Source organism: Amblyomma maculatum, chromosome 5 (genome assembly GCF_055883805.1).
Source record: "Amblyomma maculatum isolate TAMU_Amacu chromosome 5, ASM5588380v1, whole genome shotgun sequence".
NCBI classification, from domain to species: Eukaryota; Metazoa; Arthropoda; class Arachnida; order Ixodida; family Ixodidae; genus Amblyomma; species Amblyomma maculatum.
In genome coordinates this window covers 123721748-123853551 of record NC_139348.1, presented here as the reverse complement: position 1 = coordinate 123853551, position 131804 = coordinate 123721748, and the positions used below count along the sequence as shown (strand labels likewise).

Sequence of the window (131804 nt, the reverse complement as noted above, 5' to 3'; positions counted from 1 at the left end):
TAAATGTCTCAGTGCGTCCAACCATTTTAACGACTCCAAGGACCGCATCCTGAAAGGCCACTCAAGGAGGCAGACAGCCCGTTCTTGCTGAAGCGCTTGCATAAGTCTTGGCGATCTGTGCAAGCTGTGATCGAGCTCTAAGTTTGTTCAGACAGCCACTTTCGAACCGTCCTGCCAAAACAGTTGCGAGTGTTGTGGTGGTCAGCAATTTCACACTACTTGTGACCCACCGCAGTCGTCTACCACATAGATGAGATGCGCTGCGGCTTCCTAATTCTTATCTTATATAATATTCGTAAAGTCTTATTGTTTCGTTTTTATTTGCATTTCCACTCACAGCGACGTAAAATTAGGGTCCATCTGCTCCTCAAAATATAAAATTAAATTTAATTTATAGCTTTAAATGTTGGCCACCTCATATTGAAAGAAGCGACCAGTAAACTAACTCAACAGCCTGCACACGCCTTTAAAGCTTGGCGAAAATGCGACCTTTAGAATATAAAGGTTACTGTTGGCCCACACAATACCATGTGCAATATCTTAGTGTTGAAACATAGGCTGTTTCACTTTTATCATCTGTTTCATCGGAAGCAATGCGGTAATGGTGGCTACTTGGTCTTCCTTCACCAGGTAGGCGTGCTAAACTTTAAATCGAGGACGATTCACTAAAACAAGACAAAAGATCAGTGGCACATTTTGCTCTAACTTTATTCACGATTGAAAAACAAAGCTCGAAACTGAAATAGAATAAACAAAAAGGAGCCTACTGTGCGATGTGAAGGCAGGCTGCGAAACATGGACACGCTAATGAAACGTATGTATGTCTTCTTTACGGCTGGCTCCAGGCAACGGAGTCATATGTGCACAAGTCGCACTCGCCAAATGATAACCTGCACCTAACGGGGCGAAGTGACGGTTACGCAAGTTTCACTACTCTTCACCTCCCTGTAGAACACATAGAGGGGTCCAAGCGTTCCGAATTGTTAACTCAAAGCCACTCTAGAGGTTCACTAGGCAAGAAGGCTCGTTTCCCATGGGATCCGGCCATGCGCAGACCATAGCCGTATTCTTTCGCCGGCGCACTTCGCCGGCGAGGGACTGCGTATGGAGCGCTTGGAATATTTTCGCGTGCGCCTGTACACTGATATCGCATAGTACCTGTAAAAAGGGAACGAACCCGAGTGCACCAGCTCTATAGCTCGAGCACACCAATCACTGAGCCAGAGGGGAGCTGCAGCAAACAATTAAATTCGGCTATCGTCGCCAATGGCCACATTCACAGCCGTACCGGAATGGCTTAAAAACAGTTAAACATGAATCTGTAATGCTACGATACACCTCGACGCATTCTCAAATGACGCTAGCCTCTCCCGTTGTTTTTGCGATTACGTGGAGGCATTCTTTAGTAAAAAAAAAAAAAAAAACGAGTTCCGTAATTCAATTTAACATGGCTGATATAAGCTTTGCTGACAGACAAGTGCCTGTGGTGACAGAGAACCCAGCAGTCGGCTAGCACTGCAAGTGAACCGTGCATACCGTTGTGGCCCGTCAACCGTTTCGAACTTCTCCCGTTGTTTTCGCGAATACCTGGAGGCATTTTTTAGTAGAAACAAAACATGCTCCATAATACGATTTAACATGGCTGATATAAGCTTTGTTTAGAAACACGTGCCTCTAGTGACACTGAACCGAGCAGTCGGCTAGCACTGCAAGTGAACAGTGCATACAGTTCTGCCCCGTCAACCTTTGCGAGCCGTGGAAAATGGATAAGATCGAGCTGCCAACATTTAGGAGACAACATGAGCCGTGCAGGGGAGCAATAAGTGGGGTTCGACACCTAACTAGACTGATAACAGTTCTTGCAGATATTTCACTGCTCTGTAACGAAGCATGCAAAATCTGTTCTGTCGTTGGAAAAAGAAGTGAAGGTTTCCGAACGTCTGAAGCTAGCGCTATTCTACTTTTCTAGATTTTTTTGTCGCTGTAAGCTATTTGTGAGCTTGTCATCTTTCGGGATGGCGGGCGAACGACTCCTGCGCCCGCGCGCCACAGTCAATCAGGCTGCGGCATACTCGACGGGTCAACTCAACGTCGCGGACGTGGGGCTTCCAGACTCGGCGGATGACTCACAGTGACTGAGATGGATTCTAACAGCAGCTACACGCCAGTACAGTCGCGCCACCTGAAAAGGAAGCTGCGCCGAACATCAACAACGAGTGAGTCACCAAAGAAGAATGCTGACAAACAAGGGATCTTTTCCGTGGCCTTCGTACCAACAACGGCGACGGCAAATATGAATGTTATAAACAGTCAGCACTTGACCCAGTTTTTCGCCCAGCTGGCTCCCGATGAAGTTGACGAAGTCAGAATTAATCCCTGGAATGTCCTCCCCATGGATGTCAAATCCCAGGCTACAGTGGACAAGCTGAAAGGAATTGATGCGCTTGGCAACATGCCGGTCCGTTCCTTTCTTGCACATGGGAAAAAGACTAATCCAGGTGTAATCACGGACGTTGACCCCGAGATAAGGGAAAGCGATCTCTGCACGCTGATTAAATCTACGGCGTGCACTCTGGATGTTCATAGTTCAGGCCACTCAGAGTGCGTTAAATTAGTCTTTGCAAGTGAATCCCTCCCATATCACGTTAAAGTGGAGTATGTGAGACATCCAGTTTGGATGTATGTTCTAAGACCTTTTCAGTGCCACAAATGCAGCAAGATCGGACATGTGAGTGCCGTTTGTCAAAACGAGGTGGCCTGCCGTCGATGCTGCGGTGCGCACCCTCATGACACATGCCAGACGAAGACTGTCAAGTGTGCTAACTGCTCGGGTGCTCATGAAGCGATGGCTAAGGTCTGTCCTAAAATTCGGAACGAAAGACATACTAAAGAAGATATCGCGACATAATGAGACTCATCAAGAATCTGCTGCGTCTATTCGTCGCCGCAAGCACCGTTCCCGACGCCGACACAAGGAACCAGAAGGCAAGCCTATCCTGGATAAGTCAACTTTACAGTTAACGTCAGCTCAGGTGCCACAACAGATTGAGCCTAACCCCACTAAGAATACTCTGGCTGTAATGTCACAGGCAATGTCACAGGCGAAGAATCAGACAGAATCTGTTGTATTACATGTCGCCTTTCATGTTGAATGGCCTGCTCTACCATCAAAGGCCATCGCCAGGCCTCATCCCAGTTTGGTTGCTACACGTGATGAAACTTTCAACAACGCCGACAGCCAGCAGGTAAAAGAAAGGCTGAAAGAGCTTGTTCGTGCAATGCGGATGCTGCTCTCTAGCATCAATACGCAAACAGCAAAGTTTGCTTTTCACTTTTTGGACGCATTTGAGCCGCTCTTGGCGGCATTGCAATAATTCGCAACGGCGCAACAAACTAACGCCACCTCTGTAACGATTCACTTGGGCCGCAGTGTAGTGATGGAAGGGAATCGTCTATTTTCGACAATCCAGTGTTGTGCAGCTCCTTGTATTATTGTGGGTGACTTTAATGCTCACCACCCTCAATGGGTTAGGGCCATAATCGTCAATATAAACGACGGCTCACCGACGTTTCTACGTGGAACAACCTACAGCAGCTGCTTGGATGGAGCGTTTGTTTCCAGAAGCCTTCATCCCTCTGTTTCTTGGTGTAGTGATGTGAAAAAACATGGGAGTGATCGCGTACCAACGTACGTATGCATCAAGTGGTTCGCACCTGCCACTTCGCCTCGTGTGCAGTACACAGACTGGCCCGCCTTTAGAGCATCGGTGGAGGCTTCCAGCGGGGACCTCCAGTCACCGTCTCAAATAAAGGGCCTCATTACTTCATCTCTCAGTGAGAACACTCGCTATGTTTGTGTGCCGGCTCAGTGTCCAGCATCGACGTGGAATTCGATCGGCTTCGCGCGATCCGTCGGCGGACTGAAAGGAAGTACAGAAGAACGAAATCCGTGCAAGATCTCGCACTTTTTTCACCGAGCTAAACGAAAACATTTGCGCCATCTGGAGAGTTGGGACGACAACGTTTGAGATCGTTCTGCTCATCACTAGATCCCCGTAAGCCCCTGTCGCGTATCTGGCATGTTGTGAGAAGCTTACGCACACCTCCACAAGAAAGGCACCCTTTTCGTGCCCTGGCTCTTTATCAACGCCGCAATGAAGTTGACGTAGGTGAAGATTTTTGCAAAATAGTTGTGGGCACAAACCAGGCACAGTTACCAATTTTGAGAGGTTTTCGCGCCACCTTCGCCGAATGATCAATACGACTTTCCCTTTTAAATAGCTGAATTAGACACCGCTCTTGCTTCTTGTCGGCATTCATCTGCACCTGGTTCTGACGGGATTACTCATTCAACCTTATCAAAGCTAGGCATGGTTGGCGGAACTGCACTATTTAATTACTTCAATAATATATGGGCTTCTAGTGCTGTTCCTGAACGCTGGAAGATTAGCCGCCTGGTTGCTCTTTCGAAGCCTGGAAAGTCCCCTCCCGAACTTACCTCATACCGGCCAGTTGCCCTAGTAAGGTGTGTTGGAAACGTTATGGAGCGAATGGTGCTGGCAAGACTCGAGTGGATTCTAGAGTGTAATGATCGTTATCCGAATATGATGACTGGATTTCGCTGTTGACGTTCTTCCATCGACAGCGTCATCGACCTTGTGGCGACAGAACACGAAAAGCGTCACCATCGACTAGTAGCTGCTGTCGTTTTAGATGTAAAGAGGGCTAACGACAACGTCCTCTATGATGCTATTGATGGACTTGGCGACCGGACTTGGTGGCCGGATGTACTTGTGGACTGAGCTACCTCAGTGGCCGCTCTGTTTACATGACAACGCCTGAAGGAGATACTACCCGCTCTCAGGTCGGTCGTGGAGTTCCGCAGGGAGGAGTCCTCAAACCAACTTTATTTAACGTTGCGCTAATTGGCCTGCTGAGTGAACTGCCAACTAACATCTACATCAGTGCATATGCTGATGGCATCTGCATCTGGGTTCCTGGTTTGACGCGCCCAAAACTACTTGCGAGATTACAACGAGCTGTGTCATCGACATCGATGTACTTACGGCGTCAAGTTTTACTTTTAGCGGCAGAAAAGTGTGCAGCGACTGCTTTTACGGGAAAATGTGTCCGCTGCTACCCGATATATATCTTTTTTTACTCTTCTTTCATTTAACGTTTTCCGCCTGTAACAGCAATAAAATTGCGTAAGCGCCAATTTCTTTATTGAACACTATATTTAAGGCGAATGTCTTGCCAAATGCATCTCACAAATATCTCTGCGCTGGCAATACTCGATGGCATTCATGAAGTTGGCCGCGCAGCAGCCGTTGTCTAGCCACCGAAAAGAGGCAAGTGGAAAAATGCGAATCAGATACCAAGGTAGGAGGGAGCCAACTAACAACGGAGCTCAATGTGGCGCCACTAGCTATCTCCTTTCGAATCGAAATTGTTACGCAGCCGATCATAGGACAGGGCCTTCGGGGATGTCAAACCATTTCGCTTGCTATTCAAGTTTACCTGCTATTCAAGTAAAAATCAGTTCGCGGTAGAAAATAGACCAGACAACAAAGGTATATCGAATTGTTTGACTTCCAATCAGTGTTTCGGCTGGAAAACAGAAAATCACTGTTATTTTTCGTGAACGTATTTCGGTCAGTGAAGTAGAACAGATACTTTCTGTACGGGTACAGAAATTTTCTTTAAATGTACCTGTAGTGTCACACACGTTTTTTACAGTTTCGGGTGGTCCCGTTATGTAAGAGAAACGACAGCAATATATTAACAGGCTCTACCTTCAAGTGTTACTTGGAGTGACGGCGCGGAATCAGCTCGCTTTAAAACTGACGCAAATCGTTGCATGCATTGACACTGCTGACCCCTGTTTTATGGAAAGAAACTGAAAAATGAAATTTTGGCTTTTATATCCAGGGTATCATAATATCATGGATATTGTTAGGATAACCGCTCATTCCAGGCCAAAATACCACGAATTACGAATTAAAGATGTATAAAAAATAAAAGGTTGAAAAAGGCAGAGTCGAGCTCACCAATCACATAATCGTACTCCGCCAGAAAAATAGGCGTGTCGACTTGCAGATTGGTAGGCAGGTTCACGAGTTGAAAAATGGACACTATGGTAGTAAGAAATAAAATCAGCGCTTGGAAGCCAACACCAAAGACACTAAACACGGACTCCAGGCCAGTCCAAGTGACATCCAATATGGTGTCCATGTTTCTAAAAATGCCTTGCAGTCAGGGAGAGCAGCCTCGGCCGCACAGCGAGAGGCACTGGGAAATTGAGCGCGCCAGCACCGGAAGAAGTCACTTGCAGATAATAATAATCGATAATACGCACGAGCGTTTTGCTCAATTTTTTCCTAGCCTCTAACCCTCCTTGTCAAAGCCTGGGCAAGCAGGCACATAAGTGCTTCCGGCTGCATCAAAAAGAAAAAGCGACAAGATTGCTCAGCGCATGCTCAATAGAAGGAAGGAAGCGTGTTCATTTCTTACTGCCTTCTGCTTTGTTGAACACTGCGACTCGTCTGAACTGCTACATTCTAAGCCTTATTCTTTGATAAATGGTTTGTAAAACCAGACTCACGTGGTCGCAAACAAGAGAAATTGTTCACGAAACGAAGTCAAAACTGATTTCTTTTCGGGGGAGAAGGAAACAGCCATGAATTAGGGAACTTTATTGGTTAGTGCCCTCATCGACGCAAAGCACACGACCTCTCAATCCCGATAGAAAAAGCATGGGCGGCCGTCTTTCTCGGATTACCACACCAGGAAACCTGCTTCATACTGTACAATCTGAGAAGTACAGTGGTGAGCTGGCTTGCCTAGGGCGCGTCCACGACACCCTGCGGAGCAAATCAGCGACATCTACCGTTAGACTCTGGGTTTGAGCTATGCGTCCCATGCGCATGCGCGGGAAATCGGAGGGATGCCTGCTCATCGGTTCCTTGTCCAGCTCCCACCTTGAGAGTCCCTTTTTGTGCCGCTAGGGTCGCATTGCCTGCATTTAATAAGCATGATAGCTACTGCTACCACCCCGTTTCAAATGGGACGCTCCTATATTCCATTCATCCATCCAGATGCTGTGACGGTCGCCATAGCGTGGCGTCGCCGCCATGTTTCTCGAGTGTAATGAGGCCGCCAGGCAAGCAAGCGCGAGTGATAGTGGATTAATGTTCGTTCCTGCATACGCACCACTCGCGGCCCGTGTGCTTTATCGTGAAATAACTGAAATTCCTAGATATGTACAGATGCTAAATGCTTTGTCCCTTTAGCTGATTACACAGGCCGAAAACACGCCATCAAACAATACGCCAACAATGCATGGTGCGCTGTTGGTAACCTTGTACGAACAAGATGAAAACAGACACCAGACATCCAAATTGCTCAATTCTGCTACTCTTAACCTGGTGTTTGTTTGAAACGCGCAATCATTAGCTCTCACTAGCAACTTCGGGAGTAATTATTCTGAATGCTTCGACACTGCACATAAAAAGGACGAAATAGTCGTATACAAAACGAAAACGAAGTTCACCTTTGAACCAAAGAAGCCAGAAGTGCAACCATCGAGCCTCGTGAGGCAAGTGACACAACGAGCTTCACATGCCGACAAAGACAGGTGCATTTCCAAAGGCGTGGACTTCCTAATCCATCGTAAACCGCCTTCCAGGAGGCTGACTGTAGTCGGAGTCGTCACCTTTCTTCAGAGCCATAGAATGTTTCTGCTCCCTCAGACAAAGAATGGGATTTCACTGTGCTTACAAGTGTCGAATACAAAACAAAAGTCATTATCGCCTGAGAGACGTTTCGAAAGGAAGGATGCCTTAAACCTCCCAAGGTAAATATCCAAGCATAGCGCCTCTGCAAGACCGCCAAATTTGATACGCTAAGACACACCTTAAAATCTACCAATCAATTAACTGGAAAGGTGTTCTCTCCTATGACACAAGAACCAGGCTGCATTTTAGAGTCATCGTTTCCGGGTAAGGGTACTGGTAGAAGTTACTCGCCATCTTCATTAAGGGCAAAATGATGGTCCCTTTGTGGTTGACGGGTCTAAGCGCATCATTCGTTTTTAAGCGCGTATTCTCTTAATGACCTTAAATGATTCTCCATTGACATCAAAGATCTATATTATTCTTAGCCGCACCAGGAAGTATTGGATTGATTTGAAGAAGATATTGATATCTATGATGTATTAAGGTTTTGAAATCAAATCGGGCTGTCTATACGAGAATGTTTGTGAATTATGGACTATTATCTCAAGTCCTCCTTTCTCACGTGGAACACGTGTACCTGCCTGCAGACAGAAGGTCTGTAAATAGGCTCATGTTGAGCCCCGTTCAATCGAATATTTTTATACCTGCTATAACAGATTACTTCAAAAAAAGATGCGCGGCATTTGCGCTGTTAAATATTTCGTTTTGTAGGCGACTATCTAGTACCCTTAAAGTGCAGTGTTTGGCGCATGATAGGCTTAGTTGCTTATGCGCCATACCATCCAAAACAAAACAACACAAAGTGCCATGACGAAGACTTCAGAATAATTGCTCCCGAAATATAGTCGACGTTTGACCAATGTAATCAGCTTATCTTATTAACATCTGATTTCCCGGTAGATAAAGCTATACGATTTCTCGGCCTACGATTTCAGGTTTCCGCGGCGCACACTCGCTGGTCCTATGAGCCCAGAGGTAAAAAATCGCTCCTTCCATATTCGTCTGCCCACTCTAAGTTTGTGAAGCGTGGCGATATCAGTATATGTTTTCGTAACGCCATGCAATAAACATTTGAACATCGCCTCTACGAGTTTTCACAAGCAGGTTGGTCGGCTCCTTGCCGTGGGCTACGCCTCCTGATATCAGTGGCCGGCAGATTAATCAAAAATCGCTCAGCGGCTCCAAAGAAGAGCGACCACAAAAAACTTGTGGTTTTGTACTATCTTCACAACATCAGCCACGGGTTATAGAAATTTTGCAAACGCGCAGGCGTTCACATTGTTTTTTTCCGAGATCAAGAAATTCGCTTCACTCTGTAGGGGACTCCACCGTGGCTGTGGGCAGACGCAGAGCAATCCCGACGTTTCTTGTGCTTCAGGTGTTGTCTATTCAGTGTCCCTGCTCTACGGAAAGGAATAGATTGGTCAAACGGGAAGGTGATAAATGCCAGGCTGCGAGAGCATGACAATATTATCGGTAGCACTGGCTTGTCCGGGAATCTGGCGAAACACTGCAAATAATGTAAAAGTAAATCTTGCGCTGTCATCTGAATGTTCGATACTCGGTAAATGACAAGACCGTACGTCAAGAGAGATAATCGAAGCCATTCAAATCTATCATACCAGGGACCACTTCTTAGCCAATCTGTCTATTGGGAAAAAAATACTGAAATGCCTAAGAGCAGCAATGCATGCATTGGGAATGGTTCTTTAATCTTCTCTTCGCGTTTTATTGCTCTCCTACTGTCTCTTCGCTTTGTTATCCCCTTTTAAGCATTTTGCAAGTTTTAATATATTTCACCCGTAGGACATCTAGAACTCGCACATTTACGTTTTTAAAGACTGCACCCTCTTTTGGTCGCTTTCAATTAGATCCTCCATTCAGTTTAGTGTGTTTTTGTCGCTTAAATCACCTCTACACCTCACTTTCTTCCTTTATAGATTTTTCGCCTTTTAGGTTTCTTCTTCACCTTCCAATATTGTTTATATGTTAGCTTGACGGTGTTTTACACCCTCTCATCCGTTTTAATCACAACTTAATTCATAAACACAACTTTTTCTCACTGACGAGACTATATTCTGACTACCTGTGATCGAGCATCACTGCAATCGATGTACCGCCCCCTTGTTTCTTTATCTATTTAATCTATTTTTCGAACTAAAGCTTTCGTTCATAGTCAGCGCCATGGTGTTTGTCCTTCCTCGTTTCCTTCTATCCCGTCCCTCGCGCTGTTCCATCACCGTCCTTTTCTATGTTACAGCCATCTTGCTACGGTATTTCCCCTCTTCCTGATGCTCTCTTTGGGACCCCGGACCAGCAGGCTCAAAGCTAGGTGGCTTCATTGTACACACTGACACTGCTCGCTGCCAAGCTGAACAGCTCCTGCAGCTGTTCATGGCACCTCACAGTATTCCCGACTCTGGGTAGACCTTTGGGGCAGTCGATACTTATGCGTGGGACAGCTCACTACGTGCCCAGTTTCTTGTTCAGATTGTGGTGACTTTTTGTCTGTACCTCTGTTTTGTCTTTCGTATACTCGTCTTGTGCCAATCACGTTAGTGAAGGCAAACAATAGAGCTCTGCCATATTTTGTGTGGCTGGTGAGAAATTGTTTGTTTCTTGTCCCATTGATGTAACCGTGCTTTAGTAGTGACTCCCTTGACTAAGAATTTCGCCCAGGCCCGTTCATACTGAGCGCCTGTAACATACATAGGGAAGGTAAATGAGCGAGCAGCGGTGATCAAGCAACAGGCACTATTGTCGGCGGAACGTCTTTTCCTCTTTGAATTTTAACACTGAGTTCAAAATTTGAATAGGCTGCGGCGTGAACACTTCCGTTCAGATTTGATAAAAGATGTCTACAGCACAGCTGTCGGCTCGAATGTGAAACAGAGACATGTGCAGCATTTCCTTGCGTACTACATTTATTTCGGATCTCTCGATTTAGGCTAAAATGGCCAGAAATGTGAACCTTTTCCAAAATTGCACTTAATTAAGGAAGCATGCGTTATTGAGGTATAAAAGTTGTTCCTTTGTTGCCACGCTATAAGCACTGCCGCGGAATTTGTATTCATTTTCTATAATAGCAAAGTATCAACGAAAATGATGAAAATAACTGGAAAGTAGGCAGCATAAAATATTTGAACAGGAGCGGTGAACGCCTGACTTTAATTAGAGACGCACCTATCCTCGTTATATAGAAGGACGCCATGCATTTTGCGCTTCAGATTTCCAATGCTCCAAGTACTAAAGGGGCTCCGCGATACTAACAAATAGCGCAACGACACGTTGGCCTCTGTAGAGTCCACTAAACTTATGCGTTTTGAAACACGTTATATCTGGGCTGTCATACATTCACCTGCATGCCTTGTACTGCAACATAAAGGGCACCTTTTTATGCACTCTTTCGTATGAATATGAAAAATCATGTCTAATGCAATTATTGGGCGCTTGTTCTTCCTAAATCGACGAAGCTTTATTTATATGAATGACTGCCTGTATAGACGTAAGGACCCGATATAATAACACTGTAAATGCAAGAAACTGAGACTAGCAAAGCTGCGAGTCTTCCGTTTTCAACTCGTCAGACAGGTGTTGAGACGGCGGGCAGGCCTGTGTACCGCGCGTCTTTCGCGCGCGTGCTTACACAATACGCAGTGTGGAACAAAATTTATTTCTTTACTAGAGAAGGAGCATACTACTCATCGGTACTGCTTATTTAGGTTCTCGAGCTTCTGCCGAACGTGTTTCAGTGTATACGGGCCTTCACCCGTGGGCAGCTTCAAGTTCAGTGCATCCGCTATAAGCCGTTTAGGATGGAATATGGGTAGCCTCGTTGAAATCGAAAAATTAAGTTCGTGTTTTCTTTTCTCCCTTTCACGTTTCCCGAACAGCAGTCCACACACCACGCGCACACACAGAACGCAGCAAACATGACGTGAAAGTCACATTTGAAGCTTGACTTAAAGCAGCTTGAAACCATTCAAGTCCCTGAATTTGTGCTGTTAGAGTCTCTAGTTGTGGTTAACTTTCCTTGGTCTTTACTACTTAAGGCAACATTCTGCGAAAGGCGGAAGCGACGCGGCTGCGTACGAAGCATTTCTTGTTAACAGGTCTTTAATGATGTGTTATTTTCTTTAAAGCTGATTTCCTCAACTGTAGCTTTAAACGTATGATACACTGAACCCACTGTGCTACCATCTTAATACTACTCGTGTGCTTGGCATCTGTTCTGGGGCGGAATCGTAACAGTTGTAACCTCAAGGTTTCTTCCAAAAGTGATTGGAAAACTCAGTGGTGGAATATATAGAAAGTTTTTAATATTCGAGAATCAATTTGTTCTCTCCCGTAGTGCTCAATATTTTACCGCTCTTGGAAGTTGGTACATCTGGACGTGGGCCTATGTTAGAGCTTTTACACAACGAGAACGACAGACGCCTAATCTAGGCTCACCCCTTTAGCGCAAGCAGAACAATTAGCAGGCAAACAGCACCATTGTTCTAATTTTCATATATTACCAAGTATTCTAAATGAATAGGTGTCATCATGACATGGTTGCCGGCTTTCAAACACTCTTCTACAGTGTGACAGCTTAGGACTGAATGTTAACCAGCTTGTACGTGAGATAATCGGGGCTGAATTGGAAGATTAGAGCTTAAGCAATTAGCAAATGGCTTGTACGCGAACAATGTTCAGCACTAGGGCGCATCAGATGGGATTAATTTACCCCGTTACGTGAAAACCATAGCAGCGGTAGTAAAATGTTTGCTCGTGGGCTGATGGTGTCTAGCATTTTCTGGCACTGATTGTTGATAGTTTGTGCGACTTAAGATGACCACAGAATTCCACGTCGTCTCTTCAACTCCGCCTTTCATGAAACCGCACGTTTACTACGAACATTACAAGCAACAGCAGGGTGACAGAGGCATGTTTCCTTTTTTTTATTTCCCGGGTAGCTTCCACTGCTGAGTTACAAGAAGCTTTCCAGGACGATAGGTGCTACTTCGTGGTGGCCGCTTGGCTGCAGAGCAATGCGCTGGTCTACTGCTACACAAAAAAGGTAATACAATCTTCACATGTCTCCTAAAATAAAATGTAATGTTATATCTCCTACACTAAAACTGAGTCACATTGATATTTATTTATTACATGTCTCTTTTAAAAATTTCCTAGGCTCGCACAATAGGCCCTATCCGTTCAAAAAAATGGCAATCATATCATGCTCGATCGTAGCTAAAGAGAGGGGGGCGCAGAATCACAAAACGGGTGCATGAAATAGCAAAACACTCAAAATCTACAGTGTAAAGTTCGACTACTGGTTGTCTTCTATAATCATGGCCCCTGCTTTGTCGCCGATCATCATCGTGGGGACGTTCAGATTGCCCGTCACAATGGTTGGCATGACAGATGCGTCTACCACGCGAAGACCTGCGACGCCGCGGACCCTGTAAAGAGTGAAAGTAAAAGTCTCAATCGATTATGACCCGAGCGAAGCAAAAGAAACAATGTTCGAGGGATACTTGACAGAGATCTTCTATCCGTAGGGTGTCCTGCATACTGAAGATGAACTTCTGTGGTGTTGAAAACAAAGAGTTGCACTTAAAAAAGCCTCCTCAGACATTTTCTTCAGCGAGTTTGCTTCGTGTCATCAAACATATAACAGCTACCTGTTTATGCAAGTGCCAACTATATTCGTATAAAATCCCTGCTTGTCAGTACCGTTTAAAGAATACAATTTAACTGTGAGCTCAAAATGTCTGTGTTTGCCGACTTTTAACAACAAAGCGACTACTTGTATCAGATACATAGCTTTAAAAGTTAAAATAGATCAAAACTGGTATTCCCAGCACTGAAGATTTTTCCTTGCACTCCACTTCCAATCCCTGAGCGCAGATTCACTACCTTTAGTTCCGAACAGTAATTATAAAGAGTCCATGATATCAAAGTCACTATTTTGAAGCAGACGGCGGGGAAATATTTACATTTATATTCCCAGGAATAAATGCGCCTTCTGCAGCCGATTTAATCGATTAGCATTAGCACCGAAGCAAAGAGCGGTATATGCGTTTTGCTAACAATTCATACCGTTCAGTGTATTTCTCATTGTCCCTTCTCTTTTACAAGGAATTCGCGAACCATGCACGATTGCATTGAAAGTTCGTGCTCAAGGAGTCCGTAGTACGAAAAGAAACACACCTTAGCCTGTGGTCCAACACAGAGCGACTGTCAGAACCCATGGGACACGTGCAACAAGCGTGCCACGTAGTGTGCGCAAGATGGCGAACGAGGCAGGTCAAGTAGGCGTCACTCCACATGGGGCCTTGCGACGCGCACTGGGCGAGGGGAATATCCCACAGTTCTGCTCCTACAGCCTTCATGGCCGAGCTCCTTATCAGACGCACAGCTATCTTGGCCGCTGAATGAAAGACACAACGAGCTCGAAGTCAACTCGTACCAATCTCAATCACCAGCACAGGGTTGCAGACTAAATTTGGTTTCGATTTTTTTTACTCTTGTATTCTGGCAAGTTTTTTTCACGCCTGTAACCAGATTTAGCAAATCACACAATTTCGTGGGCTCACTACAAAAGAGTAAGCTATTTAAAGAGCTGCCTAACTAGGTCTCTTGCTTACATACCCAAATGCATTGCTTAATGATGGGCGGCAGTTGCTACAAATGTACAACTAAAAAACTAACACTTTACAAAGTCGCTAACATCAAGAAAAATGTATAAAGTACAAAAAATGCAGTAAAAAAATAAGCACTTGTGTGTATTCCCACTTCGAAGTCAATGAACGCTTCAAAATAGGTCGACGAAATGTTTGTGTGTTCGAACATGACTACCCACACGAACGCAATATTGCAGGAAACTCATTTTAACGGACGTTTGAGATGCCTATTTAGTTGCACAATTAACACGCATAGGTAAAATTGTGCCAATAATACAGATTATGAGTGGACTGTGGCTCAGATGGCGTAGTTTAGTGGTCAGTGCATGTAGCACGTTGCTGCTGTATTCAGGTGTCTTGTAAGCTTCACGACTGTATTAGGTAAACAAGGGAAAAAAATGTTCAAGTAAACAATGAGCAGTTAACGGTCAGTGCTCAGATTTTTATGTCAACAACAAGATTACCGGCCAATTTATAACAACATCCGTCCAATTGCTGCGTTTACTCCCCGTGCCTCGTGTCTCGCATACACATCGCTCACGTTTAAGCATATCAGCAAACATTCGTAAGGTGGCTTGGCAAACTGCTTGATGCCGTTCAGGTTTTGTAAAACTCTGGACGAGTGGTGTTTTTATCGGCTCCTTCTATGCGACCTCGTGAGCCACTTACCATCGACAGCGGCTGCAACGTCGTGGGGATGCGACAGATAATTAGGATCAATTATAGGACGCTGTAGCGGATCCTTGGACCTTAGCTTGATGTATCCTCTTGACTTTGGCCTGTTCATCACAGGTGCCAGAGCAAATCCGGGGCTTCCGCGGTTTGGCAGGTAGTACTGGTTGTAGACCTGTTGCAATAATAAACCAGATACAGGTCAGACGCCCTATTCATTCTTGTTGAATATAGTGCGGTCGGCTTATTTTGCAGTAATCCTTTTAATTTCAAAGCTTACCCGCACCATAACAGCTTAGAAGTTTGAATGTATTCCTCTGACTTCGCTGAGCAAAACGCCTCCCCCGATATGATGAATTGCACAATTTCTGTCCGGCGACCTTGCGTCAACACAATTATTAAACATGATTTTATTTATTTTATTAAAATAAAATGGCACTATTTTACCTATTCCCGCCGGTCATGTTACCTTGTTCCAGGCAGCACAATCCTTGAGACCAACGTTGATACTGAGTTGGCCATGTGCGGCACTATCTAGAACTGGCCAACCACATAGTAGCAACACTAGAACAAGGTTTGCGCTGCTGGAGGTAGTTATGTATACAATTCAGTACCGTTAGAGCAGTCACACTGCGCATACATGCGAAAGCATGTGAAAACAAACCGAACTCGTACTGGAGCTAGAAAAACGAGCAAGTATCGAGCAGGAACTATTTTTTACCGCTCGCTTTAAATGGTTGATACGAGACAGTCATGCAAGATTTGACACACTGCCGCTGTTGTGAATTGCGCGTCATATTGATTAGCGTTGAGTGCGCGGCTAAAAAACTTGTACGCTCTCCTTGAAGGAAATAATGCTTCCTTAAAACCAACCCTGATGATTTTGAGAATATGGGGTTAGGCTATACTTTGTCAGAGGTGTAGTTATGGTGGGTGCGTTTTCTACCCCCATAGTTCATATTATCTCTGGTCAGTTACCCAGCATGGATTTTGACATTTGCTGTAGAGTCCTTTTGAGACAACTTCATAATATGCTTAACGTGTGATATCCAACATTTCTTGCTCGTATTTACACACTGACAGCACGTGCTAACACAAAAAGGCAATAAATTGCGCAACAGAGGGTTCTATGCAATAAACAATCTGTCAGATTTGTATTCACTGTGCAGCTTAGAAAAACGTGCTAAACGGTCAGAGAAGCCTTATTAATTCAAGAAACGGTAGGTGTTAGACGAAGGAATGCCAAAGCGACGCTAATATATAGAAAGACCTTAGAGTTCACATTATCAACACAGAGCAAACAAGGAATGATAAGATACATTAAGTCCTCTGCTCAAATTATGAGATTAGGAACAGCATTCGACCGCGTTTGGACAATGTCTGCTCTCCGAGGGATTCCGTAGTACACTGAGGTTTCACGACTACTTTTAGTTAACTTAGAGTTGACTCCAAATTATTTACGACATTGAGCATTAACGCCGCTCACACAATTGGATTTAGGTGGAGTCTGCCAGCGAGCATTCTAATACATTGTCAGCAGCTCACGATAACAAATTACATGAGATAGGCAATACACGTATAGAAAACCACCGATCTGGGAGGTAAGAAAGATGCGGTGGCGCTGTTGTCGACTGGGATAACTCAAGAGGCAGTGCCCTACTTTTTGAAGCTAGATCAGGGTGCCTTAGAACACGCCGCTACAAAAAGAAATTTAACAATGGAGATGACGCATGTGCTGTATGTGGAAACTCCAGTGAAACAATAGCCCATATTATACTCGAATGTAATGGTATCCATCCAGAAGTTGGTGCAGGCGCAATCACTGTTCCTGAAGCTCTGGGCTTTAGAGATAACAGTGGCCGGGTGAATAAACCGGCGGTGGAAACTAGCAAAAAACGACTGGAAGATTGGTGGTTTAAAAGCAGAGAAGTGACATAATGTTAGTAATGTAGGAACAAAATTTAATAAATAGAATGATGGTTTAGTTAACCGTTCTAAATCAATAATTAAGATATAGGGAGAAAAATGAGCATGATAGCTACTGCTACCACCCCGTTTCAAAGGGGACGCTCCTATATTCCATCCATCCATCCATGTGGAAAAAAGGATTAGTGCCCATAGAACCAAACATAGAACCAAAAGATTTCACAGTAGTTTTCTGGCTTCACAGTACACCCATGAACATCGTAGAACACATTGTGAAAATATGAAACACCATTCAGATACTAAGTATTTTAAAACACCTCGAACCATAAGAGGGTATAAGCCGGGAGCACGGCTCATGGAAAAAAGAGCAAATTAAATTACGAAACTTATTTACCGGTTTTGAAAAGCACCAATAATGAAGGCAGATAGTATGTATTTAGCGAATGTTTTGAAAAAAAAAAAAAACAACATGGTGACAAAGTACACTACGGTATTTTGAAGCCAATCAATTCCTAAAGTGTCTTGATAAATCTGCATTTAAAGACTGACATACCCTTAAAAAAGTAGCTATCCACTGGGTGCTTTTCGCATTGCTTACAGATTTGCCATGTCGGTCAACACGAGAATCGTGTTGACCGACATGGCAACACGATTCTCGTGTTGACCAACATGTCGGTCAACACGAGAATCGTATTGACCGACATGTTGCTGAAGAGGTTAAATTCATTCTGATGTACTGCCGATAACATGATAGAAACTTTCAAGCTGAAAGACATCCTCACACAGAAAGATAAACAAATTGCGCGCAGCTGCAGACAACCAAAATTCCCCGTCTGCTCGCAAAAGTCGCGTTCGCGGATGCTGTCCGCAGTTAACGAGGGCGACAACGAGACGGGCGCGAGAGCTGCCGCTTTCAGCCATCCAGACAAGATTTCCCCACCGGAAAGGAACGCGGGGTGTTCGGCCGGACGGCGACAGTAGCCCAAGTAGGGTCATCGGGAAACAAAAAGGTTCAAGTGGATCCCGGCGTCTCCCACATGGGTCAGTACCTTCAAGGCGGCCACGCGGTCATCCCCTTCGTCTGGCCGACAGCGCGCACCGGCCCTTACGACGCAGACGTTTGTGCCAGGACCATGCGGCGTCGGCGGTCAACGCTTCTCCAATTCGTCTTGCCGACGGCGCGCGGTGGCTCGTTCGACACAGGTGTGTCCCAGACTATGCGACGCCGGCAGACAGCGAGCTCCTCGTAGGCTGCCCTCTACACCGCCACAGAGGATTCCTCCTTCCCCACAAAGTCTAAACTTTCGAGGGGGCGTGTCTGTGACAGTGAAAGTGTTTCAGTTTGACATTAGAGTGTTAAGGACACTCCCTCGACGACGAGCTCGCCCTTTACCTAGGGAACCTGGTGAACACGGACCCTTTAAAACTATGTGTGTGTGTGCGGGCATCATAAGTTCTTCTCCGTAGTTCTCCGAAGTTAAATCCCACTACTAACAATGTAAATAAACCACGTTTTCGTCCTTCTACTCCCAACTCCTTCGCTCGACGGCACATCTTCCTGAGGTGGAGCGGGCGTCGATGCGGCCGAAGTTCCGTCCAGCGACACCCGGGTTCCACCTCTAACACAGCGTAGCGTTGTCTGCGCCGCCAACTTCGACTGTGGGCCCTTCTCTTCGGTTCCTTCGTCACGAAGTTTGAAAAGTGCTTTCTGAATGTAGTTTTCCGTAGTCTGCACACCTCAAACGACCGTTACTAGTAACGAAATTCAGTGCATACGGCAGCATATCAGGCTACAAGAGACTCTTGCGGGATTCAGAGGAACACCCAGCGAATAGCGAGCCTGGCGGTGATGTCTACGGCTTCACCACATATATCTTGAGCGGTGTTTTAAAATAGATTCCCTCAGAAATGACGTAGCATACTTTGTCGCACATTTGTTAAAAGGCTCTCGCCAACGTTTACCAACAGGCTAGCTCGCCCTCCCAGCTTGCACCCTCGTACGTTTCGCGGTGTTTTAAAAATACTGCGCCTCTGAAATGGCCGTTCATGCTTTCAGATCTGCTTTAGAGTGTCCAAGATTGTTGTGTAGCAAAACACATTATAGGCGGCCCGTCAAATTAGAAAACTGCTTTTACATATTTCAATTCTATGTATGCCTATGGGCGCTGTCTTTTTTTCACTACCAGTAGGCTGCGGTGTAGCGAGCGCTCCCTTTGTTTGTAAAGACGGTGTTGATCTGCACACAGATCGCTTGAGTTCGTGTTGAATACACTGGCAGCAAGCAACGCCACATCCTTTATTCCCACAGCGGAATACAACGGTATAAAATTGCTATTCGTTTACGTTCGCAGATCATTTTATTCCCTCATTTCGTGAAAAAGTGATTGCGTCCGAAATATATAATAAAATAACACCGAAGCTAAGCTCACGAGAGTATGAAAAGATCTCTTGGAAGGCATAACTATAAAAACAAATTATCATAAATATTTGCGGTACAATAAAGTTTGATAGGCAGGCTTTAGAAGCTGACTAAGGGCATTCAATACCACCAAATGATCGCAGTGTACTAACGCGAATTACGCATCGAAAACATTTTTCTTAAGAAGTGGCCATTTTTTACACTTCTACTTTCCAGGGACCATTTGTGATCAATTAGGGAGATTAATTATCAGGATCAGGCCGGACACCGTCAGCGCTAACCACATGACCGAGCAATTTTAGCTGCTGATATCCAAAGTGACATTTTTCCGGTTTGAGTGTCAAATCGGCCGAGCGAAGAGCGTCCAGTATCGTTCGCAGCCGCTTAAGATGTTGGTCAAACATTTCTGAAAACACGAAGACGGCGTCCAAATAAACCAAACAGGTTTGCCATTTAAGACCAGCAAGTACGGTGTCCATCATTCTCTGGAACGTCGCTGGCGCTGAACACAGACCGAAAGGCAATACTTTAAGTTCATATAAGCCATCGGGTGTCACAAAGGCAGTCTTTTCCCGATCGCGCTCATCCACTTCTATCTGCCAATAACCACTTTTTAAATCAATTGAGGAAAAGAACTTGGCGTTGCGAAGTCGATCGAGTGAATCGTCGATACGGGGCAACGGATATACATCTTTTTTTGTGATGTCATTCAGTTTCCTGTAATCAACGCAAAAACGTAGAGTGCCATCCTTTTTCTTAACCAACACGACTGGCGACGACCACGGACTTTTAGACGGCTGATAACATCATCATTAAGCATTTCCTGGACTTGTGTCCGAATTGCCTCACGTTCTTTGGCCGAAATACGGTACGGCTGCTGTCGAATAGGCCGGGCATCGTCAGACGTTAAGATGCGATGCTTGGTGATAGAAGTTCGCCGGACTTTCGATGATGAGGCAAAGCACGGGGCGTACTCCAGCAGTAAGGCACGCAGGGCGCGTTGTTGGCAGAAAGAAAGGTCACTGCTAACATCGATGTGGTCTCGAACACTGGGAGTATCAATAATGTCATACGCAAAACATTCAGAAACTACCTTTAACAGTTCGCCGAAAGCGATGGCAGTAGAGCGATAGAGGTGGCGAGATTCATTCGTGAAGTTCGTGACGAGAAGCTCAGAGTGACCATTGCTGAGAATAATTCAGCTTCGAGCTGCACAGATGCCATGAGAAAATAAAAGCGAACGGTTGCTTTCAGCTATTATCGGCCCGTCACGAAGCCCGTCGCACACAACACTCACAAACACGTTGGAGCGGGGAGGCACTGAAACACACTCGGCTGAAACCCGTAGGGCGCACGTACGTTGGCCATCGGTGGGGCTAGCAGCCGCTTTCTCCTTTGAGAACGAGACCGTTCGCTGTCGGAGATCGATGATGGCGCCATATTCCCGCAGGAAATCCACACCGAGAATCAAATCACGAGAACATTCCCGGAGAACGACGCAGCTGACAACGAACGTTGACGTACGAATCTGGATTCTAGCCGTGCACTGTCCAATAGGAGTAATTACATGCCCCCCAGCCGTGCGTATTTGCGTGCTACACCATGGTATCATAACCTTACCAAGGTTCGCTGCCAGTTTCCCGCTCAAAATCGAATAGTCTGCTCCGGTATCCACTAAAGCGCTGACATTATGACCATCGATGCACACAGGGATGTCCAGCGATAGCCGGTCTCGTGAACCAAATGCTGTCGTTTCTGCTCCAAAATCCATATCTGTCCTCATTGGGGGGACTTCTTTGTGCTGACATTTAGCGGCCCCGCCCCCGGAGGTCGCTCTACTCAGTTTTCCCGGTGGGGGCTTGGCGAGCGACCAGGCGGTGCTCGCGGGAAGTCACCAGTTGTGGAAGGGGTTTGCCGACGTGGGGATGGAGACCTGGATTGTCGGCGCGCCATCCGGAGGCTCTCTTGTGCGAGGTTGTCTCCAATGTCACGAGGTAGTTGTCCGAACGTGCTTCTAGGTGCGTTGGTGTAAAAACCCTCCGGTCCGAGTTCCCGATAAGGGCACCACCGGAAAATGTGACAAGGTTCCCCTCAGTGGTAGCAAAGGCGGCGGCTCCGAGGGGCCTGTCAGACGTCCGTTCGTCGAATGTTTGATCGCGCTGGCCGCACGTACTGCGTTGACTGCTGTACAGGAATGTATTGCGTTGGCTGCTGGACGGGCATGCACTGGGTTGGTGGTAACGTAGACAACGGAGCTTGGACGGGAACTGGGCGTCGGAGAATGTCAGCGTAAGTTGGACGAGAATAATCAGGAATAGGGGTACTTTGAGCTTCAGCAACATGCAGAGATGGCTGCGTGACTTGCTGAATCTCTTCGCGGATCATATGTGCGAAAGAATCACCCCTGGGTTGGAACGTGCCACAAACCTTCTGCAGTTCCTCGCGTACAATTGCACGAATAAGATCTCGGAGCTGTTCAGTATTGCTTACAGCAGCTGTAAGAGGCTCGGCAGCAGTGGTAGCGAGGATTGGGCTGTCGTAGACCGCCGAGCGGCGCTGGTGTAGGAGCTTTTCCATGGTGACTGCCTCTGTTAAAAATGAGGTAACTGTAGTTGGTGGGCTACGTATAAGACAAGCAAAAAGCTGTTCTTTAACCCCATGCATCAGGTGGCGCAGCTTTCTCTTTTCAGACATGTTGGGATCCGCACGTCGAAATAGTTTTGTCATGTCCTCAACATACATCATGACGGACTCGTTTGGCATCTGTTTCCGAGATTGTAGAGCACGTTCTGCTCGTTCGCGCCTATCCAGGCTGACATACGCCTCTACGATAAGACGGCGGAACTGAGGCCATGATGTTATTGTGCCTTCTCGGTTCTCATACCATCTCAAAGCATGGTCTTTCAGGCAGAAAATGGCGTTCCGTAGCTTTAAGTTGTCGTCCCATTGATTAAAAGATGCGACTTGTTCGAACTGAGTTAGCCAATCCTCAACGTCTTCATGCGCAGTGCCATGGAACGATTTCGGCACTCGGGGGTTTTGAAAGTAAACAGGAGTACCTTGCATGACCGACGTAGTGCTTTGCGTGGCTGGCCGGAGGCTCGTTGTTGAAGTGGACTCCAAGGGCCCGAGTTCGGGAGGAAGGCCCAGGTTCCTCCGGCTGACGCGATGAACTGGCGTGTCCACAGGCAAAAGCTCGGTGTCGTTGGTTCGCGGAGGGGTGTGCAACATTGAGAGGACAATTACCCCGCACCTCCACCAAAACTGTCACGAAGACAGGGATTTATGGGTATCGGCAACAGGGCCAGATACACACAGTCAAGACAGAGGTTCCCGGGAAATGGTAACACGAAGACACAAGCTCAAGAGTCCACAGTCCTAGCTAGCCGAAGCGCGCGAGAGTCTCCAACTTCTTCGTCGTTGGAGCGCTACCTCGAACCGTCAGGTGGCAGTATATTACTTCTCTTGTTTGCTCTGCCTGGTCATTACAGAGCTAAGCACGAACCACTACCCGTTGTGCAGTGTAATCAAAGAGAATAATAAAAAGGTGTCCTCACATCTTCACGCAGACCCATATTCTTCAGAAACTTCTGTGTGGGCGTGGCTGAAGATGAGATTGACTGTAGGGCGATCTCCGCATCCGGGAACTGCAGTGACTCATCCACATATCGTGTGCTGACAAAAGCGAGAACTTCAATGCTTCCCGGAATAGAAAGGGGTCCTGCATTACAAATACACTACACATGAAACAGACTTTCTTATTGTCATAAGAAAAATTGTTTCTTTAAGAATGCAATACGAAGTTAAGCTACCCACTTACAAGCTAATTAAGGAATTTTCCAGTTGAGCAGTAGAGGCTATATCTGAATGAAATAACTCGCGGCGCCATTACTGTCATAAGTATGAGGCCGCAGTTATTTCAAGTGTGGTAACTTCTAAAAGCGTACTGCTCGGCATAGGGGTAAAGCAAGGCAGGAGTAGCACGAAATGAATAGCGAAAGAAAGGCTCAATGTTTTAAATTCTATTACAAGCTTCCTTATATTTTGCACTGTGTTTAGAAAGCACGATGCATTTGCAGAATTATATCCCGTGTGAAGAGCGTAGAACAATCCTTGAGCTTACGCAAGCTCGGGGTGCACGATCACCTCAAAATCACAAAGGATTAAAAGGAAATAAAATGCTATGTTATAGTGACGACGTGGCGACATAACGAAAGGAGCATTTAAGCTATCATTTCATTTATTAATGCTGTCGGTCATCATAACAAGCTGCAACAGGAGCGAAAAATACAAAACAAATCTCAATAGCAAAATGAGTAATACAGAGCATGATGAAAACCAATAGTCAATCAAAAGTCGTCTCCGTTTACACACAAAGAAAACAAAAATGCATCACACAAAAATCGAGACAACAGCCATCTTACACAACAGCAATATGTCCTCATCGTCCTGTGCTTGTGCCATAGATAAAAGTTTCAAAATGGCGTAGAATTTCACATAATGATCACGACCGAACAGCAGAATCTGGAAGAGAGTTGCAGTCTTTACAAGTTCGCGGAAAATAAGTAAACTTGAAACAATTCTTTTTACAGTCGGCAATGGGATGACCTTACTATGACGATGCCTTCATGCCTGATTAGTGATGTATTGTCTCATGGAGTAAGGCAGCAGAACAGGTGACAACACAAAACATCAGAAGCACACACAAACACAAGGACAACGCTGCACTTACAACTATATTGACCAGAAGAAGAGATGTGTGACCAACTAGCTCAACGTTCAGCACTAACGTGTTAAATTTGGCGTGTTGGTATATGTCTTGAACAAATATATAACATCGCAAAGAGACATAGATGAGGCGAGACGACAAGGACGGTTGTGATCTTCCAACTTTTATTGCGAACGAATCGCGTGAACATATATACTCTGAAACAATCCGGCGTCACTGTCAATGCATGCTCAAATAAGTGCGTTCTTTTTCAGAAAGAGTGATAGAGGCAGAACTAACACATGCTTCTCCCCGAATACATATCAGTTCATATCGTCATATTGTCAGTCCACAGTCCTAGCTAGCCGAAGCACGGGAGAGTCTAACTTCTTCGTCGTTCAAGCGCTACCTCGAACCGTCAGGTGGCAATATTCTACGACTTCTCGTGCTACACGTTGTTTGCTCTTATTTTTTTTAATAACAGTGCAAGCAAGATCTGGGGAACAGTCCTTACAAGTAAGGCAGTGGGTGGCCAGAAAACCTTCAAAATCTTTGCCGTCACGGGCATTTTTTACATTTTTGGCGTGTTCTCTCAACCTATCATTCATAAATCTCCCAGTTTGTTTTTTCCAGTTTAACGGAATTTCGTATACTACGCCTTCTGCGCATTCAACGAAGGGCCGCCGATGCTTCCTTCCGCAGTTTATTTGCTTGGTTATCTCCGGTTATCTCCGGTTATCTCATTTTGCACAGTTTTGACAGTTTGTGCGGAGCAGAGAAAACTACTTTCACGTCGTACCGCTGCGCAACTTTTTTTCAGGTTGTATGACAGTTTGTGAATGTACGGTATCACAGCTACCTTTTGCCTACGCTGTGCGCGGGCGTCACACTTATTCGTATCGGTACGCATCATTTTGAGGAGGCCTTCAGCAACCGAGATGATAAGGTGCTGCGGATAGCCGGCACTGCTCAGCCTTTCGGCTTGATTTTTGAGCGCTTCTGCGATGAGATGCGAACAGCTTTTGCCAAGGGCGTTTTTAAAGCAAGATGTGGAAATGGCTCTTCTTAAGAGCTTTGAGGGGGCGGAGTTGAAAGGCAGAAGCGGCTTTCTGGCGCGCGGTTCATGTCCCTAGCAGACACCGTCCCCTTTAAAATGGAGCCGCATATCTATAAACCTAATTTGGCCATTTACTGGCAGTTCAGGTGTTAGGTCAAGAGGGTTCATCACCGTTCCAAATGTAGCCATTATCTTTCTAGTAACACATTCAACTTCCTGTGCGTCACAACCTACAACAACTAAAAAGTCATATACAAACCGAAAGACCCTGAGTACGTTTCGGTCTTTCATGGACGCGATTAAAAGACGATTTAAATGAGCAAGTACTAGGTCACAAGGCCTGGGGCAATGCAAGACCCAAGGCATATGCCCTGCTTTTCCAGCTACGGTGTCCCTTCAAATTTAACTTATGTTGACTGTAAATAAAAAGGTTAAAAGCTCTAAAAACATCAGACTGGAACTTCAGTTGTGTTCTGGAAGGCAATGCAGCCAAATTTGTGAATAGAATGCTCAACTTATTCAAGAATTAGTTTGTGAAGAAGAGAATAAAAAAGACCTTTAACGTCAATTGAGAAGGCTTGGTAGCACTTGTCATTATTATTAGTAAAACATTATGAAACCTGGTTGGAGTTTCGTCGGTCTTCACCAATTATCCAAATGTATCCCTGACCAAAGTCAAGACCCACGCAAAGAAACTTTGCGAACGGTTAAACCTTTCAGAGCTTGTGAAGGCGATCGATATGAGCAAGAATAACTTTTTAAATGTATATTTTAGCGCGAAAACCCATAAGGTACATGTGCCCCTAAGGACTATTGTCTCTGAATCTGGAACATGGCAGCATTTGTCGCAGGTTTTTTTACAACGACAACTTAAGCTTTTACCCGTGGACGACCCGTGTTTGGTCAACAACTAACCAGGAACATATCTCATGATTATGTTTTTCTCCATCGCATTGTGACACAAGTAGGCTCATCCTGACATGTCATTAAGCTGTGTTCAAAGCCTTGGAATTTTAAGCACCGTTTCGCATTCGGAATGTATGGGCGGACTTCGCGATGAAGGTATGCAGCATGAATGGATTAAAGCACAGTTTTACTCTTGAATGTTATAACTGCGTGTTTAATCTTGATTTCTCCGGATAGTTATTCAGCAGGCTGTAATGACGCCTTGTTCGACTAGTTCTCCATCAGTTCTTTGTGGCAGTTCCAATTCAGATATGACGTCCTTTGTTTGGTTGAGGATGCTGTGAGGAATGACAGTTGTACGCAAAACTCGCCAAAATTTTCAAACGAAGTTTTTGACGTTCACCTTTGGCATCTATTTCAAGAAGGAGGTCTCTATTTCTGGTTTTGGCTTTGTAGCTCTTGCCAATGCTATTCTTGAGCGTTTTTGCAAAGATGAAAAGATGAAAGTAGACAGATTCGGTAACCAGTTATACAGTAATTGAGTAGACTATGAAAAACTGGTAATGCTTCCAGTTTCTGTGGGGTCAGTTTTTTCAATTCGGTGTGACCCTGTTTTCAGGAGCCGATTAGGTTTTTTTTTGCATATTTATCCATATGGCATGCACGGACAAAGATTTCGTAATATTCTGTCACCTCTAATTCACGCTTATATACAGAGGAAGGTGCCGGGGCCTCCCGCCTGGTAGACAGAAGAGAAACCCATCGGCCGAAGCTTGACCACGGCTACAACCACCCCCATTCATTGTTTCTTCGCTCCATCTGTCAACCTATCCCCACGGTACGGATAACAGCCTCGGTATGGAGGTTAGGGGTCCGTGATGGCGGCAAGCACTAGCACCTCGTTTCACAAGCTGTCCCTGCGTGGCCACCTATAGGTAAAGGTGAGTTAATTAATTCGTAGTTAGATACCAGGCACGCGGTAGTACAAATTGTGACGCAACGCTATACCACACGTTCTTATCACCTGAGCAAAGTCTAAGAATATCCTAGGCATACATACCTGATCTCCAGTACTTGTAATCTGTCAGTGTCGACAACTGGACGAGGTCAATGCCGAATGGTCCTGTCATGGTAGCGGCGATTCCATCCACGTGCATATGATCCTGAAGGTTATGGCCGACGGGGAGGTCAGCGATGACGGGAATCTAAGGTACAGGAGAGGAAACAAAATTGCGTTGGCGTCTTATTAGCAACGCTTGCAGACCCGTGAGTTATAATCCTTGCTAGGCGCATATGCTATTCTGTACTACTATATTATTGTATCATTTACTAATATTAATTATATTTCATTGAAGCATTGAAACATTCATTCCCGTGACAGACACCATTACCTCGTACAAAGTACCCCCTGATTCAAAAGGCTATATTTTTCTTCTTCCCCGAACGGCTTGACAAAATTAGGAACCCATAAGTCGGAAGTAAAAATCTTGACTACGTTACTTGGGATAAATTTCAGATGGGAATTTCAACGATCTTCAATTATTACTTTATGCTGCTTTTGACAACAGCCACGCGGCTTTGCGAACAGCTTTCTCCGTCAGACTGTTGCTTGCACTGTTTGGCGAGAATGCTTTTTTTTTAAATCCATTAAAATTTATGTCTTGAAATCGTTTTGGGGTAGGGAGTTTGTTATTTGATGTATACGCCTGCTTTTATTATGATCTGTGTCCTATCTTATTTTCTGTGTGATGGCTCGAGGATGTTGTGAACAAATGAATGAAAATCTAAGAAACCGTTTTAGATCGACACCCATACTCAACGCAAGAGCAGAGTTTGCTATCGTGCCAGGGGTTGTCTTTCAGCCAAGTGAAGCGTCGAACTTTCAAAGCCAGCCCCTAATAATATTAGTGTTTACTAGTGAGCATGACCAATTCGTTACCTTACTACCTCATTACCAATCCACTAGCGCCAGAGCCACCTTCCACGTCGTAGTTGGCTGGTTGGACAAGCAATGATTATTCGGCGGTTTGTGCGGCGCAGTGATATCACATGCTTTCGCAAAGTTAAGAGGAGCAGCACCTAGGGTATTTTATCTGGGATGGAAGACTGAGATAGGAATTAATTTTCTTGGTATGTTGGATGTCGATTCAAGCATTTTGCTTCTACCCATTGAGGAAAAAAATTAGTACTCTTCAAGAACTTAGCGTTAATTAAATTGCACCAGGGCTTGTAGAAGGTTTAAAATATTCTATTAACTTTTCTATTCCTTGGGTATCGACGTGTATTGCATCCATCATTGAAAATTGACGATCTTCCACTATTAGAAACGTGATGTTAGGGGAAAGAAGAAAATTACGACAAAATGTTTCATTCAGAATTTGAGGACAGTCAGTATCAGCGACAGTTGAGCCGTTTTTATCGATCAGTTTAATTGACTGCTTTCTGTTAGGATTAATGGTACGCGAAAATGTTTTGGGATCATTTGTAAGAATATTCGGTAGAGTAAGTGGTAGGAAGTGTACCTTTGCATTTTTCATTGCTGATACATACGTGCTATTTGCCGCTTGATAATTGTTCCATTTAGAAACAAAGGTAGATTTTTTAACAATGCGGTAAGATTAATTTTTTTTTTTTTTGTTAGAAAGCCTTATTATGTACGACAAAGCATTTTTATCGGTTGTGATAGTGCGCGGAGGGATATATCTTTCCGTTAATTTTACCAGTGCAAATGCTCCAGTTCACTTCCGTCTACCGGCTATCGAAATCTGCTAAATATACATCGAGAAATGAAGATAGATCGTTAACGGCCCGAGAATCAGCTCGGCTAAAATCGTGGATACGCTCGATTTTCTTGTCAGCGTTATTGGATGGAATGCTGAAATTAAATGAGAGTAGAGAGTGGCCACTTATGTCAGGCATGCAGGTCAAGTGAGAAATGAGGTCATAATGGGATGGTAATAGCAAATCTAATGTGTTAGCAGTCCAAATCCAATTCCAAATTTTTTGTTCAGTATTTTGTACAAAAAATACTAGGGCAGGAACAAAACGCTACTGTACTGGAAGCTGAACTAGTAGTGGTAACTGATACCCGGGACGGTTGCGTTACTAGTTGAGAAAGAAAAAAATTGAACATAGGTTCAAGAACTTTTTCCACAGTTGATTCTTGCGACAATGGAAACGTTTTAAGAGTTGATTCTGAAGGCTATGTCAGCTCAGGAAAGTTAAAATCACCCAACAAAGTAATGGGTGCTGCTGGGTGCCGCGTAACAACAAAGTTAAGCACATCATGCAGTTCTGATTTGAACGTGCAAGGATAATTGGGAGGTCGATAACATACACCAAAAAGGCATTTTTGATACTTTAGTTCCACGCATGCTCAAACAAAATCTAGGTTAGTTTGCACAGGAATATGATAGGAGTGTATTGTTTTAGATACAGCAACCAAGACACCACCGCCTGGTCGCAAGGTGCGATCGCATCGATAAACTGAAAAACTGGATGAATCATCAAATATCTCACTCCCGTGTATGTTAGAATGAAGCCAGGTTTCTGTTATTGCGATAATATGAGCCTCGTACGTGTCGACAGCGGAATTATACAATTCGCGTTTATTAATAATGCTTCTTGCATTAGCGAAAAGAACATTAGGAAGGGTCACATTTTCAACAGAATTACAAACGAGTCACTCAAAGATTGCTGGGCTGAAATGACTGTGATGAAGTTGATGGACGGGCTGTTGGCGGCGATAAATGTATATTTTCCACACAAGGGGTAATTTCATGTTGGTAACTGGCTTGACTGGGGTACTAGAAAGCTTAAGTAAAGATTTTGAAGCCTAATTCCAATCGCACCGAACGCTATCAATAAATAAATTATCTAAATGCAGCTGTACACGAAAACCATTGCTGCGAAAAGAAGCCGAGGCATCCCAGAGTTTCTCGTGCACTACGATGGACTTTACGTCGTTATTACCCTTATCGGTGACGTCACTTATCAGATTGCGCGTCAAACTGAGACATGTCCCCGTTCGTCGAAGAGAGAACTCTCATGTTGCGCGCTTGAAGCCCTGGAACTCTCGTGAGACTCCGTTACTCGCCCAGAGGGCGTCGGTTGCGCAGAGTGAAATCGTAATGGCCGCAAAGAAGAATAGGCGCTAGAGGCTGTGGAGGAGAACGATGTTTGTTGGTAGGGCGCGCGCAGAGACTGAGAGGCTAATAGCTGCCCTACAGAAAAAATTGTATGAGGCAATAACCTTATATTTTCTCCCAAAATCTCACTCATTTCACAGAAGAAATCACATACAAGTCATATAATTGCGTAAGGTCTCAGTTTCTTCTACATGATCATAAATTATGTACGATATTTTATGATAATGATGGGCGCCGTATGAGAGTATGCGATTAGATGAGATTTTATGAGGTTATTGCCCCGTAGAACTTTTGGTTTTTCAGTAGGGTGACAAGGCGTCTCTGACACCCCGATATTCGTGAAGGCCTTCGAGAGTAACATAATGATCACCTCATTTTGTACATGGCAAAGATAAACTTGATTCGGTACAGAAAAAGGCTATCAGAATAATTTTTAACCGGTATGATGGGCACTTTTTCACTTCAAAGCATCACAAGGTGTTATCACTGAAATTCATCAAGCATCGACGACCCTGTGATCGTCTTATGCTATACAAAAGTGTGCAGAAGTTCGTTTCTTTAACTGCCTCAATTCTATTCAATAGTTGTTCTGCACGTGCGACCCGCCGAACCAATCCTATGAATGTCATGCCGTTCAGGTGTTTCATTGATTGCATAAATTTTCTTTTTTTTTCTTCTTGTGCATACAGTTGGGATATTGAATGAATTTGACGGTGCGCTCCGACAGCTACCACCTGAGCAGATTGTACAAAAAGTGCCTCTTTATGTATTTAACATTTTTTTGTTTTTATGTAACTACCAATGCAATGCCTCAAAACTTGAGACAGCAATATTTGTAAATAATAATAATAATAATAATAATAATAATAATAATAATAATAATAATAATAATAATAATAATAATAATAATAATAATAATAATAATAATAATAATAATAATAATAATAATAATAATAATAATAATCTATTATTATTCTCCTCTTCATTCCCACTCCCCTCTGGACAGGATGCAGTGGTTATTTAACTCTTTTTGTCCTCACCTTGACATCTTCCAAAACTCGCTCTGTTCATTTACATTGGATGTTCGTAGCGTTGTATTCTAAATAGTACTTTATCACTTAAAACTCCCACTTTCTAACCTTACATTGTATTTACTTCACTTTTTGCTTTTTCTCCTGTTCAGTGCTGTCTGTATCGTGAACTACTTTTTATCCGTTTCTTACTTATATTTCAACTTTAAACTTTATATTCGAATCTTACTGCCCCTTGTTCAATTTTACTTCTTTATTGTATTATTCTGTATTTCTAGCCAGTGTTTTAAGTACCATGCACTTGTTGCGCCTGGAAGGGTTGTTTATTTTATGTATATTTCTATATTACTATAATCAATGTCAGTTATTTGTTTTTTTTTTTTCTCCTCTATCTACCGTTCTTTTTTTTTTCTTTATTTCCTGGTGTGCTAAAACATTCTCTCACTGTGTATATAAGTGATGCTACTCATTGTTTGCTTACTCTCCGTGATACTTTTCGTCTGTTTCATTTCATGTATTATTTATTTCTTTTTTTGTGTTCTCTCTGTGTGTGTAAACATGTTTGTGCTTTTTCATTTTTGTTTCTTTTTTTTTATTTGTGCTGCAGCACAAAGACCACATGGTTGTTCCTGCGCACATTAAATAAAGATTGATTGATTATTATTATTATTATTATTATTAATATTATTATTATTATTATTATTATTATTATTATTATTATTATTATTATTATTATTATTATTATTATTATTATTATTATTATTATTATTATTATTATTATTATTATTATTATTATTATTATTATTATTATTATTATTATTATTATTATTATTATTATTATTATTATTATTATTATTATTTAAAGATGAAGATGTACATGCGAAGATGAAGTTTCCGTGCGCTGTCACCAGTGACATCGCAATCGGTGTGTGCTCTGGACCTGCTCGTAAGCGGATTGTTCCTGACGTGCTTCTAGATCGCGTCCCGTCTAAGAAACCCCCTCCTACATTTAGGGGAGGTGCGGGGTTGAAACGTCGGTCCTGGAGCCCCGTAACCGCACTCTTCCTACACCCGCCATGCAAACGACATCCAACATTAAGGTCTGCAGGCGGTTCCAATTCTCATCTGCGCCGGCTCCCTTCATCAGCGGGACTCGGCTATCTTCAGCGGGATCGATGAGTACGATGTCGAAGATTGGCTCACTTCTTACGAACGGGTGAGCCTCTGCAATAAATGGGACGACAAAAATAAATTGAACATAATATTTTATCTCACCGGCGTGACAAACTCGTGGTACCATAAATATGAAAGCGACATCCGTACGTGGGCTTCATTTAAAAAACAACGCTCGCAGAAGTCTTTGGTCGCCCGGCTGTCAGGAAATTGCGCGCCAAGCAGCGCTTGCTTGAGCGGAGGCAGCAGGTCGGCAAAAGCTTTACAAGCTATATCGAAGTAGTGGTCGACCAGTGCAAACGTGTGGACGCCAATGTCAGAGGCGGCAAAGATCATACAAGTCTTGAAGGGTTTTGACGACCACGCCTTCCAGGTGTCAGCGCGCGACTTGCGTACCGTCAACAAAGTATTCACGCTCTAACAGAGCTTCCAGGAGGTGCGCAAGAAGAGAGTGTTGACGCGTCAGTCCCAAGCACAGGTTGAATCGCTTGCTGGATTCACACCTGTAGTCGACAATATATCGTTTCTGCAGCAAATTACAGCATTTATTCGTGAAGAGGTGACGCATCCGTTTTTCCTGCTTCCGAGCAATCAATTGCGGCAGGCTTCCAGGAGCTGGTTAATGAGGCACTTCCATCTGTCCATCCGCCATCAGCTGTCGCTGCTGCTCCTCTGGCTTGCGCCGACGCCGTTCTAAGACTTGTCGCCGCTCCTATGACCTATCATGGTGTCACCCCAAGGCCTGTCGTCGGTCATTTGACTTAAGCCGAAATGGTTGCACGACGTCGGCCGCCAACATACACTCTACCGTCAATGCCTGTGCAAGCGCCAGTAGCGTTTTTTGAACCGGCTCCAAGACCACGCAATTTCCGGCGCACGACAGATAACCGGCAAATTTGCTACATTTGCGGGCGGGCTGGCTGGGCATAGTTCCCGCTATTACCGAAACCGTCTCCCTGTGTCCGCACCACCTACCCAAGGTTCTGGTTAACTGGTTTTCGACGTTTTGGTATTCCGCGCCTCCTCAGCTTCCAGCAAGCCGTCATTTCTCACCATAGCGCTCAGCCGTCTCCAACCGTCGTTCACGATCGCCGTGACGCCGCTGTATCTCTCCTATGCGATGTCGACTGAACGATTCACACGAGGAAAACTAGAGGCCGCAGTTCTCGAGGCGAGCATTGCGACCCCGTAGATAACTTTCAAAGTCCTTCTCTATCGCCAGCCAACCTTATTGAAGTTTTCGTCCAGGATGTTTACGTCATGGCCCTAGTTGACACTGGTGCTGTGGTTTCGGTAATGGACGCTAAACTTTGTAGCAATTTAAAGAAAGTGACGCCAATTGCACAACTTTCGTTGCGAACGGCCAGCGCTGAGCAAATCAAGCCCTTAGCAGCGTGCACCACTCGAGTAATGATCCAGAATTGCCTTTATACAATTGAGTTCCTCGTGCTGCCAAGTTTCTCACAAGCTGTAATTTTAGGCTGGGATTTCCTGTTGCGGCATGCCGCTATAATCGATTGTGCTCGTGCTGAAGTCAGATTTTCTGCGCTGCCCGAGCACGTGTAAGACAACGCTCCTTCTAGTCTCTCAGATAAAGCCCTCGTCACCGAAGACATCGACATTCCTCCTTCTTCGTCACGGCTTGTAAATATCACTTGTGACATTGTGTGCGATCAAACTGTCCTCTTCACGCCAGAACATATATTTCTGCACCGAAAGTGCCTTCCGTTGCCCTGTGCTGTACTCACCATTTCCGCTGGCTCCTCTGCGCTCTAGGTCTATACCCGTTTAACTACCCCGCTGTTTGCGTCATGGTGAACGTCTCGGGAGCCTACAACCCATCGCATCTCTTCTCCATGAAGAGACTAACTGCGCTCAGCCCTCCACTTTCTGTACCAGCTCCCTCCTCCACAGCCCTATTTCGCAACTCCATCAATGCCAGTCTTCCTGAGCTTCAGCGAGAGCGACATCTTGCCCTCCTTCAACGGTTCAGCTCCTCCTTCGATTCCTATCCAAATTCCCTGGGCCAAAGTTCAACTGTCATTCATTGGATCGACACTGTAGACGACGCACCACTGCGACAGCTGCCCTACCGTGTCTCTGCAACAGAGCGCCAGGTTATTGAAGAGAAAGTAAGCCAGATGCTCGAAAACGGGGTCATTCAGCCCTCAAACAGCCCTTGGGCTTCGCCTGTGGTGCTCGTTTAAAAGAAGAATGGTTCCATCTCCTTCTGTGTCGATTACCGCTGACTTAATGAGATTACAAAGAGATAATAATAATAATAATAATAATAATAATAATAATAATAATAATAATAATAATAATAATAATAATAATAATAATAATAATAATAATAATAATAATAATAATAATAATAATAATAATATTTTTTACTGTGCTCCAGGAAGAGACAATTATTTAAATCTTAACACATGCAAACACTTGCCTCACAATTCAGGATCATTGCTACTCAAGCTTAAAGAGGGCTTGAGGCAACCCCAGACGCAGTCCTAAAGCGAATAAATGTTGCATTGGGATTATTACAATGCTTAGAGCCGAGTCACTAATGAGGGAATCCGTGGGTGCAAGGGCGCTAGATTTCGCTAAATGTGAACATGGGAGAGTATGGGTTAGAGCTAAGTTACGGCCAAGATGAAACAAAGAAGATTCAGTTTTTCACCAACTCACTTGGAGCTTCTCCAAGTCAGCCTTCGGTCCGATGCCAGAGAGAAGCAGCAACTGAGGAGATCCCACAGCACCAGCCGAGAGGATCACTTCACGCGATGCCCGAACCTTGCGTGTCTGGCCATTCTTCAGAAAGGTTACGCCCACGGCTCGCTTGCCTTCAAAGAGGACCTGGAATAAAATATCCCTGCTCATTTTAATTTTTTTCATTTCACATGTTGAAGCAGGTAAGCTTGAATAATATTGAGAAATTCACATACACAAGTTTTGATTTCGAGCAAAAGAGCTCCTGTTCCGTCATTTTTACATTGTATAATGTCGGAACTCTCCAGGTTCGCACAGCGGTAAACTCGCGCGGTACGCTCCTGTTTGTGTCCGTGGTTGTGACGTCACACAACTCCCTAAGTCTCCGGGCACTAGGGACAACATTAAAAGTAGAGAAGCCTTGGTAAACCTGCTGCGAAACGACGTCCCCGCTGACCAGCAAAAAGGCGTCCGCCTGGCGGCTGAGGCCGCGAATAACCAATGCATATTCGCCAGTCTTAGTCGCGGAGGTTTAAGCCCTCGTTCCTCAGGCCTGCGTACTAGGAGCGGGGAATAGGGAGCCTCCTAAGTCGGTGAAACTTCGATCACCGTCATCATCATCATCATGCCTTAGTTGAATCTGGAGGAGCTGCTTACTTGGGCACTACTCTTGAGTTTGGAACCGGGTCCACCGGCACAATCCGCCTTTTTTTACAACATGTGGCGCCCTCTGGGAGTGGCTGAAAATTCGTCTGGTACTGGTTGAAAACGTCATTGGTAGACGCAGGCGTCTGCGAAGTGGCGATGTTTATACTTGACAGGTACCGCCATTTTATCGCGAGAGCCTCTCCCCAATAAGAACTGCGCATGGCCCCAGAGATCAGCTTCCGCTGCGCCGATCATGGAGGGCAAGAACAGCGCATACGCAGCTGGGGTTGGTGGTTTTTTTTCAACCAGGGGAGGGGCGCGCATGCGCAGAGCGGCCTTTTGAGAAAGGCGGATTGAATGTTACACATGAGTACGTGGATAACTTTGCGCGCAATTTTCGGGGAACCATGTCACTACTAGAAGCACGCAACTGAAGAGAGGCCGTGGTAAAGTTTTGTGATTAAGCTCGGAATTTTCATGCGCGCTTTGCAGAAGTAGGAATTCAAGTCCTTAATAAGCTGTCTTTAAATTGATTTCCATAACGTCAGAAAAGTAATGGCTTAGCCTTGATCATGGTCCTCTCAGAATGGAGCCGAAAATGCGCCGTGAACCTTAATTCCTAGCAGCTAGTTAGCTTAAACCTAAGCTCTCACATAGGGTTTGACGAATGTTTTTTGCCCTTAATTAAATCGCGAAAATTGAATCGAAAATTAAATTTTGCAAAAATTAATTTCTGCGAAAATTAAATCGATAAGGCCTAGTTTTTGCAAGGCGGCAACAGGTTCGAGGCATTTCATTTTGAATGAAAGTTGTCACTGAAGTCGACTCGGGCTCAATATCATTACCTCGATTAAGCCCGCTGTTGAGCAAATGCCTCGAACATAGGTTTTCCATAATATATGCTGTGCCATTTGGAGACACCCAGTGATGTGAATCCCCAGAATGTTGGGTCGCGGTGCTCACTGCTGTCTGTTCCGTAGCGTTGGTAGTTGTAGCTTCTACAGGGGCTTCGAATGTAGGGCCTGAACTTTACCCTCGTACAGCCTACTTTGATTCTCGGGGGGGGGGGGGGGGGGGAGTGAAACAATAAGTACAATGTGTTTTATTTATATTTCTGTGTTGTACGTCTGACCTGCACAAGTAAAAATGTTTGACATTTCGTTCTTTTCTGTTTTGGTTCTTGTTCGCTCACGTACCTAAGGTTATCATCAGAAATGACCCCTGGGATTTTGTTGAGAGACCGGTGTAGGCTGACAGTGACTGATATTTCTTCAAATGATGTCACTCCACTTTCCTTTTAATACTGATGGTTTCAAATCAATTCTAGCAGTAGGTAGCCATTTCCAAGCTTCTTATAGCCTTGGCCTATGGCCGAAGCCAAAGTTCTTGAAGAAACAAGCGCCGACACAAGTGAGAAAGTAATTTCCTCGTGGTCACTATGGACAATGTGGAAACTAGGGAAGTTGTAAAGATTATCCGAGAAAAAAAAACAGAGGTCTCGGTTCAACCTCTTAACAGGAGGACGATCAGGATAAAGGAGTTTAGACGCTCTAAAAATGTAGTGTTCGGCCGCAATACCAGCCACCCACCATAGAGTCCAATACGGGGATGATACTGGAACTTTCCCAGCTAACTGTACACTGGGACTAACCTAATACGGTGGAGGAGGAGGAGGAGGAAAGGCAGGGAGATTAACCGGTAAAGGAACTGGTTTGCTACACTGCACTGGGGGAGAGGGGTAGGTGGGTATATGGTGGAATTCATGGTAGTAGGCGCACAAGGTTAACCATAGCCTCCTGGAATAATGAAGATTCTAAGAGAGGAGACAGAACCGCTGTAGAAGATAGGAAAGTTAAAGATGGAGTGAGGGATGTCTCCCGGGTGAGTAAGACTGGAGATGGCGTCTTGATACCTCCTCCGATGGGCCTTAAATGTCCAAACACTCGGCGTCGGCTCAAGCATGGACCCCTTTTTCGCAGACACGATGATGCCAAGCACGGCTAAGTGTGGGTGCTCGAAGCCCATGGTGTCGAACAGTACATGTGAAAATCTGCTTTAGCATGTGCCCTCGGCGGGGGAAAATGGGGTCGTTATTCCCTTGTGTGCTGAGAAATCATCTATTATACCTGTATAAAGAACATTCCGGTACTGCCAATATGAGAAAGCTAGCTCGCTCGCACGTCTGGTGGCCTAACGTTGACAAAGACCATCAGCAGTGTCTAAAGCGACGTGCCTATAGTCACAGCGTGCCCATGCTGGTACATGCTGCACCACTGCAGCAGTAGTTGTGGTGCTCCAATAACTGACAGCGCGTGCACATAGACTTTACTAAAAAGAAAGTGGCCAGACATTCTTTGTTCTAGTGGACTCGTACTTCAAGTGGATGCTGACGGTCAAGCTAATGAAAAACAACTTTGAAGAAAACGGTAGAGACTGTTCGACAGCTCTTTTCATCATAAGGCCTGCTGGTCGACATCGTGATGGTTAATGGCCAGAAGGTCTTTAAGCGTTGCAATATTTACATCGAAAAAATTGTCGAAATTGTCACGCATACGCTAACACATCTTTACCATCCGCAATCAAATAGGGGGGGGGGGGGAGGGCGCTTAACGTACAGTTCAATCTGTGAAAAAGGTGATTTTACACCTTTCTCACAGAACAAAAAAAAAAAAAAGATTCAAGTCGATGCCATCAACGAAGAATTGACAATTTTTTTTTTTCATATCGGATGCGGACGCACTCATGTACCGGGAAGACGCTCAGCCACTTTTTTCTGGAAAGGAAGCTGCAAGCACGCTTGCCTCTTTTCAAAAAAGTAAACTTCGTGGCCGAAAATATGAAAACACGAATAAGGATAATAGAAAACGGTGCTAAAAAACAGCGTGGCACTGCTGTTTCCTGTAGCACATACTGTCATGGTGAAATATTTATGGGGCGAGAACACGAAGTGATTTCGCGGAAAAGTGATCAAGGTGGTATCTAAATCTAAGTCTAAATAGAGGCAATCCAAACCCAGAGGTGGCATCAGTTGAGCGGAGGCAGAGCCGGTCAGTGCGTCTGGAGCAGGCGTACTGATGAGTAGTAGCACACTCGAAAGCGGTCCTCTAGACAGATGGGCTTTTCCTAAGTGTTCAGTTGCGCTGATAATGTATCATTTATTGTGCTGTAAAGGTGAACCTTTGTGGGATGATCTTCATGTTTTGTCACGGTGCTTTTGAATTAGAGAGGGAAAAGATGTTGCATTCGCGTACTGCGATCTGCGCATGCCCTTGATACAACGTATGGTGTTCCATGCTGAGGATTGTGACTATACGGTAATGAGTTCTCCTCCGGGCGTGGAGAAAACATGGCTAACGTTTCAGAGGCAGTGTCATACGCTTGGCCAATGCTTCAATAAACGTTGTCTTGAGCTTTCTTTCGCACCTGCTTTGGACTGAGTGCGTGCGCCTACGGCACGCAATATATTTTATACCCTACATACACCTCTGTAACACAAAAATAATTCAAACATTTAAATGTTTCTCATAATGATTTGTTTGGTTTGTGGGGTTTAACGTCTCAAAGCGGCGCAGGTTATGAGAGACGCCGTAGTGGAGGACTCCGGAAATTTCGACCGCATGGGGTTCTTAACGTGCACTGACATCGCACAGCACATGGGCGCCTTGCTTTTCACCTCCATCGAAAAATGGGCCGAGGCCGCGATTCGATCCCGCATCCTTGGAAACAGTAGTCGAACGCCGTAACCACCGCGCCACCCCGGCGGGTTCTCTCTTATAATGGTCGTTTGTACAATGTGAATGACTTGTCATATACTTCCCTGGTGTTTTATCGCGCATCATGGGCATTTTTGGGACTATTTATTAAATGAATGAAATTATTTTTATGTCGTTTACACACTCGCTACTTGGTTGTAAGAATATATTGCCGTGTTTTCATAACCAGTTTCTATTTGTGTGTCGTAGTTATTTGAGAATGATTCCAATATGAGTTAGTTCGTTTATTATAGCGCTTGGCCAAATGCGTTTTGAAGGAGCCCTGTCTGGTCACTGCCGCTCACATAATCTCTTCCTTAGTGACCGAACATTGAGTTCATTCTGATTTTAAAATATGTTACACTACTTGCCTTAGTAACGTGGCTGAAGAGGGAGATGTCCAAATTGCTTCTCCCTAGGATGGGCACAATGAAGGACTTGCTGGCACTGGAGCGTACTCCATTCGCCAAATTCGCTTCAAGTCGAGAACAACCTACAGGAGAAGGGAAGAAAAATGTCGTTCCATTTCGTTTTCACTAGACGCCGGGAAACAATAGTAAGGGCAATATATAAGTAAATCCGTGAAAACGCCTTCACACGTTCTACCGTAGCGCGGAAAATGTGGCGAGGACGAGTAAGGTGCAAGGTACCACCAGTGTGCGATTACCAATGTGTTGTGCACATACACGATGGTAACTGTTAATAAACTCATCAATTTAGAGGCGATTTCGTAGCAACGTTGTCGCCTTCAGATTAGCACCAGACAAGCCGACAGCGGACGCTCTACGTATGTTTTCGCAAATAGTTATGCAGTTCTACAATAAACAATTCTTATGATTACAATTCAATTATCAATTGAATCATGATTTCCAGTCACGTCAGGAATAACATTGAGGGCCCCTTAACTGAATTTTTGTTGCGCGAAAATTGATGCGGGTCTTCATGACTAACTTTTGTAGTTACCGAAATACGTTTTAATTGAAAAATTAATTGTATTTTAAACGTTGCCGCATTTATATTCAATGTACTATCAGAGAACTCAAGGGATGATTGCGATATTTCGTTATGCGAAATTTCAGCGCAGGTCTTTAGCTTTGGTGACGCGGACGGCAAGTTCTTTTCTGCTGGTGCAGATCGTATAGCAGGAGAAGCATTTCCAGCGGTTATATTGCTAGTTAGTGAGAAGGAATGATTTAGGCTATTTGACACTGCACTGCTTCTACAGACAATTTATATTTGCAACGAAACGGAGTGACGTGGCCAACACGGACAAAAGGCTCCTTTAGCAGTTCGGGTTGCGTGTTGCGGTCTGCGTTACTGGAGTTGCGGAATCCCTCCCACCGGGAGTGATCCCGCCGTACTGATTGGACCCAAAACGTCGGGCATTCGCTAAGCTGACGGGAACTAACGCCATCTGTTGGCCTCAAGACGAGCTGCCACGTGTCAGAACCAATGAGGCGCGTGCCCGCTGCCGGTAGGAGGGATCCCGATACCTCAGTAGCGCATACGGCAATACGCAACATGGTCTGCTAAAGGTCTCTATTATATCGCGTGCGGTACCTTTCGCAGTAATAGGCGGCACATGAGAGTAGCCTGGCGCGAGTGCGAGGTGGCAGCGCGTCGGACGTACGCCGGCACGGTCGCGGGCGGCACATGAGATTAGCCTGGCGCGAGTCCGAGGAGGCAGCGCGTCCGACGTACGCAGGCACGGTCACGGGAAAAGCAGAAAACTTATCCTTGTGGACAAACTCCGATGGGGTGGCGATGGCACCCCATATCTTTGCTAGATATGAGAGAGCGATGGTACTCGAGTTCCACCTCAGAGCGGCCTGCATTTCCTAGCCACCCTACCTCCTTTCGTGCAGGGGTTATGGATGAGGGCACCTGCCGCACTACCTTCTGGCAGCATTTATGAGCGAGCAGCAGTTCTTCCGCACAATTAGACACCCCAGCTCGGTTACACCGGCGTCAGCGACACGGTTCCACACACGACCGGGTGGATATATCTGAGTCTTAAAGGGCCGAAAACTGATTTCATGGTTGTCACTTCGGAGCGAATGCAGGCGTAAGTTGGCCTCAAGGATTCGAGCAAAAAGTCTGCGCACAGCATTGTTCATTTCTTTTATTTAGTTTTCGGCCTCTATTTTTCAGTAATTTTACTGTGTTTATCTGTCGATGCAGGATAACCGACTCCTGTCTTCTGTCTGTTTTGAAGCGCCATAAAGCGCACCATATATGATCTTCAGATAATAGGGGAAACACATTTATATAACGTTATTTTAGAGGTTACAATGCTAAGCGCACTTGAATGTTACGCCCTGAAATACTGACATCATATCTAAGCTTTATTCAAGTGTACGAAAAACGGTTTTTTGTCGCCGCACTTTAGGTACAAGAAGCCGAACATTCGAAGAAAAACTTCGAATATGTCAACAGTTTGGTAATTGTGCAGTCTATGCGGATGTTTATTGTGCAATTCATAAACAGCAATGCTGGACTGAAAAGTGATATTGACACTAAAGCTAGGCTATCCTTTCTCAAATATTTTTCTTCGGCGGTATTGCTTCAGCAGGGGAGGAGCCTCATCTCGGCATGGTGATGTGTGTTATTTCTCTTGTAGACTTTGCCCCATGAATGAAGCCTTTCGCTTCATACTACATACCTGATCATCCCGTTGTCTCGTCGCTTGGACGTAGCTGTGTACCTTGACCCAAGGTTATGCATAGGTTTCAGTAGAGCTTTGTGCCTCAATTGTCAATCTGTATTACAATTTGCCGAGTTACATTTGTTGGCTCATGGCTCTTCGTTACTCGGTAGAATGCTCTTTCTCTTTAAACAGCACTGGGTTCTACTTTACGGACCTCCAAGAATATGCTGCAGTCACATTAAGAATCGCCAGGACAACTTTATTTTGGGCATCTTTCCGAGATACTGCTGGATGTATGCATTCTCTTGCTATCATCGCTGCAACTGCATTGTATAATCAAGCAGATAAAGTTCTCGCACCGATACATTCAGGTAACGGGAGAAGCGCTCAGACAGCATATGCAGTGAAGATGACGGGATATATATGTGCTATAAAAAGATAATTGATAAAATATTGCGTGCTCAGCAAGCATGCAGCCTGACACCACCAGATACATCGACTTCATAGTGCACAGCTATTCAGATAAAGTTGTGAGGGTGCATGCATATATGTGATCAATAAGTAGATCGTACTGAAAATCGCTTGCTGATGACGCTACTATCGATGGACGCGATTTTCCGCTTTGTTTCTTCCATGTCACTCTTTGTGTCAATGGGTCAAAATAGTTCTTTCCTTCGTCATTATCTTCCGTCGCGGATAACACATTAGGAAGTAGGTTTTTCGTTTATCCGATATGGCAGATAGGATGCTGCTAAATGCATGCATACTATTGTAAGCATACTTTTCTTTCAGATTTTAACACACAAGCTATACTGACAAAACAGCGCAGCAAAAGGCGGTGCGCTTAACGGACAAGTTGTAAGTTTGATACCGAATTGTATTTCATCCGAGCATACCGCAAAAGAAGAATTGGGATAGGCAGGTGCACAGCCCTATTACCGGAAAAGGCCTCGTATGGCAACACGTTTGGTTTATTTTGTTTATCTTCGTCCCCGAAGGGTTAACCAAAATTGAGCCACTTAAAAGCGTAGCATTGTAGTTTCAGCTGCATTCCCGTTGATTCGTTGCCTCATTCCAAATCGACCACTGAAGCCAGCCATAAAATCAGCGCGGTTTCGGTTAGGTCTAGAGCTCTTGTACCGGCTGCTCCAAAACTATTCGAAACAGACAAGATTAATGAGGATGCGAACTCACCTGCCTGAGATGCTCCGTTATAATCAACAATAGGATAGCCAAGTTCCTGACAGGCTTCTAGAAGTACTTCGCTCAAGCGGGTCTGGGTATTGGCGTGCTCCACGGGCGTTTCACCGCTCGTGCCACGATAAGTCTCTGCACGAGAAAAAAAAGAGGATCTCCCTTTAGAAGTAACAAGTTCGCCATATAAAACAAACATCATATGTATAGCTCCAATTGGCAGGCAATTTACTCCGTCTGGTCCATGGCAAGAGCTCATCGTCAAATTTACGGCAAAAAGAACTGAAGTCATTTTGAACTAGCAGGAGTTATGCGTAAGCACCCCGATGGAAGAGGCAACGCAATTCCCCCGGTCAGCGAAGACATACAGCAGCGCTGCCATCCGGAAATTATTTGTGTTGTGTTCGATCTGTGTAATTGTGCAAACAAACTTTGCGTCAGGTTTGATGCCGAGATTCTCTGCGTTCTGTCACTTGTTTTTCAGAGTTAACAATCAAATAAGGTTTTTTTTTTCTTGCAGCTTCGTCCCTATGCCCTTTTCGTGTTGTAAGCAGGTATAGTGCTGACAGCAGTCGCAATGTCGTTTACCGTAAGAGAGAAGGGGGTGAGAACACAAAGCAGGCAACAGATGAACTTGGGGAAAAAATCAGTCCACTCTTGAGACATCGACAAACAAAGAAGCGACAACAGCATATAATTAACTATACGCTGTCTTAAGTAAGCACTGTGTTTTCGTTTCTTTGTTTGCCCATGTTCCAAGAGTGCGCTGTTTTTCCCCCAAGATGAACTACCAACTAGCCCGTTCTTCCACCCTTGCAAGCAACAGATCAACGCATCACAAACAATTCCGACTGAAAAAATTGTATGAGGCAATAACCTCAAATTTTCTCGCACAACCTCACTAAATTGATATAAGAAATCACATACAAGTCGCATATATTTGCATAAGGTCTTGTAGTTTCCTACACATTATCATAAATTATGCACGATATTTTATGATATTGCCACCTGACGGTTCGAGGTAGCGCTAAAACGACAAAGAAGTTGGAGACTCTCGCGCGCTTCGGCTAGTTAACCCTTGTGGACTCTTGAGCTTGTGTCTTCGTGCTACCGTTTCTCGGGAACCTCTCTCTCGACTGTGTGTATCTGCCCCTGTTGCCGATACCCCTAAATCCCTGTCTTCGTGACAGTTTTGGTGGAGGTGCGGGGCTTGTCAGAAAAACTTCTCAATCGTTACTTCGGACCTTACAGAGTGTTGCGTCGCCTCTCAGAAGTTACGTACGATGTTATTCCAGACGAAACTGTACCGAGTTCTAGTCGTCAGTGCTCGTCTGACCTCGTGCATGTGCTTCGCATGAAGCCGTATTTTACCCGCTGAAAGTCATATTTGCCATCCGGAGCAGTTTTTTTTTCTGTGAACTTGCGGTTTTTTTTTCGAGGGGGGGAATAATGCCACCTGACGGTTCGAGGTAGCGCTAAAACGACAAAGAAGTTGGAGACTCTCGCGCGCTTCGGCTAGTTAACCCTTGTGGACTCTTGAGCTTGTGTCTTCGTGCTACCGTTTCTCGGGAACCTCTCTCTCGACAGTGTGTATCTGCCCCTGTTGCCGATACCCCTAAATCCCTGTCTTCGTGACAGTTTTGGTGGAGGTGCGGGGCTTGTCAGAAAAACTTCTCAATTGTTACTTCGGACCTTACAGAGTGTTGCGTCGCCTCTCAGAAGTTACGTACGAGGTTATTCCAGACGAAACTGTACCGAGTTCTAGTCGTCAGTGCTCGTCTGACCTCGTGCATGTGCTTCGCATGAAGCCGTATTTTACCCGCTGAAAGTCATATTTGCCATCCGGAGCAGTTTTTTTTTCTTTGAACTTGCGGTTTTTTTTTTTCGAGGGGGGGAATAATGCCACCTGACGGTTCGAGGTAGCGCTAAAACGACAAAGAAGTTGGAGACTCTCGCGCGCTTCGGCTAGTTAACCCTTGTGGACTCTGGAGCTTGTGTCTTCGTGCTACCGTTTCTCGGGAACCTCTCTCTCGACAGTGTGTATCTGCCCCTGTTGCCGATACCCCTAAATCCCTGTCTTCGTGACAATATTGATGTGAACCGTATGAGAGTCTACGCGATTAGATGAAATTTTATGAGGTTATCCCCGTATAACTTTGTTTTAAGTAGGCATGTGCAGCAATAAAATGTTATGATTGATTTTAACATTATCTGGCGACCTTTAACTCCGGTGCTCGTAGCTACGCTTCCCTCTGCTTGGAAGAGTAAGCAAAGGTAGCACCGATAATCCTTACTTCGTATTACATACATTACCACCCTGCTGAAAAACCAAAAGTTCTGCGGGGCAATAACCTCAATATATATCATCTAATATGCACAGACTCATACGGTGCACGTCATTATTATAAAATGTCCTACATAAGTTAGCATAATGTACAAGAAACTATGACGCCTTTGACAATTATATACGACTTGTATGTGATTTCCTATGTAAATTGAGGGAGACTGAAAATGTGAGGTTATTACCTCATACAATTTTTTCAGTACGGCTGTGCCCATTTCGTCGCTGTGCATTCAGCTAAGAATTCATTGACACTAGTTTACTCCCTGAAAAATTATCTCTGCTCACAAAATACTTTTCACTCTTTCTTTTAGCTCGCTGCGGCATCCTCAGTTAAAGACGTTGCTTCTTTGTTAGCCTTAAGTTTCCACCTGATTTAATCTTTTGAAATTGTTTGGCAATTTTAAATGCGATCAGAGCCTCCCTAATGAGGGCGAAGCCGATTGAGTAGGACGTATGCAAAGTTAAATATGATATGTATTTTGAAACACCAAGCAAAGTTAAAGAATTCAACTGATGAGGTGTGCAAATTTAAGGCTTTCTGTTCCGGCGAGGAGAAAGTACTAAGAAAACTAATGCGATTGTACCACAAAAGCTTATGCTGTATGAGGGGTAAACGAACATGATACCTTAGTAACCTCTCTGCAAATAAACGCAGCCATGCCACAGATTATGTAAAGCCACTAACGGTCCTGATCCGACAGGTGTGATGTTTCGATATTCTTGAAATGCGGCAAGACGTCTTGGTAAGACCATCCATAGGCACCAAACTCGTTCTGCCAAAGGTCGTAGTCGCGCCGGTTCCCGCGGACGAATAACATGAAGTTGATGGCACTCGATCCTCCCATGGTTAGGCCCCGCGCCCAAGGGCACGTCTGCAATACAAAAACGAGATGGAAAGGCCGCGGTACGTATAACTTCAGAGTTTTCACAATCGAATGACAATGCCATGCGTGTTATTCTACACTATTCCACATAATCACATGCACGCCTTGCACACAGAGAAGAGACTGGTGTTTTTGCAGCTCGGGGTCCAACTAGATTTATATGTCAAGAAGAGGTCCATGTCACTGGAGAGGATTTAAAAAGTAGGGCAATCTGTTTCTGTCTTATGAAGGTGTGCAGTTGAGACGCCCCGAAAAGTACAGCGCGAAGGAAAATGTGAAGCCTGGGGCATGGGTGCATGAAGAACGAAGCTTTGACTAGGAATATTTAATAACTGCATTTTCAATTTAGCGCATGACAGTGGTGGATACCTGATCAGTTAAAGGGCCCATGAACAGCTACTTACTAACACTAAAAAAAAAAAAAAAGAACACCACGAGCAATAGGTATCTAATCAATCCTCTCCTCTAGGCAAAATATTTAATCTAGCGTCAGCACCGAACTCATCGGTGGTTGAAAATGACACTCCTCATCTCCACTCTCAACTAAGCACAGGCCGGCGAGGAAAAAAAAATTACAAAGTCGCGACAGTGCCCCACCATGCCCAGTTTCTCCCGCGTTACATGGAAAAAAGGTGAAAGCGAACTCACCCATCGATAAAACCCCGATCACATAATCGGAGTAGGAGCACGCGGTAAGGTGTCGCCTTTATCGGTTGTGAAATGCTACCATGAGCATTTTTAAAAATTATTTGCGGATTCCAGGGAGAGGCAAATGTCTTAAATTTGACTTGAATACTAATCAAACGCCCCCTTCCGGGGTTTTTACAATAGCAAAATATCGCAAGTACCCATTCAGAGGCCCTTTAACGTTACAGTAGCCAGTCGGAAAAGGATATATTTTATTTTTAATCGCGACGCGAAACCTCAAAGTTCAGCGCGTGAATGGATAGTGATACGTCTCGTTTTCTATTCTCTCTTGTTTGTTTTTTCATTTGCTTTGCCATTCTTTTGTTACTCAGCTACAGAACGTATAGAAACGTGGGCAACAATATTACATAAATATCAGTATTTATTTATTTATTGTACATACTTTCAAGGCCGGCAGCAATAGCGCAAAGAGGCATGCTTTGCGCTATTACTGATGGTAGGTCTTCCATGTGCCCTATTTACCTGCAGACCACACAATGTAACACCTACGCTTTTTTTTTTCCTGGGCTTTCGTTAGGGGGGGGGGGGGGGGTCTGTTTGCTTTGAATCAGTGCTTTTTGGTGTTTTGATAGATCTTGGGCTTGGGGTGAGCGCAACGTATTATAATGTAGAATGTACACCCGGGGACAAAAGTGGTATACTCCAAGCAAACCGCAACAATCGCATTTTTTCAGTATAAACAAATGTGCCACACAAAATTTCTTGAACAAAGTGGCAAGTGTATCAAAGAGGGTACGTTATGCATATCTCAGAAATAACTGCTTCTCTTTAGAAAAAATCTGGCGGACAGTTTTCTCGCAGCGCGTGGAGTATACCACTTTTGTCCATGACTACACCTGTCCTTTTCTGCTGTTCCTCTTTTCTGTATTCTGAATATAAGTGGACACCTATTCGTCTTTATTTCTTTTGCTTTGTTGGTTGTACCGAATACAGAGGTTTCAGTCTCCCAATTACGAGCGAATGAGGAATACTATTTTAGGTAATGTACTCTTAATAAAAAATGACATGCATATATTAGCTCCTCGCGAAATTGAAAAACCCAGATATTTAATTTCAAAGCAAAAGTTTGTCAATGTTTCCTAAGTGAAAACTAGTCCTAAGCCTTGAACAAGTTTTGAAGCGCAGAAACGGCGCACGAAGTTGAGCCAAATATGTCTTCCTGCGTTCCGTCCATTTTAGCAGAAGATGAAAGATAAGAAATTATTTAACCACTCGTGGAAGTCTCATGTGCCCCTATCTAAGAGCATAACAACAACAACGCATACTCGCGCCACTTTTGCCTCCAGAAACCTTGATCAAGAGACGCCGAACTTTTCATCGAAAATCCCTTGCTCCTGAGAATATGTTCACATCGAATTCGGGAACCAGTGTAAGTCTTATAATGAATCCGAGACATGCATGTAATCGGCCGCTAACTCGCGACACAGAGCTGTGGTATATTCACTTCCTTTCAATCTATTGTGAAAAATCAGTTCTAGCGAGGTCCTCCTGCACAGCCAAAAAAAAAAAAAGAAGCTATATGGGCGAGCACGATAGTAGTTCTCATACACATTCGCCGGGGAAACGACATATAATTGACAGTGGCGTCGAGGGGGTGAAGACTATGTTCAGCAGTGCTGATCCGAAACCTTGGATTTAGCAATAACAAGAAGGTTTTCCTCGAGGAAATTCTTAAACAAAGAATCACTGTTTTCCAATTCAGATATGGTTAACAAAAAAAAAAAGGAAAAGAGATACATAAAAAGTATTACATTAGTAAAGAGGGGATAACTATCGCCTGGAAGCTGCAACTCCGTTGTCGACTACTCTTTTTCTCTTTTCAGACACTCCCTCTTTCCCAGATTTTCGACATCCTGATTGTCTCAAGCAAATGCAACAAATATTTTCCCTTATTCTATGTAGTTTTGAAAAGTTCCGTGATCAAGACCATGCAACATACGCTTCTAATATCGCTTCACATAAGGTACAGTTATGAATGAAACATTTTAAATAGTTCCAGATGAATTTCATTTCTGACTAGAACTTATGTGGAACGGAATAAGATTGCAGTCACCACACTCGCACCTGGTTCTCCATGGCGAGGCAAGCTTGTTCCTGTGGCTCTGTCTTGTACTGCCAGTCGAGCTTTCCCCCGATGAGCAGCGGCGCAAAGAGCGGAACTTGACTGAAAGCGTTCTCCGTGCCTCCGGCCTCCAGTAGAAGCACCTTACGACTGGGATCCTCCGAGAGACGGTTGGCTAGCACGCAGCCCGCCGAGCCAGCGCCCACTGTGCGAAAAAAAACGGAAAATTTCAGAGTGGTAAGACGAAAATAACCACCAGAGTAATAAAGAAAGCTGAACTCTCAGCCACACAACTTCTACAGCTTTCCATTGGCGTAGTGCTCGAAGGGCTCCTTGTAAATCGCTACCTATATGCCGATAACTTTAACACCATGCGCTCTCCGTATGTTTCATATGCAAACCATATGAAGCATAGTCTATTGACAGTGCGTATAGAAAGTTCGAAATTATAACGGTGGATATGTCCAACATATCATTTGGCTATTATGAGAAAATGCTTCTGAGTGGCTGTGCAACACAGAAAACACAAAAACAGCTTAACAACTTTCATACGTTACCGTGGCCTGGTGTTGAAGAGATTATTACGATAGTGGAAACGGATGCAGAACGTCGCGACAGCACAGAACAATTACGCGCGAATTCTGAATTAAAAATGTATTTGCAGGGCTCACACGGAGCACAGTCCTGACTGCGCATCCTCAGGCAATTACTAGTAAGACCAAATTTAAAACCAAACACACAGAAAGCACATATATAGTTCAGACCGGTAGAAAACAAAGGCACAGCACTGGCCTGCTGCGCCTGCAATCCCCTAGGCGCGCGGCTCCATATCAAAGAATAAATTTGTCTCATTTACCAGGCGTCTTATACAAAGTGAGAGAAAACGTAACCAGGAAGCTGTAGGACTCATATTAGGTGGAATCAGGAATTAAAAGGCATATTCGAGTAACCCGTCTGGGATACTTTCTATCTAAGCGTTGCATTCGCAAACAAATACGCCTTCCTGATCGGGATGGCTGACAGCCCTTCTTGTGAACGAGGTGGCGTTGATGAAACGATTGAACACTTCCTTTGTGATTGCTCTGTTTTTGCAACTGAACGACATTCACTGCGTACTGCATTGGATCGCCTGGACGCACACCCCTTAAAGGAAGGGAAGATCTTGGGACCATGGCTACAAAAGTCATCTGCGCTCAAAGCCTACAAGGCACTTCTTCGCTTTTCAAGAGAAACTAGCCTGATTGACAGACTGTGACTTTCTCACCTCCTATCCTCTTCTACCCTCCCCTTTAATCCCCCATACTCCTTCCCCAGTGCAGGGTAGCCAACCGGAATTCATTCTTTCAGCGTCATCGTCGATGGACTACGAATCTTTGTCGGAAGAACGAAACATATAGAAGAATGGAACCGTTGCGATAGCAACCAGCTGATATCGCACTGCGCGTTTCTCCCGCGCAAGCCATTCGCGGGATCTAAACTGTTTCTCCGTCAGCGCCAGAAGCATCATCGTAGAATTTTGCTCGTAAGCCGTGCCCATTGAATCAGCGCAGAAACGAAGTCAAGATTTGTTGGCATAACAATACTATTGACGCAGACCTAGCAACCTAGCGAAAGTTGAAGTCACAGTTTATGTTGAAATGCGGTGCAGTAAGGAGCACATCACCAAACCATTGACTACTGGTTATTCCATTGAGAGCGCTCGGGATGCATAGTTTTCTCACTTTAGAGATCAATACGACACGGAAATCAAATCTCGCGGTCGATAAGGCGAATGGCAGAAGATATAAATAGCCTCAGGGATTCTTGAGTACTTAACGGAGGAAATGCGGCAGTCCCCCCTGCTACTTATATATCACATAAATCACTAATGTTCTAACGTCTGAGTGGACGAATGGAATAAGCAAGCGAAAAAAAAAAAACGAACGAATTAAGTGTACAAAAACGAGAACAAGTGCTACCATGATGTAAGGATATTTTTGCCTCAAGTAAGCCCAACAGTAATCAATATTTGGACGAACCCTGACTTCACGAATTACTGCACGATCTTAAAAACGCGTAACCAATTGCGCCCGCCATTGGTTACGCCTTTACACATCTTGTCAGGGTTGCAGACATGCAGCTAAAGGCGCGAGTTTGTACGCTGGCAGATTCACCGGGTGCGCTGCCATCGCCGGCGCTTCCATCAACACAAGCCGCCGGCACACAGCATCTTGCTCTCCGTCAATGAAACGAAAATGAGGAACTAGTTAGGTAAAGAAAAGTCAATTCCCTGGAACAGGTTTTAAAGAACTAGCCACTGTGCTTGGTCACCACACCTCATTTCTTACCGCCATAATCACCAACAAAAAGTTATTGCGCGATTGTAATGCAGTGAAATGTGCAAATAATTTTTCAAAGAACCTGTCACTAACGAAGTTCCTTACCTCTATTATTAACTAGCATCAATGATTCCATTAGTTTAAAACGTTCCTTACAGCACTGAGTAATGTGATTGCGCTCATTAGCCATCAGAGAACAGAAGCGCTACAAGAAAGCCTAATCCTTTATTCCCTCAAACCTTGTAGGGACTTGTCTCGTAAGCAATCGATGAAGCGAAAATGCGCATTTCACATAGATCACAGCTTCTAAACGCTGCAGCAGAGTCGTATAATGCTCTTACAAATTCCTCTGTCTCAATAATCTATTCGCACTCGTCAGAAATAGCATAACTCGTATGCACTGACAGCACTGACTCTTGCTAGACAAATTTTGTCTTAATGCGTCATACATTTCCACTAATTCTATCCACACCCTGAAAGGCTACTCAAGGAAGCGGAGAGCACGTTCTTGGAGAAACGCTTGCATACCCCTGAAGCTCTGTACAGGCTGTGATTGAGCTAGAAGTTTAAATAATTACATTCAAACCATCCTGCCAAGTCAGTTGGAAGTGTAATAGTGGTCAACAATTTCACACTACGCGTGAGCTGTGAATTTGTTTTCTGGCACATAGATGCGCTGCGCCTGTCTCACTTATCTTCTATCCTATTCGTAACGTCTTGCTGGTTCGTGTTTATTGATGCTTCCACTCGAGCGATGTAAAAACACGATTTATCTCCCCATGGCTGGAAAGGTTGGTGAATCTGTGGCCTTACACTATGAACTTAACATTGGAGCACAGAATCCCATTTGCACTGACTTGGTGGTAAAATATAGGCTGTTTTATTTACTTTCCTCAGTCATTTCATTGCCGCGCTGGTATGCTACTTAACGCTAAACGCCGCATATTGTTCAAACTTCATACGCGAGAGAAATAGAAGCTCACAAAGTAGCTGAAATATAATGAACGAAAGGGGTTTCCGGCGCAATGTGAAGACAGGCTTCTAAGCATGGACACGCCGCTGCGATGCACGCCTTTGTAAAGGCCGGCTCCAGGTAACGGAGCCAAATGTGCCGCAATCCGCGCACTCCGAAAGATAGCTTCCACTTCTGAACTACCATAAGGGGGCACGGATCCGCTATCCGCCGCCTCATCGGGATCTGAAACAACAAGAGGCAGTGTACTGGCGAAGACTTAAGACAGGAACATTCCCTAACCTGCATATCCTAAGCAAGATTTACCCGTCGCAATATCGGGACACCTGCCCATGGTGTGGTAGCAAACCTTCGTTACACCACATCACATGGCAATGTAGAAATAAAGATAGCTTTCGTAAAGACCCGAGTGCGGAACAGTGGCAAAGCCGGCTCTCCAGCGGCGATCTGGATTGCCAACTAGGTCTGATCCAGCACACCCAGCGAGCAGCGAAGCTCAGCGGAGCCCTGGAATAGGGGCACCGACTCTGTGAGAAGACGGAAGATGGACCTCTTCTGCTACTAGCACAAGGCCTTCCTAGAGAAATTAACGTATTTCCTATCCTATACTATCCTTAACGGCGTGAAGCGGCAGTTACATATCTTCCGCTACCCTTCATCTCCCTGTACAACATGTAGAGGGTCCATAGCATTTCCGACTTGTTTACAACGAAAAGCCAGTCTAAGTTCTCTAGAGAAGAAGACTCGCTTCCTAATGGAGGCGTGCATGCACAGACCATAGCCGTATTCATTCGTGAAGCATTCCACCAGAGGCATCGCCTGTCGATTTCTCCGAATTATTCTGTATACGCCTACACACTGGCATCGCACAGTGTGCACAGGGACCGAACCCGAGTGCTCCGATTCGGTAAACGAGCACTCCAACCACCGAGCCAAGAAATCAAATACTTCTATCATCGCCAACACCCGCTTTCACAGCCGCACTAAAGTGACTTCAAAATAGTTTGTACGTAGGTATTTAGCTTTAAATTACACGTCAATGTATTCCCAAATGGTTTCCCAAATGGTGCTCGCCTGTCCCGATGTTTTTGCGGTAACCATAAGCATTTCTTTTAGCAGAGATAAAAAAATGCAGGGTAATTCAATATAACTGAGCTATAAAGGTGTTTTGCTCACCGACAAACGCCTATAGTGACACAGGATTGAGCAATCTGCTTACACTGCTAGTGAAAAGTGCATACCGTTGACCACAGTTAATCTTGGTGAGACATGGCAGACAGATGAGAGCTATCAACATCTGGGCGGCAACATTAGCATGTAGGTGTGTGCTGTTCGAATGGTAACTAGATATTAGTGATCAAAGTATCGCGGTGACCAATTTTTAGTAGACACATATTTAGCTGCTATGTGACGATGCATCTGACCTCATTGCTGACATTGAGACGCTAACTGCATATAAACATGTTCCGGCATGACAGGTTGTGCTGTTTGCGAGCGATGAACTGCCCGAGCGCCGTGCAGCCAGGTTACAATTCAAACATAAAAACAGCAACGACAAAAGGAAATATCTGAAGATCTAAGCGTCGCTGTTGCTTATACCCCTCCTGGCTAAATGCTCCTGTTCTTCCTCTTTTACGGGCAAAGATCGAGCAATTTAGGAAGATCCCCTTTAGCTACATGAAAAAATTACGAGGGACTTTAGCGACTAAAGTAGTGAAAGGCGAAAGCCTGAGAAGTCTCATCTTGTCTAGCGTTCCTGCTATCTGCAATTTCACACTTGAAAGCGCGCCAAGGAACGCCACGTGACGGCCGCCGCAAAAGCGGGACACACTTTGTCCGCGACAGTATGAGCCATTAGAGGGTCTCTTAGATGTCTTAAGTGGAGAATCTCGAAAGCCTCTCCTTCTTATATCATAATTTGCCTCCCACCGTTAGCCTCTTGTCGGCATTCGTTGCAGTGCTTCATATAAGTACAATTGGTTTGCAGGAAAGAAAAGGCCCAGTATCTATCAACTTTCTACGGCAGATGTAAGTTTGGATGGTACACCATCGCTCGTGTGGCATTGAAGATGGCAGGGACGGATCCCGCCTCGGTCAATCAAAACGCCGCAAAAGCGAGACACTTTATCCACAACAGCATGAGCCATTAAAGGCTATCGCCTTAAAATATTACCTTGGGGAGCACACCAAAAGGGATTATGGGGTTTAACGTCCCAAAGTGACTCAAGCTATCAAAGATACGGACGGCAAAGTTAATAAAAGCAAAGCAGACCATATATTACTTTTTGAATACGTTCGGGTTTGTTTCCGCTTGTCCTTCGGAACACCTTACAGCGAACAAGCTATACCAGTGCTATTTGTGCACTATAAATGGCCTCAGATATGCCATACGAAGCTCAACTGCGCCTAGATTCAAAGTTTAAAACCACGCACGAACAGTAGACCCGCCACCATGTCATTCACTGGGACGTAACAACACCCGAATAGCGTTCCTTCAGAACTATGGTGTCCTTATAGAACAGCTGTTTTGAAACTGCTGTTATTTATTAACTCTCTTATAGTTTACACATGCCAGCGACATAAAGAAAGTCAGTGCGAACGGGATTAAGCAGGCATTGAGACGCTGCCTGTTTCTGAAATTAATAGCCGCAGTGCTGCTCTTAGCTCTGGTAGTCGCTATTCAGCGAGTTGCAGGGATTTTAAACCAGGCTTTTTCGAAGACCCAGCAATTGGGCTCATAGAGCGTCCCCGTACTGTTTTCTAAGGGAAATGACTACAAAACATTAACGGGCTACGCCCCCAACTCTTACTTCGAGTGGCAGCGCCAAGTCAGCTCGGTTTGAAACTGGCGCACATTTTTACATTCACGTTGCTCACCCCTGCCTAATGGAGAGAATCCAGAAAACGAAATATTGACTTCTGTACCCACGATACCAAAATTATCATGGATATCTTTAGGATACCCGCTCGTTGCAAGAAAAAATACCACAGATCACAAATTAAAGATGAAAAAAAAAAAGACAGAAAAGGTTTAAAAAGGCAGAGTCGAGCTCACCGATCACATAATCGTACTCCGCCAGCAGATTAGGTGTATCGACTACTAGATTGGTCGGCAGGTTCGCGAGTTGAAAGATGGTCACTAAGGTAGTAAGAAACAAATTCAGCGCTTCGAAGCCAAAGGCACCAAACGCGTAGTCCAGGCCAGCCCAAGCGACATAAACTGGGATGGTCATGTTTCTCGAAATGTCTTGCAGTCAAGAAGAGCAGCCTCGGCTGCTCAGCGAGGGGCACTGGGAAGTTGAGCGCGCCTGCACCGGAAGAAGTCACTTGCAGATAAAAATATTCGATAATACGGATAAGCGTTTTGCTGAAATTTTTTCTTACACTCCTCCCTGTCAAAGCTTGGGCGTGCACACACCTAAATGCTTCCGGTGGCATCAAAACAAAAAGAGAAGCTTCTTCACCGCATGCGCAATAACAGGAGCGCAGCGTGTTGTTTTACATTTCTTACTGCAACCTTTCTTGAAAACTGCTACTTGTGGTCTGAATTGCTGTGCTTTAATACCTATTCATTGATAAAGGGTTCGTAAAACCCAATGTACTCGGCAGCGAAGAGTAGAAATTGTTGACAAAACGAAGAAAAAAAAGTGGTTTTTTGAAGAGAAAGAGAGGACGGCCATGAATGGAGGCACTTTTACTGATTAGTGCCTCACCGATACGGAGCTTTCTACTCTGGCGAGCACGAAATCGCTGATTGTAAGCCTGCGAATAACAGAAAAAGAAATAGCGGGGGAATGTGAAAAGGTTTAGTATCTACATGCTACGTTGTGTTAGCGAAGGCTAAAAAAAAACGGCGATAAGTGAACGTCATTGCTGAAGCTGTCACCGACCGACTGATCACACGACCAATCGACTAACAGACGGCCCGAAGGAAGCCTAAGCGTTAATGCGCAGGTGCCACGAAAACCTCGGCGGGTCCGGATAGTGGTGTTTGTTCGCAAAATTCACGTAGCGTGAACGTGTCCCGCGCGGACGAGTAATGACCCTTTATTAATGCGAAAGCATTACTTCGTGTTTGCAAATTACTGTCCACAGACCGCGTCCGCACACCGCGTCCGCAGAGCGTGTCCGCAAAATTGTGTCCGCAGCAATTGTAATTGAGAAGCGATATAGGTTAATGAGTGGTGCCAATCGATATAGGGTAACGTAATGTTGCATCCGAAAAAATTAATTAGGCAAATAAGTTAATTAGGTAACTATTTAGAAGCAAAAAACGTAAAAGTAAAGGCGAAAATGGTCTCACAGCCACTGGCTTGGCGCCACATTTCAATGTATCAAATATTACAAGAGTTAATTAAATCAGCCTAATAAGATGACGTCAAGGATGTGACGTCACGCAACCTGAAGTAGAGCCGAAAAGGGCATAGAAAGGATTGGTGCGCAATTTGAAAGTACCAAAGACTAAAGTAGTTAACTAAAGCATTTAATTAGGGTGACGTCAAGGATATGACGCTATGCAACCGGAAGTCGAACCGAAGAAGGGATTGATGCGCAACTCGAAAGTACCAAAGACTAAAATTGATAAACAAGAAGCGAAATAATGTGACGTCAAGGATGTGACAGTCACGCAACCGGAATTAGAGCCTTAAAAGGGCATAGGAAGGCATCGACGCGCAATTTGAAAGTACCAAAGACTAAAATGTGTAAACAAAAATTGAATTAGGCAACTAGACGCAACTAGAAGCAGCCAGGAGCGACCAACAGCAGCATCTGTGCTTTCGCATTACTCTAATGCAGATTCTGCAGTTCTCTAAGTTTTTGTAGATGAAATATCAGCGTATCTTCGAAATTGCTTAAACTTGTAGAGTCGAGTCGAGGTTTATTTATTTCCTGATACAAGAAAACATTTGTACAAAATACTTGGACCGATAGCCTACATGACTAGTATCGTGTCTAATACCAAATACTACATTTAGGCAAGCATACAAGCAACGTGCAATAAAGTGTAAAAATTATCAACAGCTAAATAACGACATAATGTTACAAACGACGTAAGACAAGAAAAAATCCTGTTTCCGATAATACTTTGCAAGGTATTTGGAAAACCACAATGGCGATGTACAAACCAACATTTCAACAAAGCAGACTGGTACATTCAGACAAAATGAAAATATTTCGTGATCGCACCCTAATTTCATTGTTCAAAAAATTATTTTTGAAGAGAACGTAAAATTTTGTGCAAAATGTAAATTTATTAGAAGCGTATTCCAGAATTCGCCCCTATGGATTCGATTAATAACTTGCCGTTATCATTGTAACAACTAGGAAAGTTAATGCTGCCCTTAGACGCATGTCTTGTGTTTCGAACGGACGAAATAAATAAGCCCAACAGGAAGAAAGAGCTAGGTTTTACGAAGACAGATTTTATAGTAGCGCAGAGATAAAAATTTTAATACACTAAGGTCATCGAACAAGCTTTTCCTTGGACGATTTAGGGGAAAAAAGTAATTATTCTTAGTGCTTGCTTCTGTAAAGGCCGCAGTGTCATTGTAAAACCTTCGCAATACACTACGAGAAAAGTGATGTCTAGCCTTAATAATAATAATAACAATAATAACTGGTTCGCAGGAAGAGGAAGACGTATTATCTACAACACTTGCTATGTGGAGACCATAACCGCGCCGTAAGGCAAGGGATGAAGGTGGGAGTGAAAGGGGAAGGAGAGAAAGGAGAGCCGTAGTGGAGGGCTACGGAGTAATTTCGACCACCTGGGGATCTTTAACGTGCGCTGACATCGCACAGCACACGGACGCCTCTTCGTTTCGCCTCCATCGAGACGCAGCCGCCGTGGTCGGGTTCGAACTCGCGAACTCCGAACAGTAGTCGGGCGTCTTACCACTGCACCACCCCGGCGGGACTAGCCTTAATAAGGATGTAGCAATCATTCGCCATTCGCAACTTTGCCACAAAGACTGGGAAATCATTCCTTCCAATTTAAATTGTTATCAAAACAACGGCAAAATATTTGAATGTAGCCTCAGATTCGAAGAGTAATTTTATTACTGTCTGAATTTGTTTTATGTGAACGACAACGCATTTAGTTCTTACTGCATTGTTAACTTATTGCCAGTGAGCCAGTTACGAACGGTCATTAAATCTTTCCTAAGGTGTTTTTCTTATTTTTTTATTTTTTAACCTCAAATACCCCAGAAGGGGCATTACATGAGGGGTCAGCATACACAACCAAAACAACAACAAGACATGGTGTATATTCGACACAATGCCTATAGAGAGGAACTAAAAAGATAAATGATATAGGTACACAGCTACAACGGATTCAAAAGCTATAGCAGAAAACGATAAACAGCGACGAAGAGTGGATCGTTAACTGGGTTACGCATTGGAAAACAAGGAAAAACTGGAAACTAGAAGCAATTACAATGGAACAATGTTTCAGCAGATGGATGCCGGAAACTAAGGTGCGTAAATTGATTTCAGCGTATCTTTGAATTTAGTATGATTTTTCAATGTTTACAGCGATGTTGGGAAGACTGTACCAATCCTTTGCTCTTCATACGAAGAAAGGCTGTGCAAATGTTTTGGGTTTTGGAGAAGTTTATGACACCTATTGACTGTTTTTGTGACGTGCTGAAAATGGAGAGTTTGAAGTGAATAGTAATATCGATGAAAAAGAGCTAAACTGGCTAAGGTTTGGCGGTGCTTCAGTAGCGGTAAGCTGGCGTGATTTTTAATTCGGTTACAGTAGTGTACTAGGAAAAATCGGAATAGACAAATCTGGTAGTTGGTCGTTGGTCGGTGGTAGTTGGTCGGGACTGGGCAGGAAGGGCTGGGGCGAAGCGGCTCGGCGATGTCGCAGGGCCCTCGGTCGATGGTCCTGGCTTACATATGGTGTCGATGCTCCAAGGTGAGGATGGGGATAACATACGCCGCACCTCCAACTAAAATTTTACGCGGTGACAAGCAAAGAGGACAGCACAACATGGCGATAGGGTGAAGGATGATTTAATGGTTGGCCTAGCGCGAGGGCTCCTCTTGTGCCACTGCCAACGTATGTATATAAAAACGTTGGCCATTGCCGATCTTCTTCTTCGCAACATTCATTCGCATTATTTTGATTCAGGAAAATGTTCATTTGGTTAGCAATTAGTTTTCAAAAAGAGTTTAACAATACTAATACCGACATTGGACGGTAGCTGTTATGATCGGTGTGGTCCGCAATGTGTAGATAAGAATAATTTTAGCTATTTTGAGCATCCGAGAATAGCAACATTTTTCAATCGCATGGTTGAATATGTGGTAGAGTGGGTTGGACAGGATGCCGATATTATACTTTAATATCGCCGTTCGAATACCGCCATGTCCCACTGCTTTAGTATTCTTGTGCTTACAACAGATATGATCACATCGACATAGATTGCTTGTAAACTGAATTTGCTATAGAAACTCCTAGATAGATTAGTGGATACAGAATTAGATAGGAATTGACTAGCAAGAGATTCAGCAACATCTGTAAAGTATATATTGAAATCATTCATTACCTGTACGGTGAGGTCACCAGGGGTAATTCGTTTTTTTCTGTAAGAGCATTCTGACATCTTTAACAATTCTCCATACTTCATTCGATCCAGCGCCGGGCTTCTTGACTAAGTTGCTGCAATAACCCTTTTCTGGCCTCCTCATGATCGCAGTAGACGTGTTCCTAAAAAGCTTGAATTGATCATGGTATTAGTGATTTGCAGTACAGCAAGTATACTATCAGTAACCCATGGGCACACAGCATTGATACAGTTGCGATAGGAGCATACATATGTAGATTTCGTTGTGGTGTTTACAGAGAACAAATGAAGTTCTATCACTGTTTCAAAACATGTGGTCAATAAGAGACGCAGATTTTTGCTTTATTCGAGTGAATAAGTGAGGGAGTGAGGAAATTACATTTTTAATGCTTAATGTCTGTATTTAATGACCGGAAATCAAGAAGAAGAAATGGGCACGGGCAGGACATGCAGTGCGAAGAGAGGATAACCGATAAACTGATAAAGTAAGAGTTCAATAACAATGAAATCGGAATTGCTATTTTCTTAAACCTAAAAAATGCGTTTCACATGGTATCGCATTTCATATTACTGAAAAACATTTAGCTGTGTATGGGGTTGTTAATGGGATCTTGAACTCTTTTCTAGTTACGTACTTAATCGACAACAAAAAGTAGTACTAGATTCCAAGGGAAGGAAAGCGTAGCAGGGGGCGGCAGAATGTTAGGTAGGCGGATGAGGTTAAGAAGTTCGCAGGGTTCAAGTGGATGCAGCTAGCACAGGACCAGGTTAATTAGAAGAATATCGGAGAGGCCTTCGCGCTGCAATGGGTATAGTCAGGTTGATGATGATGATGACTGCATGAGGATCAGGTACTCGCATTCAGAACAACCATCATTCAAAAGAGCAATATAAAATCACCGCATATCACGAGTGGAGAATTCGAAATCATTAGGCGGTTAATGGTTGATTCCATATCAGTAAAAAGTCTTACGCCAGATGTGTGAAGGCAAACAGTAAGGCCACAAATGAGGTGAAAAAATTTATTCGATAGTATGTTTGCTACAAGTGCTATCCGGAATGTATTTGGAGTCTAAACCTTTTTGAAGCGATGCACCCCCGCCACACGAAGACTAGTGCACCCTGGTAATGATATCAAAACATGCCAAAAAATAACCTTGCTGGGTAATAGATTTCACGTGAACAAGTTCCATATTTTAACTGCTTGCGAGGAATGCTACCAACAAAGCAATGTAGGCACGTTTAATTGGCTGAAATATGAGGGGGTAGTGATTTGGGATGATAAGTGCGTGGTGTCTGCCTAAATAAAATTTCGTAATGTAGACATGTGGCCAAAAAGCAGTGAACATACGGGAAGAGACATCAACGCTGCATGTCTTACCTTTGAAGCGCAGCCTTCAGTCTATTTGCAGATTTCTTCCATTGTCTTCCAATGCAGTGATTTCAAATGCCAGTTTGCCTACTAAACTCAAGAAATTCTTTTGTCAGTACTGAATGTTTGCCCTTTTTGAATCTTCTACTTCGCACTGATAATAACTGCTGCCTTAAAAGGAGGAGCCTTCTCCTGTTCCTGCAAGAATTTTCTTTGCATTATTTCATACAGTACACCTTGTGACAAGTTTAAACGAAATACTGCTGCCGAGATTTAATGCGTGTACGTTCTTTTCAGAAAAGCTTTTCTACACTGTCTTTAAATCGCAGTAATGACAAAACCCAATTTGCACGCTAATCTGAAGAAGCTGGTTTATCCATACTATTCATGATGTATATTCATGCCGTAAAATCGATACTGAATCTTTCTGTTTCTGTTTAGTTTGAATCCTATACTGCATCATCATCATTAGCATGACTATACCCACTGCAGGGCGAAGACTTCTCCCATATTCCTCCAATTAACCCGGTCCTGTGCTAGCAGCATCCGCTTGATCCCTGCGAACTTCTTAAACTCATCCGCCCCTTGCTACATTTTCCTTCCCTTGGAATCCAGTTTGTTACCCTAAACGACCATCGGTTATCCTCTCTTTGTACTACATATCCTGTCCATGCCCATTACTTCTTGATTTCCAATAGAATGTCAGTTATTTATATGCTGCACATTGTTCAATAAATGTTACCGCACTGAAATGCTTGTGAGGTTTTCCAGATTGCGCGTTTCAGCAAATCTCTATGCAAAGAGGGAAATTAGATGACATGTTAAACAAAGCGTTTGGAGCCCCCCTCGCCGTATGTTATTTATGTTCCAGGTACATTGCTCTTGCAGCTTTTTTTGTTGAGCACTAGTCTTGAATCTAATCCTAAAGAAGTGTAGTAAGTTTTTCAAGAGAACCGTTTATTTACTGGTCTGGACCCTTGAATGAAGGTGGGAGGCTGTCCCTGCGACGAATCATTAGGAGGTCTACCTCCAGAATCGTGCGTCTATACACACCCCCTAATTCGCCATTCATTGTGCCGGAAGCTCTCTACGGCACACTCAAATAAATACACTTATTATCCATTCCTCCTCGCCCTTTATTGATATCGATCCACCTCATCCTGTCTTAATCGCCTCTCCACCTATGCCAACATATCCCATTCCTCCATCACTGCCCAGCTACTCCGCAGTCATGTTCCCACCACTCCTCTTCCATCACCAGCGGACGCGACTGAAAGGGAAGAAGCACAACGGCGACAAGTCGCCCAGGCAGTCGATATGCTCGGATGTTTTGCCGAACAAGTCTTGTGATACTCCTACTACTGGTGCTGTAAACCTTAGGCGTCATTCCAAAATATCAGAGGCTACCTTTTATCTGTTTTTATGGTAATCTCTAACGCCCTCTTTATTTCTGCTGTTTCTGGATTCCGTTGCTACGTTGCAACAGGTAGTTCTCTCTAGCACCTGTGAACGATTCATTGTTGGGGGTACACAGAGACAGAGGCACACACAAAAAGCGCGAAGTTCGAATCCTGAATAACGTCCCTTAAATCTTGATTGACGGAACACAAAATCCTCGGGACAAATCTCTGGTGTCGTGCCCAGGGCTGTCTGTGCAGGGTACACAGCAGGTCAGGACACGAGGCGGGCAATGTTTGCTGTTACCAGCCCTTCTTTTATCATGACGTATAAAAAAGTACAGAAACACAGGCTGCTGTCCAGCGAATTGGTTTCATGCTTTTGTCTGTGTCACTTTTATCCCGTATGGATGTAATAGTATAATTAAATGTTACCCAAACTCTCACTAGAAGTTCGAGCCGTTTTTAAAGTGTTTCCTATTATTCTCAGCGGAGGCCACTCACTTTTGCACTTGCGTGGCAACACAGCTGTATAAGACGTCTAGCGGGGAATATAGAGAGGTATGTTATTCTCCTGTTCGTGTAACATGAGCCTTTACCAATAAACCGTTTACCAAGCAGGCATTCTATCTGAAAATATCGACGATCACGAGTAAACGAATGTATAAAACTATATCACTGAGCAGGTAATAGTGAGTGGGCATAATAGTGCGGAGAATGCGGTTTCACTACCTGCCGGAAGTAGCTAAGAAATGATGGACGCGATAGCTGAGCGCTCCAAATAATATCGATCACTTTCGGTTACTTAACGTGCACACAGATCGCATTATTTATTGCTAATTTGCTCTTCTCCTCAATCGACCTGTGGTCGCTGCAGCTGGAATAAAACTAGGGTCTCCCCACAGACCCTAACTACTGAGCCACCACGAAGGGGTAAAAATGGTAAGTGAAGCCCTCAGTCCAAGAAACCATTAGACACGGGTACCTGGTCCACCGTTGTACCAATGTTTCTCGTTTCTGCAGCTTTGACCAAATGTACATTGCACGTAAGAGCTCGGGATAAAACATTTACCAACATGTAAGTATTAAAAGGCACGTAACTCCTTCGCTGAAAAACGGCGGTAAAGAAACGCTCGAGAGAAATAATTAAGCCGTAAAACATTTACTTCAATGTACATAAATAAATTACTGCTATAGTACGGGACGCGCACCGCTTTATCTTTTATTAGTGAAAGTGATATGGTGTAATGCTTTTCAAAACTCTTTAATAAGTCGACAGTTTCACCTTCCTAGATTCTGTGGCTCAACTATTCTATTGCGGACAATAACTATTTAAAGACCCTGCTGGACTACCGCTTCTGTTAGCAACGAAATTAAACGGGTGCGCGGTACCGACATCACTTGGACGAGTCGAAGCACATTAGCGTAAACAGGTTACAACTCTTCCGAATGACCCCTCTACCAAACAGGGCTGCTTGACAGGGAGACTTAAGTGTCCACTGTGCGAATAAGAGTCAGTAACTTTGCAGGCAATCGTTTTGAAGCAGGGAAGAGGTTAGTGCTGTGACCCACGAAAGGCCAAACTGAAAATGATTTAACGATGCTGAAAATGTAGGATGTGCTTTGTCGGAGCAGTTGCGAAGATGGAGTGATCATCCGGCGCTGACGCAGAAATGTCAGCCGAAGAGAAGTTGCTCTCAAGTGGCGATATCAAGAGTGAAGCGGTGTGAAGGTCTCTTGACCTCCTGTAACTCCGCACCCTTCAATCCCATGCACTATCTTACCACCACCAGTTCTAACGCGCTCATCTTGCCTTGGAAGGAAACACACACTTCAGTTACAATAATCGTCAGCCTCGTCCTGTCGCGGACGCCAAAATTTGAGAAGAGGTTCTATGAACGAAGATAAAAAAAAAATTAGCTGGGGTTTAGCATTGAGTAAACCCGGTAGGTTGCGTAAGCAATAACTGTATGGCTACGCTTAGGGTTCAGCTTGCGGTGTAGCAAGCTGTGGTTGCATATTCCACATTCCGAAGCAGCAGGCGAGAAAGCGGCCACAGCAGCGCCCTCACTCGGCAGCGGCGCCGCTCCATCTGCGGCGCACCGTGGCACGGCCGGTCTCGAGGGAGAGCGCGCTTCTCTTCTCTTACGGCCTCCCCAATGGGGTCTGTTTCCAATTCCCGTCCGCGCCTCGGTGGGGTCGTCACCACCCCACTGCCGTGCCTATGCTACCGCCGTTCATGCGCAAGGGAAACGTGCCCTCGCTCTTCCCTACGCCCACATCAGTTGCAATCCGCAGGTCCTGATATTTCACCCCTTATGGTTTATGTAAAGACGCCGCATTCAGCTTCTAAGATTTATCTTGTATGACGAATAAAAAGCAGTCAATAATCCGCGCGCGCGCCTTCGTCAGGGTGGCCGCGCACGGTCGAATGAAGCTTGGAGTACACCTACATCAACACTTTTTGCCCCTAAAATTTGTGCCAAAATAAATGTACCACGCTAAGCAGTGTGCCTTTGAAAGCTGTCAGTAGGTGTAGGGTGACAGGACGCGATTGCATGGCAAACTGATGAGTTGAGATTTTGTCAGCCGCTGCCGTTTTCGTTCAGAGCAAAACAGGACCGGCGAAAATTCATGGCGCGTCTCAGATTAAGAGTAAGGAACAAAAATTTACGCATATACGTAAAATATCAGTTGTCTCGGGGAGTGGGCTGTTCTAGCTTCGTCCAAAAGATATCAGTTGGTTGAAAGACCGACGATGTATATGTAGCCTCACGACTGACTCACGTGTATGACAGATGCTCTTTAATACATAGATAAACAACTTTTAATCAATGAAATGGGCATAAACGTTTATGCATGATTGAAAAGAGCTACAAACACTAAAAAAATAGTCCTTCAAAGTTACACATTGCACTGCATATTCATCAATTCATCAAAATGTGACCTGCGGCTAGAAAATTCTGTCTCAATATATTCATAGCTTGTGCACGTAAGGAGCTGGTCTCTCGTTCCTGTCTGTAACTTTCTTGGCATAATAAATTGACAAGGGTTCTGAGAAATGTTTCAAATACCAATTAGAAGCGTACCTTATAACATGGCTGCTGTCAATTCTTTCTGAGCAACTCAGTGGTGGATTCTCGGTAGTCATTGAATCAGGATCTTAAGTACTTCGAGGACGTTTGTGTGTAGTAGGTGCACGGCAGCTTTCTAAAAAAAAAAAAAAACACCTGTCCAATACGAAAACAAGCCCTGGTTTCGGTTAATGCAGTCCACTAGAATATTGTCCTCGTAAAAGAGTGTTGTACATGGGACTGCTTCCTTCACTAGTTTCAAGAATAATACCGCAATCGTCACACCCGAAGTTGATTAATTCTTAGCAATATATCCAACGTCGTAGGGTAAACCGGAATAAGTGCATGGGATGGCAGGAGATGTCACTTTCTTCAGTGCCTTCTTGGTTACTGATTGCAGCGAAGCGGAAATTATATTTTTGGCTTCGGCGCAAGGTGCCTTAATTTTGCTCTTTGATGAAACGTCCGTTTTGACAATGTAGTGAAGTACCGCTAGCTGTTACGGCCTTCGCATCTAGCATGTGTCGTTCCCTACTGCACACTAGCCTTACTTTCCCGAAGAGAGCCTCAATGGGGTCGCTATAGAGCTTGAAATGTGTCTTCTATGATAGTGTCCTTTAACGGCGCTTTAGAAGTTTCTTGCATACTTTCGATATAGCAGGTGAAGTCATTTATAGACCACTGCATCGAGTATCACCTGCGTCATTTATTGGCCTCTTTTTACCACTTCCAGCACAAATAGTGCCATGAATATCAAACCATTTTTGATCTTTCCGGATATATGATCGGTGCTAGAAAATAAAAATGTATTTTTATGAAGCTGGAACAAAATATTTGAGCACGGAGCTTTGAGCGCTATGGGCTGCTCTACTAGTCAAGGGCTTCATAATTCACAAGAAGCACATGGGTAAATGTGCGCACTGCATGAGTTCTGCAGTGTGAACGAAACTACTTTCACTACTACAAACTACTAGAACTTCGTTAGCTTTAATATTTGTTCGCAAGAGTACTTTATCATGACGTGTACACATTTGAGAAAAACGTTGCGAAAAGTGATTATAGACAAAGCAAATATGGTATCTATAGAAGCACAATCCATTTGACCTGTCAGCTGAAATGCAGCTTGAAATCACTACTAGAGGACACAGTGCAGCGAGACGTTACTATGTTCTTTAGAAGCTTATGGTCTATTACGACAGCAGAAGAGCAAAGTACATTCCGAAAGTAGGAGTAAGAAAGAACTGTAGACAAGGAAAGTTGTTCTCTTCAGTGCATCATGGCTCCGTTTATGCCACCACTAAATGATTCGACGTAACAATAAAATATGATCAAAACATACGTGCGAAGCTTTAGCACACTATGCTAAGGCAGGTCAAGCCTTTGGTATTTAGGTAATCACAGAGAAAATTCTGGAGACGTCTATACCCGATTGAATGCAACGTGCTGCAAGATAATTTTACAATGTCGTCGGCCAACTTCTGGGATACGTCTTTCGGAGCCGTTTTGAAGACGTAGTCAAGGAGACACTGAAAAAAAAAAGAGCGGCGTATAACATGCTTAATGCGAACATATTGAATGTTCAATCAACTTTGAAAAGCACAGGCTGTTCATCATCATCATCGTCATCAGCCTGATTATACCCACTGCAGGGCGAAGGCCTCTCCGATATTTCTCCACTTAATCCGGTTCTGTGCTAGCTGCATCCACTTGACCCCTGCGAACTTCTTAATCTCATCCGCCCACCTAACTTTCTGCCGCCCCGTGTTACGCTTTCCTTCCCTTGGAATCCAGTTTGTTACCCTCAGAGACTATCGGCTATCCTCTCTTCGCACTACATGTCCTGCCCATGTCCATTTCTTCTTCTTAATTTCCACTAGAATGTCATTAACTTGAGTTATTTCTCTGACCCACTCTGCACGCTTTCTATCTCTTAATGTTACCCCTACCATTTTTCGTTCCATAGCCCTCTGGGTTGTCCTCAACTTAAGTAGAAGGCTTAAGAACTTGTCATAGGCTGTTACTCCCTTGGAAAAGTGCTGAGCCGTTCTTGTCTGATATTTGCTAGAAGCATCTCCCAGGTATAAAGATCCGATGAATTCATAAATGCTGCGTATTTATTTTGAAATTTTCAGGAATGTCGAAGGCAGCTCGTAAATATAATTACCCAATGGAACTAACAGCTTTGCTGAATGAATGCATGAATAAAACCTTTATTTCATTGAAGGAATAACTCTCGACCACTATTTGAGTGATTAGGATGTAAGTGCAGCTTCTCGTTTCTTCACAGTTCTTGAAACTGTTCCTCGTTGCTTGCTGTGCTGCCGATCTGCGAGCTGTAAGTCGACATCTCTTACACTACTCGAAGCAGGCTGCTCTCGCTGCCATATGTGGCAATAGCATGTTGTTTCGCGGGGCTTTATAGCATTTGATGTACTAGGGTGGGCATGTCGTCATGCGGAATATTCGTAATTTGGTTTTCTTCCTGGTGAAAAAAATGCATAAAGAAAAGATTCACAGCGCTAAGAAATAAACACTCACAAATAGGCACACAGGGCAGGTGCTTACTCCAACTTCTTATTCGCAACAACACCACATAGAAACTCCTTCAAGAAACAAATGATCCCACACCGTCGGCAACATATTCCTGCCAGTTTAGGCCCTCCCTATCTTAGCAAAATTCAAAAAACGATTTTCACCGCTAAATATTGGTACTGATGAGCCACTGATGCATTCCGAACCAAGCCTTTTTATGTAAGCGGCTACGAGTAACTAACGGGCAAGAGTGTCCCTGCTCCTGCCTAAGTTCGGTTCAGATTTTGGCTTGATTGCGCACGATTGGTAATGGGCAGGCATATGTAAGTTCGGGCTGCTTTCCCCAAAACTGTTGTGCTCTGCATCCCGATCATTCACACACCGGCCAGTTTCGCCGACGTATGCCCTGCCACAGGTTAAGAGGATTTGATAGATAACCATTCGAGTTTACATCTACCTGCTCATTGCCAATCGGGCGATTTCAAGCCAAAGTATGAACCTAAATTCACGCTTTTCTCAGAGGTTGCTCGAAGCCTCTTATATAAAACGGCTAGGTTTAGAATGCATCAGTGACTCATCAGTATCACTATTTAGTAGTGAAAGTCGTCTTTTGAGTATTGTTAAGATAGGGAATGCCTAAACTGGCCTACATATGTTGCCGACGGTGTGGGAGCATTTGTTTGTTGATGAAGCTTCTATGTGGTGTTGTTTCGAAAAACAAGATGGAGTCAGTGCCTGTCCTGTGTGCGCATTTGTGAGTGTCTATTTATTAGCGCTGTGAATCTTTCTTTTTATGAGTAATGCACCAACTAGCCCAGCAATTAGTTTCACTTGGCCAGTACTATTATCCATCCCGCCTCAACCTCAGCCTTAAAACATCCCCCGCGGGGCGACAGATGCTCAAAAGTACCTTTCCGATGCCCACGTTGTATTACTACCCCTACCGTTTCTTTGACCCCCAAAATGCTAAAAACCTGCTTCCCTCCACCATATTGTCTTGCGATTGATTTCACGTCATTCTTGACAACCACTTCAATCCTTCCCTTACGTTACATCCTTGAAGACGCGGCTGAGCGACTACATCACCACTAGCCAGAAGTGGTTGGTGAAACCTCTGGTGGCGGCCACATTGCCATATGGGGCTCCGGACTAAGAACAATACACAGGGGATGTAATAAATTTTCAAATAAACGTTTTCTGCGACCGCCACAGCTCTCAGGTTAAGCCTTCTTCAGCTCTCGTTTTAGTCTGCTCTTTGCACGCTAGTCGAATTTCGATTCTTCGCTGCAGCTGCATTCCTGCGCTATTCCAATACTACAGCAAAACACTAGTTACCTCACCCTCTTTGCCACTTATAAATTCAGGAAGAAAAAAAGAGAAGAAACGCTTATTCCTGTTTTTCAAGAGAAAATTATGAACCTAAATAAAGAATATTTTTAAAGATGAACTTAAATACTAGATGCAGCACTTACCGCCGAAATTTTGAAGGGTGCTAGGACAATCGATGCCTGAAACAACAAGATTAAAGTTATTTTCAAACGCCCGCTGTGCTGTTGTGCGCCGTGCCATACAGCCACTGTGGTCTCATTCCTACGCTAAGGTTGGGGACCAGCAAGCTCCAGCAATTTGCAGTATTATTTAAGACTGTCTAAAAAGCATCATTCTAGACTCGTGAATTAATTTCATTGCTGCGAATTGACGTTGCGGCTTACAAAACGTATCAAGGTACTCAAAGTAGGTACGGAAGTTAAAAGGAAACGAAGCTACGAATGACTGGGGCAATTTTCTTCTCAAATTCGCACATAGCGTTATGAGCTTTGTCGGTACAAATGCTTATAATGAAACGCCACAGCGTACTCAATGCGGATTTTCAGAAAATAGCAAGGAGAGATAAGAATGCCTTCCTGAACATACAGTGTCAAGCAGTTGAGGACAACAGCCAATTAAGGAACACAAGAGCTCTGTATAAGACAATCAAAGATATCAAAGGAAGCTTCTGTGCTAAGCTGGGCGTGATAAAGGACAAACGAGGCAAGGACCTCACTGAAGCCTCAGAGATAAAGAAGAGGTGGCAGGAATACACAGAAGAACTGTACAAGAAGGACCCGGATGTGCAAACCCAACATAGGACGGTTGTGATTGCTGATCTCGAGCCGGGCATCCTGAAGAGTGAAGTTGAATGGGCCTTAGCCAGCCTTGCTAAGAACAAAGCTAGCGGAATTGATGGTATTCCAGCTGAGTTGCTTCAAAACCTCAACCACGACGCTGTTAACAGACTGCATACATTATGTCGAAAGATTTGGACAACCCTGCAGTGGTCACAGGATTGCAGGAGGTCAGTTTACATCCCCATTCCAAAGAAAGGCAGTGCCAAAGATTGTTCCAACTACCACACGATCGCGCTTATTTCGCATGCTAGCAAGGTGATGTTAAAAATCCTGCAAGGTAGGCTGCAGCAGTATGTGGATCGGGAGCTTCCGGGCGTGCAAGCTGGGTTTCGCAAGGGCAGAGGAACTAGAGACCAAATTGCCAACCTTCGCTGGATCATGGAAAAAGCAAGAGAGTTCCAGAAACCCATTTACTTCTGCTTTATTGATTATGCGAAAGCGTTTGACTGCGTAGATCACAGCAGATTGTGGCAAGCTCTCCAAGAGATGGGAGTTCCAATTCACCTCATCTGTCTCCTCAGGAACCTTTATGAAGGGCAAGAGGCTACAGTCAGAACTGGGCATGGTCTTACTGATTGGTTTCCGATTGAGAAAGGGGTGAGGCAAGGCTGCATACTGTCGCCCTGCCTATTTAACCTATATGCAGAGTGCATAATGAGGAAGGCCGGTCTGGACGAGTCTTCAGCTTGAGTGAAGATTGCTGGAAAACGTATCAACAACCTTAGATATGCGGATGATACCACTTTAATGGCAGAAAGTGAAGTGGAACTCAAGAGACTTCTGATGCGCGTACAAGAAGAGAGTGAGAAGTTTGGGCTTAAACTGAACATTAAAAAGACGAAGATCATGGCGTCTTGCCCTATCAAGTCCTGGAGCATCAATGGACAAGAAGTGGAAGCTGTGACAGATTTTCTGTTCTTGGGCGCCAAGATTACCTCGGAAGGAGACTGCAGCCATGAAATTAGGAGACGCCTGCTTCTGGGAAAGAGAGCAATGGTTAGCCTTGACCGCTTAGTAAAGAGCAGAGACATTAGTCTGCCAACCAAGATCCGTATAACCCGTGCTATGGTCGTTCCAGTTGTGATGTATGGATGCGAGAGTTGGACTGTGAAAAAGGCTGACCGCCGAAGAATTGACGCGTTTGAATTGTGGGGCTTGCGAAGACTCTTAAGAGTTCCTTGGACTGCCAGAAGATCAAATCAGTCGATATTGTCGACCATAAACCCTGACTGCTCATTGGAGGGTCAAATTCTAAAGTTAAAGCTCAGCTACTTTGGTCATCTGATGAGAAGAGAGGAGTCGCTGGAGAAAGATTTGATGTTGGGAAAGGTTAAGGGTCGCCGGAGAAGGGGTAGGCAGCGAACGCGATGGTTAGATGGCATTCTCGAGGCATTGCAGATGAAGCTATGTGATGTTAAGAAGATAGTGAGAGACCGGAAAGCGTGGCGTGACATGGTCCATAGGGTCACGAAGAGTCGGACACGACTGAACGCCTGAACTGAACTGAACTGCAATCATATCTGTGCACACCTGTTGCATCTTGACTAATGAATGTGCTTGCTTAATTTGTAAAATCACAAGATCTGGCTGATACGAGGCCCTCCCCAGACGAATTGCATAAAAAAAAACGCACACTTTGCAAGCAATGTATGTATTATTGTCACGAAATCGCGCCCATTTTCGTCAAGCCGGCACGGCGCGAGACCCGCGCGGCGTCGCGTGGAGAGCATGGAGAGAAAAGCCCCTTCCCCGCGCGGGAGAGCGCTTAGCTTTGTACGCGTTGCGTCACCCTCTTTCCCATTGCCCGGGGAGGACGGTGGTTCATCGGCCAGGAATGTGCCAGGCCTTTCGAGAACTTACTATGGGACCTGGCCAATGACGACGCGCGGCTCGACGGGAGGGGAGCTATAACCAGCGAAGCTATGTGTGTGTGCGCGCTAGCTTTGGCGCGTGTTAACAAACAGACGCGGTGCGCCCTATTTAAAGCGACCGCGCCGCTTGTTGAGTCAGTCAGCCAGTCAGTCAGTTCGTCAGTACTTTGCGACGTGTTCGGCTGGACTCCCGGGGATCACCCGCTGCTAGCAAGCCCACGGACTTTCAAGGGAGCGGCGCTCGTCTCGTATGGCGGCCACATCGTGACTCTTGAGGCGTCGGACTGCAACAGTGCCCGGTGAACAATTTGGTGTTTGTTTATGTAACTCTCTCGTGTTCGATCTGTTGTAAAGCCTGTGTTATTCAATCATTCTGTAGTTGCATGCTTAGCGTTTGTATTCTGTGAACCTCTCGTCTATGTATTTCAAGTGATCTGGTGTATTCCTTTGTACCGTCTCTTGCTGTGCATAAATTGTGTTTTGTTTGTTACTTCTGACTCCGATCCTTACTCTGGTTTGAACCGGCGACCGCTGGGCACCAAACGACCACCCCCTTCTGTCACTACAAGGTAGTTGAATTCCGGCTGAGCTTGCCACGCAAGTCGAGGGCATCTCCTTTGCGACCGGAACAGCTACCCCCATTGACTCTAAGGGTGTCTGGGAGTGTGCGCACCGTTAAGGGCGCATCGTTAATAATACCCCCTTAATTATTAACGGGTGACAATTATAAAGAAAGACGAATCAGTAGTGCACCCATGTCTTTACCACAAACATGTCTGCTAGATCAGTCTCAGTTTACCACAAACATGTCTGCTAGATCAGTCCAGAGCCACTACTCGAGAAATTGAAAAGCGAAATTGAATTCAAATAATAATCAATAGTTGTAGACTTTCCTGCTCTAACCGTCATTCTAATTGCGTGCGATGAAGCAGAACGGGTATTTGTTTATCTTAATCTACTTCGTGAAATAACTGAGTTAAATGCGGTTTGGCGTTTTTTGTTGTTATATGGTGCCGGGGTTCATTATTCAAATTGACGTTATTCTGAGTGAAAAAATATCGAGCCTAAATCGTTGATCGAGTTACCATAAAAATAACATTATTTGCCTTACCCACAGCACTGTTTCTTGAGCAAAACGTTAACCCGGCCCCTCTCCTTCAAGAAGTCTGTTTTTGGCGAGAGTGAGTATTTGCTGCTGATGATAACGCATTCATCCTTGAAGCCGCTATTTACAATTAAGCCATGGAATTGAAGTTGCATAGAGCACACGCTCTGCAACAGCCCAACAAACATCAACAGAATCTACCAATAATCTCTATCTCAGTCAAATATTGTCCATATCAGTCGTGACGACGGCTGTTTTATCTATCCCTCCCCCCGCGCAGACTAGTTCTTCTTTTTTGGGGACCTCACTGGTAAATTTGCACGACTGCACACGTAAACGAGCTTCGGCGGTCACTAACACCTCTCTTTAAAAACAAATCAATAAACTTTGCATATATATTTTTCGTTATCTTTAAACGATGCTAAATTCAAGGTGGTTGGTTTAGCCTGAAATTTGTAAAATTTTCAAGTCAGGCTTTATAACACGTAATCTACACTACTTCAACTGGGGTGTTGACAAAACCGCAGCGTTATATTTTACCTATGTTACTCATACGGCACAGGTGCACGCACTATAGTGGCAATTTTATATTCGAATTGGATTTCAGAGTACCTCTCGGTTATTTCCGAACTTTGCGCGCGTGAAATAGTCGTGTGTGGAAGGAGCGATGTTGACATTGAACCAGAATGTCTTGCAGCAAGCTGACAGGGAGCAATGGAACAAAAATTTCAGTTCGCGTGTTGTTCTCGCGCTTGGAGAAAGTTATCCATTAGGAAGCATCTGGCAGGACATTCGTGTGTTTTCGTTACGCGCTATATATTTTCTCTCAGTACTATACAAAAATCCATGTTCTGTTATATGGACTACTACTTGAAACTGCATAAGAGCATCATGCCAACAACGGCGTAAAAGCCTAATCACTAAGGCCGAGTGAGTGAACAACTGTGGAGCCATACGCCTTTACTTGTCATAACAGAATGACAAACTTGTTCTGTAAACTCTTTTCCTGCATGACACATAAACTAGTGCAAAATAAAAAACATTTTCTATTTGTCGCATAGTTTTATTATGAGACATATATGCGCATACGTATGAATATGTCGTAATGAAGAGGCACTCACATTCACTGGCTTGCCGTCGACGCAGACCATTCCAGCGGGGCCTTTGCACTTGAAAACAAAACCAAATATAAATGTTAGAGGTCGGATATTATCATCGATATCAGAAGAATGTTTTAGGTGCATGGGCCGAAAATTTAGTGAAAACAAAACTCTATACCAATGTATCCCTCACAGGCAGCTGCACCGACTTGCCGCATTTGTGGGTGGCACTTTGGAATTGATGACCGTCACCTTGCATACGCAGATATGCGGACTGACTGAAAAGTACCAAATTAGCACGCGCACCTACTAGGAAAACTGTTCAAATTTGGTATTCTAGCAATATATTACTCGTCTCGTGTATGCTACTAAAGTATCCATGTTCTCTAACTTTAATGGCTACAAACGTATTTGCCACTTTATTTCTTGAGGAAGTTAACGTAAATCAGTTGTCAGTATTTATTGTGCCGGCCTGGACCATAACCTAGGAGCATAGTGGACTTGACTGTACCGCTCACTCTTTGTTTAATAATCCTGAACTTAAAAACACTAGCTAACCCACACTTTCATAGGTTTTACATAAGCATATGATGTAAGTAGTAATGAGAAGAAATGTTTTTTTCTTCAGTTTTCAGGTTCGTTTGAAGCAGTGAATGTCATCGTTGTTCGGAGACTTAGGAAAAGTTTTGCTCGCACATATTGCCACAAGGCTGGCAATATGTATGTTCGTAAGGCAAACATTACTCAGTTCTCTCGAAACGATATATTCATAAAAATACCCAATCTACCTTTCGTTGTGTGATATCCAAAGAAACATTGCCGAAGCAGCGTCAGTAAAATTCAGTATCAATTTGACGGGAACGAAATATTCCTAGATTAATGCTCAAGATACATGAACTAATGGCACACCTTTATGCAGGTACGCCGCGATATCTTTGATGAGTTCCTTCAGGGGCCCTGACACGATGCTGGCGCTGTTATTATTAGAGCTAAACAACCCGCACAATTTCCAGATCTGAGCAACGATCTTAATTAGACAAGATACCTCCTTGACCAGACAAATCCCGACGTCACAGTCCATGTGTCCTGGTGAGGGTTTCGGAAGGTGTCATATGTTGAACCCGCTTTAGCGCCATCTAAAACCCAGCAAACTCGTCCACCGCTTGTATGCCCGCGTGTAGTGGTTCCATATAAAACATTTTCAGAGCGGAGCGAATTCTAAATCAGCAACTTAGCGTGGGAAGGAACATATTAGCAGAGTACTTCAATTCCGCTTTATGGTTCACAAAGACCAGAGGTCTATGACAACTTCACAAGTCTCCCACTGGGCAAGTTAGAAGAAATCAGTGTATCCAGGGAAACAGAGCATAAAGCAAAGAAACATAACAAAGTATTGCCATCCCCACTTTCTTGTCTTCCCTATGACCAATTTGGGACATGCTCTTATTCAGCGTAGCATGCGATGTGCAGAAAGTCATTTGCTAATGCTTGGTTTATATATCCCTGTCAGCTCACTTTCCGGAAGCCCCTGCCGTGGACAAAGGCGACGCTGCAATGACGTTATTGCCTGAAAAGATGCCGATGTGTTTGCTTTGATCCGTGATTCTTCAGCTTGGAAAACATTTGAAAAGGTTTGATGACAGCAGTGAACCTCCTAAACTCGCATGAGATAATCCGTTTTTTAGCTTGCTGCAGTACAGGTACTCACTGGGAATTTCCTAGCGCATAAAAAAAAAAAAACAGCACATTTTTGTTGTTCTGTGGATAGGCCTTTATAATGTATAGTGTTCGTATGCAAGTTAATCGGCCAATATAAATCCCACATCAAACGACACGTACTGGTTACATGCTTATATTAACAATAATTTAGCGATTTCATGAATTTAAGCTTCCGAAGTCTTTTTCAGGCATTTGTAAACTTCCTCAGTCATAATTTACACTTCTCTTAATCCCCAAATTTTGACACCTGCGGCGTTGGGACTAGTACAAAACTCATATTTTTTGTGTTGAGATATTCTTTAGCGTCATGCTTTTAGGAGCCTTCCCGAGATGAAAGACATTTTGTACGGCAATGTACATAAAAAAATGCGAATCCTATTAATCACAGTGTATGAAGAAATATCCTCTTTGCCTCGTTTCTGCAGTAAATAATTTCTGTGATCAGCCAACGGATTAATGTCACTGCCAGAAAACGCTCGACTCGTTTGCTCCTGGTAATAAATAAGCACAAATGTCAGCAGAAATGAGTAGGCGGGTTGGTGGCTACGGGAAAGAGCCCATTTGCAGCGCGCTTCACTCTGTGCTTCGGATTAAATTCAGTTGCCCAAGTTGAGGCTAGCTGCAGAGGGTGTAGAATGGATGCCCGAGTAGATTGGCCATGCTTCTAAGTTGGCAGTTTTTATACGTCCTATCTTTGGCAAATCCAACAGGATGACCCGACTAGTCGCCATCCCATAACGCGGATTACCATCATCTATTGGGCGATAGCCATGCCTCAAGTTCACGTCTCGCAGGCTATTCTCGAAGCCTAGAAAAAAGGCAGCGACCTCGGCGTCGTAGCTCCACAGTGAACTGGCTATTTCGATGTCATTGAGGCCTAGATATATAACACTAATATAATAATACTTGTGTACGCTCTACGCACGAGGGACGCTCGCAAAATTTTTTATAATAGACTTTTTCGAGTCTACAATGCGTGTGTATGGCAAAGTAGTATACCAGCAATGTGCACATTAAAAAGTTCCCCATTGCACCAGTTAAGGCGGTTAGAAGCTTTGAGTGTAGGTTTTATACTAAGGCTGCTGTAGCCAGAGTACCATTTTGGCATGTAGCTAGAGATTGATGCCTGGATTGAATTGTGAGGTTTAACGTCCCAAGGCGACTCAGGCCATGAGGCACGCCGTAGTTGAGGGCTCCGAAAATTTTGACCACATGGGGTTCCTTTAACATTCACGTACAACACATGGACGCCTTGCATTTCGCCTCCATCAAAAAGCGGCCGTCGCGGCCGGGATTCGATCCAGCATCCTTGAGCACAGTAGTCGCGCGGCCTAGCCACTGAACCACCATGGTGGTCCATGCAGGTTGAATAGCAAGACGTCAGCTGTTTAGAATTATGAAAACGGGGTTACCATCCGAGGGATACATAGAAAGGCTTAAGCCAATTTTGAGCACCTTTCAAAACGCGGCTGGCTCTGCAAAGTGCAAAGCAGATACCGCCACCACACCCGCTACACGCAGCCAATACCCAATGTTGCTCTCTGCTCGAGCTAGTATAAGAGAGCGAAGGCCACACAATATGTGCTTATTGTGAGGTATACTAATATAGTGTAGTAAGGTTGTACTTAAAGCAAACGCGTAATTACATCGAATAAATGAAGTCGTGTTCACAACATGTATGCTTGCCCTATATAGCGCTCTAAGCCAGAAGGAGCAGAGGGTAGAGGACAGACACAGGTTCACCGCTTAGATGCGAACGTTAGAACATATTAAGCAAAATTTTCTACTTTCCATAAAACAAGACACACCATAAGAAGTAACAAAACTAAGATTATTACAAGTCAGCGCCTTGGCTTACCCAAGCAAAGTTCATAAAATCTGCCGCACGGTTTACAAAGATAAGTAGCAGTTTGATCACGAAGACTTCAATATGCCTCACACCGTTTTGGCATGCAAAAAATACGTTCATTCCCAGGGTAGTAAACACAACACTTCAGCGCTAGAGGGTGACCTGAGCGGCTGGCAGCCCGAAGAGCTGAAGCAGCTGGTCAATAGTGGGTCAATTCTAATTCAGTCCTATAGGAAGGAGATCCAAACACAAATTACCGATTCACAGGAAGTTTTGTTCTATCCCTTTCAAATACATTTAGGGCGTCTCTGCAAAACAAGTGAGTACATTGGAACCAACATCGACTTTGCTTTTGAATAGTTCTGTACTCACCGCCTACGCTAGGCTGAAGTGGCGCCAGTATAAGAAGCCAAGAAAACTGCTTCGAGGAGTGGGCGCGTATGGCCCTTCCTTTACAGCTAATAATTTGTTCATTCTACGGTTTATACTTGCCATAGTATGAGTTATATTTGTATTTATGTTGATATTTTATATTGTAGGACCTATTTTATTATTTACATCTCGGAGGTCAACTTTTCATTTGTGCTGTGCTTGGACGCGCTTGAATGTACGCAGCATTCACTGCAGCTACTTACCATAGCAATTGGAGTAGTCGTTGCAACACTGATGAAAATGGGATCTTCGCAAACCACATTTCCATCAAACGTGGGCGCACTGCAGGACAAGGAGATGCCGTCAAGTATCGTCAAGCCCCTGCAGAGGTCCTCGAGTGCTGGCATCGCGAGGCCTAAAAAAATGGAAGCTCGTGTTGTCACTGCCGTTATGATTTCGTAATGACGTTTCCATCTTTAATCTTGTGTTGAAAAGTATCGGTTACTTTTCGAATACGAGCATTTTTAAGTTTTCGAATATCGCAGTTCAAGCTAGCTTGGTACCGAAACGTTTCTGATTGTCAAGAAGCTGCATTTCTAGCATAGCATTGACATTGGTGCGTCATAAGCTACCACAAAAGTAATGGGGAAACGAGGGATTCTTTATGGGACATGAAGGAAAGAATCAGCAGTCAGTGAGGCCAAGGAAAGCGAAGGATTTATTAATAATATTTCATTTTGCTATCCGCATTAATTAGTACTGTAATTAGTTTAGGCAGAAAGTTAAGGAAGGAAAAGCAACGCGCCGATGGTGGAAACTGAAACCACGACTTCCGCCCTCCCTTGTTGATCAGTTTACACGTCATGGTCGCGGTACACAGGACGTTCCACGTTCGCCGCTATGGATTGATGAAGCTGGTCAACACTCTCAAGGTTCGTTTACAGGCGACAATACCCAAACAAGTCGAAGGTTGGACAGCTGCCGATGTAGTTCAGTGGGCAAGAGAATTGGACGCGATATGCGGAGGTAGTGGGTTTGATTCCCACCGTCGGCGTGTCGACTTTTCCTCTATTTTGTTTTCTTTATGTTTTTTACTAAAATGATTACAGTTATACTTAAGGTCATTAGGAAAATAAAAAAAAATCTCCGCTTTTCTTGGTCTCAATTGGCTTCGATTTTCTTCGGCAAAAATTATTAAAGGTGAGCTTGTCTCATGCGGCCAATGAATATTTTAGAACCTGCATCGAATTTAAATCCTCCTGATGTTTCTAAACAATTTATTTTAATAAAGTAATTGATATCACTTAAGAGAGCGCAATAAGTTGCAGAACGAATTGAAACCCCGGACGTTTGGTATGTGAGTCATACATGCTTCCGAATAGGCCATAACACGCTATTTTGTTAGGATCAGAAAGGAGCAGGCATTTATGTCCATACATCGTGAGTTCTTTCGCAAGAAGTGGCATATTAGAGCTTGTTGGTGACCAATATTTTTTTAATTAGAGGCGACCATAGGCTGCTATCACATCTTACATTTATGACGGAGCACAAGCGTTCACGTAATGCTTTGCTCGTGAGAGCACCATACCTTTTTCATAACGGCTACGCGGAAAACTGCGGACTTAACAGAAAACCATTATGGTCAAGCACGCCACAAAACCTTCGCTAAACAGTTATGTGGTCTTCCGCTTTAGACGGGCTTTGCTTCGGCTCTAATTTTTTGCCGTTACTATACACATGCTGCCAACCTCCACAGAAACCTCTGTGACGATTTTTAGCAAAACATTGCCGATATTTCACCAGACGGAAAAGAAGATAATGTTCAAGCGTAACATAACAGAAGCTTAGTTAGTAGCAAGGTTTTTCATGGATGCCGGGAGTTTTGTATAATTTAATTGACGGAGCTTTATTGTTTACAGAACGTTTTCCTGGAATAGGCACCGAACATAATCACAGTTAACAAAAATACGGTAATATTAAACATGTAAAGTGAATCTTATTACAAACTAGTGTGGACACAAACTAACAGCAACAAAGTAAGATAAATGGTAGTAGTATTTGGGAATACGATATATAATGCCTACAATGCGCGATACTCTGTAGACATATTTGGACGCGAAATATTGTATTGCACGAAAGGCAATTTTTAACAGAATTTTCCTACGCGTTGTTGTGGTGTTTGATTCAAACGCGGCATGATGAATAGAGAGCACGAACAATTTTGTGGAGGCTGTGATGGACTAACGGAAACTGGGGTAATTAAGTTCATTGCTAATTTCCCCGTATTCCGGCTGCCTCAGGAGGCTGACCTAAGCAAGAGTTTGAGGGTCTATAATGAGGGAGCGGTGAATAAACTACTTTTGTACACCTTGCGTGACCTCATCTCACTTAGTTCACTTATTAATGATAAGCTGCTGAAACCAAAAGCGATTTGACGGTAAATTCAGGTAACGAATTATATCAACAATTTTCCCCCTGAGTTACGGGACAGGCGGATGAAAATCCAAAATAGCAGGATTGGTACGCTCCCTCCCTAAAGAAAAAGAGTGCAGCAAGCACCAAATTTCAAGCAAGGAAATGTGGATGGCAAATTTGCGGTGGTTCTAATTTTTCCAACAGAAAGGTCAAGAAATACAGAGCCCTAAATGACCCTAAAATACACACTCCATTCTATTAGCTGCATCCAGAAAAATCCGCCAACTGCTATAAAACAACGCTCTAATTTGTGTTTCCTTTTTCAAATCTTTCTTCCTTCCTTCGGTTTGTGCAGGTAAAAACATATGTTCAGAACTGAATCTGTCATGAGGGCAAGCACGCTCTTCGACTCAACACGCTTTAAACATGCACATAGAAGAAAAAGAAAAAAGATCCCAGTGTTGAACTTACTGAAAGCATTTCTGTCGGCGGCATATACCAAGAAATTGTACAGAAGGTAAATCTGCGTCCCGAGGTTCAGGTTGGAGATTGCTTGGAACAAACACTGGAATGAGAAAGATGCTCTTGAGGTTCTGCTCCAGTGGTGTAAACTGAGCGAAGATCAAGAACTGCGCGACGGCTTAACGTGTAGAATATTCACTAGGGACGCTTCCTTTTTGCACTGAAGACGGCAACGCACAATCCGGCCGCCTCTTGGACTAGGTCTGTTTTTGTAATCATGTTGCCCATAAGTGCAAGAAAATACAGGCACTGAAAAATTTGAAATTTTCAGTCTACAGTGTAACCGGTCGCTAGCTTGAGAACTATCTTGGCCAAGCCATATTTCAAATTGTAGTGCTCTGCCTTTCATTCTTAGTCTTAAACATATTTCATCGTAGCCTTGCGTGTTATCAGCACGCAGAAAATGCGATCCTTCATTTAGAGTGACACTCAAGTCAGACTGAAGCTGGAAGCCTATATTCCTAATGGTTCCCCTCCTCTCCTTATTATTCGACATTCGGACCTTTTGACAGGTGGGACCTTTTAAAAATAAACTTTCTCCCCTATAAATCCCTATTTCTGTACCTAGCCCACATATTGAACGTACGAAAAAACAATCATTTTATGTCACTAGAGAAAAAGTTTATGATGTTGCCCTCAGGTTATATTTATAGCAGCCAGGCACCTAATATATGGACGTTTTCACGCAAGTGGTGATTCGTGGCGTTTAGGAGGCGGAAGTAACCGTTACCAGTTTTGAATAATAAGCATCCATAGTTCCAAGTAGAGATCGAATCACACTTTATACGGCGAGAGCCTACACATCACGCTAATTGCCGCTAACGATTCTAGTACTCAGCCTTTGTCTTACATTCGTACCAACAAGCACGCCACGGCTAAAGCGATATGCGGCCCACTGTTGGTACTTGGCATGCTGCAGGGAGACCAGGACGCACATACAGACCGACAGAATAAACTTCTCGAATATCGAAAGTATCGAAATATCGAAAATATAGGAAAGTCCCATATTTTAGCTCGGGTGAAATTTTTTATTGCTGTTTCGTCACCGCGTATGAAATGTTTGCCCTTAAATCCTAATGTATGAGCACAATATTTAAGGCAGATCTTGTTCCCTCTTAAAAACAATCAGATGCGGTGAGAAGCCAGAGTCTTCTGTAAATAATTATAGATTTTTCATATTTAAGTGAAATTTCATTTCTATTACTGTTCAACATTTGGCAGTAACTGTGTAACGGCATTTTGTTTTCGGAGCTGCGTCTCTCGGGCTGACACCTTTTCACTTAAGATTGGCACTTCCTGCTGAAAACGCAGGTGGGAAGGCTTAGAACGAAGGTTTTCCGAATTGTCGAATATCACGCACGGGAGTTCGGAGAGCTCAGTTCTTTACATAATCCAAAAGAACTTATCTGTGTTTCTTAATAACGTATTTTCCTTAGGCTCGCATGAATTTGCCGGTGATCTGCGCCATATCTAACTTATGAGATCAGCTTGTTATGCTTGAAGACAAAATAGCGGCCTCCGTTTCTGCTAGCGAATAATTACCCTGCACGAAGCCGCTTAGGGTTTTAATGTAATATTTTTTACTTACTCGATTCAAGTCTGACACGAATTCCACGATTCCATTCTACGAGAGGGTAAAAAAAGAACAATTAATGGCTGAGACAATATTTTAAGCCTTTAATTTAAAAGCACCGAAAACACTTCATGAAAAGTTCGAAGCTACCATCATTTGACTATCATAGTCCTTTAATTTAATGACTAAAAAAATAACATCTATTTTGCATGAATGAATCCTAAATAATTTAGTGCCGATGAAAAAATTTAAAACGATCACTGCGGCTGCGGTTGGGAGAACACAACATATTGTGTTGTTTGTACGTTTGAGGTAGCGATCACATGTATTTAGCTTTGAGCAAGCCTTCTGGATTTCAGACAGCAGGTAATTTTACTTTGTATTTATAAAAACAATACATGGTGTATTCCTTGAAGTAGGTTATATATGTATGCCGCCCTGCAAGAAGAAACAGAAATGCTTGTCATTTCTACAGTGATGACGGCAACCAAAAGCCTTGAAATGATTTACCGAAAACACGGCAAAAAGAAAAAATAATGCCTCAAGCGTCGTCTTTGCTGCTTCTATAGGGTCAATACCTGAAGCGCAAGCTTATAAAAGTGTAGCTGATTTTGCATGCACCAGAAAATAACAAATAAGATTTAAAGTGAGCGTCCGTGAATTTGGCAGTAGCACAGGACCACCTTGAGGTGATAATAACACAATGGAAGATAGAACACTGGATAATAAAATGATTGCAAACCTTGTTTGTTTATTAGAATAAATTTTGCAATGACATTTTCTTACCTTCCCTTCGCTATCTTTGGTTTCGACAACATCCTACAACATTTCGACAACATCCTATGACATTTCTTGCTTTGTTTTTTGTTTTTTTTCAGAAAAGAACAATAAAGTGATCACAAGCGTCTTGAAATAAAATTACAGATGCTTACTTATAGAGCGCGAGGAATACTTACGCGTGAGCACCCCTATATCATTATTTTATTACTACAGTGGTAGCGCCACACCACCATATCTGATAGCACAACACCTGCTGGCACTAGAGGAACAAAGCAGCGCGCCATTCAGTCATTCGAGACTGCGGCATTACTGACCTCTGCAGAACTTGTCCTATTTAGTATTTGACACATCTGTAATTGGCCCCTCTGTAATAATACTGATTGGATATTTGCAACAATGGAAACTATAAACAAATTTGGAAAGAACGACGAAGAACTTGAGAACCACCCCGGGGTGGCACCGTGATCACAGCGCTCGGTACTAAGCCCAAGGATGCGGGATTGAATCCGGGCCTTGGCGGCTAGCTTTTCAATGGAGGCGGAAAGCAAGGTGCCCTTGCGCTATACGATGCCAGTGCACGTTCAAGAACCCCAGGTGGTCGAAAGTTCCGAAGTCCTCCACTACGTCGTCTCTCATAGCCTGAGTCGCTTTGGGACGTTAAAGTCCACAAACCAAACCAAGCCGAAGTGCTTGAGTAAATTCTCAACCCTCTACAGCAGGCAGTGGCAGTGTATGCCTTATTTCATAAATGAAGCCAGAGAAAGTAAACAGAAAAAGAGGATGTGAAGGTAACATATACGAAGGGCATAGCTTCAATACAAAGCTGTATATAAGGAGTTTTTCTCAGCGCCTGGACAGCACAGTTTATTTGCATACTTTATTGATTACACTACTTCAGTTGCCACCATATCCTGTCAGCTCTAAGACTGAAACTAGACAAGTTGAAGTACAACTCAAAGAATAGAAAATCTTGAATTGTAGCGTATCCGTTAATTCTCCTATGTTCCTTTGTAGCTTCGGTGCCTTTTATAACGCATTATGTCATGGTAAAAGTTAGGGCACTGCGGTTATATTATTTTGCGTTTGAATATCTTTGGCATATGTGAAAAAGTCAGGTGGTGTTAAATTAACCTGTAAAGTGAACTCTCATATTGGAAGAAAGTGTTAAATAATATAGTTGTTACTACTCGCAAACAGAAGGTGTTTGATAACTCATAAAACATTTTCGAGAACGGGGGAAAGATATCGCTTACTGTGTCGGCGCTGCAGATGTCTCCACTATTGTTGAGGCACTGCGGAATAAAACATGCACAACAAAAGATCTATAACAAAATATATGCGCAAAGTGAAAACTGCGCAATATGCATAGATCACCATTCTCATGCACTCAGATATATATGAGCCTTGGGGTCCATATCGGGGATTCCTACCGCCCGAAAGTGCCTTAAAGATGTGCCAATTATATTGTAATAAATGTTGAAAATTTACTTGGCGACCTTGTTAAAGGCCCTGCGTAGAGGGTCTTTCCCCCATTTTTTTTTTTTTTTTTTTTTTTGCCTAGTAGAGAAGCTCCGCTATGTTGGCCTCGTTACTGCCTTTTCAATACATTCGCAAGAATCAGCCACACGGGTCCCAGGGTGGAACGAGAGCTTCGCTTCCCTATAACAGAGATTTTAACAGAAACCATTCGCAGTGCACAATCACATTTAAGAGCGGGGATATAAATGCGCATTGCCAAGTGACTTCTTTGATGTTGTAGATTCTCATAGGAAGCGCTTGCTGTCAGTGCCAATGTAGAAAATAATGTGCCTGTTCTAGATGTCGGCCAGTTCGTTGTAAGAGCAGTTGCAGATCGAAAGTCTAATCTCGCACTGTACACCGCACGAACTAGCAGCCAACATGAGGTGTCCCATAGAATCCATGTAGTAAGCGATTTGAACTACTTTTTATGCTCCTGAAAGGAATCACTGAGCTAGAAGAGGAACAAGGACTGAAAGCAACAAACGAACACAGACTTCAAACAAAGTGCAGTGGTGCTATTAACAACGAAGAACCCGCAATACCTGAAGTAAAAAGCTTACAGTACGAAAACGAGGACCTCAGCAAAAATAAATAAGTTAACCTGACGCAGTGCCATCAAACTGTGTCCAATTTGTCTAGGTCATTTTGGAGCTTCTCCTGGCAGACTTAAAAGCATTAGCTCCAGGAACACTAATCTTTAACGTGGAATGGCATGTAGCAGTGCAGATGAACTGAAATGAACCACCTTCGAAGATATGTGTCGAGATTTGTGAAGTATAGTAATGGCTACGATAGACGTGAGTGTGAATCAGCAAACACTTTCGGGAGGTGTTCCTACCTAATTGTGCATGTATACAGTAAAACACGTGGCGAGGTAACCATACTTGTCCGAGCGCAGAAGAAAGGCACTGAGCACACGATGTTGGGGGCACTTTTCCGGACGTTTGCAGAAGGAATATGTTGCCTACATAAGTTTACATGCATGCACATGTATCCGGCTGAGCTGTAGCACAGGCACAAAGAACAGAAAGTTGCAAAGGATGTAAGCCTTGGAGATTACTCCGGTTATAAAGAGAAGTACAGCATAAACCAGCAGGTCAGTGAAATATTGCCATTGTATAGTTCGAAACGTTGATGAAGCACCAGAACGGTTTTTAGTGTTGACGATGAGTTACATTTTCACAGCCGCAAGTGAGCTAGAGCTAGGCCTCCTTCTCTATCTCTAGTAACGTTTCACAAGGCTACGGACCGAATTGTAATGCAGAAATAGGTATGCCTCACAGAATATCTGAGTACTGTAGGCTTTGAAAGACAAAAGCTTAATAGCTATAAATCCCTTTACGCATGGCCCCATATATGGCACTCCTGTTGAAACCATCATTCCCCGTTTATTTTCGGTAGAACTAGTGTAGTTTCTAAGCAAATCATGCCCTGCCATTCCATCTTGTTTTGCTCAGTCCACAAAATTTTGCATAGTTTTGTCATGTACGTCAGACTTTTCTCTAGAGCTGTAGTTTTTTCTGCCGTAAGTTTTGTTGTAATTACTGGAAATTTTGATGTAACTACAAAATGCTGTTGTCCCAAGTTTGCTGTCAAACCCGCACAGAACATCTGTGGTAAATTTTCCGCAGGTTTTTTTTCTTACAGTGTGCTATTCTTTTGAGTCAGGTTGTACGACAGAGACACATATTCGAACTTTCAAAGCAGTTTTTTTTTTCTTCCGCCATTTGCAAATCCAGCATCGGGAATTAGTTGGGCTCACCTTGCCGATGCCAAGGAAATTTGATGTGGTGATATTCGTACAGCTTGAGGCTACGAGAAAAGTAAAAATACATTATGGTGATGTACCCTACTGAAAACCGAAACGTTCTACAGGGCAATAACCTCACGCAAGCTCATCTAATCACATAGACTCTCATACGGTGCACGTCATTATCATAACATATATTCTATAATTTATGTTAATGTACAAAAACCTATGAGATCTTACGTAATTATATGCGACTTGTATGCGATTTCTTACATGCTTTGAGTGAGACTGTGTGAGAAAATTTGAGGTTATTGCCTCGCAAATTTTTCAGAGGGGAGGTCTCCAACCCCTCCACTTATTCAGCTACTCGGAAATGATCCATAACAAATGTCCTAAACATTTCCTCTGTTTCATGTAACTTTGCTAGGTGCAACTTCCGACTCCATGTGCTCTGCTTTAGCATGGCCCGAAAGCGATTTTGTGGATGCGCTTATAAAACATAGACGCACAAGCTTTAAGAACAGATATATGAATAATAAAGCGTACCGAACCAGTGGTGAAATTATATCAACGAATATGAGGATTGTTGTCAGTATTTGTCACCTATATTTCTCATTATATGATTATTCCAAGAATACGCTTGAAGCCAAAGCCTAAATTTCCGACCGGAAGGAAGCTCCGCACCTTATCTATGTTTACATAGATATATCACTTTAATCGTGCCTTCCGGAGAGAGCTGTAGTAGTGATGGCCCATTTTTCTTTCTTACCCTTCAAAAATGGGCCCTCAGCTTACTCACCAGCTTCATAAAGTACGGTACTGGTGTTTGCGTTCTTGATTCTTTGCAATTACATATACAGTTCAATTGATCTGTACATGCGTAAATACGAATTTAAATTATTTAAAACTGACATTCACATAATATGATTTCTTCGTAGTGAGCCGAATTATGCGAATTATGTACCTGTATAAGCTGTGTTCCACAACATAGTGCTTCAGAAGCATGCCGCTTAAAGCAAAGCAGTAGTAGACGCAGCTCAAAAAACCAGAACTTTTTAACCATGGTCCATGTTGCGCGCCGTTCTACAACTCTTCGCTGACTTGCCCAAACCGTAGCCAAATAAAATTGGATCTTTGCCGATACTATTTGCCTATCTTTGCTGATCTTTGTCTATATACACTAGACGGACCCGAAGCATCAAAAGTCTTGAACATATATTTCATCACAAGAAAAGCTTTTTCTCTTTCTTTCTTTCTTGGAAGGATTCTAGGGCGGAGGGGTCACTGCAGAATATTTGAGTTTTAACGGACTGCTCTGAGCGTCAACTCATCTGCATATGCCAGGAGCACACAAAAACAACTACGCCTAATTTTTAAACAAATATGAATTAATATCAAAGAGAAATTACTCCCTTCAGCGACTTTACTGCATCAGGCGCTACGTTAATTATACATAGCAATAGCCAAGGAATGCGTTCGTTGGCAGTATTTCAAGAGGAAAAAAAAAACAAAAGCTGCTCGAAACACCCTTGCTATTTCATCCGAAAATGGTAAACCAAGACGTCTGAGAGAGAATGGTAAACCAAGACGTCTGAGAAAGTGAAAAAGCTGGCCTGCTGTCGGCTTTATTTTTCTTTTTCGAACTTGTAAAATATACTGAAAACACTAGATATCAAAGCGTCTCGTTGCCAAAGTACAACCCAGGAAGCAATCGATGGTTGCAGATGCATTTAATAAAACAGCAACGCTGAATGGTCAATCTTATCAATAAATAATATGATTACCGTGGCACCCGCCGGCAAGGAAGATGAGCAAGACGAGAAGTGACAACGATGATGAAGATGGCATATTTCTCGGAAACGACGAATGTTATCTGTAAGAAGAACGTATGACAGTGCTCCAGACCTTCTAACCCACATGGTTGCTCTCACTCAGGGGAGCTTATAAGGTGGTCGGTAGCGAAAGTGCAGCACGTCACGGCGGTATAAACAGGGTCCAATGGCGTGTTATGTGACTCCGATGGCGGTAACCTTGATGCAGCTCACGTCCTGATACATCTAATTGTGCGCGCTGGTTTAGAAGAGAAAAAAAAACGAAAACTTGCACCTCTGGCTAGGAATAAATTTCAGCCCCGATTCTTATAATGTGTGATGTACAGCTGCTGCTGCTGCAAAAAATAGATGACAAAGACAATAACAAGGGTTTGTAGCCCGCCAGCAAGTCACATTTAACGTTATTCATTGCGGTGCACCGACGTACGTGTTTTTTTCCTTTTGGAACCCTCCACAACAACTGCTGGAGCACCGTGGCACGTGTGAAGCTCTGTGGCTGCGTACTAAGTCCTAACTATAGGCCTGTTGGCAAGCCGCAGTACATGACAATGAAAAGTGGGATCCTGGGCCTGCTGCGTCAGAACTGTGCGAGGTTGCTTCTACCAACTAAGCACATCTGCAATAAACAACTGAACCTGATCCTGCCGTGTTCAAAGTAATAAATGTTTGGAAAACGCGCTTCCTTATGTTGAATCGAATACAGTCCGGATATGGTACAGAGTGCTTAACGTTCTAAAATGTCGTGCGCTATGAGAGATGCTGAAGTAGACGGTTATAGAGCAATTTAGACCCCTTAAGCACATTTGACGTGCACTAATAAGGTTGAAGGTTGAAGGTTTATTTTCGCAACTGGTGTTGCGAGGACAGCCAGGGAAAAAGCTGTATAAACAGCTTGAGAGGTCCTGGCTTCCTCTTACAGAGCAGCATTGACGGCGGCGGAGTACAATACATCAAACAAGATGTGAGGAAAAAAAAAAAAACATCGTCGGCACAAAGAAAGAGACGTACTTTTAGTACGCAGTGCATTGTACTTGTACAGTACAATACTACATGAACATTTGGGGCAATTCTTTCAAAGAAATATTGATTAAATCTATATTTTCGGAGCAGTACAACTGGTTCAGAAGGGTCGGTAAGGTATGCTGCAACATTTGTTTGCCATAGTTTGTGCGGCATTTCTTAACATGCCAAGGTTCTGCTGCGCGGGTATCATACACAGTTCTGCTTTGCTCTAACCCAGCAAGTGTAAGTAAGAAGTCATCCTTTTTCATTATGGCGAGTTTATATTTATAGCACAGCCTATAGTGATACATGGACTTCATTTGTATAACATTGTGTTGATGGAAAAGGCTTGCAGTGTGGAAGAATAAGAGCCTGTGCACTACCGCTTTCCTTTTCATCTGTAAAACAGGGTGACTGTGCCGAAAAAAATTAGGACAGCGACCAATTTTTACCTAACGATAACGATGCAGAAGCTTCGGTTTCAGGCCTCATCTACAGTGTGCGTCCGCAGACCAACGCGCGTTTACTGCCTGCGAAAAGACGGACAGGAAACATGGCTGCCTACCTCCCTTGCACATATGCTGTTTTAAGAGTTCTGCATCACATGAACTGAATCGTAAGCGGATTAAGAAGGGAATCTCTTGTTTCGAAGAAACATGGTATCATCGAGTACTTGTATGATTTTGCCTCAGAGCTATGCGACCTGTTCTAGATAACAGCGAAAGGACGTTGCCAGTTTTCGTCACTTCTTCTGACAGAAGAGGCTAAAATATTTTATCGAGTACAAAGCAGCAGACACTGACGGGAACAGCTTTACACCACACACTACAATTAGCTTCGGCCTGCTTTTCCTCGGTCGCAGAGAGGCACTCGGCGTTACCCCCCTCTTCGAAAGCGGTGACGTGACGCTGGGAGTGTCCTCAAACCTTATGCACACAGGAGAAGCAGGGAACACAAAGCTGCACACGCACAAAAGATCACTGCCTCTCATAGTATCGTCTCATCCGCTATACGTGAACAGTTTCAGCACTTGAGCGCCGCCGTATTGAGGGCTGTTGACCCTAAAGAACAACTTCGTAGTTTACGTTACTAAGACGCCGAATGACCTCGTATGGGCCAAAATAATGGCGAAGTAGCTTCTCGGAGAGTCATCGACGGCGCACTGGTGTCCAGACCTATACAGGATCGCCAGGCGCATGGTGAACGTCTTGGTGTCGGAGGCTGTACAGAGTGGCATCGCGGTGTTCTTGACGTTGAATACGACACCGTGCGAGCTGGCGCGCTTCTTCGGCTAGCTGTAGAAATATGTCGACGTCCGCATAAGTGTTGGTGGCATCGTCGCTGTGACCTATGGCTAGTATAGCGTCCAACTTTGTGATGACGGAATGATAGTAGACTAGCTGGAGTGGCGCAACACGTATTGTCTCCCCTTCAGCCGTATTGCACGCAACAGTTGTATACAGAAGAACTTCATCACACATCACACGTGCGCTGTTCAACGTCGACGTACATGGAAATTATCCCGGCAAGTGTTCTATTGAGACGTTCCGTTAGTATGAAGAGAGCCTGCATTAGTTCGGTCGTAAAGGCTGTATCGCAGTCAGTAATAACAACCGATGGTGCACCTTGGTGCAGTACGATGGCCTTGAGAAAAAACTGGGCTACTTCAGCAGCAGTTGCATGAGAAAGTTCCTGTGTCTCGGCATATCGCGTTAAGTGGTCCGTCGCCATTACGATCCCTATGTTCCCCGATGCGGATGATGGGAAAGGGCCCAGAAGATGCATGCCCACTTGCTGACAAAAGGATTTTGGCGGAGGTATCGGCTGAAGAAGCCCTGCAGGTTTCAGCGGACATGTCTTTCGCCGATGGCGATCTCGGCATGTCCTCACGTAGTGCTGAATTGAAGGCAGCAACTTAGGCCAATAGTACTTTTGTCGAATGCGTGCTAATGTTCGCTTGACTCCTAAATGACTAAGCGACGGCTCATCGTGGCATGCGTTGAAGATTTCTGCTCGGAGGTCGGACGGAACAACGAGAAGAAAGGTTTCATTGTGCTGAGATTTTCTTGTTTATAGGACGCGATTTCAAAGGCGGTAGGAGCTTAAACATCCTGCTAAAACACGTCAGGCAGCTACATCAATCCCTTCGAGATGCTCAATAAGCAGGCGTAAGCCGGAGTCAGCTCATTTACGCTGGGCCATGTAGGTGGTCGTGACTACAGCAAGAAACGTGAAGCCGTCTTCGGTGTTGGTAAGGGCAGCATCAACAGGTGCACACGTCAAGCAATCGGCGTCGTTGTGCTTATGGCCGCACTTGTGTACAACCGTACTGTCGTATTTTTGGAGACGGTGGCTCCACCTTGCAGGCATCCAGAGTGGTCTTTGCGGTTGGTTAGCCACCATGGTTGACGACTGGGCACGTGGTAGGAGTTCATACATAACCAGCCAAAGGACGAGGCACAGCCTTGTCCTGTCCTCTTTTTTCCTGTGTCTCGTCCTTTGGCTGGTTAAGTATTAGCCACCATAACGAACCGGCCAGGAGTCGGTTCTTTCAGATGGCTGATGGGTACAGGTTCGATACAAAGCACCTATCACCAAATGTTGTGAAGTAGCGATAGGCAATACTAATTTATTTACAGTGTTGCCGTACGTTGCGGAACTGTTAGCGAACGATCCGATACTAATCCCGCGTGCCTCCACTGAACCCTACCAACTGTGGTTCTCGTACCTACAACTATGTACGAGCGTTTTTTAGCCAATAGGTAAGCTATCCTTAATGTGGACGGAGCTACTTCCACAACCATCAGTCTGGGCCCTGGGGTACACCTTTAGGTGCGATACTTTCACCACTGCTTTGCAACCTCATTGTGAAGGACCTTCCCAATAAGCTCAACAGCCTTCCGGGAGTATGACATGCCATCTACGCGGACGATGTTGGACATTTGGACTGCCCATGGTAATGATGGCGAAATTCAAGACAACCTCCAAGCAGCGACAGATCTGGCCAGTTCCTGTGCCGCTTCTCGTGGCCTTGCCTGTGCCACTGAGAAATCAGAAATTATTATTATTGACCGCCGGCGACAGCCCCCTCATAGTGCCACCTCACCAATTGAAGTCATCCTGGATGGCCAAATGATAGAAGTGAAGCCGGAGATCAAGATTCTCGGCCTCGTTATCCCTAACGGCCGCTCGCATTCCTCTACTCTAAATCATTTAATCGTTATTCCTAACGGCCGCCCGCATTCCTCTACTCTCAATCATTTAATTACCACTAATCAGATTATACGAATACTTCAACGAGTTAAAAATCGAAACTCCGGGATTAGGGAGCGAGACACCCTGCAGCTGGTCAACGCATTCATTATCGCCTGCATTACCTACGGCACGCCATACCTTCCGTTTCGTAAGCAGAAACGTAATTGGTTGAACACTAACGTCAGAAAAGCGGTCAAGACAGCCCCGGGGCTTCCCCAATGCACGTCTACCGACCGCTTACTCCAACTTTGCGTTCATAACACCATTGACGAGTTGCATGAAGCACATCTCCTGGCGCAACTTGACCGCCTGGCCGCCTCGTCCACTGGAAGGCATGTCCTTCAAACTCTCAATATTGCTCCCCACATACCACCAAAAGCTGCGAAGATCTGCCACAGAATATCCGCTGAGCAATTACCGTCAAACTTCTCCGCAAGCGCATGCATACAGAATATCACCAAGACCGCCGACAGGCAAGGGCCGCTCACCTCTCTCGAATATGGGACAGCCAACCGAATACTCGGTACGTAGACGCTGCTGGCCCTGTTAACGGACACATGGTCATTATCGTGATATCTCCAGCGGGCACTCTCCTCAACTATGCCTCTCTTCGCACAACCGAACCGAGTATTGCCGAAGAAGCAGCCATCGCTCTGGCCGCCGCCACTAATGCACAAGTTACTATCATGTCAGATTCCCGCATGGCCTGCCACAACTATCTTCGCGGATGCATCGGTGCCGCCAGCCGCCGAATCCTCGTCGCTAACCCTCCGAACATGATCAGTGTGATCTGGATTCCGGGACATCAGTCGATGCCTGGCAATGAAGCTGCCCATCGACACGCTCGCGCGCTCTTTCCCAGAGCCTCCCCTCTCCCGGATCACACGCATGCATCCCCGATCCTTACATACACAGAACTGTTTGAACACTACCCTTCTCCCACCCTGTCTACTCAAGAAGCCGCAACTCACCGCTGCCTGCAAACTAATACATTCATTACACAATTTCTCCGAAACCTCTGGTATCCCTCTCTTTATTCCCCTGACTGCCCACATTTCGGTGAGCGGGCTATGCTCTACCACCTGGTTTGGGCGTGCCAAGTTGCCTCTACTCTAAGCCCTCGTTCCCACCTCTGCATGGAAGATTGGGTAGCCACCATGCAGGAACCCTGCCCGGAGCGCCAGCAATGGCTGGCTCGCCACGCTGTTACTGCAGCCACGGCCAAAGAGACCCTGGACTGAGGGTCCCCCCCCCCTCCTCCCCCCTCCCCCCCGCTGACTAAATAAACAAAGGTGTTTTGTCCTGCTCCTCTTCAACTTCTTCATCTTCATCCCACTGCTTCTTAGCGTAACGTATTGATATAAATAATCGCCCGGTTTAATCAAGCCGTAAAAACGTCTCTGCATGACCTATAGGTCAGCCTGTCGGATTCCGAATGCTAAGATCATACGAGATTCTACTACCGTTTAGCAGAAAATCCTGGTGAGGCAGCTCCAGCCAAGGCGGCCTTGTCATGTGATCTCTTGTCGCCAATGAACCAATCTATACCTGGCGTGCCACATCCAAAATTCCACCTGCCAGAGGCATGCGCGGGATAATTTTCTAGCAACGCTGACAACCCGCATGCCAGATTTGCAAGAAATTGGGACCTTTGCGCGGTCGCATTAAATACGAACCTTAGCAATATGAAATGGCCCTCTAAAGATGCACTGCCCCAAGAGCGGTGCGAAAGTTCGCTCGCCCTCGAGATTCTTTTCTGAGGTCACAATGACTCATAGTTGGAGTTGTGGGTGTAAACAAGGAAACTAGTAAATTTTACGTAATTTTATCCTTCGGTTTCAAAACAACTTTGACGGTAGACCAAAAAGCTTTTTTATGTTCTGAATTAGCCGAGAATAGTCCTCGCAAATGAACATATCTGTTCTGTTCAATTTTTTTGCATTCCTAAGTAGGCTAATTTTTTTCCTTGAACCTAAAAAATCGCATTATCACTGGCCGCATATTGTTCATTGATTTATGGACCAAGCGATGAATGCGATCAATTCTTCCTACTGTAGTTCGTATTTTTTCTTCAAATAATGCCGTAAAGAAAGCACTCTTCAGGCTTTTCGGTGTTTCGTCATCTTAGTTATTGTCCCCATAGATGATCAAGTTATTACAGCGACTACAAATTTCTAGGCCATCACCGTTTCTTGACAGCGTCGTAATATGTTCTTGCAGCTTCAAGACAGAACACTCGCACGACCTTCAACAGATTTTATTGCTTATGCAAAAGATGCACTCTTTCGCTTATTAGAGGCCAGCCTTAGGTTTGAGTCTGTGAGATGGCTGTCTAAACTTTCCCAGATATATTTCAAATTAAACGATGATGCTTTCTGTTTTTTTTTACTAAATGTCAAGCTTTTTTGCACTGAGACCTAACACTGGGATTGAACGTTAATGTTTCAACGTGCGGGACCCTGGCATAGGCTCAATCTGCAAGGTTTAAAACTGCACAATGTCTTACAATGTCTTGCTTTCAGTATTATGTCACTGGCATAAGTCAAGATTTGCTTGAGGCGCCGCCACCCTGCATCTCCACATACTGTGAAGGCCCAATACCATTATAAGCTCACATTGCATATCATCATCGTCTTCAATCGAGAGAGACCTCATACCCTAAGCGTTGAGGGGAAAATCTTTCTTAATGGTTCTTTGGAGGACGTCCCAGAAGAAAACTGCATCCCTGCAGTCCAAGAAAGCATGCTCAATAGTTTCGTCCTTCTTGCATATAGACAGTTGATTCCCCAACGTGGAAAAATCTCTTCCTCTTGCTACCACGCTTCAACGGCAAAGTCCCGCTGTGTAGTCTGAAAATGAATGTTTTGGATATGGGAGCAATACGCACCTTATTAACTCATTTTAGAACATGTTTACCTACGTCTTCACTGTACATGCTCCTATACAGTGGTGAAGGTAATAGTGGGTCACAAACATCCCTGCTATGCATTCATGTCACACGGCCCCGATAATCCGGTGAAAATCGTGTAGGAAGAAAACGACAAACTTATACAACCTCTTTCAAATACACAAAAATAGTTTTTTGAATACAGTATAAGACTGGTATTCGGCTCTGAAATGTTCAGCGCCTCATTCTCAGCCCCGCCGGGGTGGTACAGTGGTAAGACGCCCGACTACTGTGCAGGAGTTCCCGGGTTCGAACCCGACCTCGGCGGCTGCGTTTCGATGGAGGCGAAACGAAGAGGCGTCCGTGTGCTGTGCGATGTCAGCGCACGTTAAAGATCCCCAGGTGGTCGAAATTACTCCTTAGCCCTCCACTACGGCTCCCCTTTCTCTCTTTCACTTTCACTCCCACCTTCCTCCCTTCCCTTACGGCGCGGTTCAGGTGTCCACAGAGCAAGTGTGACAGATACTGCGCCTTTCCCTTCCTATGAACCAACCAACCAACCTCATTCTCAAGAAAGAGAACGACGACAACGATGTTGAACGCCTGACGCGGTCATGAAAGACAACGACGACAACGCTCGCGCGTGCTGACACAACCTCTACGACTGATCGCCGAACTTTCTATTCACTGTTCCCGGCGCCCTGTGCAAGGTCTTCTATTACAAGTGGTCGAGGTGACAGCAATCTCCTCAACCTGGAGCTCCGCAGCCGAGCGTTGCCTACCATTTCCGCAATGCCTGAGATCACCAGGCATCAAAGTGACCTAACAGCAAATTCATGCAAAACCTTTCGATGTTGGAAGCTAACTAAACGCGCGTGTTAGTTGAACCAGGTTTAGGCAAAGGGCCAGTAACAAACGGAAGCAGCAACAAAAGCAGCAACAGACCGCCAAACAACCAAACGCAGGTAAAAATGTTTTAACATTATCGCACATCAGGATTCTTAAATGCCCCCCCCCCCCCCCCACCCTCGAACATTATTTCTTTTTGACGGATGAGCGCATGATACCAACACATTAATTGCCGTGTCATCCCTGCTTCTGAATGCGTACCCGTTCGTCGGTTGCTTGGCGTTGTTTATTTGGTATGGCTCGGATTGCTGCCGCGGCCCCACATTTCCTGGTGCCAGGAATGGAATGTATGTGGGATGAATTCATCGTGGGTAGCACCGCGCAGCGTAAACGCAAGAGTGCGCGCTACTAGGCGACTGTACTGAAGACTAGGGAGGTGGGCTGTTCTCGACGGCTTGGCTTTTTTCTTATCTCTCAAGTCGGGCTTCCGTCACGCGTTACCAATTTTTATGTTTATTCGAATGCCAATGTTTTCACCCTTGATTTTTGTTTCCGCTTACCCTGCAAGTGACGCATTAAGGCTTTTCAGCTGTAAGAAAACGCAACTGGGTGGGCCGGATGAAAATTGAACCCATTGGGACTCGGATACCGAGTCACTCAATCACCCAACCTACCCATAGGCCAATCAAAGCGCATGTATGAATGAATTCAAACCGAGCCTTTTATTTCGAAACAATTGAACGTCTCGACGTTTACCAGAAAATTCGACGTCGGCGCAGGCGTTGTGGCAAAAACATTTTGGTGGATACAAAGCTGCGGCTTTGTAGACTGCAACCGACATGTTGCTGCGAACCCTTGTGATCTTAATTTGTTGCTGCTGGCAGCTGTTAGCGTGCGGACCTGTCACAGTGCGTATGACACAAGAAATAATATTGCGGTCATTGCTTGCTTACGCTTAGTGTGGCTGAGACGCGGTTTTATCATTTTCCCTGTTTGCGCAAGATGCACCGAGATGTATCCCCAATTGTGAACACTTGTATCTGTCTCTGCATTATTCGAGGTTGTGTTGGTCAAATGTTTTGGCTTTATCTATATGCTCCCCTGCCAAGTTTAAACGGATTTCTGCTGAATGGAACGGGCATCCTTATTTCGACGACCAGCGAGCACGTTTGCGGTTGCCGTGACAGACTTCCTTAATTCTTTTCTGGGCACACGTCAGCTCAATATAGAGTTGATTTGAGCGCTACTAGGCCTCTCTTCTCATTTTTTGCTCACGACATTGTCACCACCACGTGACGTTTCAAACCACCGCTCTAACCATGCTGTATGAATGGGCCTGAAAGGCTAGGGGTAAACGCGAGTTCAAAGGACCTGACAGGCTGATTGTCATATCGTACTATCTATAATGAGAGTAGAGTTCGAAGGTGGCAGCTTTTACCAAACTTAACGTGATGCTGTCCTACGTCCAGTTAGTACTCGGCTGTATGCTGCCGCCATCCAGAACCATGCATGCGAGTTTTAGGGCGAAATCCTTTCTTGGCTCATAATGCAAAACCTTGCATCGGCGAGATTTGTGCGCTTGATGCGCCAGCGAGATTTCGCGAGTGAGAGATACTGCGCCTTTCCTTTCCTGTCAAACAATTATAGAATATCGGTTAACTGGGATGCGTTCAATGCAGCACTTGGTGCGAGCGACAAGGGGTGCGCGATGTAGCGTGTGCAGCATCAACGCTCAAGTTTTCGTAGTTCTCCACTGCTCATTTTGCTGCGCTATCGAAGTTTTAGAGCGCAGCTCTTTGGCGCCCGTTCATGCGTTTCGCTTCGTCGTAGTCGTCGGCGTCGCCGTCCCCGTTGTCCCTCTATTCTTACACCGTGCTCGTAACCAGTTCCGCGGTTGGGGCAGCATGCGCTCCTTCCCTCCCCGCTTCCTTTTTCTTCGTGGCGGCCGATACTGAGCCTTTTCTTTCCTGTAAACCAATTTGAAGCGTCGCTGATATCTGCTGCACTGAGTCGGCTTCTGTGTGGTGCGGCGTTCGAGGAAGCGCCAAATGAGCGGCGCCGCGCGGATGCCTGGATCGAACGCCCGGCTATTACCGGTTTCCACTGGGCGAGCAGGAGCACTTTTAGCTGCACTAAAAGTGCTCTCACGAGTTTCAGCGGCCCCGCCGGGGTGGCGCAGTGGTAAGACGCCCGACTACTGTGCCGAAGTTCCCGGGTTCGAACCCGACCTCGGCGGCTGCATTTCGATGGAGGCGAAACGAAGTGGCGTCCGTGTGCTGTGCGATGTCAGCGCACGTTAAAGATCCCCAGGTGGTCGAAATTGCTCCGTAGCCCTCCACTACGGCTCCCCTTTCTCTTTCCACCTTCACTCCCACCTTCCTCCCTTCCCTTACGGCGCGGTTCAGGTGTCCACAGAGCAAGTGTGACAGATACTGCGCCTTTCCCTTCCTGTGAACCAACCAACCAACCAACCTTCAGCGCCTACCAGTGGTCGAACAGGAGCAGTAGCGTTGTGTTCTATTGGCAGGGGAGGCGCGCTTTTGGGGTCCCGGGAGCAGCCGAGAGCAGTCCTCGGTGCTCCGTCGCCAGCAGCGGAGTACAGGGAGAACGGAGGAAGTCACGTGACCTTTTTGATGTCACTTCTGGCACGGCCGGTCTCGAGGGAGAGCGCGCGCGCTCTCTCCCTCGACACCGGCCGTGCTTCTGGTACTTCTGGTTATTCGTCACTTCCCCCCCTCAACAAGTTAAGTTAAATTGGTTCACAGGAAGGGAAAGGCGCAGTAACTGTCACACTTGCTCTGTGGACACCCGAACCGTGCCGTAAGGGAAGGGAGGAAGGTGGGAGTGAAAGTGGAAAGAGAGAAAGGGGAGCCGTAGTGGAGGGCTACGGAGTAATTTCGACCACCTGGGGATCTTTAACATGCGCTGACATCGCACAGCACACGGACGCCACTTCGTTTCGCCTCCATCGAAACGCAGCCGCCGTGGTCGGGTTCGAACCAGGGAACTCCGGCACAGTAGTCGGGCGCCCCTCAACAAGAACCTCATTATGTGGTTATTCGCCGCTATGTTCGCCGCCCGGGCAGGACGGTTGAGAAAAATGGCGGAAGACGGCAGCGGTGGCGTTCGGCCGGTAGATACGGGCAACGCAAGCGCAGGAAAAGTTTGATCACATGGCGCCTGACGTCATGTGCTCCGCCTCGGTACGCTGCTCTCCGAACGTTCCATTGGGGAGACGTTCCATTGGGGGGAGCGTGAACGTTCCATCGGGGAGACGAGAACGCGCGTCCCCAGTGCTTTCGTGCGCTGATCTGGCTGCTCGTTGCTCTTGCTCCTGTTCGCCCAATGGAAACCGGTATAAGTTAACTCGTATATGCTTGTGTCTCTGTGTGTTTGTGTGTGTGCGTGTGTGTGTGCGTGTGTGTGTGTGTGTGTGTGCGTGTGTGTGTGTGTGTGTGTGTGTGCGTGTATGTGTGTGTGTGTGCGCGTGCGTGTGTGTGTGTGTGTGTGTGTGTGTGTGTGTGTGTGTGTGTGTGTGTGTGTGTGTGTGTGTGTGTGTGTGTGTGTGTGTGTGTGCACACAAGAGACATGAACAATTTCAGTGCCACGGTGACGTCGATCGGCTGGGGAGATCAACAGGTGGGGCTTTGTAGCCCACTGGAAAATTCGTTGAGGACTTGATAGGAAGCAAGGTAGTGGTGGTGGTAGGAAAAACTTTATTTAGTGAAGGCTAAAACAAAATTATGTTGCCGCCGTTCCGTGGGTGGACTTGCGGCTGCTGGTCATGGCCCCCAGGTCACTCCGGACAGCGACTTCCGCTGCCCAGGCTGTAAGCCGCTGTTGAATATACGGCTCCGAGCTGGTCAAAGCAGCCTCCCACAGCTGCGGGTGTTTACTTTCCAGGAAACGGGGGGGGGGGGGGGGGGAAGTGCGCCAGAAATGAGTATAGAATGTGAGCATAGTCTGCTAGGGGAATGCTGCAGAGCGTGCATTTGGGTTAGAAGGCCCCGGGGTGAATAAGGGCAAGACGTGCATGGGAGAGGAAAGTGTGGACCTGTAAATGGCGCCACGTATTCTGTTCGATTTTAGATAGGGACTTGTGAGGGGAGGAAGGGATAATCGGGAGTTGCGGTAGTGGAGGGTGATGTCATGGAAGGTAAGGAGGGAGTCACGCGTGTCCATCCCGGGGTGGAGGGGGCCAGCTCGGTCGGTCATTTCGCGAGCGATAGAATTTGCCGCCTCATTTCTAGGGTGCCCCGCGTGAGCCGGAACCCAAAAGAGTTGGAAAGATCGGGAAGAGGGGGCGGAGTGCATAAGAATGTTGAGCGCAGAGGAAGAGATTCTACCCTTTTCAATGTTGCGAACTGCGGTCTTACAGTAGCTAAATATGAAAAGGGCTAGTGTGATGGCTGCTTCCTCCGCGGCAGTGGAAGTGGGAGCAGAGATAGTGGTGGCGGAGAGGGTGGTTCGTGTATTGGAAACAGTGGCCAGGGCACAGGCAGGGTGCGAGAGATATGGTGTCCCGCATCAACATACGCGGCGTCATGACCGTGTACCGTAATGGCACCAGAGGGTGGAGGCGCGGGCGGATCGGCAAGCGGCATGATGCTCCAGGTACATATTCTTGGGAAGGGGCTTGACAGTGAGCATGGAGAAGAGAGAGCAGCGCAAGGGATTGGTGACACAGACAGGGGAGGCAGGTTTCAAGCGAAGGGAAGTAAGAAGGGCTCTACCAGGGGTGGTGCGAGATAAACGATCGAGTTGTGCCATGTGATGGGCCTCCACAAATTCTGAAAGAGTATTGTTGGCGCCCATCGCCAACAGACGAGAAGTGGGGGTGGAAGTGGGAAGCCCGAGAGCCGACTTATAGATTTGGATTCCTCGACACGAGACAGAAAGAGATAGGGGAGGGAGTAGATAAGGCGGCTTAGCACAAAGGCGTGCACAAGACGACGGAGGTGCTGCTCGCTCATGCCGTGATGTCGCTTAGCGACCCGCAGGATCAGCCGTACCGTCTGCTGGACGGTGGTAGTAAGGTGGAAAAGGACAGTAGTGTGTTTGTCATTGGATTGGAGAAAGAGAGCGAGAATACGCATGCAAGAGACAGAAGGGACGAGATATTACTCGATAGTGACGTTAAGGCTGGGAGATGAGCTCGGAACTATGCCTCGAGCCAGGAGGAGCAGGAACTCCGACACCAAGGAAGCGGATATGAAATTTGTCGCTAAGGCCAGGAGTGCAGAGTGGTTTGTAAAGCAGTGGATCACAGTGCGTCATCACAAGCCGAAACGCAGAACCACGTTATCTCGACTCGCTAGCGGCGTCCGCAGCGTCAGTCATTCGCTGCTGTCTCTTCGCCGCACGACGTTTCTATGTTCCCACGCGCTGCCTCTCGCAACCTCCAGATAACTTAATTGCTCTGTTCATTTCTCCGACCACAAAGCTTCCTTCATGGCAGTCAAGAGCTGTTAGTGAAGTGTTTCGTGCAGGCATATGTGCGAAAAAATAAAATAAAACTTGTCTTTAATTGTGCATACATGTCTTGCTCGAAATCGTTACCTTAATGTATCGAAAAAGGCGCAACAGCTGATTACCTGCGCTCAAATTTTGCATTAGGAAGTAACGTAATCGTCGACAAAATTATTGGTCTCAACGTCGAAACGCCGACTGATCCGGATTTTCTTTTGAACGGGGCGTTTAACTCTATCGCGTTTAAATCAAATTCGCTGCTCTGGCAGGTGGCTCCTGGTAACCTAAATGGCGGAACAATAATTCCTCGTGCAGTTATGCGACATACCGCAGCTGTGTGACATGTCCGTATTTGCCGGAGCTACCAACTCAGGCTTCTTATTTCAGATGGGTGGCTTGGCAGAATGCGGGGTCCTTGCCATTCTGCGTAAGACAGGGTACCCCTCGGCAACGCAGGCACGTGCCTAGTCCTCGGTTAAGCGGGAGTTTATATATAAGCGGATGGGCTTACACATAATGTATTTTAAGAAAACGTGAAATTTTACTAGTTCGAAAGAATTCTTAATAATAAAGCGTAGAAGTACGCGGAGAAAGAAAGGAGGACACGAGGCAACCGCTGACCCGCAATTAAACGTTATATTCGCTAAAGCCTTGAGTTATATAGTACCTCTACATGGCATAAAATAAATAAACCATAAAAGCAAATCACTAAAACTCTCCTAGATAGGCGCACAATCCTCCAGCGTTCTTCAGAAAATCAGGCTCCTTCCTGTACAATAAGGAGATTTAGTCAATAAAACGTTTTTTTTGCGAATCAGTGCTTTTTCAATGTTCATTTTTCCCTGGTCTGTCATAATTTGCGCTCTTTTATTGGAAACATAACTGTAGCTCATGACTGTATGCAAAACAGCTTTGTGAGCTAAAAGATGCCCTAATTACGGATCAGGGATTAGACCAAGTAGCGTCAAAATTTGGACAAGTTGGTCAGACATACTTAATATGAACGGTGCGGGAGAAAGAGACGGGGACAAAGGACACACAAGCACATGTACCTTGTGTGTTCTCTGTACACGTCCCCTTCTGCCGCGCCTTCATGTCAAGGGATTAGACCGCTGGCAAAGCGCATGTCCTCCAGTGAGCATCCGCAATTAGACCCGGTATCCGTGCAGTGTAATATCTTTAAAGGCAGATATTACGAGGCCCCCAGTGTTTACCCGTTGCTGTTTATTTTGCTCATGATATGGTAGCTTACAACTCCATTCAGATGGGTGTCTGTGAGATACTAGATCGAAAAACTAAATGTATCGGTAAAGCTGTAAACTGAATGCATGTAAAAGCCTTGGATTCTGGAAAAGAAGCGGCAGACGGCGCCACTGAGGCTTTCGCGGCATAACATTATGGGCGAGACCTATATCTACCCCAATATTGTTCTGTTCTACTTTAGTTGTCTAGCACCATTATATAATTCAATATACATGTTTCATAAAAACGACAAATGAAAATTACAATTTCCTCTACTGTCCTTGGTTTTTCTGACTCTTGGTTTCCTTTGTATGTCCTTTGTATGTCCTTTGTATGTAGCCCGTGCATACTTACAGATTATGCCGCGGTTCAAATAGATTGGCAGTCCAATGATGGCAAACAGGGGAGGGCGTGCATTCGCCCACGCGAATGAAAATCATTCTCACGTTGATGCTGGCTTTTAATGTTCGCAATAGTACTTTATTATTACGTAAACATATTTAAGGACATGTTGCGAACAAGAATAGTAACGTAGACCAAGCGAGTAAAAGAAAAATAATTGAAATGACAGCTCAGTCGCTGCCTAGAAAATCAATTCTTACTTTCCTAGAAAAAGCTGCAGAAAAATGTTCTTGAGGATGTTAGAGCAGATGATGCTTTGATAAAGGAAAGGAAGGTCTCAAAAACGTGAGGAGAAAATCGCCGTTCTTGATTAAATAAAAGAAAATTCTCAGGACAGTCAGCAAGGCTGCATTTATGCTTCCTCCACCAGGCATAACGAGACTACAAACTACGGTCGGACCTGACGTGCCTCGCCTTCAACAATCAATATTTGTACAGGTCGCATTAGCAAGGTTAAGGAAGGGACAGAGAACAGGTGTAAAAAATGCAAATGACAGTGGACGCAAAGTAGTGTAAAAGAATGTTACAATATTGCAGGCCAACGTTTCGGAGACATCTTGCGGAGCCGTTTTAAAGATGTAGCCCAGGAAGCACTGAAAAAACAAAAATAGAGCACTACGTAATTTTTGCGAACGTAATAAAAGTTTCGGAAGCGTTAATTCCGTGTACGGTTCTCCAACAAGTGTACGGGTCCCGTTCTTCCTATGACTAGGGAAGATTATGATAGGTTTAAAGGCCGTTTGATACATAATTCTATTATCTTAGTCGCTGGCAGACATATATATGTACAATGTTTTCTCACAGTTTACGCTTATGAAAACGATACGGGGAGTACTATACGTAAGGCCTACCGCTTTCATAGCTAAAAGGAGGCACGTCATCCACAGAGCATAAAAACATGACAACAAACATTACCAGATAATGATTAACACAATTTACTACTTCTACCGCCATCAAGAGTAGGTATGATTACAAAATGCTCGCGGGCGCTCTGGCGGTCTTGTTGGCTAAGTGAGCAGGCACAAAATCATGACTTTGGTGGCAGGGGCAGCATGCAACCACTTAGGAAGTTTAGAAGGCATGGTTAACGAAAACATGCGTGTGCCCATACCTTGTAAATCTAAGACAAGGGCAAAAACAAACGAGAAAACTGTTACAGCTAGCAATCGTGAAAAACCTGAGGAAAATGGCAGAAAGAAGACTGCTCAAAGTATATAAAACAACACTTAACTTGCAGGTGAAATGCAGACAATGGTAAAAAAAGAATACATCGATGCCAGACAACTAACGTCGCAAAACAGTTAAGCGTCATTAGAAAACAGGAAACAAAAACGCGAAAACGTATGCACAGATGGAAACATATCACGATAAAATTATTTATTGTCTAAAGAAAACAGACAAAAGACCCACCGAAGGCCAACAAAGAAGATGGCAGAACAACTAAAATCCGAAAAATCGAGAGGAGAGAGGAGGAGAAGAGGAGGAAGAGGAAAGGTAGGAAGGGTAATAGGAAAAAGGAACCGGTTTGCTACCCTGCACTGGGGGAAGGGGGTGAGGATATAAAAAATCACAGCCATATCATATGACAACATCATCATCCTCACATCACATCCCGTTACAGTCATATCACGTCACATCACAGCAAAATCACAGCCTATCGTTCACGCGCACCGCGAAGCAGCACTTTTACACTGCCGCATCGCAGCATCAACACGCACGGCACAGCCCAAGATGGCGTCAAGAGGAGCCAGAGCGGACTTTCCCAGTTTGGTTTATACGGGGCGCCACCATCAAACTAAGATGGCAGCACCAGACATCGAAGCTAAAATCGTCTATACGGACTACTGAATAGGTAGAACCAATGTGGTAATAGCAACATTTTATACTGTGGCGAGGGATGCAAACTAAGGCGCAAGAGCCCTATAGCACATATTAATTCAACTTAGGCGCAATCTGTCTAATTTTGCGCACGTAGCTCAAAGTTCTCGTTTAATATGGACGGTTTGAAACTGACGCTTCGTGACTTTGCTGAAATTAGACACTAGTCCATGAAAATCATTTTCCCTTGCTCCATTTCTACTAAATACACTCCAATTGGATTATCGGAGCGCGGCAACTGCTATTCTGAAGCTTAAACTAGCCGTGAAAAAAAAAACGGTTTATGTGTTGATTGATTTGAAGTACCATGGAATACAAAAGTATTATTTAGAGTGCTGCATTTAAGTCCAGGATTTAGGGCACCTTTTATTAGGAGGCAGTTGTACAGTAATGCAAGGCCTGTTATACACTTGTTGATGAAACTTGCGTAAGGTTGCATTGCGTGCCAAGTATTTGCTTTACGTTTGTTTCCTCCGCTCGCAATAAACCACGGCCGCTCGATGGAAGCGCACTAGGTGCGGCCTGCTACGTCGTCCGAAACCGGCGGGAGGCGCATACTTCCAGTCCCCACCGCCGCGGCGCCACCGTTCGGGGACAGCCGCGCGCGGAGAGCTGCGCCTGGCTGCGCTTTGAGGGAGGCGTCGGCGTGGTAGAAGCCTTTTATTTTAAGTATATAAGAGCTCCGCTTCACACAATTTGGCAACAAGAATTAGTATATACTGTCATGTCTGGTGTGACCATGTCAGCACTTAGCGCTTGCTTGGCAAGGGTGTGTACTGGAGTGTACCCCGAAAAACATATAGTGACGGTGGTTCAAGGTCACTCGATTGGAGAGCTCGCATTAGCGTGATGTTGCATTCGGATCCAGTTGTTCGTCACATTAAAATGTGACCCGGCTGTGAACAATTTGGAGCTGTTCAGCTGCTATGGTAGCCTAATGCATAACCACTTAATTAACTATGTCGCGAATTCTGTGTGTCGTTTTTCATTTCAGAGGAAGCAAGTGCATTTCCACTCCTCGCTGCTGTCTTTGCTTGAAGCGAGCTCAGCAGATAAAATTAGAGGGTCTCTTAGATGTCTCTTAAGCGGAGGACGGCGAAAGCCTACTCTTCTCCTATCATTTGGCTCTCATCGTTTGCCACAGTTCGTCATTTCAAGTCGTCGTTTTGATATATTGGTCGTTTCTCAGTCATGATGACTCTGCCTGCGTAGTCATTGCAGCCCTTATCACACATAACTAAGCAGGTTACTCATTTAGAAACAGCAGTAGTCATTACATGTCGTCGTTTCATATATTGGTCATTTCGTAGTCGTTAACAGTAATAATGAGTCATGCCTAGCTATTATAGTCATTACCACACATCGCTAAGCACTTTTACTCATTTCTAATCAATTGCGGTCATTACATGTCGTAGTTTGATATACTGGTCATTACAAATCATTTTAGTTGTTATTAACCATTATTAGTCATTAGCATTAGTCATTACCTCTATCAATGCCCATTTATAACTCTTATTGATTACCTAGCACCATCAATCATTTTCATTCTTAATCTCCCTCCTTGCACGTCCGCTTTTGCGACTGGCACACCAGTGCACAGATGCGACGCACAGATAAAAGGCACAGCTTCTGCGCATAGATTTTCGTTCCATGTGCATATAACGGCTTTCGCCGTAAAAAAAACAAACGCATCCAGTCTCAACGTTAACGTACTTGCACACGCGCGCACAAAAACGTTTGCGTTTACCACGCAGACGCGAGGCGAACGCGCTCAGAAAGGAAGCAAACCGCGCGCTCAGAGCCGGCGACCCCGGCGGCGACATGTCCCCGAACAGTGGCGCCCTCAGCAGAAATAGCGGGCGCAACTGTAAACTCCCCAAGGACGCGCTTGCCCATTGACGGCGGCGCGACGCAGCAGGCCGCACCCAGTGCGCTTCCATCGAGCGGCCGTGTAATAAACAGTTACCTGCCCTAGAAAACGAAAGCGTTTAAGCTTTGGAAGCACTTAGATAAAACTGAGAAATATTATAAACAAATTTATAAACCCACTGATTATAATGATGTAAGATCCCAATGCGTCGAATAAAAGCTGCTCCTGATGTTCGTCCTGCTCTCACGAGCAATTATGATTAAAACTTTCTGTCAAATATGAGACATTGTAAGAGAGATTTATAAAAATACTGCTAGAAATTCTGGATGTTCTTGATGCGTAGTAGTTCATGAATTTTCTACAACTTATCTTGCTGTACAAATGAGTAATTCGTACTGCCATAGAAAACACGCGTTTTTTAATATTAAATTGGCGTGAAACAAGCAGCCTGCAAAGAGGGATATGCCGATATATTGATGTTTAGCACGAAGTTCTGAAATATTTAAAAATATAGGTTCAAACGTTCTTTCCTGCAAAACGTTCAAAATGTCTCTGTACGGTTACTCCTTGATTACAAAAGTTCTGGAATGTATACAATATTTAAACATGAATCCCCACGTTCGACCTTAGGAAGTAGCTATTTCACTTACCCCCAAAAGTCTTGGGACTCCAACGATGGCTGGCTCCTGAAACATCGACAGGGAAGACTATGTCACGCGCTAGTTTCAATTGTATTCATCCGTCCGCTAGGCCATGCACATCATTGCCGCTGATTTGAACGCCCGGGTTAGAAAAAAACAAAACAAATTGTTCAGTACTATGTAACGCCCTCTCGTAAAGCCGAATTTCCGTTTTTAGCATTAATTTTGACACACCGCATTGCAAATCTGCCTTAGAAAACGTATGGGGGCATTGCAGGCGACTTGCAGGCATTGAAGCAAAACAAAAATAGAGCAATCCTTGACATTAGCAGATCAAATTCTTTCTCAATTCTATACTCAATGTAGTTTGGCTCTATTGGATTAAGCCTTGCTTGTACTCAAACGCAAAGGCTACTGCAGCAAAATTCAGCGCTGTTAGTGAATCTTGAGTGACCACTTCCTTTGCCGATTTAGAACCATAATACAAAGCGTCTGATAGGCAGAGGGTGCTCCAAAAGAAACTATTTTATGAGAACACATTTTGTTGTCTCGTGCATGTGTGTGCATAAAATGTTTTGCAATTACAGCCGCCTATTTAGCATCAACATTCCTGCTTCAATAGTTGAGCCATTGCGTTTGAAGCTGAAAAACCGGAGTAAAATTCTGAGAGAGGTGTAGCCAATGTTGTCTTTGTATGCCGGATTGCTCACTTTATACAGCACAATAAAGCAGATCAGTGCATGGGATTATCTTCATTTATTCGTGCAAATATTTCGACGAACTAAAATTTCTTGCCCATAGGTTATGCAACTGGTAGTTTTGTGCATCTTGGTTCGAGATGTTATCGGGGATAGGAACCGAGACAACAAACGCAACGGAGACGAGAAATGAACAGAACGAGCAGTATCCACAGGGGCTTGCCTATCCATAGGTTTTAAAAAACAAGCCTGTCCTGACTGGATAAAAAAATTGTTCAGGATAATATTTAGAAATACGAAATGGCTGTTCTGAATATTGTTGGGAACCTTTAATATCTACTGTTGCACCAGTAGGCCATTAACGCGAAAGCCTTGTTTGCCTGATTAGCTGCAGTTCTTGGCATAATTATTGTGCAGCAAAAGTGGCCCCGAAAATTGCATCTAGAGTCATCGGAGAATCACGTGATCGCAGTGTTTCGTTAGATATTTAATGAAAGCTTGCACTGTGTATGAAGCCAAGGGCGCTGTACAATTTTATATTAAAGGTCAATAACGTTGTCTTAGGCCGCATTGCGTTAAAATAAGAGCTGATTACAAAGGGTTAAGGTGGATTAATTAGAAATACGAAGAGTCACGGTAGAATATAAGAGCGGTACGTTGGATAAAAGCCGCTTACAGTGACTTGGGTGGAAAAAGTTAGGCTACGATAAATGAGAGGATGATTCTGATATATTCTAGTAGAATATATTTTTTTAAGCTGTACTGTTTGGTTAGGGAGGATGAGGTATGATTGCGGTATATTAAAGATTGCCGTTATGCGCTCCGAATCCTTCGTAATCTAAATATTTTAGAAAAGTATTAGAATATGGTGTTTTACTTTGGATTTTGCTCCAGTGCAGCCGATTAAAGTAGTCAATACCTTCAAGTTCACAGCAGGTATGCTGCCTTGACTGTCCTTCGTAATTTGTAGGCAATGACAACGCCCTTCACTTGAAGATATGTGTTGTTCGTGATTCCAAGCAGTCCCTGCCAATGAGTGAGTACCAATCTCTCAAGCCGTTTTTTAAGTGCATAAAGCAGGAGTTTGATGCAGTGAGCAATTTCGTACAAGCTCTGACACGGGCAATATATGTGTGTGAATATATATATAGAGAGAGAGAGAGAGAGAGAGAATTGTACGCTTCCCTTAAAGACACATTTTATTAGACTCGACGCTTCGCCACCTGTTCCTTTTCCGCTCTTCACCTTTAGAACCTCCCCGGATCGTTCACATTCTCACTCCTGATGGAGGCCAGCTTCTGGTTGAAACGTCGAGGCCAATAAAATGTTTCTTGAAATGAAGCGTATATTTCGCTCTATAATTTTTAAGCGGCCAAGTACTTTATGGTCTCGCATCACATATATATATATATATATATATATATATATATATATATATATATATATATATATATATATATATATACAGGGTGTCAAGCAAACAATAAACGAGGGCATGAAAAATAAAATATTTCATGTCGGCCAGAGAAACCACCTTTGCAGCTGCAGCTGTAGGCCACCTGGCGCATCACACGCAATTTTTATCTTGCAATTATCTAATTAGTAATTAAGATTATTTCTATAATTTTCTAACCATTGCTTTTAGCTAATAAATTTGAGCTGCAAAGTTGGCGAGGATCTTCTGAAACACCCCTTCCTCCTATTTCCAATAAAGAAAGTATCACGTGTATCTATTTTCAAAGCTGTAAAGAAAACCCGCGAGATACAAAAATATCACATGACTAACGCATTCACGCGCCACGATTGTGGGGCTCTCATTCGTGGTTTGAGTGAAAGTAATTAGCTGCGGCGTTGACTCACAGCCCAGATCCAGCGGTAGGCTGATGTGTGGGCGAAGGTTGCAGCGAGCGCGGTGATCTGAGATTCTAACAAGGCTGTTGCATGATTTTCCCTCTTATCGGCGAACGTCACGATGAGCGGATGAGCTATGAAGGATGAGCCAATGAATATGTGCGTATGGGCGTGGGTAAAGTGGCGAAAGGACACCACGTGACTCGACTCCGATCAGCACTCGCACCTTCATTCGCTGGTACTTTATCGCCGTCCGTTGTAACGTAGGCTGCTGTCGAGCACATGGCCTTTTCAATATTGTCACAGAAGCCGTATAGCCGAGGATAACCGTAGTCGGCGAGGATGCGCGTTCACATCAAGTAGTTAAAGGAAGCAAAGAAAAAAAACACATGTAGCTTTACCTAGCGGGAGTAGAAGGGCTTCATCCTGGCGACATGTACGACTTCCGATTGTGCTTGCCGTCGGGATGAGCGAACAGTTCCTTGCGGGGTCACTTGGTAGGTGACGTCGCTGAGTTTGCGTTGTACTTCGTACGGGCCGAAGTAGCGGCGCAGAAGCTTCTCGGAGCGACCCCGCTGGCGAACAGGTGTCCACACCCAAACCTGATCGTCAGGGTTGTAAATTACCTCCCTGTGACGAAGGTTATACCGTCGAGCATTTTTGACTTGCTGTGTCCGGACTCTCAGTCTAGCCAGCTGGCGAGCGGCCTCGGCATGCTGGACGAATTGGTCGGCAGCGGCAATCGATGGGTGGGCAACATCTGGCAGTAGCATTGCATCCAGCATGGTGACAGCTTCGCGACCGTACACCAAACGAAACGGTGTAAAGCGGGTCGTTTCCTGGACTGCGGTGTTATACGCAAATGTTGCATACGGTAGTATCTGGTCCCAGTTCTTATGATCTTCGTCGACGTACATAGAAAGCATATCGGCGATCGTCTTATTGAGTCGCTCAGTAAGGCCATTCGTCTGAGGGTTTAAGCTGTTGTTCTGCGATGACAAGTGCCACTGAGCCGCATCACTTCCTGGGTTAGAGCTGAAGTAAATGCCGTGCCTCTGTCAGTTAAAACGATCGCAGGGGCACCGTGACGAAGGACCAGATTAAAGATGAAAAAGTTCGCAATATCAGTAGACGTGCCGCTGGGAAGAGCTTTCGTCTCACAATAGCGGGTCAGATAATCTGTGGCAACTATAATGCACCTGTTGCCCAAAGATGACGTAGGAAATGACCCGAGCAAGTCCATACCGACTTGGTGAAAAGGTACTCGCGGAGGAACAATAGGCTGCAGCAGGCCGGCCGGCTTGACAGGTGGTATCTTCCGACGTTGGCAATCACGGCACGTCCTAACATAGCGCTGAACCATAGCGGCAAGCTTGGGCCAGTAGTACTTTTGTCGTACTCGTGCCAAGGTGCGCGAAAAACCGAGATGTCCGGCAGAAAGCTCGTCGTAGCATGCCTGCAAAACGTCGGTACGGAGCGGCGTTGGGACAACCAGCAGATACTGAATGTCTGTGGAAGCGTAGTTTTTCTTGTAGAGGACGCCGTCACGCAAGCAGAACGACGACAGGCCACGCGTGAAAAGGCGAGGCGGCGATGAGGCGGTTCCTTCGAGGTAATCGATGAGGGGCCGTAGTTCGGTGTCGTCTCGCTGCTGTTGAGCGAGATCTGGCGTCGAGAGGGCGCCGAGAAAGACGGAGTCATCTGTTTCACTTGAAGAACACGGGATAGGGTCTCGGGATAGGCAGTCAGCGTCACTGTGTTTCTTGCCGGACTTGTACACAATAGTGACGTCGAACTCCTGTAAGCGGAGACTCCAGCGGGCTAACCTGCTTGAAGGATCTTTAAGGTTCGCTAACCAACAGAGTGAGTGGTGGTCGCTGACCACTCTAAACGGCCGACCATACAAATACGGCCGAAATTTTGTTACCGCCCACACAACTGCAAGGCACTCCTTTTCGGTCGTAGAATAATTCGCTTCGGAACGAGACAGGGTGCGGCTGGCGTAAGCAATCACCCGCTCAACGCCTTCTTGCCACTGAACGAGAACTGCACCGAGGCCAACGTTACTGGCGTCGGTAGGCAATTCTGTGTCGGCCTCCTCGTCGAAGTGGCCAAGTACGGGCGTTGTTTGAAGGCGCTTGCGAAGCTCCTCGAAGGCCCTTTGCTGCTCGTCGGCCCAGATGAAAGGCTGGTCGTCCTTTGTTAGACGAGTCAATGGTTCCGCTATTCGGGAGAAGTCGTGCACAAATCTCCTGTACACAGAGGCCCACAAACCGACGCACGAAACTTTTATCAGTGGGGGTCGGGAAAGCAGCTACGGCAGCCGTCTTCTCTGGATCAGGGCTAATTCCCTCAGCACTCACGACGTGACCCAGGAACTTGAGCTGTTGGAAGGCAAAGTGGCATTTTTCTGGTTTTAGTGAGTCCGGCCCCGCGGATGGCATTTAGCACGGCCGTCAATCGTTTGAGGTGCTCTTCGTAGGTCGCAGAGAAAATGACAACGTCGTCAAGGTAGACGAGGCACGTCTGCCATTTCAGGCCGCTGGGACAGTGTCCATCATTCTTTGAAAGGTTGCGGGAGCGGAACACAAACCGAAGGGAAGCACCTTAAATTCGTACAGTCCGTCAGGAGTAATGAATGCGATTTTCTCTAGATCACGTTCATCGACTTCGATCTGCCAGTACCCACTGCGTAGATCGAGCGATGAAAAGTATCGGGCGTGACGAAGTCGGTCGAACGAGTCATCGATTCGAGGCAATGGATAGACGTCCTTTTTCGTAATTTTGTTAAGCCTCCTATAGTCGACGCAGAATCTGAGTGCTCCGTCCTTTTTAGCGACCAGCACAACTGGTGAGGCCCATGGACTTGTGGACGGCTGGACCACATCATCGCGGGGCATTTCATCAACTTGCGCCCGAATAGCCTCTCGTTCTTTCGGCGATACTCGGTAGGGGTGTTGGCGGATAGGGCACTCGGTGGGATCGACTATAATTCGATGTTTGGTTACTGACGTCTGTTTCACTTTGGAAGTGACGGCAAAGCAGTCACGGTAAGTGTCCAGAATTGCTTGAAGGCGGCGTTTCTGGGTAAGAGACAAAGCTGGGTTCACGTCAGTTTGAACAGTATGTCCAGTGCTCTCGGGAGGGTTCTCGTTGGCCAGCGAAAGGGCGCAATGGGCGGATGGCGCACTGACTTCGTCAAAATAAGCGATAGCTGTACGTTGTGGTAAATGGCGGTATTCGGCACTAAAGTTCGTTAAAAGTAGTTCAGTTCGTTTATTTCTCAAGGCAAAGATCCCCCGAGCGAGGCAGACTTGTAGGCTCAACAATAAATTCACGTTCGTTTCCGCGAGGCCTTGCAAGGCGGGGGGGGGGGGGGGGGGGGGGTTGTCGCACTGCACTGTAACAAACAAGCTGGTGCGTGGAGGTAGAGTGACATGGTCGTCGCACACTCGGAAAATTGGCCTGTCTGTGTAGTCGTCGCTGTGCTGTCTGTACTCGTCGGAAATCGCGCGGTGAGTGGAGAAAGTCACCATGAAGTCACGGAGGTCGATGACTGCGTCGTTTTCTCTAAGAAAATCAAGGCCGAGAATCAGGTCCTTGGAGCACTCTGCTAGCACAACAAAGCAACACGAGAAAGTTACGTGGTGAATCTCGACGCGAGCGGTGCACACTCCGAGCGGCGTTACCACATGCCCTCCGGATGTCCTTATCGGGGCTCCGTGCCAAGGAGTCAGGACGTTTCGCAGAATGGTAGCAAGGCCATGACTCATAACGCAAAAGTCAGCGCCGGTATCTACAAGGGCAGTCGTGTTGTGGTTATCAACGACGATCGGTATCTCGGCGGAATGCAGCTCACCGTCGACAAAGTGCGGCGTGTCAGGGATCGTCGGGCTGACGGGTCGTTCGTTGCGTCGAATTACGGCGTTGAAGGTAGGCTTCTGTGATCGTCGGGAGGTCGTCGGACTCGTTGGTCGTGCGGTGCGTCGATTGGGGGCGTCGGAGGAAAGCTTCGGCGATCGTTGAAAAGTGGTCGGATTGTTCGTCGGAGCCAAGGGTCGGAGGTCGGTCTGTGTGATCGAATCGGTGAGCGGAGGATGTTGGTCGTAGCGTCCATCGACGGCGGCCCTACCCCCGAGGGTCGCCGTCTTCAGTTTTCCCGGTGCGGACTTGGGGACTGCCTGAGGAAAGAACGGCGGCTGGTGGAAAACTGTCTCGGCGGTGGTGACCTGGACTAGCGTCGCTGGAGGGACGCAGGTGGGACGTGGCTGAGGTATTGGTCGATGTCCCGAGGTCGTTCGCCATAGCGCGGCCGAGGGGCATCCGGGGAAAATCCGCGCAAGCCCATCCGACGGTACGGGCAGTGGCGCAGTACGTGACCGGCTTCGCCGCAGTGAAAGCACAAAGGCAGATTGTTCGGCGTGCGCCACGCGTGTGCTTTGCGAACGGGTGGTCGAGCTTCAGGCACACCAGTCGAAACTGGATATTGGGGTGGAGGACGAGCGGGAGAAGCAGGGTTGCAGGGTGGCAATGGTTCAGGCGCAGGGGTACGCAACACGTCGCTGTAAGTCATGATCTGTGGCTGCTGCAACTTGCAGTGACGCGCGTCGATTGCCTTGAGTGGACGAAAAAACCGTCGAAGACATTGGTCTGCCACTGCAACGAAGCCGTGGAGCCACGGACACAGCTAATTTCATTCACTGAAGCCCTGGCTGAGAGCAGCAAAATGCGCCAGTCACGTGATATTTTTTGCATTTCGCAAGCTTTCTTTAAACCTTGGGAAGAGATTTTCGTGAGGCTTTCTTTATTGAAAATAAAAGGGGGGGGGGGGGGGTCAGAAGGTGCTCTCCAATTTTGAAAATCACATTTATTGTATAAACGCAACAATTAGTAAATTAGAAAAGTTATACTAACTACTGACTATAATTGCAAAGTAAAAACAAAAATTGCATGTGGTGCGCCAGGTGTCTGGTAAGTATGTCACTTGTAGGAAACGCAGGTAAGCAAGGATGGTTAAATATGTAAACGAGCTTGAGTCGTGTTGAATAGCCCTCTCCTTAATATAATCTAGCGGTTGGCCATGGAACTAGTCATCCTTTGTCGATCGTGGAATCCCTACAGATTATTACGCTTAACGGGTTAGTAAGTTTGGAAAAAAATTGTCAGTTGGTCCAGGTGTCGTTTTCAAACAGGATGCTAATTAAACTGCAGTTGCTTGTTCTGCTTATGGTCATCACTATGCATAACACATTAAGCATAATTACACATAGTCGCACAATTTTTATTTCTTAATAGGCTATATTTACACTTCCGTACCATTTCCAACCTTTCCAAAAACACTGCCCATAATGAGCAAACACTGTTCGTGCGATGAAGTCATGGGGCCCAAGGAAAACTATATTTCGGTGTTCCTTTCAAGCTTTGCTGTATACTAAATTAAGAAGGTCTCTTTTGCCTGAAAATGTTTTCTTCAGTGTGAATCTAATCAAAGAGATTTAACTAAAAGAGCTATTCATGCAAAGTGCATAAGAACCCGGTTCCAATGAGGCTTAACAAACTGATATCATGCGCTTGAAAGAGCAAGAGGACAAACGGGTGGAATTTGTCATATAGATATTTATAAACACGTCCCTATATTTATTCCCCGCTTTGAATACCAGGTAGCCTAAACTGAGAAAGCACGGGCTAAGCTTAGCGTTGTCTTATTTTGAGACAGAATTCTGGAAGATCCAGGAAGAAAACATTGAATAATGAATACTCACAGTCACTGGTGTGTTTCCTTCACATGTAGAGCCCGTGACATTCTTGCACTTAAAGAAAAAAGGAAAGAAAAGGCACAGTTCATGGACCGTTAGCAGTATTCACCACGTGTTTAACGTACGGGGAGAGAAGGGGAAATATCGCTTTGAGCTATTCAAAAATTCAAATGCATATGAGCTAATGTACCACATTTTTGTTTGTCTGTGTTAGCCGTCAATAATAAATTTCCATTAAGAAATTGGCGGACACGTACGCCCCATTTTCAAGGCATCACGCAGTATTAGCGGAAAAGCTTCCTTAAATTCCCTGACTTCCTGTTTCTATACAAGGTCATATACAACGGCTCAAGCAAATCGAAAGTACGGGCCTTGATTACTGAAGGTTAGCTTGTTCTTCTCCGTACAATTATTTGTTTATTCTTGCACATCCTAAAGTATTGAATCAAGTTGAGGTTTTGTAATTATCAATTATTTATTTATTGTTTCCTGTTTTGATCCCATGCGATGTCGAAATCCTCTAGATCACTCCAGATTCTTTTACACAACGTCAAACAACTACTACGACGTCTCGACTTGTGAGCTGACTAGTACCCTGAGCGTACCGGTTTAAACTCTCAATGTTTACCGTCATGAACATGAAACTAGGGCTCGCCCGATTAGGCGGTCAACAAGAGGCGAAAGGCCGCATGAATTATTTCCCATACGACCAAATCACCGCCCTTTTCAGAAAACAACGCATGACGCTGCCACTCCCCCCCTATCTGACTACCCTTTCGACGGAGTCCAGCGCTACATGGCGACAGCTGCACATGAGATGTTCTAACTTCATCCTACCTTCTCTGATGCCTTCAGCCCACTCCCCCCCAACACATACCTGGGCTGCTCCCAACTTATGCACACCATGTATTGCCTTTTCCCGTAGGAAGCCCACCCATCACCTGTTATGCTCATTCCTTCTAAAAAGTTGCAGTGTGGGCCAGTCATACCCCTGCCAGAAATGGCTTGCGGTGGACACCCGGGCAGTGTTATCGCTAAAAAAAAGTTATTGCCAACTAGCTGGGTAACCTAAAAAGAACAGTTTGCGCGCTAAAACAAATTGAAAAGCAAGAGTGACACATGCTGTGTCATAGCCGCTTTTATTTAGTTTCCTTAGGATCTACATAAAATATGCTCGCCAGAAAAGAGTCAGCAAAGTTTTTGTTATAATTAATTTATACCTTGTAAACATGCCACTTCGTGGGTAACACCTTGTATGGAAATAAGAGCTGCTGCAAGCACCTTCCTTCGATGGATGTGAATTTGCTGGCTTCGAACATTACTGTTTGTCCACACGACAGCAATTTCGATGGCAGCAGTGGATCACTCAAATTCGCATGGCATCTATCAGTTTTTTTTTTTTCTACAACATGAATGCCCAAGATAACTTATCCGCACAAAAGTGAAGCGCATGCAGATCGCATTAGTGAGTGCGGACAGCCCACCAACAGCTAGTGGCTGCATTATTATACTGCAAACAAGTCACGCATTTCCGTGCCTTTCGGGTTCGAGCTCCCTTAGTGGGCACTTGTACACTTGGCTAAGGGGAAGTTTTCGCGTCCCATATTCAGCAACTTATCACACTCCCCGAAAGGTACAGAATGCAGGTGGATACATTTAGATGCTTGTATTAGCCTATTTTGCACACTCCGGTAAGATCCATCTGCAACACACTAACTTACAAGCCGCGGTGAGTAAACATTCTGTACAACAATATATACATAAAATTTCAGTCATTTATCTTCAATTCATGGCGAGTGATCGGATTGATGGGTGTCCGCAGTAATACATCCTGCAATTACCCCGCGTATGTTTGGGCGAACGTCTACTTGAAAGAATCCGCATATTGTAAACAGTTTAAGTGGGTCCTCCGGATAAATCTCACAGCACCGTGCATCACAGTCTACACGGGTCTTGCTTATACATCTCGGTTGTACAAAGCAGTCTCATGCAGTGGCATTACCCTCAACACCTCAGCTTTGTATAGGCGCTGCCGTAACCCTATGCGCCAAGACTGACCTGACGAGCTCCCATGTAAGAAGGAGGCCTATAAGCGTCAGGTTAATGGTAACTATACTCAGCACAGGTTACTCTCGCAGCCAAGGGTTAGTGACCGTAGCGCCATCGCTTCATCATCAAACGTCTCTTTCCGACGCCACAGAAGCTACTCTATACGTCTGGAAAACATGGTGCGCGCACTTAAAATTTTTTAACACATATTTGGTGCAAAAAGGGCGCTCTAGTGCCTTAGTACTAACACCCTACGTCAATAAGAGCGATGAAGAGGTATCGGTTAAGGCGTTTAACCAATAGGGTGTTTCATTTGGCTGCCCTGGGTTGTGTAGAATGGAAGAGAGGATACAAAAAAAAAAGTGAAAGAGAGAAGTGGAACTTGAAAGTCATAGACCAATGGAACAGTGTCCTGAGCACTTTGAGGGCTGTCGTGAGATGCGGGCAGAATTGAACACTGACCCCGCTTTTCGAAACCCAAAGGGCACTCACACAAAGAGAAACGTTCCCACGTGAAGCAGTGGTACTCAACAGACGCGATTTTAGCCGTGGGGTAGTTCTTTAGCGGTTGTAAACTCTTTCATAGCGTATGTATTGGTACCCCCAAAATAAAACGGAGCACAGGAACGAGCAAAATTTCTTTTTGCGGCGTGCCCCGAATGCTGATGCTCAGGTGTATATTTTAGGTGCTGAGATAACCAGATGTTCCGCTTAAAGCTCTTGGTATTGACCTCATCGCGGACAAAGGAAGGGACTCTTCTTCAACAGTCCCATACCCCGTTTTATTTTGGCACTATGCACTTCACGTGTCAAGAAAGCACGCCAAAAGGTTTTAAAACACTCCCCGCGGCTTTTCATAGCCAGCTCCTAGCCATGCTTCTAATGACCTGCATTGGAAAACAGCTAAGCCATTAAATTAAATCAGGCGGTTGGAAATCTTAGTACCGCCTATTTAATGAAGAGTATCTGGTACTTACGTGCAATTTGAAACTTGTGTATATAGGGTAGTAGTAGCCATATAATATTTTTTTTTTTTTGAAACACGATTACCCCAAGAGCTCTGCTACAGCACACTTCGCCTCATTCGAGCGTCATACAAAAAGCCGAAGTCTTTGCAACATGAAAAGCCCACCAGTAACATCAATGCATCCCCAAGTCCCATGTGACATTCGTTGTCCCGCTGAGCTTCTTTTCACGCCGCCGCTATTTCCATCAACTCGAAGATGAGGGATAATTCGCGGAAGGCTTAATTAAGTATTCCAGGGCTAACAATAGATCGTTGCAGTGTAGTCAGGCGCTGGTAGAAGGAGTGGTGAGATGTTCAAGATTGAAATGCATTTACGCAAACTCTGTAGATTAAGAAAATATAATAGCAATAATATTGCGTTGGTTATTGAAACAGCTCATTCTGTCTGCGTAGATATGGTTAAGTAGCACGAGGAATAAGGTATCAAGAAAATTATGCACACAACAGGCAGTAGATGCCACTTTCTCTACAGCTGATGGATCGTACAGTGTTCTGTAACTTTATCAGAACCGTCTTAAAAAATTTTCCCGCCTCGACCGGTGGGAAAATTTTCCAAGATGGTTCCAATAAATTTGCAGAACACTGTATGTTCTATGCGTTATACTTACCTCAATGATCTTTACATAATGTTTTGCATTTAAAACTCCATTTTGCATTGCGTCTGTTTTTCTACATTCTATGTATTCTTACAACCTGAAGGCAATCTTTGCATTGTTGTCCGCGAGTAGACGCTGCAAAGTGTACACCTGCACCGCAAACACTCACCATGGCAAGAGGGCTGACCGTTGAAACTGTGATGTTGATGGGGTTGCCACAAAGCGTATTCGCATCCAATTTAATTGAATTGCAGGGTAATCTGAGCACGTTTAATGGTAGCGCATTGAAGCCCAGGCAGATGTCCCTGAGAGTTGAGAGCAGGTCGCCTAGAAGCATACAAGTGGAAGCATTCATTGGCATTACGGATCTCCCCTACTGAAAAACCCAAAAGTTTTACGTGGCAATAACCTCATAAAAGCTGATCTAACTGCATACGGTTCACAACATTATCATAAAATATCGTACATAATTTATGATAATGTACAAGAAGCTATGAGACTTTATGCAATTATATGCGACTTGTATGTGATTTCTTATGTGAATTGAGTGAGATTGTGTGAGAAAATGTGAGGTTATTGCCTCATACAATTTTTTTCAGTAGGGTCGTCTGTACCTTCCCACTGCTCTAGAAAGGGGTCGCTGACTTTCAGGCACGGTCTTTACCAACTGGCTATGGGATAATTTATATGAAACAAATTTTATCTTGATTGCCTTTTACGATTTCAGATTAAAAGTAAGTCGATAGTTATCACAAGAATGGCGGCAAGGTTGGCAAGGAAGATGTATTGGACACCTCCTACTTGCAGCTGGAATGTGAAAGAGTATAGCAAGCAAGGTAACTATGGGTACAGAAGATGATACGGTTATGTTTCTACCTTCATATCAGTCACATTATCTCGACAAATGAAATGGATGCCAGCAGAGCTTTCTGAAGTAAACTCTTTTCAAAGCTGAAATTAGATTTGTACACCTCTCAAACACTAGATCGGTCCTGCTTCGTATTTTAAAGTGTATCATGCAGCTTTACTGCTGCACGATGCTGCTTTGCGGTAACAAAGGACAACGGATTACCGAACAGTTGGTTGATCTCTTAGGTTTGTTTTATGGGGTTCAACGTCCAGAAAGAAACTCAGGCTATGAGAAACGCCAGTAATTGGAAATAAGATTCCACTGACGCGCATTCCGCATTCCTCACGGACGAACAGAGCAGAGAAGAGTGGAACTGCTGTGTCTTCGGTAATGCTAAAACACCTTTTTCGTTACGGTAAAAAAAAAAACTCGGCGGATGAGCGCCATCAAAGTAAACTTCTTCATTTCGGCAGCCTAGCACCATAAAACTTCAAAAAGTCCCTCCCTAATATGATCTTGGGGTTGAAAAATTTCACGTCACAGACCGTTGTGCACTACACGCACCTATAGGCCGCAGCGACCACAGTGAACGAACCCTTCTTGGTAGCAGATATTGTATTGAAGTAAGCATTATGCTATTTTGCGCATATACACGCTGCGGCGTTGTTCTGTTAATTTGTTCACGGAATATAGTTAATTGCCCCGTACGATAGAAACGCTAGGCGCTTTCGGCGTCTTTGCAAAAAATCGTTACTGCTCTAGAGGGATACAGATCATAAACATGCACGTAACAATGTCACTTGAAAAAAAAAAAAAAAAAAAACTCGTAGCCAAGTACTAAAATCGAATATCGGACAGTTTTGTCGCAATAAGCAGCACTACCCCTGCACTGACAGGGTGCGTTTGCGCCTATGGCTACCAAACCACTACGCAATGGAAACAAACGTGTCGATGTTTAAAAAAGGATGTTTCAGCAACTACATTGGCCCTTTACCGGTCGAACGCATTTAAAAGGTTGCCGAGCGATTATCGTCTTGTCTTCGAGCTGTTACCGATATTAAGTTGTCGCGTATGATAAAATAAACCCGTTTTGTGCAAGAGTGCTCTTTCCCTCACTGCGGTCTATCTGTGCGCGTACGAAAAGAAAAGGCGTAGCGATGAAATTACCTGGGAAATTTCTCACCAAGGGATACAGTACGATTTGCAATGCCAGATAAACTTGCGTGCCGGGATCCAATTTGGTGATGGCTTGAAAGAAACACTGCAATGAAAATCGTGTTCATCAGTTTTAGATTCCATTTGAGCAAATCTAGCGAAGTTCCTCAAATGCGTGGTAGTTTCATGTCTAGTAGATTCACTAGTAATGCGTGCGATTTACAGAGAAGAACGCGAAGGCCAATGGTCCACTTTTCATGAGGAAAATTCCGGCGACAGCCTTACCAAAGATCACAAAAGCTCATTCGTTTAAATCGATAATTCGATAAATCGATCATTCATTTAAATCGATAAATGCCGCAGTTGCGAAATTTTTATGCGCCTTTTGATTAGCAAATGATTCGTTATTGCAAATGCTGCCTTCAAGAATAGGTTTTCATTTTGCATTCATGGGCTATGTTTTGAACGAGGACTTTGCCATTTGCCACCTCCGTGAAAATGTTTGGTCTCAATGTAGGTCTATTATTCTTTGCACATAGGCAACTTCATTTGTAAGCACCCGGAAATGCGATCTAAAGTTCACTTCAACGAAGTAAACCTTGGATGGCTTAGGCTAGGTTATAGTGGCACTGATGTCCTTGAAATAAGAGTCCATTTCTTTCTCAAAAACACAAATATAAAACAAGTGGCGCGATATGTTTAAACCAAATCCTCCTTCCTACCCCGTAATTGTGTTTTTTGCTCTAGAATAAAACTTGCACTCGCAAAAGAGAGAAACAAAATCGACGTTTATCGACAAAAGTAATGTTACTCATTTCCTATCAGTTTATTTTAATCGTGCTTTACATCAACAGATATAGTAGCTGTTGTTTCTCTACTGGCGCATTGTGTTCGGCATGGAGAATTATCTTCTCATTTTGAGAAGTTTTCGGCAAGAAGCGTCTGTTCGACTCAGCAATTAAAGCGTACGAGTAGGGCAGGCAATGATAGGCCCATTGGATATTCGGTGGTTACTCAATGACTCAAACTTGGTCTCATTACCTTGTTACTGGTTTGGCGACATGTTTAACGAAAAAATACCTCCGGATGAAATTTAGGTGTAAGAAGTAGAGGAAGCATTCCCGACCTGAAGAGGCTTGATTTTTTACTGCTGACTCATGAAGAGCTCTTTGCTCAAACTAGAAAATGCACACGAGCAATATGCGTTCTATCAGTCCTCTGCATAGAGTAAGAACTGTCAAGCTACCTTCAATAACTACGAATCGGCAATTGAGAATGACAGTACTCCCCCTCAAGTCAAAAAATGCCGGCCAACAGGAAGTACTAATAACGAAAATTGCGACAGCGTTTTGCCCGGCCGCCTTCTACCCCGCCCCTCGTCACTTGGGAGAGTCCAATGAGTGAGCGTACCCGGAACGTCCAATTTACGTCATCGGGGAAGGAGGACGCCTAGAGGTGTCGCTCTAATCTGTTGCGAGCGGCTGCCAGGAGCAAGTGTTAAAAACATTCGTAATTAATTCACGCAGCGCTTTTATGTTTTATTTGAGAGCTCTCAAGGGATATGTCTATCGAAACGAAGATGCGTCGTGTGCTGTGAGATGTCAGCGCACGTTAAAGATCCCCAGGTGGTCGAAATTACTCTGTAGTCCTTCACTACGACTCCTCTTTCTCTCTTTCCCCTTTCTCTCCCACCTTCCTCCCTTCCCTTACTGCGCGGTTGCGGTGTCCACAGAAAAAAAGTGAGACAGTTACCGCGCCTTTCCCTTCATATAAATCAATCAGTTTTAAATCAATCAGTCTATAAACTTTTTTACTTACCATATTGCCGCTATTAGCGTTTCATCGCCGCTTTTAGTGCGACTAATTAGGCATTGTAGAGAAATGGTCGCTCAGTTAACATATTCATAGTAACACCTCGTACAGGTTGGAACCTATCATTCTGGAGGCATAGACTACACTGATTAAAAGGTTGTTGTCCCCAGCACATTGAGATTCTGTGGTGCTCTCAATTTCAATACTACTCGTTTTGGAATTTTGTATGAATTGTATTGTAAGCATCGGTGAGTGCACACTGGGCATATTTTTGAGTGAGGACCTTTAATAATGAAAAATAATGATCGGTTCAAAGGAAAGGGAAGGCACAGTATCTGTCACACTTGTTTCTGTGCACACCTGAACAACGTCGTGTGGGAAGGGAGAAAGGTAGGAGTGAAATGGGAAAGTGAGAGAAAAAAGAGTTGTAGTGGAGGTCTACGGAGTAATTTTGACCACCTGGGGATGATTAACGTGCGCTGACATCGCACAGCTTTCATCGAAACGCAGCCGCCGCGGTCGGGTTCGAACCCGGGTACTCCGGTACTGTAGTCGGGCGTCTCACCACTGCACCACACCGGTGGGGTGAGTGAGGACATTTGAGTTTACTAAAGGAGAACCTTTATTGGCATGAATAGGGCTATATGAGGTAAATACGTCTTCCAATTAACAATCACGCCAATACAAAACATACTACATTCAAATAAACGCCGCCACAGGGTACAGTATGAATGCTTTTCTCCACCGCTAAAAAACAGTCAGAAATTCAACGGTCATGTGATTCGCGATTTTTAACACGTGACATGCTTTCCACAGAACAAAGCTCAACCACGCAGGGACCGATGGAGTCGCTTTGATATTCACAGATAAGCTCCACCTTTTTCATTTCGCTCGATATGAGCAAAGCTTTTTAATCACCTGTGCAAATGCGGTTTTCGGCCCACTCATTTCTTTTTTTTTTTTTTTTTGAGGACAACCTTTAGAATACCCTTCGTAGCCGATTTTAACACAACTCGGACGGTGGATCGAACCAATTTTTAAATGCTAAGAATGATACTTTTATATATGTTTCATTTCAAATTGAGCTAATCGAAATACATTGGACGGAAGTGTATCACAGGAATGTGCTGCTGAAGCTGCGTTCTTCGAGGTAGGCGCCTGTTAAAATAAGGGGTACAAGTGCTGCAGTTAAAGAAATTATTATGAAGATTCATAATTTTTCGCTGAATCTTGTATGTTAAGTGCGCAGGCACGGTCCTAGCCATCCCTGATTATATTATCTGTGTCAATCTAAGAAAAAATGCAATGAAAATATCGGCATTTCTTAACCGCCTAATCACCTTCGACGCACCTGCTATGGTTTTAATGCAATACATTTGTCTTACCTTGCTTAGGTCCAAGACAAATTCTGTAGCACCATTCTGCAAAAAATTTAAGGAAAATAAAACGGTTAAAGAAAAGCCAATTGTATCTGAAAATATATTCAAGCCTCTTACCCCGAGGTATTCAGGAAATGGTAGCAAAAGGTACCGAATGGCACCTTTTCATTTTTCACAGTTCAATGATTCATTCATTGTAGTAACTTTGCTGATACGTGTTTTAGGGCAGTTTATGCGGATAGGTTTCCTATTCTTTAAGCCGCCGAATAAGCTTCCAAGCGGTTCAAAGAGGGTAGTGAATACATCTTATTTCACAAATTTTGCCAGATAAAATAAGGCTATGCATAATGCACTAAATAGCTCACAAAGAGCCGCATATTAATGTAGACAGCATAGTCTTTCGGCAATTGCACAATTGCACAGTATAATATGGTTTATTGATCTGGATCTGATGCCTGATATTACTCTTTCAGGTTCTCTCTTGCAGCATAGAATTAAATTCGCAGAATATTGAAATCTTCACATGTGGCGTCCCTCTTCACTGTAAACATTTGTTATGTACGCCTTTGCATCAAGAAACTAAACTGGTTGTTACTTGAAAAGCTCTAATCCGTCCACGTTTAGAGCATTGGTCAATAATTTAGTATCCACATATACAAACCGGCATCAATAAGCTTGAGTCGGTCAAAGGAAATCAGTGCGGTTTATATACCGAAGGTATGATAGGAACTTCTCTCCATCATCTGCTATTCCTGACCTGAATCTTTCTCTGTTGAATACTCATCTCCACAAGGAGAGCTTAAAGTATTTCTACAATATTGTTCATTCCTCCCGTTTTGCACTATTGAATGAATACCTACAGTTTTCAAAGCCTTCATCTACAAGGACCTACCATTGATTGAATGTGTCGCCTATTTATGCACGCACACAAGCTTTAAAGTTTCGCTTCTTGCCTGGTGTCATTGAGAGCTGGAATTCTATGCCCGGTGATGTCCGTTCGTTGCCAATAGAACACTTTCTGAGCATTGTTGGAAATTCCCTATTATGTTGTTTATTGTTATGCTGAGTGACTTTGGCTGTTTGGTTGTTGATCGTTCGATTGCTGCTAACTCCTGACTCCACCGCTAACTAATTGTACTGTTTGCTTGTTGTTGACAGTTGATTATCCTGTACTATTCCCCACTCCTGCAATAGTCCCTGACGGGGCTGTAGTAAATGTAAATAAATAAATAAATATAATGCTTGTCCAAGATGTAAATGGATGTATTTTGGGTTTCACATTTAGCAATAGCCTCAACAATGCTGATACACTTCGAAAGATCATCGTGAACGAATACCAAGGTGCAAGAATGGCCACCAGTGTTTGAAAGGAGAGATTATTAAACAAATAAAGCGACACACTTCACTTGGAGCAATTATTTCTTACCAGCAGGATTCTTAAGCTACCGTCTTACACAAAGCTCACAACAATAAATTGGAGCACATTTACTTCTTGTTTGGGAAGCCATACAATCGTCTCGCTGATGGCAGTGTCGCCGTCTTTGGAATGTGCACTGCTTGTGTCCGCATTGGCGGCTGTACTATTCCTGCGCCGCTGCCAGTCATTAGACGCTGCACTTTTAAACATTGGCTTTGTGTGTCTCATGGTGCCCTTATCGAATGCTTCGCTGGCTTTCTACAATTAGACCGGTCCGCTCTACTCTGACAGTACCCCTTAGAAGCCCCAAATCCACGCTGCTATATTTGATCACCTTCGGCCCGAAGCTTCCGTCTAGGTTCCCATGTCTACGTTTCCCTGGCGCCTGATGGTGCCTACCTTGCTTCCCTTATCACTGACGCTGTTCTTCACCGCGGTGTTATTTCTACTCACACTGTCGTCGCCGTCACCGACCACACCTGGTCTCCGATTCTAAACTTATCCTCTCAGCGTCTTTCTGTAAGGCTTTGCACTCGCGGATCTTTTTCCCCTCCCCGAATGCACACTATTTGCGGTCACATCTGACCTCCAACCAGATCTTTCCGCAACCCCGCTCTCAACAGCTTCGCATTCCGGCCTTACTTCTGCAAAAATTGCTATGAATTTGCCGTCTTCAAACTTCGGAGCACCTTTAAGCAGATCTTCAATTCCAACGACTGTTTTATGAGCCAAACATTTGTTCTGACCCAGCGCCTCAATGCATACGATGCCGAACCGAATGCCCGCTGGTCCTATCATGTCTCAGTGAAGGCCAAATCATACAGACTGAAGCATCAACATGCAGGCGAATACTTTTATCAAGCTCTACAATAGTCCGCGGGCATCACCTGTCGTCCTAGTAAAAAAGCGACCAGGGTTGTAGATTTTGCGTTGATTAATGCCACATGAATGAGAGTAACTAAGAAAGACCTTTTCTCTCTTCCCAGAATAGACGACGCACCCTCGATTCTCTGCATGACGCCAGAACATTTTCTTGAATTAGTCTTCTTTCGGGTTATTGGCAAATAGCATTGGACGAATATGATAGCGAGAAAACCGCCTTTTCTACCCCTGACGGTCTGTACCAGTTAAAAATGACACCTCCCGGTCTCTGCAACGCTTCCGCGATTTGGAGCGCTGGGTGGAATCTCCTCAACGTGGTTTCAAATGGACCGCTAGCTTATGCTACCTAGATGGTGTTGCAGTAATCTATGCGACATTAGATACCCATCACACCCGCCTTCGCATGATCGTTTCCGTCTTCCGCTGTGGCGATCTCCATTTGAAATTTTTAAAAAGCAGCTTCAGGCAGCATGAGATAAACGTCCTTGACCACTTGGTAGATGCCACTGCAGTCAACATCGACTTCTGGGAGCAGATATATTACTGCCGACGCCGATTACACCATTCAGTACAATATTACGCTAACTATACTGACCAGCTGGGCCTCCGACGTCGCTGATATTCTTCTTAACGACGTCTTCCGGTTTCACAGCGCTTCGTGCCAACTGTTTACGGATCCAGGCCACTGTTCCCTTTCTAAATTGGTTCACGACCCCCTCTACTCGCCACAATTTCACGAGGGCCTGCCATCCCTAAACGAATGGCCTTAATTTGCTCCTCAACCGGACGCTTACAGAACGCGCTGTCTGTGCACGTTTCTAACCAGCATCTTGATTTGCATCAGTCTACCTTCCGTCACATTTGCTTAAAATTTGTCCCTTCACGACACCACCGGGTACTCCCCTTTTTATCTCCTTTTCGACGACGACCATTAGCTGCATTTCGACACTTAGCTATCACCCGAGCCGTTTCATATCATTTCAACTTAAATATAGGCTGAAAAACTAATGTCTAATGGACGTTTTGTTTATAGGGCCAGTAAAGTCAGTACATAAAGATTCAGTCGGCCAGCAACGCAGCCATGCTGGGCACTAATGCGGCTGATCCAACAGAAATGTCATAGCCTAAAGGCGGAATTTAAACGTATTCAGAATCCAAAAGCGAAACTACCAGTGTCTTGAATAGATGCGAAAATGAAGCCGTGGGAAGGAGAATGCCATCGCACTCGCTCTGGCAACGAAGAAGCGCAAGTCCACGTTCATAATGGATTAACATACCAGTATAAACTGCCTAACCGGAAGGACCAACGTGGTATAAGAGATAAGAAGGATCATGGATCTTTCTTATCACTCATTCCACGCCGGTTTTTCCGGTTATGCAATTTCTGCAAAGGCAGGGGGTCGAACATGATTGCGACAAGGGGATCTCTTTTGAGGGGTTGATCATGCTCACATGAAATCCAGAACGTTATTATTCAGGGAAACTAAACGAAAAAATGAACTCACTTATCCAAGAGCCAGATATACCAAGATCCTAAAGAATTACAAAGTTTATAGCATATATCAGACATGCCTGTTAGTAAAAATGCGACTAACACGTTTCGTAGTCCTAGACTAAACATATTGCGTTACATGTATCCCTAGTCCAAAACCCGCACTTTGTCTCCTGATGGATGGTACTGAACCTATTCTGAACCTATTCTGGACCTATTCTTTGTCAGAAATACACAGATCTGCAGGCTATACCTCATCCGACAATTGATCGGCTGGAGGAGACGCTGTGACTCCAACGCCCCGAAAACCTGCTCAAACTTACGGAAAGCTGCGCTAAGATAGAACGGGATTCCATACTAAGAAAACCGACCATAACTCTAATATGTGCTTAATAAGAACTTCTATTCGTGATAACCTTCATCATCAGCTCGTTCTGCGCTTCTATTGTGTCATCGTCACTTTCTAGCGCCCGAGATCGTAATAACAATTACGTAATTTTGAGTACTACCATAGAGGTTCTTACTCTATACCTAGAGGGAAAGCTCTGCTGCCATTTATGGGAGTTTACATGGAGTTTCCAGACGACCAGTTCAGCCACCATGGGCGCTCAAAGCATCATGGAACGGAGAGCTACCGAGTGCAGAATTACAACTTTTGGCCCAAATTAATGCGAGGATAAACGTTGTTCCACCGTAAATAATGTCCTATCATTCAATATTGTGACTATAAATTTCAAAAATGGAGAGAAACAGCATGTCAGTGTGAGATTTATCCAATATAAGCGACGGCTCTTTCTCCTATTGGCTAGTTTTGAGCAGCACAAATACCAATATTTCGCACTTAATAGGCAAACTTTAAAAGGAAAAAAACGTTTTATAATTATTTATAGTTGTGCAATTACTTAAGAAAGTTTTTAGTGGCATTTCGGAAAACAGAAGCCTTTTATTGGCGACGTCTGCTTTTACGCCTTCGCTACTATGGCTTTTGCGGTCTATGTACGCACCTCGAGATGATGATGATGATGATGATGATGAAAAAAAAAACATCATAGTAACGCCACTTTATGCATCCGAAAAAAAAAACCGGCCCATGATTCTTAGCGCGCCCATGGTGGCTGAAGTGCAGCGCCCTCAGCTTTGCCTCTAGTTAGTGTGAGAAACTCTGAGTACTACCTCATACATTTATATCTGGAAGCATGCGAATAAATCATGCCACTTTAAATTGCCCTGCGAAGTGATCTTTCTGCATACCAGACGAACTATAAAATTGAATAAGTTTTAACCTGGGGGATAACCGCTTTCTATCGCTTCACAGCAAGCATTCAAGAACAGTAAAATAAAATACATAGCTTACTGAATTGTCACTGCAGATGTCTCCAGATGTCTTTAGGCACTAAAGAAAGAAAGCATGTGAAAATCAATAAAAATGATTAAAGTGAAAGGTGCACCTTATGCACGGAGCCGGCGCCGCGGGACGGTGATGATGGTATGTACAAGAGGAAGATAATGTTATGTACAAATGAAAGAAGATCCGTGGAGGGCTCACAATATGTAGTGCTATATAAGACATAGCTGTATCATTTGCCCGTAGAAAATACAGCAGTGGGGTATTGTCGAGTAACGGACTCCACATACCCTGGCGGGCAAGTCGATTACTGTCATTGTATAGTTTGCACTGTGGTTCAACTGACCGCAAGATTTTAATCAAAGACATTAGTCGTGTCCTCTGCTGCCTCCACATCTTGGTCTATATGCTTCGATTTCTTCTCTCTTGAACTTTTTACATGGCGAGCGCAACCACTCCGAACGTCAGACCAGCAGGCGTTCACATACTCTTGGCGGAATTAGAATTCCATTAATCTAAACAACGAACCAAACATTAAAATAACAAATTAGTTATTCCTTTATAACTTGTTAGACATGACAGCATGCAACATCCTGCACTTCACATTGGTGCTGTAATTCTATTTAAGGCTAGTCTACTGTGTTGGTTCCTGGAAATGCCAGCGTATTGTTATAGAGGAAATTTATCTTCTATATTCGATCGGGTTTTACAAGCAAGTACACGCTTAGAAAATTGGTGAGGTGGGTGGACACCGAAACTACGCATCTATGGGCAGGATGCGCAGCATT

At 44.7% G+C, this 131804-nt stretch overlaps 2 protein-coding genes and 1 long non-coding RNA gene across 3 annotated transcripts; 1 reads left to right on the top strand and 2 right to left on the bottom strand.

The window, feature by feature from the left end:
* Positions 1 to 12676: 12676 nt before the first annotated feature.
* Positions 12677 to 56213, bottom strand: LOC146189420 (uncharacterized). Its single transcript, XM_084604247.1, has 11 exons — positions 55739 to 56213; positions 49395 to 49597; positions 46424 to 46610; positions 43395 to 43529; positions 39925 to 40046; positions 35133 to 35300; positions 27153 to 27297; positions 22979 to 23142; positions 15074 to 15251; positions 13932 to 14151; positions 12677 to 13180 (listed from the first exon to the last, which is right to left on the bottom strand). The coding sequence occupies exons 1-11, from the start codon at positions 55914 to 55916 to the stop codon at positions 13048 to 13050; spliced, it is 1833 nt and encodes a 610-aa protein (XP_084460373.1). The 5' UTR covers positions 55917 to 56213; the 3' UTR covers positions 12677 to 13047.
* Positions 46508 to 49502, top strand: LOC146189421 (uncharacterized). The gene is made up of 3 exons (XR_014707657.1): positions 46508 to 46642; positions 49154 to 49293; positions 49373 to 49502. It is a non-coding gene; the product is annotated as an uncharacterized LOC146189421 (long non-coding RNA).
* Positions 56214 to 67203: 10990 nt separating the features above from the next.
* Positions 67204 to 83374, bottom strand: LOC146189419 (uncharacterized). Its single transcript, XM_084603261.1, has 6 exons — positions 83345 to 83374; positions 81706 to 81799; positions 79083 to 79234; positions 74901 to 74948; positions 70108 to 70143; positions 67204 to 67629 (listed from the first exon to the last, which is right to left on the bottom strand). The coding sequence occupies exons 3-6, from the start codon at positions 79224 to 79226 to the stop codon at positions 67453 to 67455; spliced, it is 405 nt and encodes a 134-aa protein (XP_084459387.1). The 5' UTR covers positions 79227 to 79234; positions 81706 to 81799; positions 83345 to 83374; the 3' UTR covers positions 67204 to 67452.
* Between the last annotated feature and the right edge of the window lie 48430 nt (positions 83375 to 131804).

What these genes read in the sequence shown, in the direction of transcription:
- LOC146189420 (XM_084604247.1), bottom strand. Translation starts at nt 55,916, where the DNA reads ATGACCATCCCAGTTTATGTCGCTTGGGCTGGCCTGGACTACGCGTTT. An exon ending in GGAGTACGATTATGTGATCG is followed by an intron (nt 49,598 to 55,738) that starts GTGAGCTCGACT and finishes TTTTTCGCACAG; the next exon opens with TGGGCGCTGGCTCGGCGGGC. An exon ending in ATATGGGTCTGCGTGAAGAT is followed by an intron (nt 15,252 to 22,978) that starts GTGAGGACACCT and finishes TTATTGCAACAG; the next exon opens with GTCTACAACCAGTACTACCT.
- LOC146189419 (XM_084603261.1), bottom strand. Translation starts at nt 79,226, where the DNA reads ATGCCAGCACTCGAGGACCTCTGCAGGGGCTTGACGATACTTGACGGC. An exon ending in CGACTACTCCAATTGCTATG is followed by an intron (nt 74,949 to 79,082) that starts GTAAGTAGCTGC and finishes TTTGTTTTCAAG; the next exon opens with TGCAAAGGCCCCGCTGGAAT. An exon ending in TCGACGGCAAGCCAGTGAAT is followed by an intron (nt 70,144 to 74,900) that starts GTGAGTGCCTCT and finishes TTGTTGTTTCAG; the next exon opens with GCATCGATTGTCCTAGCACC.